This window comes from Lottia gigantea, assembly GCF_000327385.1.
Source record: "Lottia gigantea unplaced genomic scaffold LOTGIsca_25, whole genome shotgun sequence".
NCBI lineage: Eukaryota > Metazoa > Mollusca > Gastropoda > Lottiidae > Lottia > Lottia gigantea.
This window is the reverse complement of record NW_008708752.1, coordinates 313,667-445,871: the sequence shown is the minus strand read 5'-3', so window position 1 is coordinate 445,871 and position 132,205 is coordinate 313,667. Positions and strand designations below refer to the sequence as shown.

Here is a 132,205-nt window from a genome sequence, read left to right as displayed (position 1 = left end):
TAAAATGGATTTTAAAGATATGATCTTACCTTACCAATATATTTAAAATAAGTCCTGGCGTTTCTAACATTGTATCAAATTCACAGTTGGTCTATTCCAAATTTAATCAACAAATAAGTTTCTCACATAATAATTGAAATGAATCAACTATATTTTAGACAATAATATTTTGTTAACCTTTGAAGGTTATATAACTGTCTATAGTTTACATAAAAGCTATCACTAAATACTAGATTAATATAGTTGCTACTTCTCTTTTAACTTTTAGATGGTTCTGTTAGTAGCCAATTTTTTGTTTGGATTATTCATTATATAACCTGATAGAGAGTTTTAAAATATTTCATAGTGTTTCATAGTTAAGGTTGAAATTCTGACTAAAACAATAGAAAATCTTTACTTTCAACTTAACCAAATTTTGTTTGAATTATTCATTATATGACTTATTAGAGAGTTTTAAAATATTTCATAGTGTTTCATAGTTAAGGTTGAAATTTTGACTAAAACAATAGAAAACCTATTAGAGAGTTTTAAAATATTTCATAGTGTTTCATAGTTAAGGTTGAAATTCTGACTAAAACAATAGAAAATCTTTACTTTCAACTTAACCAAATTTTGTTTGGATTATAGATTATATAACCTAATAGAGACTGTAAAAATATTTCTTATAGTGTTTCATAGTTAATGTTGAAATTTTGACGAAAACAATAGAAAATCTTTACTTTCAACTTGACCTATTTTTTATTTGAAATATTCACATATGTAATAAAAAGAAGATTTAGATAGATTACAACTTCTCTTAACTTTTACTTTAACAGTAAAATCAGTGATTAAATCAGAATTTTTTGGTTGAATGTTAAAATTAAACCACTTTTTTTTTCTTTTAAACACTTAAATAATAGTTAGTAAAGTGAAAATTAGTATTAAATAGTTTAGTACTCTTTATATCTGCAACTGTCTGTTTATTATGATTAGGATTTTTTAGTTTGATGTTTAATTGTTCAACTTTAAGAATGAATTATTTCAAATTTCCATCAAATCTGTTATCTGTTATTTTTACATATTGAGAAAAGTTTGATATTAGATATTTTAGTTTTTTTTTGTTTATGTATATTTCATTGAGATCAATTCATATTAATGTGAGATAATTTATTTTTTTCTCTGATATTTCATTTAGACTAATACTTACCTTTCAGAACAAAGTAAAGCCAGTCAAGAAAAGTTTCAGAAAATGAAGGATATTTATAGTAAATTAAGAGAAGAACATGTTCAATTATTAAGAAAAGTGAGTTTAACTTTTTTAAAGGGATAGAGGGTTGATTTTAGTCTTGAATATAATAAGTAAATAGTCTTCAGAAGTACTAAAAATGTACGAAAATCGGATAATTCCTTTAAAAATATCTCAAACTAGGAATTCTATATATGTCCTTTCTATATATCACAGAGTATCTTAAATTGATAATCAGCATTTTAATATTCAATCGAAGATAATTCTCGACATGCAAGGATTTGGACGGTGAGCTTCGAACACAAAGTAAAGATGATACAAAGGAGTATCTAGATGGATTTGATAGGTTTTTTTAAAAAAAAAGATTCTTCTCAAGTTTGGTCATTGTTTGAAATGTGAGCCATTTGCCTGTTTTCCTTTATTGCCGTCACAATCAAAATTGATATTTTTTTCAGCATGCAGATGCAACCAAACAGCTGACCAGTGAGAAAGCTGCATTAGAGGAAAAAGAACAGATTATAAAGGTAACAATCCCTGTACAGGATTCTTTAAATCAAAGAAAACTTGAAAAAAAATTTCCTGAATAAATAGTGAAAAAAATGATCTCAGATATACAGTCATTTTGTTAAATGGTTTGGAAGGTTGTAAACCTACATTCAGTAGTTGTATACAAGCTAATATCTACCTTAATATAAAATATTTTTAAAATTTAATGGAAATGATTTTTTTTAAGAAATATTGAAAACAAATTTTGTTGAGTTTAAAAGAACTGATAGTGTGTTTATATGTATGGTTAACATACTTTCTTTAAATGGAATGAGTAACAAAATAGAATTAGAAACCTGCCTTTTTCAGAATTTTTGCATGAACTGTTCTCAGAGATCTTGGAATATACAGATGTGTGTGTGTTTTCTCTTTCTATCTTGAGCCTTGATTGTTTTAATGGAATTATATTTTTGTCTTGTTCAAAATAAGACAAATGTTTATGAATGTGCATGGATGTTATAATAACAGCATGTTTGTTATGTTTTGTTGTTATTAGGAAAGTAAACTAGAAAATGAAAGATTAGAGAAAGAAAGGAATGCTGTCCAAGAAACTTTACAAAAATCTGCAGATGATATTACACAGCAATTATCATCAGTAGAAGTGGCTAAAAGTCAATTAGAAGTTGATATTAAAGTAGGTATCATCCGTAGGGTTGATATTAAAGTAGGTATCATCAGTAGAAGTTGATATTAAAGTAGGTATCAGTAGGGTTGATATTAAAGTAGTATCATCAGTAGAAGTTGATATTAAAGTAGGTATCATCAGTAGAAGTTGATATTAAAGTAGGTATCATCGGTAGAAGTTGATATTAAAGTAGGTATCAGTAGGGTTGATATTAAAGTAGTATCATCAGTAGAAGTTGATATTAAAGTAGGTATCATCAGTAGAAGTTGATATTAAAGTAGGTATCATCAGTAGAAGTTGATATTAAAGTAGGTATCATCAGTAGAAGTTGATATAAAGTAGGTATCATCAGTAGGGTTGATATTAAAGTAGGTATCATCAGTAGAAGTTGATATAAAGTAGGTACCATCAGTAGGGTTGATATTAAAGTAGTATCATCAGTAGGGTTGATGTTTCAGTAGTTATCATCAGTAGAAGTTGATATTAAAATAGGTATCATCAGTAGAAGTTGATATTAAAGTAGGTATCATCAGTAGAAATGGCTTAAAGTCAAAAGTTGATACTAAAGTAGGTATTATTGAAAGAATCAAGGTAACAGCATGAAGTAGGGCAAGTAAACTTACTTGTAAACACTGTTTGAAAGCAGTATGGTAACAGCTCGTACAGTAACAGCTAGCATAAGGTAGGTCAGTAAACTTACTTGTAAACATTGTTGAAAGCAGCATGGTAACAGCTAGCATGAGGTAAGGTCAGTAAACTTACTAGAGAATGTTGTATTAAAAGTAGCATGGTAACAGCATGAGGTAAGGTCAGTAAACTTACTTGAGAATGTTGTATTGAAAGTATCATGTTAACATCATGAGATAAGGTAAGTAAACTTACTTGAAAATGTTTGATCATGGTAACAGCATGATGTAAGGTAAGTAAACTTACATTAGAATGTTTGAGAATGGCAACAGCATGATGTAAGGTAAGTAAACTTACTTTAGAATGTTTGAGAATGGCAACAGCATAATTTAAGGAAAGTAAACTTACTTGAGAATGTTTAAGCATGGTAGCAGCATGATGTAAGGTAAGTAAACTTACTTGAGAATGATTGATCATGCTAACAGCATGAGGTAAGGAAAGTAAACTTACTTGAGAATGTTGTATTGAATGTAGCATGGTAACGGCTTGAGGTAAAGTCAGTAAACTTACTTGAGAATGTCTGAAGCATGGTAACAGCATGAGGTCAGGAAAGTAAACTTACTTGAGATTGTTGAAGCATGGTAACAGCATGATGTAAGGTAAGTAAACTTACTTGAGAATGTTTAAGCATGGTAACAGCATGGTATAAATAGTGTTGTAAAGATGGTAAGTATGCAATATAATCTATATATTATATATACTCTATAGGCTGCAGGCTTGGATCAGTTTTATGAAGGTTGGCAGAAAAGTCAGGTATTGTTTTGACATTTGCTAACTTTTCTTACTCATAAATTACATTTAAGTCCTCATGGTATAATGGTATAGTCTGATAAATGCCCTTACATACTATATATTTATCAATAACTGGTGCATTAAACAACAAACAGACTCTGTAGGTTTATGCATGTAAACTTTTGCAAGATAACATCCTACAAATTGTCACTTCACAGTTCACGGAAGATAATAAAAATTTCTGGATTTTCTTATATGTGTTCCAATTTTCAATCAGACGTCTGTGGTTCCTGCAATTCCACTAAAACCCAAGTGTTTGATGACATCACTTATGTGTTAAAGCATATTTTGTGACATCATCAAACACATGGTTTTACTGTAATTGCAGGAACCAGAGATTCTGAAAATTAAAATTAGAATTGATGCTAACAGTTTCTGATATGCATACAAAATTTATAAAAGCTCTTTACAATCCCTTTTACTTGTAAAGATGTTAAGACCAAAAATATTTGTTCAGCCATGCCCTATTCAATTTATTTTGTTTTTTTAGGAATTAACAAATAAAGTGCAAGATTTAGAGAACACAAGAGGCAATCTAGATTCTGAATTACATCAAAGTCGAGAAAATGCATCAAGTCTTACAGCTCAGTTGTTGGAGATGCAACAATCCTCTGAAAAAAGGGAACAAGAGCTGAATTCAAAGTTATCCGAGTTAAATGAACAATTGCAAAAAACTTTAGAAGATAAAAACTCATCAGAGTCGTCTTTAGGAAGTCAGTTATCTGATTTACAATCAAAATTTGACTCTACATTAGCAGAAAGATTGTCTGCTGAAGAGAAATTAGCCCAGGACATCCAGTCTCTTCAACAGTTACTAGAGCAGACACAGAAAGAAGGACTGGAAACGCAAGCACTTCTCAACCAGAATATTGATGAACTACACAGAAAATTATTAGGTATTTCATTTTTGTGTTTATTAACATAGCACTCATGCTCCACAACTTGTAGTATGGCTGTTGAAAACAAGAACCATTTTTCACTAGGACGGCAACTTAGTTTTATAAAGATCCTTTACACCAGCTGGTCTTTGGCATTGATCTTTCCCAGATTATCCATTCCAATTTTCAACTGGGTCAACTGGAATGATGAGAAAAGATGACTTATTCAAGGTCTCCAAACTTTTAAATGCTTACCAAGATTAGAACCCAAGACTACCATTTGATCGACCATGCAATTGAAGTCATGTACAGTTTCTGACCAACTGTCTTTGCTATAGCAGTTTCTATTTTGACAAATAAGTGAACAAATATGATATATCTTTATTGTAGGAAGTTGTATATTAGAAGGTAAAGCTATAATTAAAGATGCTATAGATCAACATGATAACCCTTCCCATACATCAGTCACTTGTACAGCTGGTAAGTTCTTTCATTCTCTTAGAATACTTGGTCATCAAGAACTGATTGTGTCACTTCTTATTGATGAAATATATATGAAACTCTGTAATGATAGCATTGCTTTGCACCATTTTAATTTTAAGTCAGACGTCTCTGCATCTTTCAATTTCAAAAGACGCCCAAATTTAATGGAATGCTAGAAACATAGTCTTGTTACTGAAAATTTTAAGTTTGCAAATTGGTGTTATAAGTGTCCCTGATACACTTAAAATTTATACAAAACCTCCTAACACTACCTTTTAATTTCTAACAAGTCTATTTTTTATGTATAGAATATTTATTGACAAGAATAGAGCCTGCCTTATCCAGTATCAACAAATTACAATCTAGTTCTAATGTATATAATACAGATAAAAAAGGTAACATTTTCTTAGTGATACCACCTATTACTTTATGAAAGATATATGGTTCTACAATATTTGCGCTACCAGCAGATATAGCTCAATTTCAGCTCTCTGTATCATGTAATCATTATTTGTTTTAGCATTAGCATTAGTCAGAAACACCTGCCTCTATTCCAGCATCGGAGAGAGCTATTTTAACAGTTGTCAGCTGGAGAAGGGTCAGAAAAAGTTGAACATATTTTATGGGGATTTATTTTGACAAAATTAATCCAAGATTTATAAAAAAAATGTTTCTTCTTTTCTCCATTAGATTTAGAAGAACTAGTGAGTAATATCAATGAATTTAGTCATTATATAGGAGATTGTATTATACATGGTTATGCTACATCACATTCAGCTCAGATAGAGCCAGGAGAAGGTGAGAATTTTACATCAGGCACTTTAAAATTAAGTCCCAATACATCTGAAATAGTTCTGAAATGCCAGAAGCAAGGCTTCTTATTTACTTATTACTTACTTATTTGATAAGTTTGTATATTTGATAAGTTTGTATATTTAATAAGTTTGTATATTTGATAAGTTTGTATATTTGATAAGTTTGTATATTTGATAAGTTTGTATATTTGATAAGTTTGTATATTTGATAAGTTTGTATATTTAATAAGTTTGTATATTTGATAAGTTTGTATATTTGATAAGTTTGTATATTTAATAAGTTTGTATATTTGATAAGTTTGTATATTTGATAAGTTTGTATAGTGTAATAACATATAGTGTATATTTAATATTTCAGAATTATCATCATTATGTAAAGAAGTAGGAAACTCTGGTATAACTTTATTAGATAAAGTAGAACAGAGTAAGTTTTACTTTATTTAAGGGATTTATATTGATGTTCTAGCCTTTGGGAAAGAGAAGGGATGCTTTGAAATGGTGCTAGACATGGAAAGAGCGTCTAAACGTTCGGATGGGACAATAAATCGAGGTCCTGTGTGCTACAGGATGTGCACGTTAAAGATCTCTCGACAGTTGGAAATCGAAAAAGAGCAGGGTAATGCTGCTGTCCTGGCAAAATTTCCCTCATTGCACCCTGCATGGCGTTGCCCGTCTTCATTAGCCCACAAGATACAGAACAGTAGGACTCCATTAATTTCATTTTGAAATGGTGCTAAATGTTATTGCTAATAAATTTTATTGGTAATGAAATTTTTCGATCTTAATGGAATCTTGGAGAGGAGGTGTTGAGTTTAGATTGGTACTTCTAATCAAATCTTGATATTGTTGACTATTGTAGAAGGTGATGTAGATAAACAAGTTGAAATAACAATACAACAGTTAAATAAACTAGTCAAACTAACAGAAGACTTATTACCTAAAATGGAAGATGTTAATTCTGAAGAAATTGGTGATTTAGTTGAAAGAGAAATGGCTGATACTTCAGCTGCTATAGAACAAGCTGCGGCTAAGATTGCTGTAAGTACAAACATAGGCAAACTCTTTTATGCTCTAGTAAGACAAATTTAGACAAATTTTACAACCCAGAAGTATGCTTGAAACTAAAGTAAATGGTCAAAGATTTTACTAACCACTCTGTTTGCTCTGTAGAATCCTGTTAAATGATCAGAGATGGCTTCTTTCATCTCCTGGTCATTGATTTTGTGATTGTGATATGGATAAGTAAATATCTGAAAATATGAGTGCATATAGCTATATTTTATGTATTATAGGATATGTTAAGTAAAACAAGAGAAGAATCTACAGGTATTAATCTAGAAGTTAATGAAAGAATATTAGATGCTTGTACTGAATTAATGAAGGTTAGTAAAAAAGATGTAGCCTTTGTTAGCTGAACTCTCTGTTGAAGAATAAAATGAAAAGTGTTCTCCAGGTAGAATTATAAAGATTGTGTCATCATGCTGTATACAATGAGGGAAATTTTGACATAAGTATTAGGATATAGTGCAATCTCCAATTGGGTCTCATACGTTGTCTGATATACAAGACTATACCTACCAATATGGAATGATGGGGATGACTTTGAACTTAGTTGCCACTAAATCACAGAAACTTTGTTTTTCTATGACTAAATGACATTATTTAGTCAACAAAAGGTATTTATTAATCCTGACTATCAAATTTCCTATTTATTTCAGGCTATTAAAGAATTAATGGAACAATCTCGAGATTTACAGAGAGAAATTATAGCTTCAGGAAGGGTAAGATAGTTAAATTTTATAAACACTCTCATGAGTTTCATTCCTCTTTGAAATAGATGGGATGATACGAGTCATTAAAGTATGAAATTTGGCATAGAAAAATACTGATATTTTTTTTCACTTTTGATTAAGTGTTTAAACTCTTATCCACTAGTTATTTATTTATTATTTTAGGGTACATCATCTGCTAAAGAATTTTATAAGAAAAATCATCGCTGGACAGAAGGTCTACTATCTGCTGCTAAAACTGTAGGATTTGGTGCTACATCTCTTTTGTAAGTTTGAAGACTGTTATTCTGAACTGAGACATTTCCAAAATGCAAATTGTTAGCTCTAGAACAAATATCAAATATTTATTTGGAAGTTTAATCAAGTAGTTTCTTATTTGATCAATAAGTTCTATAGTATTCTACAATTGATGTATTAAACACTAATAGTGAAAATGTTGTGTATAATGAGTCTCTTATTTTCATTTTGAAAAATTTACAGCTTAAAACAGACAATTTTTATATGCCCACATTTCTCTATGTGGACGTATATTGTTGGCACCCCTGTCCGTCCGTCAACATTTGCTTGTAAACGTTCTAAAAACTAGAATTTTTGATGGAATCAAATGAAATTCGGTATGTGTATGCATATTCATAAAACGAAGATCAAGTTTGAATATGAGCTATTTTCGGCCGTTAGAAGCAGAGTTATTGCCTTTGCCCCAAAATCTTGAATATTTACCATCTGCATGCCATGGTGGGCGTATATGGCTGTGGTCCACTATCTTTAAGTAAAATATTCTTAAATCAAATAATCATCTCAAATTTCAGGGACTCTGCTGATAAAGTGGTAAATGGACAAGGAAAGTTTGAAGAATTAATTGTATTTGCCCAGGATATAGCTGCTAGTACAGCTCAGTTAGTGGTAGCATCGAAAGTGAAAGCTGATAGAAGTAGTAAAACATTAGGATTATTATCCCATGCTTCTAAACGTGTTAATAATGCTACTGGTAATGTAGTAGCGTCTGCTAAAACTGGTTCACAAACTATTGAAGATCAAGGTATGTCCATAAAAGGATACCATTTCTTTTGAAAATTACCAAAAAATAATTGAAATTTTTATACGCCCACATCTCTCTATGTGGACGTATATTGTCGGCACCTAAATGGAAAGGTTTGAGAAAGTTTAGTTTACTTCTGATTAAATTTAAGGCTTTTTCGACTATTAGAAGCAGAGTTATTGCCCTTGCCCCAAAATCTTGAATATTTACCAATTGCATGTTGTGGTGGGTATATATGGCTGTGGTCCACTTCCTTACTGTTAGTTCTTGTCAATGATCTTTCTGGATGAGCAAAATTATAGCTGGGCCAGATGATTTTGTGTGTTCATTCTTATAAGAGCCCAAGACAACCTGTTTGTCTGCTGTAACCAAGCAAACAGCGTCAAAATCTAAAAAAAATTGAAATTTTATGAAGCTTTTTTAATCTACAATATGTTCATCCTGTTATAGGCTTAATGGACTTCAGTAAAATGACACTATATCAAACTAAGAAAATGGAGATGGAAGCCCAAGTGAAAGTATTAGAGTTAGAAAATGAATTAAAGAAAGAGAGAATGAGATTGGGTGAATTAAGGAAACAACATTATCAATTAGCTGGAGAAAGTGAAGGTTGGGAAGTCAATCAGGTAATTATTTGTTAAACTTTCCATATTTATGATATGCCTTCAAACTAGAATAAGAATATCCAAATAGCGATTTAATTCATTTGATTCTGTGTGACATAAATTAGTTCATGTCATTGAATTAAGATTCAACTGATTTATTGATATTCTTTTTGTTGTTTTCATGGAAATTCATTATTAATTGAAATATCTTTTCTCAGAAATTCATCTTTTGTGCTTTTTTCATTGAAATTCATTATTAATTGAAATATATTTTCTCAGAAATTCATCTTTTGTGCTTTTTTCATTGAAATTCATTATTAATTGAAATATATTTTCTCAGAAATTCATCTGTTGTGCTTTTTCATTGAAATTCATTATTAATTGAAATATATTTTCTCAGAAATTCATCTTTTGTGCTCTTTTCATTGAAATTCATTATTAATTGAAAAATATCTTCTCAGAAATTCATCTTTTGTGCTTTTTTCATTGAAATTCATTATTAATTGAAATATATTTTCTCAGAAATTCATCTGTTGTGCTTTTTCATTGAAATTCATTATTAATTGAAAAATATCTTCTCAGAAATTCATCTTTTGTGCTTTTTTCATTGAAATTCATTATTAATTGAAATATATTTTCTCAGAAATCCATCTTTTGTGCTTTTTCATTGAAATTCATTATTAATTGAAATATATTTTCTCAGAAATTCATCTTTTGTGCTTTTTCATTGAAATTCATTATTAATTGAAATATATTTTCTCAGAAATTCATCTGTGGTCCTTTTTCATTGAAATTCATTATTTACTGAAATTCATTCTTACAGAAATTCACTATTATTTTATTCACATTGAAATTGATTATTCATACTATTCTCACTGAAATTTTTATTCATTCATTAATTATAGAAATTCATTATATTCTCATTGAAATTCATTATTCTTATCAAAATTCATTATTCATGTTATTATCAGGTATTGACAGTGTAAATTTGATTTTCATTAAAATAATATTCATGTCATTTTCATGCAAATTCATTATCTATAGAAATCCATTATATTCTCATTGAAATTCATTATATTTTTATACAAATTAATTATATTTTTATACAAATTAATTATATTTTTATACAAATTCATTATATTTTTATACAAATTCATTTTTCTCATTGAAATTTATTATATTTTCATTCAAATTCATTATTCTCATTCAAATTCATGTAATACCATGCCAACATCCAGTTTTAAGTGAAAGTCTTAATAAGTCATTATTGTTATTCAATATATTGCGTTGGTATTTGAGAGGAGTATAAAAAAGATATTATATTATTATAGGAAGAGGAGGTAGACAGTGAAAATAATGCTATAATGAGTGTAAGTTGTTAGTTGTTGTGTAAATATATAGAATGCTTGTCAGTTAATAACCTAACTTTTCTAAATCCTTGTAGTATTTTAAACAGAGCAATAATTCTACATGCTTATTGCATAGCTTAGATCCAGTGTTATATAAAAAATAATGACAATTTTTGACTTAACTTGCTTAACAGCAGCTTGACTCAGGTTATTTTTAATCTATTAGAAAATCTTTTCCAAAGCATGGAATGTTTACTCAAATTAATATGATGACTCTATGAGGGATTTAATTTTAACTCAGTGATTGACAACATAAATGTTTACTTACTGATTTACAATATAAAATGTTGACTGAATGATTGAAAATATAAAATGTTGACTGAATGTTTGACAACATGGAATGTTCTCTGAATGATTGACAACATTAAATGTTGACTTAATGATATACAACATAAAATGTTGACTGAATGATTGATAGCATGGAATGTTGACTGAATGATTCACAACATAGAGTGTTGACTGAATGATTGACAACATGGAATGTTGACTGTATGATTAACAACATGGAATGTCTATTAACTCAATTCCTTTGCCAAATTCCCTTCCTTCTAACATTTGCTACAGTGTTAGTTCTGAGGTAGAAACATGTTAAGCGAGTGATATTAAGCACATGAACTCTCCAGACATGAAGATGAAGACTTGCAACTTGGTTCAATTTAGCCATTGATATCTTGTGCTTTTAGTTCATCAGCAGAATCGTATAGTGAACCTTTTTGCCTTTGCTAAATCCCTATCTACCCTGAAAATATTGTAGTTGTAGGCAAGAAACGTGTGAATATTAAACACATGAACTCTCAAGAAGAAGACTTTTGCTATTGGTAATATAATAACTACTAACAAGGCATGTTTGTCTTAATGTTCTTATGTTTAAATAACATAATATTTCATTTTAAGTTAAACAATTTCTTCCTTTTGTTTTAAATCTTTTTTTATAGATTGATTTTTTGCATGTAAAGATTTGTTAATCATAGATACAACCTTATTCAGCAGTATTGTTGAATGTTGCTTCAGCACTATATTGGTGCCAATTTGTTTAGGATTTTGGAAGTGGTTCTATCCATTTATAATTTGTTAGAAAATAATTCTCAAATTAAGAAAGCACTTTCATGAGATTTTGGGACTTTGACACAAAAATCTGTGCAAGCAAAACAATAATTCTTTGACCTAAAGTCTTAGTCCAAAACTCTGTCTCTGATTATTGGAGACATTTCACTTTCAAATATGATATGATGACCAATGGTTTAATCTTGAAGGTAACATTGATTTAACTGTGTTTTAGTTAGCTGATTTAGGTGTACCAGAGTGGGCTGAACCGTGGGATTCAGATATGTTATAAGCAGGGTAAGACAGCATGGTGTGACATGTTGTTTCTGTTCTCAATCCTACTTCTCATAAACAGTTCCAGAGTTTAATTTTCCCCATTGTTAGAAAAGAAATTCATCAATTTGATCTGCTAGCATGGTGTTCAAATAGTTTCTTTGCAATGTCGCAAATGGTTTTAATGACATTATCAACTTTGCTGTAGCATGATTAAGAAATGATTTCTTGTTCTAATTCTTTGGTATGATCATTATGATTAAGGCATGATGCCAAAGTGGTTGCAGTGTGTCGTTTAAAATGTTTTATGGCATAGTAGCATAGGGAAGAAGTGATTTCATAAAATTGGTTCATATGGTTTCATCAGCATCAATAACTTTGATGTAATGGCATGTAGTAGATGTGGTTGAATTGAATTGCTTTAAAAGTTTTATCGATGTCACTAACTTTGGTGTGATAGCTAGTTCTGGAGTAGTTCCAGTGCATTTATCCATAATTACATTTGCTTTGTACCTATATGACTACAAGGTTCATTAGTGGTTTAATTTGATATGAAGATAAAAGAATCTGGTTTTTGCTGAAGTTTTCTTGGGTTTTTTTTAATAATGAATAATTGCATGTGAAGAAAAAGATTAAATAGAGAATTGTTTTGATTTCAAACAGATTTATCAACTATCTTGTCTGATGTCTGATGTCTGATGACAAAATACTGAAACCGTATGAGCAATTAATGGTGGTTTACTGAAGGTGAATCAAGGTCAACTCAAACGCAATTCAAAGCATTTTCATCAGATTCTTCAAAAAAATGACTGATTATTAGCATTTGTGATAGTTTGTCGGGTGGCATCCTACTATTCTGTACCATGTGAGCCTATGACGACAGGCAACGCGATGCAGGGTACAATGAGGGAAATTTTGCCAGGACAGCTGCATTGGCCCATTTTTTACTTCCATCTGCCAACGTGCATAGAATATAGCAAGCAGGGCCTCAATTTATTGTGCCATCTGAACAACTAGATGCTTTTTTCCATGACAGCCCCTCTTACCTTCATCACTCAGAATATTGAAGTTGCTCTAGTTAATAGCAGTTGTTGAAAATCCACTTTTATAATTACTTCACAATGAATCTGTAAAACTTTCAATAGAATTGATAGCAATACAGTTTGATAGTTATAGATCCATTACTTTATTTAGAAAAAAAAAACAAGTGCTTTAGAGAGCCCTGTACTTTAGAGGGGATATAATAATCAAAGCCCTCTGTGCTTCTAGTAGGTGTGCTTTGAGGTGGTTAGTTCTTAGTGATTCTAGCACTAAGTATTAGAAACTTACTTTAGTGCTTAGTGTGGAAAAATACCATAATATAAGAATACATTACATTGAATTGTTTGTTTACATTTGCCTCCATTTTGTTTTCCTGTCCTTGAACTTCTTTTTTATTGAACTGGAGAATGACCAGAAGGCATTTTTGTTTTAACAATTTTTGTGTTCCATGGGATGGGAATGCCACAAGGCCATGTTCTTGGCTCTCACCGCCCAACTTTAAATATGCTCTTTAATTATTGTTGTTTTTTTTTCAGAGTAAAAAGAGTTGACCAGGTTAAAAAGAAATATTCAACAATTAAACATAACTTATAGAAGAAAACAGAAGTCTGAAAATGAAGATTGTCCAAAGTTCTTTATCTGTAGCATTGTAAACTGACAAAAACAAATATAATTTGTTTACACTTGGCCAGTGCTTTCATAGAGGTCGATTTCACCTTTATCTATTATCACTTTATAATGAGTCAAATCTGCTATTGTTTATAAATTTACTAATTTATCATTAATATGACAATCTCAAGATTATTTGAGATATTGATGCTGGGAACTCTTCTAACAGTAAGGTTTGTTTAGTCATTTGATAAAATTAATAAATTTTGAAAAGGTTTTTTTTTTTCAAATTTTGAACTGTTGAAAACAAAGCAGGTATTAAAATCTATTTTGTTTTTAACTGGCTCTCAGACTACATATGGCCATTGCTGATTTTTCTTTTTTGTATATCACATTTTCATGCATTTTTGCAATAGATCTGCAGTTTATAGCATGTATATTAAATGTTATAGTATAATTGGTGAGTTTTGAAATCTATTCTCTCATTATATTATGATGAAATATATGATCATATGTTTATAGAGTGTGCCAATATATTAAATATACAATTGTACTTCTTATGGCTAAATATGAGTGGAATTGTCTTATTTGGTGCCAAATAAAATGGTAAATGCCATCTATTGTTAAAATCTTGTTATTTAATCATAATGAAAGATGTAAATGGTTATTGAATTTTGATAAAATGTTGATTTTTATCCTACGAGAAACATTGTTTTTAAATGTATTTTATTTATTGTGTTTTTAATTTGAATTTAATATACAGATTTGTAAATTTTGTAAAAATGGTAGGCACCATATTTCTTTTGTTGATTTTCTATTATGATCATTCATCAAAATAACTTTTGTTTTATTGTACAATTTAATCTTCAATCAGGAAGTTTTATGGCTCCATTATATGGTCTCTTTCAACATTATGCCCATTTTTTACATCACTTAAGCATATTGATTTGAATATAAAGCTCACTGTGTTGCAGTCGACATACTAAGCTTAATATAAGCTTTGTGGCTGCTAGAGCTGAAAATTGTGCTTGTGTGCTTGATATCAATTATCTTTTTTGAGAAATTCATATTAAAGACTGCACATGAAATAGTATTGTCAGCAGGGGCATATCTAGAAAATGCCTGTGAGGGAGGCCAAAAATAGAGGTGTCTCTCCAAGGTAAGGCCAAATGAATCGCGAAGCCAGTGATGTGCCAGGGCCCCCCCAAAGCCAAAGGATTTAAAATGACCTGAGATGATTTTTAGTTAAAGGGCTTAATTTTCACTTCTGAATAGAACCTTTCACAAGCCTGAGGGGAGGGCCATGACCCAAAAATTACTGCCTAAATATGTCAATGATTGTCAGAATAGTCAGCTTTCTATTCTGGTAAAAATGACACTAAACCTCATCAATGTTGTAGCTTTATAAGAATGTTATAATACACTTTTCTCATGTTATAAAAATCATGCAATTGTTGAATTACATTTTACTGTTATTAGCAATTAGCTTCTCTCCATGTGATAAACTTATCTCTTTTCTTTACCACAAAACCTCTTTAAAAGGCCTGTAACTTAAAACTTGTATAAGTTGTTTTTCAGGCACAGTTTTCCTCACTGCACACTGCTTTGATATGGCCTGGTTAATTAAGTCTGACTGAAGCCTTCTTATTTTTTCTCCAGTCATTCAAGATATAATTGCCAATCAGGCAAATAATTTTGTTTATTGTTAATATTAATTTTATTTAATAAGGCAGGGACTTGTTAAAGTGTTATTATTTCATTATTACAGCATTATTATTTCAGTAATTAAGACCATTTTAAGGAAATTTTAATGTTGATTTTGAATGCAGATTGTGCTTGTTTTCAGTTTGATTTTAAATTTAAAACATTTTTGAATGATTACCTAGTTAGATTTAGATGTAGGGATTCTATTGAGGGATTCTGTTGTATAGTTATGACACCAGGTTAACCCTTAATCTTAAAGGCCCCTTTAAGAATTTACAAGATAGTAAAAACAATACCTGTAAGACAAATTTGCTATTAAAAGTAGTTTATTATTATTGATTGAAATAAAATCCAAAATTTTTTTACTGCCAATTTAATTTTCAAGAAATGATTTTTTTCAATAATTTTAATGCTTGGCATTTAACTGAATTTCATATTTTAAATTCAAAATAATACAAAAAAATTCTTGGTTATTTTTGATATTTGTCAACAATTATTAGTTGATATTTATAATGATTAAATCTCACTGCTATGAAAGTTTTGTTTACTGAACTAGTCTATATAGGCTGTGAAAATGATAATTTTAAAACCACATATAGATAAGCCCAAATATAACCAAAATCATATTTTAAGTTTTATCCAATTGTTATTACTACTTAAGTCACTCAACAGAATTTAGTCCTCTAAATATTTGCTTTACCAGATGATAGAGCCTAATTTCAACCATCTGTATCACCCCCCTAAAAGACAGGAATGACAAATGACGTCATGACATTGCTAATACCTGAAGTTGAGAATGTTAGTAATGTCCTGACAGCACTGTTTGTTTAATTGTAGGTGAACCTGACTTCATTTGTTAATTACGATAAGTGGTATGGCAGGAAAACAAATATTTAGATGATTATTTAATTGATATGACTATGGACTTGGCATTTGGATAAAATGCATGTATCTTTATTTTTAATAGTAATATTGTAAGATAGTTCTTTATGAAATCCAAACTTCTTTTTGCCTCTATTACATTGCCTCATATCTATTTAGCTTATTGCTAGATTATGTTTACTGGTAGTTTGTATATTATACATGCATACATTAGATATTTCTTACATTTTACATTTACTTTTCTTTTGTTATAGACCTTATACAGACTTCACATTAGCTATTTCTTAAATTGATGTTGCCATCTTTTTAATAGATACTGATAATTTCAACACCAGACGTGAATCAAGTCTATTGTTTATTTGTAAATTTTTGAGAATTTTTTTGTTTGGTATTAAACCAGGAGAATCTATGGCTGTTAAAGTAATAATGGCAAGGTAGAAATAGGCAATGTGGAATTGTATGTTTTTTGTAATATTAGAAGAATTTAATTATTATATGCTGGTGCCGGAAACTGGTGGCAGTTGATCTTATTTTATTCATTCATTATGTAAATTATTTATTCATGTATCTATGACAGCTTAAACAACTCAATACCAGTACTGTTATCAAACTCTTAAATTGACAATTTCTTTTTTTCATTTAATATTTAAGTTGAGTTAAGCTTGTTCGCCATTCTGCTTCGGAAAACGAGATACCACTTTACAAATGATTTTGTCCACAATTGAAAATATTTCTGTGGTATTTTCAAATTATTGTTTTTATTTTTTACATATATGGATAATTGCAAATTTGTCTTCTGTAGCAGTCTTTAAACCTTTGATTCAAAGACTGTGTATCTGGGAAGTGAATTGAAAAATATTTTGATTCCAAAGAAATGGCAATGTAGAAAAATTAAAGTTGTTTTTTTTTTTGCGCTAGATAAACCTCTAAAACACAATTCCTCAGTAAAAAAAGATTCTGTTATTATAATTTTATTATCATTGTATGTATACTGTGTCACAAATTATCAATAAATAAAACAAACACATATATCACAGTTCTTTTTTTTTTTTTACAGCAAATTGAAATTTTGATTTCATTCTGTCAAATAAGGCCTTACTTGATATTCACGTAAATATAAACAATGAACAACAAAGAACATCTATGTACATATATGTAGATCAGGGATGTTGATTTGGTTCTACATTTTGGACAGTAGACTTGACCAGCAGAGCAGCTCAAATGTCTGAAAATCACAAGCTTTTGTCAGACATCAAGTAAAGGTCAGCCATTGCATGTCTATAAATGTAATTTAAAATGCAAAATTTTATGAAAACTCACTAATGACTAATGGAACACAAAGCAATCAATCTACATTGTAGATATAAACAACAAATATATAACAAATTGCACACAATGACAGGTGATATCTAATCATAAATTTGTTTAAATGAAGATTTGGCTGGTGAATCTGGACCTTCAGGATCTTGTGCTGAAAAATCAATAATAATAATAAGAAAATAAATTAAGACTGTAAGAAATAACTATGGCTAGAAACTAGGATTGCCTTAAACTATTGAAATCTTTCATAATTAAGTTTCATTCTTAGCTGTGATCACCAGAATCAAGTATGATTCATTAAGGGCATCAATGGACTGATGAACGAGCTCACTCTATATTTAGTAATTCAAACACTACACTCATTATATTTGAAGCAATTCTTACAGATAAATCTGATCCTTGTCTGGATATAGCCTAATATATTACAAATTAGGTGGTATATTCCAATTTTTAATTGATTCCTGGATCTGACTTTTCTGGTTGTAGAAAAATGTTCACAGATGGGAGCAAAGCAAAGCAGCAGAGATTTTCTGGCTTTGCTGTTCCCAGTGGGGACATTTATAGCTACCATCAAGCCAAATGGTATATAATTGTCAAAGTAAGAAGTTACTAGAGTAAAGAAATGAAAGAAATACCTTGTTCAGAAAGAAATATAAACTGGAATAATGAAAATGCTTCTAATTGTTCTGGTGTAGTCAATTTATCATTTAATTCAAATAAATTCTTCATAGCTGTTTCTTTCTCTACAATATAATTCACCACTAAATATAATATACATGTATCATTCGCAATTTATTCCTTATTCGAAATAGTTGTCTTCTTCAGCTGCACAATAGCCTGACATTGTGAAGATGAATTTCAATTCCCATAAACACTTTTTATACTACCTTAAAAAATGTAAATACATGTATTTCTGTTTTGAATTGGACCTATATGTGTACAACATGCTTGACTATACCTACATACAATTGTATAACAGACATTGTATAATATACATACCTGTTTGTATAGTAGATATTGTATATAATTTATATAAATAAGATTGTAATATAGTTGTATATTGTTGTAATAATGATGATAATGACTGTATATCTTCTATTTCTATCAAACATACAATATGTAATATGGCTACCATTATCTACAAATACAAAATTATCAAAAAGTATATAAGTTTTTAATACATCATACATTGTAACTTTTAAATTTTTTGTTAAAAGATTAATTCATATCACACAAAAAAATAAGGTCTGTCATGTCAAGGCTAGATGTTGATCTTGAGAACTCCTTGGGACAGAAAGCAATTGTTACAGCTACCAGCTATAATTTACAAAAAATATTAAAGCTAACCTGCTCTGTTAAATTATCTCTGTATTTGTACTCTGCAAAATCTGTAATATCTTCTGATGTCTTTAAAGCTATTATTAAACTTTCCATTACATAGTTGAATTTTCCACCATAGGAACCTCTCTCTTTCAATGATGATAAAGCTAGGCCGGCATTAATTCTGACTTTAAAATTCTTACAATCTTTAACTACACTACATAATGCATTGATGACATCTGGCTGTAATCAGAGAAAAGTAAAACATTATTCCAGTGGGCAAAATTTATTTTGCTTATTCTCATTTTGAAATGGTTGTGCAGGTTGGCTTTAAAAATTACTAGAATCATTTTAGAATCCTCAAGTTTTGTTTTGTTTTAATTCATTTGAAGTGGTTGTACAGGTCTAATGTAACTAGCATCATTTCTCCCAGTGTACATGAATTCCAGGATATGTTGGTACTTTGAACCACTTTGAAGCCAAATACATGAATGCATAGGTTCTTTTTAAGTGGCTATGCAGGTTAGCTTTAAATTAACCAAAATCATTACTGCCAGTGAACATTAATCCACAACGTATGTTGGCACTTTAAAGCCACATACATGAATGCATAGAAGTGGCTATGCAGGTTAGCTTTAAAATAGCCAGAATCATTACTTCCAGTGTACATTAATCCACAAGATTTTCTATCACTGATAAGAAAATAAATGAATACAAAGATTTTCATCCATACAAGTCCACTTTAATCCAGAATGTAAAGAAGTAGAAGTAAACTTACTGTCCAGTTAACAGAACCATGAGGTAAACCATCATTCTTAAACATATTACTTATAGCATAACAGGCATTCCATCTTACCTATAAAATCAAAATTGCAAAACTATGTCAAATTATTACATAAATAACTTCTGGTGACCTTGCAAAAGTCATCTTTCTTTATTATTCCAGTCAAGCAAGTTGTAAATAGGTACATATTATGTGCTCTCATTATATTAAAATAAAATAATCTAACAACATAGAAAATGTTATCTACAACGGTGTCCTTAAAAGAAAAGCTTTGACTTAAAATTTATCATTTTCATTTAATTTAGATGTAGAAGTATAAGAATTAATCTCACCTTCATAGTACCAGTTAAGATATTTTTAACTAAGGTATCAACACTATTCTGTACAGCTGTCATAAAATTACTTTTACCTAAATAACAAACAATGTAAATCTTAAATTAAACAGCACATCATTACAGTTACTAATGTTTGTTAAGTTTACATGTAAAACTTTATGTTATGCCCAAAATTTGCTTAACTGTTGCTCTAAAGCACATTTATTGGTGGAGAGTGGGTTTGCAGACCTCTATATACACCAGCATTGTAGTGAAGTTCAAAACTGCAAAATTTTTGTTCCAGATATCCTCATGAGGTGTGATATCATTTTTCAACTAGCAACATCTATAAATAAAAAGAGATTTCCTAAAAAAAAAGTCATTACCTTATTAACACTATCCTTGTTAAATATAACTAAAGAGTCTTACCTAGACTTCTATTAGGTAAGTATCGTAATATATTGCCAACAGCTCTAACAGCATTAGATTTTACTTTACCACTATCTTGTGATGCTCTGGTAGCTGTTGTCAATAATTTTAACAATAACATATCAGAGAAATCTTCTATAAACTGATCAGCTTCACAGTCTCTGTAACAATTTACTGATGTTATAGCCTTTTTTGTTACACAAATACTTTTCCTTCAGAGATAACAGCTAAATATTAGCATAAATACATTTGTCAATTCTGAATCCCTTATTCAATGAGTCTTCTCTGCATTCTCTTTCCATTTCTTTCATTACGACTAGCTGTTATGCATTTTTTTCAACTTATGAGCAAAAATGGTCAAAAGAAGCCAATTAGGAACTGTCTGCGCGTTATGCACACCCTAATTCCCTACTTCCGCCTCAGGATAAACAACATCGATTGAACAATCATGGAAAAGGATCTTATACAAAGGGTTTACAACATTTACAATTGTCAGACTCATGATAAACGCTATAAACTGAGAAAACTTGCTTTCGACAAGTTCTAATTGAAAAATGGATAACTGTCAATGTCATTAACCCTTTATATTATATTATTTTCCATCGCTGGCCATAGACTGACACATTAAACCAGTATTGTTCATCCCCAGGTGAAAGAAGGGAATTAACGTGTTGCGTCTGCACACGGATTGGCTTATTCATTAGAGAGCAATAAAGTCAGAGAATACAAGTCTGCAATCATCAAAGCTTTCGAGTTCTCACTCAATAATAAAAAATAGTTAAGAAAAACTTGACATTACTTACTTATTTAATACAAGAGCATCACAGAGATTTGCCATAGCCCAAGCTGCTTTCATTCTAACATTAATACTAGAATCTTCCATACACATTAATACAGCATTAGCAGTATCTGCTACAAATGTTACCTCCTATAATCAAATATTATTAGAAATAAAATGAAGATTTATGTCTTGCTTAAACAACACCATTCAGTATACAATAAGGGAAACTTTGTCAGAACAGAAGAATGTGTCTACTCTTTTTCAATTTCCAATCTACATAGCATGCCCACAGGACCTTGTTTTTTTGCCTATTTAAATGGCTAGATGCTTCTTTCAATGTCAACTTCTTTGAAATGTAATTGTATCACATAAAGGAAAAAGCAAAGACTCAAGTTCAAAGGTCAACGATTTTTCATAAACTGTTTTACCTTTTTTAAAGAGGGGTAAAGAATGTAAACACCAAGAGTTCTTACAGCTGCTGATTTCACCAATTTATCATCATCATTAGTTAATCCCAATATCATGGTTATACACATGATACGTTTATCAAACTAGAAAAAATATAAACAATCATCATCATTAGTTAATCCTAATACCATAGTTATACACATGATACGTTTATCAAACTAGAAAAATATAAACAATCATCATCATTAGTTAATCCTAATATCATAGTTATACACCTGATACGTTTATCAAACTAGAAAAATATAAACAATCATCATCATTAGTTAATCCTAAAATCATAGATATACATGATACGTTTATCAACCTAGAAAAATATAAACAATCATCATCATTAGTTAATCCTAATACCATAGTTATACACATGATACGTTTATCAAACTAGAAAAATATAAACAATCATCATCATTAGTTAATCCTAATATCATAGTTATACACATGATACGTTTATCAAACTAGAAAAATATAAACAATCATCATCATTAGTTAATCCTAATACCATAGTTATACACATGATACCTTTATCAAACTAGAAAAATATAAACAATCATCATCATTAGTTAATCCTAATATCATAGTTATACACATGATATGTTTATCAAACTAGAAAAATATAAACAATCATCATCATTAGTTAATCCCAATATCATAGTTATACACATGATACGTTTATCAACCTAGAAAAATATAAACAATCACCATCATTAGTTAATCCCAATATCATAGTTATACACATGATACGTTTATCAAACTAGCAAAATATAAACAATCATCATCATTAGTTAATCCAAATATCATAGTTATACACATGATACTTTTATCAAACTAGAAAAATATAAACAATCATCATCATTAGTTAATCCAAATATCATAGTTATACATGATACGTTTATTAACCTAGAAAAATATAAACAATCATCATCATTAGTTAATCCAAATATCATAGTTATACACCTGATACATTTATCAAACTAGAAAAATATAAACAATCATCATCATTAGTTAATCCTAATATCATAGTTATACACATGATACATTTATCAACCTAGAAAAATATAAACAATCATCATCATTAGTTAATCCAAATATCATAGTTATACACCTGATACATTTATCAACCTAGAAAAATATAAACAATCATCATCATTAGTTAATCCTAATATCATAGTTATACACCTGATACATTTATCAAACTAGAAAAATATAAACAATCATCATCATTAGTTAATCCTAATATCATAGTTATACACATGATACATTTATCAACCTAGAAAAATATAAACAATCATCATCATTAGTTAATCCAAATATCATAGTTATACACCTGATACATTTATCAACCTAGAAAAATATAAACAATCATCATCATTAGTTAATCCTAATATCATAGTTATACACCTGATACATTTATCAAACTAGAAAAATATAAACAATCATCATCATTAGTTAATCCTAATATCATAGTTATACACATGATACATTTATCAAACTAGAAAAATATAAACAATCACCATCATTAGTTAATCCTAATATCATAGTTATACACATGATACATTTATTAACCTAGAAAAATATAAACAATCATCATCATTAGTTAATCCTAATATCATAGTTATACAATGATACATTTATCAACCTAGAAAAATATAAACAATCATCATCATTAGTTAATCCAAAATGAAGTTATATAGAATATTTAAAGTAAATACTTACCGGTAATTGTTGAAATATCTCCATACCAATATTAGATATACAATCACAAGCATTGGCCCTGACAGGATTATTACCTTCACATTGTAATATAGCTGGTACAGGACCATTTAAAAACGACATCCAAAATTCTAATAACTGTAATAAACCAAAATTTATATCAATATCTATGCTCAATAGAAGTGGTTGCTGCATAAATGCTAGACTTTTCAACCTGCATCACTGACAAAGGTACTATCTCCACCTGTTATCGACCCAGGACCCATGAGTGAAATATCTATCAATTTTCAAACCTTTTGTTCAGTAATGGCTTCTGGTCCACCAGTAGAAGAGTTCTGATAATCTTGTAACATAACTTGACTAAGTTCATCTAATAATTTAGTACCATGTAGTTTAACAACAGAGTCAGAATCGGCTAGGCATTTTAATATCAAATCTTGTAATAAAACATAAGTTTTCCTAAAAAATCAATTGTCAATAACACTTATAAATATTTCATACTTATGTCATATTGAAAATACTTCAAAAGATTCAAATGTTTCCTTCATATCGTGACCGTGGGTTCTTATCTCTGTCAGAGTGTAGCGTCTTGTGACTTTGCATAGATCATCTTTCCACATTATTCCAATCAACACAGGTGGAAATGGAAAAGATCAATGTCAAGAGGTTTGGCAAAGACGAAAAAGAGATCCTCAGATAGCATTTCTTCTAACCTTTCTTTCTTCAATTGTAATTAAAATAAACATACCTAATAATGGGAAAGTAGCCTTTAGTTAAATTTGCCAGAACTTGTAGTGATTCTAATCTGACTGGAATTGGTTCATACACCATTACAGGTACTTCAGGCTGAGATTTCTCCCATGGTGGAGCAAAATCATTGATTTGTCTAGCAGCTGGTTGTTCAGCTTTCTGTGACAACACATTTTTTATGCATAATTTAATGACCCAAGAGGTATCTTGAGCATAATTCTGCAGTGTCTGATCTGTAAAGACTGGTGTTTGTGTTCCTGGTGAGGCAGCTAAGACAGGTGTTCCACAATCAGATGAGACCTGACCATTTTTAGTATGACTAGATGCTTGTGACATATTATTTAGACTGTTGAAACCAGAATCACTTGTTGTTGTCGTCTGATCTTCACTGATTGAATTACGACTAGAGTTATCTGCACTTTGATGTATTCTTGTACCAACAGGTGGCCTAGATGGTTGAATGATGTGACAAATTTCCAATAATGGAGGTTGTATACTGGCTATTGCACCTAAACATGTTAAACAAGCCACTCTCACATTAGGATCTGAAAAGAAAAATCACTGTTTCAAACTTTTGTAGACAAGCCTTTGTACATAATTTCATACATCTTAACACAGCAAGTGCAAATCCGATAATCTTTAAATAAGCCATCTTTCCTTATTATTCTAGTCAAAACTTGACAGCCATCAACTACTCTAAGAAATTTTTTCTGAGTGAGTAAAAAGAATACCTACCTCTATGATTAAGAAAATGTCTGATCTGTTTAACAGTACGACTTAATAATCCTGGCTGTAATCTATGGTAAGGTGTATTACTTAATAACATACCAATACACTGTAAATAATTATTATTAAATGATTCATTACATAGGGCTTTAAATCTAAGATCATTAAATATATCTTTAAGGGTCTTTAGTTGGCGGAGAGAGCACTGAGACGTAACGCTAGCTGTCAGTCAAAATGTCACATGATTGTGAAATTCATAACAATTAAGTGAGCCAATGAAAATTTTGCCAAACGATTTAGATCGGATGTTGGTTAGGTTCTTAAGACATGTAGAGTACTAAAATTCATGAGCTAAATGCTATTGCAAAATTGCCAGATAGTATTATTTAACAATTTCTTACAACTTTTGAAATGGTTGAATTTGAATTGTTGATTTAATAAAAGTTACCTTAATTAATTGTGTCAAAGTAAGAGGAAAGTTTTCAGCTACCAATGCTAATAATAAACATCTATGTAATTCTTTTATCATTGAACCCAATACAGTAGAAAATGAAGTGAAAGCTGCTTTTGTTGTTTGACTGTAAATAAATACGCAAAATAAAATGTACATTTGATCATTCAATATTTCTGTGATAGGGCACATATAAATATGAAATTTGGATGAAATTTAGTTGAAATTTGGATGAAATTAAGTTAAAATTTAGAAACACTCTTCATCAAGCCTGTACAGATACATAATAAAATTCCTCAATGGTAATATTCTGTTTTCAAAACAATTAAAATTTGGTTCCATATATAGTAGCTCATAATAGAAAAGAGGCAGTTCCAAAACTCACCAATCTTCAGCAGCAGCTAAATATGGTTTACTACCATCTATCATAGCTGTTAATGTGGCCAGAGCTCCCATTCTACACTGAAATATTCAACATGATAATAGATAAGACCGACAGTCTTACAAACCTAATTACTTAATGCATTTGAAGAATCAAGCTGGATTATCATGTGTCCACAATTAAGTGATGTAGCCTTAGCTTCCTCAAAACCAGAAGAACATGAAGTGTTTCTTCCTTTTCATCTGCTCTAATTAGGCTGTTGAAGATGTGCAACACCGATTAGAGAGCAATGCAATAAGTATTATTTTATTCTTTAAAAAGAAACAGGCATATTTTAGCTAAGCCAATTAGTGTTCACAGCCCACTGTCGAAATTTGAGTCTTCAAATCCATGTGTGTCTAGAATTATCCGTGTTCAAATATCAAAATGATGACTCGTCATTTTAAGATACTCTGTGATATGTATATACCTGTTCTTCTGTCTATCTTACAGTCAAATCAACCCTCAAAATGGGGCACCTGACCCTCAAAATCAAAATTATTCCATTCTGATATGAACAATATTCATTGGTTTCGGCTCTCACCATGATAGACAGTAAAAATGTTTACCTTAGGGGCAGGATCTTTAAGAATAGTAGTAAACAATGTTTGTGATTGAGTAGAATTGGTACCAGAAATAACGTCGGGTATAAAAGACGACCAATAACCAAATATTATCTTTTTATCACCATTCTAAAATATATATACTAGTTGAAATAGTACTTAATTCATGACAACTGCTCAAATTTGGGAAATCTGGTTTGATGCAGGGGAACTACACTACATTATAATGTAAATACCTACAAGCTCATCAAATGTATATGTACCATGTAAAATTCTCTTTTCCAATAGCTAGCAGATTGTGAAACAGTAACAGTGAGCCTTGATGGACTGACAATTTCAAAATGGACTTCAATATGAACTGAAAACTAAAATTGAACAGTAATAGCTCCAAAATACAGACTAATATTTGAATGTTATAAGAATGTCAATTAAATTAGTAAAATGGCTATAACAAACCTTGATAACAGTGTGAAGACAGGTAAGAGCACATTGTCTCACTTTAATACAAGCTGACCGAACGCGAGAAGTTTGACCACCTTCTGTATCAGAATATTCAGAATCAGAACTATGAAATTTAGCCCATGATGGTCGTAGTTGGGATGACTCTTCTTCAGTGGAGGTTACTTTAATAGGTGCTTTATCTTCTGCTATTTCCTTTTGAGGTTCTTCGCTCTTTTCCTGCTTTTTCTTTTTTCCACGTTTTCCTCTAGACCTTGCAGGTTCTTTTGGTGTGTCTGCAGTCTTCTCTTCTTTTGGTTCTGGTCCTACAGGTGAGGATGTAGATTTTACAGGATTGGGATCATACTGACTCATGGGTGTTGGACACAGGCTTTCTGGAATAGATGATACCACTTGATTTCCTAATCCATGATGAATGTATGCCTAAAATGGATAATGGATATTATTTGAGACTGCATACAAAAAGCAAATTCCCATTATATTCAAAAGAGGTTTGATCTATAAGCCATAAGAAGATAATCACATACATGTGAATACAATTCGCCATCCGCTTGACCGATCGCACCTTAGTCTCAGAAAAGGCAATGTTTTTAGCTAAGATTATCAGCAAGTGTTCACAACTCACTGTCGAAATTTCAGCCTTCAAATCCATGTGTGTCCAGAATTGTCCATTTGAAGAATACATTCAGCTCTAGGACAAAAAGACTCTTTTTTGATGATTGGCTTTGTATCCAAAACATTTAACAGCATAAGATGCGTAATTGCCAAATCATAACTACAACTTACCCGAACAGCAGCTAATAATTTTCCTATATCATTATTAACAATTACTTTAGAGGTCAATAATATATTATGAAGACCTCTGAGTGTACTTATAATGACCTAGAAATAGAAATCATGTAATAGCTCAAACTTCACAAAATATTTGTCAAGAAAAACCTATAGAAGATCCTAGAAAATTCAAATAAAGTTGATTCCATAATTGAGACATAGCAAACTGCCTTACAAAAATATGAGGTGTATTGAAAGTTCTGCAAATGGAACGCAGATAAAACAAATGTAACAAACCTTATTTTGAATATTAGGATCCATTTTGATTTGAGGAATATTGTGTAAGATTTGAACAAATAAATCATAACATATTTTAATATATTCATCATCCATATAGTCTTCACCAGGCACTCTAAAACAGATTTAATAGATGACAAAATCATAGAGGACTCATAAGTTTATATTCGACATACTCTGATATGCAAAAAAAAGACAATAATACAATATCACAAATTTTACAAAACGCCACAAATTCACTCTTTAAACTAAGAATATTGAGGAACAATTCTTCCAAACAGACTTACTTGATGGTTAGATTTTCCAGACATTGAACTGTACCATTTAATATATCTTCATCTATATTAATATCAGTAGCAAATTGAGATAAAATACCTTGTTTTCCCAGTAATATCTCATAGAACTGTAAATAATAATACCGAGAAGTCAGAAAGAATAATCTAACTAAATGTAAGTTATGTTACAACATGATTCAAGTTCTGTTTTAATATTTCTTAGTTATGTTATATGTATATCATTAGTTAAAAATGTTAAATAAAAAAACAGTCAATAATAGTAATATTTAAAAAAAAAAGAAAAATTGGAAAGCAAATACTGGTAGTAGAGTTTCATGTAATTTATTATGGTTCTATTTTTTAAAATTATAGTGACAATGACATCAGCTGGGTTGGCTTTTTGATGCTCTGGACCTATTGATAAATTTTTGATTAATAATGAAAATGATATTGAATCATATGATTGCAGACAGTTATACTTGGAATGGAAAGTTCTCTACAAAAAATCACATCAGATAGAAAACCCAAAAAAAGGACATACAAAAACACCAAGCTTTCTTGAGAACAGATAAAATCTAAAGAAGAATAAGAGTCTAAATAGTTACCTTGCTAACTTTTGATCCACTGAGAAAAAGAATGGCAGTGAGGGCATGCAGAATATCAGAATGGGTCCATGTTGGACATCTCTGTAAAGCTGTTACTAGAAACTGTACAGCGATCTCTACATTATACTCATACAGAATAATCTGTAAAACAAAAATTACTCAAATGACATTGTTACAAAGGGTTTGCAATTTCCTGAGTGATACTATGCAAATAAAGTAATTTTGAAACCCTGGAAAACAAGGACTGGTGATCTTCATTTTTAATTAGTGCAGCAAGTCCAATGGCTTCAAATTAGAACTTCAATTGTGAAAGATTTTCACACACTTCAATACGAATTAAGTATCTTTTATTCTTTATTATAAAGTTAATTTTGTAATTAAAAAAATAATCAAAGACAATTTCTATATATGAAGCCACTTACATGTTGACGAACAGAAAAATTTACAATGGCTTGGCATGTCTTGGTTAACATACGTTCTTGATGAAAAGGAACTGTCTTACAGAGGTGAACTATAAGCCTGTTACCATCCTACAAAAAATTAAGTATTAAGTTAGATATCATTTCTTTGATGTAACATCGCAATCAAGAGTGCCTATTGTGCATGTTTAAGAACAATACCTGTTAAACCATCACTTTAAGGTGAGGTGTGGAAAATCCACATTTAACAGGGTCTTTTTCTTCTGACTCTACTCCAGCTAATATCATACTCATAGGCCTCAAGAGTTCTCTAATTCTAGCAATCAAAAATAAAACATGACTCAGACTCAGAGAACTAAAAGTAAAAGAAACAAACCTCTCTTGATACAATTTCTTGTGAATAATCTATAGAATTGAGCTCATCTAATAAAACATTAAGATTTGTTCTACTAGAGTCATCCTCTCTGTACAGATACGTTCCTAAAGATCTAAAACAGCGTTGATATTTCTCTCTGTCACAGAAACTGTCTCCTTCGGCAGCCATGCTGAAACAAATATTTTTAAGGGACCAGTCGGTAAAACGTAATTCAATTTATGGAAATTAAGAACAAAGACATTTTTATTGTGGAATTTCTAAATCATAGTATTCATACGAAAATAAACAACAATAGACATCATATATGAATAAGTAATTCTAGTATCTTCATTGATTTATTAATATCATATTCAAAAGTCAGTTCAAACAATTAATACTCCCAAGATGGCTGCGCCCATATGCAGACGAAATTTTTCTGTTTTTCTTCGACTATTTGGAAATATTCCTAATAAATACAGTATTTCAAATACAAAATCTTTCTGCAAATGTACTACAGTGTGCTCAGAATATAAATCGGAGACACATTTTGGGTATCAAACAGTTCCTGAAGATGAAAAGGAAGAAAAGGGTAAGGCGAAATTTGAATGGTGTCACAGTTTTGCCAATCACAAACTTTCACTATGCTTTTCATATTTATAGACCTGGGTTGTCATTAATGAATGAATATTTTCAGATGATTGTTACATGTCTGAAGTCATCTTAACCTTATTTTTTTAATGTATGCCATGTAAGGTGCAAGAGAACCAAGGTCAAGGAAGAAAATAGGCCTTGTAAATGTAATTATTTACCAATCATTGCATTTTCAGTTTTAGTTTTTTTTTTTTAGACACTTTTCAATATGACAATCTGACTTTGGCCTGCATGCTGCCATTTATTGAAAGCAATTGCAATTGTAACCTATTTGTATGTTTTATTTTGAATTCAGTTCAGAAAAATCAGTTGAAAATCAGCACAATAAACTTGTGGATGCAACTGTATTTTTTACAATAATAGCCTGTAAAAGCTTTTGACAGTTCTGTTGCAACAGCATATATTTATCATTTTAGTATATGAAGTGTTTGAAAATGTAGCCAGTAAATATGATTTAATGAATGATGCAATGAGTGCAGGTGTACATAGACTGTGGAAAGACCATTTCATTCACAGAATGGCTCCAGTAAAGGGAACCAGCCTCATAGATGTGGCTGGAGGAACAGGTATGTGACCTAATTATATACCAGTTTTGAAAATGTAAATATTGATTTAATTGCAAATAAGTGACTCCAAAGTGACTAATGAGGAACTAGTATTATTCCTTTTCCTTAAATTGGAATTTTACATTTATTACAACACCTCCAGTTTTGGTTTTTGAAAGCTTAATGTTAACTCTATGTTCCTTGCAGGTGATATTGCCTTTAGATTTTTAAAGTACATTAAAAATGCAGAAGATAATGATATGGATTCAGATTATGATATAAAATCTACTCCTGAATATCAGAATTTAACAGAATGTGATAACAGTTCTATTAATCAACAGATTAAACCACTAGTTACTGTCTGTGATATCAACCAGGCTATGTTAGATGTTGGAAAATCTCGGTCAGAAAGTCTTGGTTATTTATCAGGTACATTTCTTAGTTTTCGGTTTTTCTCATTATGTGCTGAAGCTCTTGGTAGTTTGTAAGTCTTGGTTATTTCTCATTATGTGCTGAATCTTGATTATTTCTCAGTCTGTGCTGAATATTTTCCAATGTCTTGGTTATTTTCCACTATTTTAAGCTTTGGTTATTAATTAGCTATGTGCTGTCTATGTCTTAGTTATATCAGGAATGCACTAAAAAACTCGATTATTTCTTGATTTTATGAAAATTTACATGAATTTTTTTGCTCCTACAATAACTGTTTTATTTTCAGATGTAAATTTTATAAAAGGTAATGCAGAGTGTCTACCCATAGAAAATGATCAATTTGATGTTTTTACAATAGCTTACGGTATTAGAAACTGTACTCATATAGACAAGGTTTGTTTCAAATTCTATTTTGATGTTTACAGAACCAAGAATGTTGGCTTACTTGGGTCCTCATTTGCACACTTAGAAATATGTTAAAAGATCCGTTCTTCTTGGAAAATTGTTCTTCATTTAATTTCATTTTCCAAAGCCAAATTCTTTTCTAAAGCCAAATTCTTTTCTAAAGCCAAATTCTTTTCTAAAGCCAAATTCAATGCAGAAAGAGATAAGCTTATCCTTTCATTTACAAACAAACAGATATGAATATTTTGAATTTTTAAATAATAAGCTTACCTTATTTTATACTGTTCTCCAAACATAATGTGTAGCCAAGTGCTAACAGTTAATTGGTGAATCCAAAGAGCAAAACAAACTCTTTTCGGATCATTGACTTTGTGGAGATTAAGAAGATTTAGCTAATCTCAATATATTAAATACAATAATTATAAGTTATAATCTGATCATGATGAATCTTGTTTGTATGTGTCAATCATACTTGTTTGGTTTTCATAGTTTTTGATGATATCTGTCTTTGCACAATCTTTTGGTAAATTAAAATGTACAGAATTTTTTTTCGAGGCAAATTTGAATATTAGCTGCAAAACAGCCCCGCTCATGGAATGAATTTGCATTGATAAAATAAGACTCTTTGAAGTTTACCATGAATAGAACAAGATTGGTCTCATATAGAAAAAAGTCTGTAATTTGTGACCAATACATACCCTAAATGATATTGAGTATGTATAATTTGTGTTTTCAAGGTGATACAAGAAGCCTATAGAGTATTAAAACCTGGTGGTAGATTTATGTGTTTAGAATTTAGTGATGTTAAAAATCCCATTATTCGTCAGTAAGTTTGATTAAGTATAATAAACGTTCACATGTATCCCTTAAAGCTTTCAATAATTGTGTGGAATACAGAGTTCGACCTGTAACACTTTTAAATTCATAATTGTCTTAAAATGGAGCTTGTTGCAGGATTAGAGACAACAAAGAGGGGACTATTTCATTTTAAAGGAAAACATTAACTTGTCTTTCATTTACATTAGTTTTTACAATTTTTAACTTTTTTCAAATGTTACTACAACTAACATTATGTTTTTTAGATTGTATGATAGCTACTCCTTCCAAGTAATTCCAGTAATGGGTCAGGTTTTAGCTAGTGATTGGAAATCTTATCAGTATTTAGTAGAGAGTATTCGACAGTTTCCTAATCAAGTATGTCTACATATTGATAACTTACTTCGAATTTTGTCCACAGAATGGACATCATGAATTTTAGCTACCTAAAGGGTTAGGTCTCTTTAAATACAATAATGTGTAAAAAATAATTGAAGATCTATTGGATCATTCTTCCATGAAACCTATGCAATAGTCTATTGAGTTGGAATCTCTACACAATGTTATTTGATTGGTTACATCAAATAATGATGGTCCTGGGTTCAAATTTTGGTTGGCATGTGGAAGTCCGTGCCCTTATCAGAGTTTCACCTATTTGAAGGATGGATCTGCCTTGTCAGTCTTTTAATAATCACCTTGTTACCAATAGTTTTTCCTTTTCAGGAGGACTTTAAACAAATGATAAAAGAAGCAGGCTTCAAAATGGTGAAATATGAAAACTTAACTTTTGGTGTGTCTGCAATTCATTCAGGATTTAAATTATGATACTGTTCATGCTTGATGCTTCAGCATAGAAAATTGTGATACAAAGCTTTGAACATGCCAATGCAACTTCTGTCTCGGGTATTAATGAAGCATAGATTACTGATTAAAGTTGGGTGTTTTGGGGGGTTTGCTGTAGAACAAGTCAGACAAGACTGGACAATTTAATTTACCAACATATTGACTAAAAAATAAAATGGAGAGATATTTGTGTTTTTTTTTTGTTGACCATTATTGTCATTGCCCCAGTCCATCAACATTTCTCATAAGCACAGTAATTAGAAGAGATTTCAATTTGATTGTTACCTCAGTGGGATCTTTCATGTTTTCTTCAGTTATGTCCCTTTTTCCTCATCAGTTACATCCATTGAACTTCTTTGAATTCTCATGGCGCGTTCCTATTTTTAGTGTGTATTGTGTATGTTGGGCAGCTATCACGAGTTTGGCGTCTGGCAGGGTATGCTTACTCTTCTAGACACTTAACACCACTTTTCATTATGAAATATTTACTCCCTTTTTTTTATTGAGTTCATTCACTGCTCCCAATATTTGGTCAATATGTTGTAACAGATTTTGGGTTTCGTTTTGCGGTTCGGATCGTTATTGATTATTTCCATATTACCTTCAATCTATTTCCTTTTTTGTCCCTTCCCATTATGTTAATTTCCGATTCGCTCCCTTTTCATTCCACCCCTCATACCCACTGTGTCCCTTCCCAATTTGCTCCTTATGTTTGTCAGTTTTCCAAGATAATTAACAGTGGGGACAGATACCGGTAATACTAATATATTATATTTCCTTGGTACCCATACAATTAGTTGCAATGCAAGAAAACTGGATATTAGTATCTGAAAAATTCATACATTTGACTATCTTTGAGGTTTGAACTATATTCTAAAAAGCATAGAGACAATACAGTAATTATATCTTAACTTTTAATTAAAGGAACATTTTTTGAATAGTCAGTATAAACAGAACATTATTGGTCAAAATTAAAAAAACAAAACAAGAAAAAAACAGTCTTTGGTCGTGATATATATTAATATCAGTAGGTAATTTTTTTTTCTGTTTGATCAACAACTTCTATCCACATTCCTGTTCAACCAGATTTAAACAGCAAAATGGCCACTTGTCCCAAATAAAAATAAATGAAATGCTTGGTTTCATGGGTCACATAGCTTCCAAAGTTACGTCCTACAATACAATGCCATGTTGGATTGTATTTTTTATCAAATTCTTTCTTAATGTAAGCAGCAATGTCTTTTTCGATGTTGAATTTTTCTAATGCTGTTGTAGCACATTCAATCGATTCTGACTGCATGTCTTCTGCCATGTCAGCATTTTTGATAACTGCTTTTCTCTCAGTCATCCTGAAAAGACAAGTTTGTTTAACATTAAGTGAAATTAAAATTAAATAAATCAAGAAACTATTTCAAAGAGCAAACTGTATTTAGTGTCAAATCAAACCAAGCCAAGATTTTCAGAATGTCATCATCATTAAGGAGGCAGATATCACAGAGAAACAATATCTACTCTCTGGCTAGATTGAGCCCTGAATTGAATTTCTCTCTCATTTCATAAAAATTGAAAATAAAATTTTCAATTGTATGCCATTTGTCCTAGACAAGTCTTCATCTTCGGGTTCATAGAAATATAAGGTTCAGTGATTTTAAATGGATAACCTACACTTCTCTTCGAGAAAATTCACTTCAAATTGACCTACTTTTCAGACTGACAATCCCCCTCTGTAAAACCATGTTTACAAATATGAACTTTTCCAATGGTTAACATTTTCATCAATCAAAAGACAATCTTTAGTATTTAAGTTTAATTAAGACTCTCAGTAGTATTTTGTAATTGATATTTCAATTCATATGAAAATGATTGCCAAATTTCAAATCAGAAATCATTGAAGCCAGAAAGTAGCTCACTAGAACTAGATCTTGATAGATTCTATGGAAAATGATAATCATAAGTCCATTTTAATTTTGATGGCCTAACGCGAAACATCCAATAAATTCTCTCTTTCATTGATCTATGCTGTGATATTTTGTTCATTGATTAGATTAAGTTATAGGGGCACAAAAAATGCCATTTTGTAAACATTATGTAGATCTACTAAAACGAATGAATAAAAGACTGCTACATCTACTCACCTGTCGTGTGAAATTTCAATACAAATTTATGACAATCTTAATCTTTGCTGTCTGTGGCTTCACCAGTCAACTCAGTCTGATTTGAAAGTGTCAAGTTGATCAGAACAAGACGATTCTTAAAGACGATTGGTCAGATCGGTTCGTTGCTATTGGTTGAATTCGTGCTTCTCTCAGTGGTTTATATCAAAATCCTGGAGTCGTTTCTTTTCACAGCCGATTATACCACTATCCTATGGTTACAAGCTCCACATAACTCTATGGTAACAAACAGCGTGGATACCGATATTTATTAATATTTACATTTCTACTATCACTCCCTTCAATAAACCAGTTAGCCAAACCGGCGTCAGCTGATAGCGTAGTGCTTCATTTTAGGAGTCGACAGCACTTTAAGAACGAAACTTGTCTGGATTTTTTCTGCACCTTAGGTTGCGAGCACACGAACAGTCTTGATCGTCGATTTTTGTTGTAGACCCCAATCTTGAGTAAAAATAAAATAAAGATTATCGGGTTACCGACAGGATTGTAGAATCAAACAAGTTTGATATTTGTGGCCGATTATTTTATCATCTGCAATATACATTACAAATATCTTGTCGTTAATTATAGAACGCCAATTAAACATGTTTTAAACGGTTTACGTAAACGTGAGTATCGACATCGTTGTTTTTTGGTTGTTGTTCGAAAACCCTTTAGCAGAATATGCAATGTTTTTGATAATAATATTTTGAAATATAGCTCTGATTAATTTTGTCAAGCCGTCATCATTAGCCCACATGGCGCAGAAATGTAGGACGTAAAACTCCATTCATTTCGTTTCATCAGATTTGTCCAAGTTCTTCGAATGCGCCCATAGAGACGATAGAGGCAATATTTATAAGGCCCAATTAGAATAAAATAAATTTTTGAGGAACGATCTAGGCCTACCATTTTATCAGTAATGAATTCTTAGAACTGTCTTCAATATAAAACATATTTGTACCATAAATACACAAATGATTACTAGGTGCATATTGCAAAGAAGTGTTAGATTGAGATTGAGATTGAGATTTAAAAATCCCAATAAAAGCACTTGCCTAGGTTACAAAACAGAGATAACTTTTGATTATCATAAGGTGTTTTTTTTTTTTTAAGTAAAAGCTAACTTGTGACCTTTGTCTAAAGATAACCATCCAGCCCGTGCCTACTAGATGAGGTTGTTTTAGGTGTTTAGTCAGCTTTCTTTTCTAAATCTGGCAACGCAGTAAATATATACCATAATGCACCGGGCTTCAGATTAATTTGCAGTTAATTTATGCGTGAAAAGTAGATTACTTTTGAGTTTGGAGAAAGAAGTTACCACGCTAAATTATTTACTCGCAAATATATCGATACAATAAAAAATGTCTTATAGTACAAGACCACAAAATGATAACAGAATATATGTTGGTAATCTACCACCAGACATCCGAAACAAAGACATCGAAGACTTATTTTACAAGTTTGGAAGAATCAACTACATTGACCTAAAAAACAAACGTGGACCTCCTTTCGCCTTTGTTCAGTTTGAAGATCCACGGTTAGTATTTGATGCAATGGTCACTATCAGATGTATTTCTATTAACAAACTATGCTGTCTATAAATAAATATTAAATAATGATAAATCTAGCCTAAATGATATTGCTCAAGGAAAGGTCACAAAATAATCAAACAACACAATCAGTGTAATTGAAACTTTAAATAGGTCACGTCATTATCTACATGGGAAGCTCTTCTTATTTTATAACAGACATGCAATGATCATAGTGTTCAAGCTTTCAATCAAATTTAAGATGAAAAATGAAAATGTAAATTTCTATTTTCAGTGATGCTGAAGATGCTGTCCACCATCGTGATAGTTATGATTATGATGGCTATACATTGAGAGTCGAGTTTCCTAGAGGACCAAATGCTGAAGGTGGTAGTAGTTCTGGCGGTGGAGGAAGAGGATCATATGATAGCTATGGTAGTGGTGGAGGTGGGGGTTATTCTGGTAGAGGAGGTGGTCGAGGAGGATTCAACAGTCGTAGTGAAAGAGGTGGATTTGGTGGTGCAACAGGCGGTGGAAGAGGACGAGGTGGTCCTCCATCAAGACGTTCTGAATACAGAGTACTTGTATCTGGTATGTATTGGACTCGACATTAGCTCAAAATAGGTTAAGGATGGCATCTCTTGTGTTCAAACTTATCATTTTATAAAGTCACATGTAATCAGTTGTGGAATGGATGGAATTACATGATGGATATGAATCTAATCCTGCAAGATTATGTCCTCTATTTTTTTTAAAAAGGGGTATTAGGGGTTGTTAATCTACAAATGATTATGTTATGTACTAGGGTTACCACCATCTGGAAGTTGGCAGGATCTAAAGGATCACATGAGAGAAGCTGGTGATGTTTGTTATGCTGATGTATTTAAAGATGGTACTGGTGTTGTTGAGTTTCTGCGCAAGGAAGACATGAAATATGCTGTTAGGAAATTAGACGATTCCAAGTTTAGATCACATGAGGTATGCTTCCAATAATGTGCAATTCCATTGGTTTGGATTCTGAATGGGTTTGGTGAGTCTTATCATTATAAGATTTAAATCAAGCAGATGGCTTATCAAGACAGAGTAATGTATGGTGTTTTGTCCCACTTTCCTGCAACAGATTGGGCAAGACCATGCAGAGAGAAATGAGGAATGACCTGGAATCACAATTCTTAAATGATACTCTCATGTTAACATTTGATTTGACTTGTAGGGAGAAGTATCATATATAAGAGTGAAAGAAGATTATAGAGGTGGAGGAGGGGGTGCTGGACCTGTTGGAGGTGGAGCAATACAGAGATCCAGAAGTAGAAGTTTCTCACCAAGAAATCAAAGAGGATCACCAAGATATTCACCAATGGCTAGATCACGCTCGCCCTATTAAGAGCTGTGAAAGATTTTTTTATTATATAACATACATTTTGTATAGGCATAACATAATTCATTATCATCTTTCAAAATTATAAGTTTCAGAGTGGGGTCGACAAGAATTGGGGTCAATTAAATGTAATTTATTAATGGGGCTCTTCTAGTTGTGAGGTATTATTTCATCCTAATTAATGTTATTTTTTTCTATTATTCAGTTGGACTTGCTGTATTAGTTATTTCTTGGAGGAATTTTGGAATGACCTGGGAGGCATGTTCACAGCTTTTCCCCTCTTTCAAAGGATCTCCAGGAATGGATCATGTCTCCAAGGAATGGGCTTGGTGGAATTCTTTCAATTCTTGGAATTTAGGAAGGATATCCGGCTCCTGGGATGCGTTTCATTGCAGCACTTCATAAATATTTTGGCTTATCATGCATATCAAAAGTCTGTATAATATGGATTCGTTTGGAATCCTGGAAATGTTGTCTGAAATTGTCAGGAATATTGATAACTAGGAATGCCTTTGTAAACATGTGGAGTAAGGAAATCATGAGCGAGGAGCATGCCCTTCATTTGGAAATTTCTTGTGGATTGTTGATCCAAGAAGGAAAGGGAAAGGAATTAAGGATCTTTATTTGTAAAGTCTTGATCTGGAGTTTGGAAGTAGGATGCACTCTCACTTTTAGGAAATGTTTAGCTTGGAGATATCAGGGGAAACAGGATTGGATTTAAGGATGTGAACAAATTGGAAATACAATTTGATTGGCTTTTTGATATTTTGGCTGTGCTTGATTTAAATTATTTGCTTGAATGATAGGAAACATGAGGTTTTTATATCTTGAATCTTCAAGAAAGGAATATTTATTGGCGAATTCTATCCAAATTTCCAAAATGTACGGATATCCAATTTTGTAGCACACATGGAGGATTGAATTTCAAGGCTTTATGGATCTTGACCACTGATCAAAGTGGATATCAAAATTTCTTGTATGAAATTCCTCAAAGGATGGATATTCTTCTAAAACCTGATGTCCATTTCTTATATGAAGGAAACTTTGAATGTGTAATTGGTATTGAACTCCTGTCTGTATAGTCAGACTACCTAAATTTTCACTTGTTGATTTCATTGGCATCATACCAAATTTCTGAAATATTTTAGGATACCCAAAGGATTGGAAAAGGAGGATCCCTTCCCCAAGGATGTGTCATTATTTGGATGGATGAGGGATTCTGGAAAATCTAGGAGGATAAGTGGGGAAATTATTTTCACATGTATGAGAAGGCTTACAAATTGTGGCATAAAATAAAATAGGACAGATTTGATTACTGAGCAATGACAGGATTTTTTGCATGTTGAAAGATATATGATTTGACAATTTGACCTGACTAAAAACTTGGGTATATTAATCCTAATTGTACATTAAAATGTAAGGATGTGACATGCAAAAGAGGATAATGTTTAACAATTTTATATATGTAATTAAAAAAAATATTCTTGCATACTATTTTCAAGAATTTAAATCTTGTCATGCCCATTTTCCTTTCTCTGTAACAAATGAATTGTGCCATTTAAATGTGAACTTTGCGATGTTGGATTTGGGAGACAATATTTTAAGACAGAAAAGGACCAATATTTTCCATGGATCATTCCTAATGAATTATTAAATTATATATCAGGAGTCTAGATAAGAACTCTCGTTAGGATTTGAATATTGAACTTGCTAAGAATCTCTGTTGGTATATTGGACCTTTTACCATGCAAGGATTTGCTGCAAGGAAAATGTCAGGATCTCAAGGGATTGGTAAGTAGAATATTCAAGTAGTGCTAAATCAAAATTAAAAGTATGTATTGGTCCTTTTCCATATTTTAATCATTTAATTCATTTGACTTTCATTTTATTATCATTTCATCTTAATTAAATAAAACAAATCTTTTTAAATTGTGTTATCTTTGTTTGATGAAAACTGTTTCGGATGAGATGTTGCCATTTTTATTGTGGTTTTCCAGCTGGAACTTGAGAGAGGTTAAACTTCCAATGACTTGTTCATTTGTTCTTCAATGAAAGATCAAAGGGAAACATTTAATCTCATGGGGCTTGGGGCAGTAATGCAGCAGTGGTGATCTACACTAACAACAAATTCTTTATTGAATTTTTCACTATTATCCTATAGAAGGGTTGATCATTTTGTATTTGAAATAAACATGCTTCCCTCGAAATTTCCTATGAAAAGAACCCTTCTCGGAACTGAAAAAGGTCAAATGCGATCTGTTTATAGACGTAAAATTAACTTATAACTTAAAGTGATCTTCTGTTTGCTAATGGATAAGGTTATTTATGCAAATACAAAGGCAATCACTATGAGACTACTGCAAGGGTGAGAAAAGATCATTATCACTATGGGACTCCAAACAATTGCAGTGGCGAAAAAAAATCATTATCACTCTGGAACCCCAAACTATTGCAAAGGTTATGATTTTGAAAGGGAAATAATTCTGTAATTTAAAAAGAAATATATAATTTCTAGGAGCCTGATCTTTCCAATAAAAAAAGGTTTATTCAAAATCCACATCTAGCAGGTATTCTATATAAATATAATAATAATGAAGATTGTAAAATTCTTAGTTTTACTGCTTCACTAGCAATTGTGACAATACACAATGATATTAGAATTGTCAAAAACAAAGCTCTTCAGGAATTTTTTCCCAGGCCAATGTTTTTATTGGCCCAATGGATGCTGAAAATTGGAACACAATACTTCTTTTACAGTGGAATTAACAGTTTCAATGTTAGCCACAAACCAGTATAGATCCTTGTAAATTTTAATCCTTGGAGAATGTTTGTTGTGAATTTTAGAACAAAACTGCCACATATTTTCAAGCTTCTTGCATGATCCAAATGGAAAATTGCTTTTTTGACATTAAGTTCGTTCTCTAGACTTCAAACAACTTTATCCTTTATCAGTGGATTTCAATGGTATATTACCTGTAAGAGAAATAATAGTAAATAACACAAATAAATTTCTACATTATTACATATTTCTATAATATTAATATTTTATATTACCAAAAACAAAGAATACTTAAAGAAACATGTTGGGAGACCTTGAATATACAGTATGTAAAAAGTCTTTATCCTCTAAGGATTTACCAAAATGTAATGACCAAGAGAACAGATTTTGGCTGGTTAAGACATCATTTTAATCTAATAAACCTGCAATTTTATTTTTAAATTATAGCAAATTATTTTAGGCTTTTTGTTGTAAGATTTAAGTATTTGTACCTGGTGGTGCAACAAAATAATCTTCTTCTACTTTGGCTGCATTTTTTAACACATCTTTTTTACAATTTCCATCATTCATTTCATCAACTCTTAGATATAATGGCCTAAATGATGTAAAGAAAAATCAAACTTGAAATTTTTTGTAATCACTAATCACTATAATAATGATGGTAAGGGCACCTTCACCTTGTTATGGTATAATAAACTTTAAATGTTAAATACTTTGACATCACGGAGTCTAGCAAATATCTTTCAGGTCAAACTTAAATATAGTTTGTACGAATTTCACTGAAAAAGATATTCTTACATAGTTTCAAGAACTGTATCCAGTGGTTTAACAGTTGACGTTTCTACCACATATAGACCGTTAGCTGATTCAATGGCTTCTGATAAACTTTTTATTCCTTCTTCATTATTCAATTCAACTAATCCTAATCTTTCTAACTGATCTACTTGCTTCTTTGTTATTTCTTTTACCTGAAAAAAGTTACAATTTCAATAAAGCATGTACAACATTTCAAAATAAAATTTTGAATAAATGCCTTCCAAGAAAACTTTAGAGGAATTACCAGTCAGAAAAATATAATTATTAACAACATAAAGATGAACCAATAATAAACCTGCCTTTTTTTTACAAAAAAGGACATGCTTACTTACTTGAGGAAACTTTGATTTATCATGAAGTTTCCAGGTAGGAGCTGGAGGTATCTGGAAAATTTTTTATACAATATAATATTGAATTAACTGCATTTTCCTGATCAATAAAAATGCGTACAAGCAAGACAATTCCGTTTTATGCCAAGCTTACTTTCCATGCAAAAGTCACACCCAAATTCTGGCTAAAATCCGTACCCTATTTATATGCAGTTGATTATGGCCATGCTATCAGTTTCATTGACATTAGGTCTATTTATAGGCCCTACTCTACTGCTATAGCTTTGAGATTGGCAGTTAAATGAAGATTTAATAAAAAGACATGCTATTATACAAATAAAGTATTACAGATTTATGAAGTTCCCTTCTATTTATCACAGCATTTGCTAATCTTGACGCTGTTACAGCATACTGTAAGTTCGAGAAAGGTTTCATCACAAACTCTGTTACTGAATTTTCTGGAACGAGTTATCCTCCTTGATTAATGTCGCGTATGAATTTCTTCTTAATCTTGGTTATGAAAATTTGTAATTGAAACATAAGACGATAAATTTATAGTACGTTATAAGACAAATACACTCTAAAACTATTTTTATATACGAAACTTCACAGTTTAGGCAAACTTCAATGAATCTTTCATAATAAAACAGAGAATTATTTACAGGAAGACGTAGTTGTTCAAACAGCAGCTGTTGTTAGGAACTTCCGGTAAGCACATTGACTAAATGTTTCTTTTTTCTATTATTTCGTAATATTTTCAGTACATATCTGTGTTAGCCTAATTCGACAGGGGTGCCTAGATATTGTATGTAGAAAATCTTGGAGATAGATTTGATTAGAGGTGCATTCGGTTTACTCTCTGGCCACATCAAGTTCTAAATCACATTTTGGCTATCACTTTAGTATGAATGGAAATATTAATCTCCAAATATTGCTGAGAGTCTTAGATTGTCTTTGGGTGGATGAAAATGCCAACTATTGAAAACAAAATTATTTGGAACTATGATTTTAGAGAGGGAGATTTTCAGTTCAAAATGTGTCATTTTCACATGAAATTTCTTGGAGAGAAATGTGTTCATTTCAAGATTTTAAAAACTTATATATTCATGGACCCAAATGCATTCTAAGACAATTGGCATACACTTGAAAATCATATTTTGAATATTTGTGACATGAGAGAAAAAAACTATTTAGAACTCAATGTGGCCAGAGAGTAGGTATTTCGGCATAAGACCTTTTCCGCATTGCCACGATAGTGTTTGTCCCTCTTTTCATGAGAAATTTCTGGACAGAACTACAAGTTTTTAAAGTAAAACTATCCAGTCTTATAATTTCATTGACTCACAACATAATTCTAAAGCAAATGGCATGTATAATTTTTTAATTTTGAAATTTTGCTGTGGCTTGAAACTAGTTGGAAGTAAAAAAAAACACTAACCAAACTTATTGAATTTCTTGTAGGCTATTTGATGGAAAATGGAGAGTATTGGAAGTGATTGTCTGGAATTAAAGTTGCAGTATGATAAATGTTTTAATAAATGGTTTGCTGAAAAATATTTAAAAGGAGTTCATCAAGATGAGTGTGCTCATTTATTCAAACCTTATCAAGACTGTGTCAAGGTAAAGAATTGTGATCTATTTACTAAATTAAGACTTGTCACTTTGAAAGTTACCAACATTGTCCAATGCAGACCTTTCGGGTATGACGTCATGGGTCATAACTGCCAGTGACCATATTAATAACAACCCAGAAGTGATGACTGTCTAACCTTCTATAGATTTATTAAAATTGCAGGTGAAACAGACATCAGATTTTAATTCTGCAAGTAAAGGAATCCTCGAAAGGGATCTCTTTGATGGGAACATAGCTTGATTCTGTTAAAAAATATTTTTTTAATCATTTCAGAAAGCTTTACAGGCTAAAGGTTTAGAAGAAGCTGTATTGCATAAAGATGTGTTAGGTACCGTGAATGAGAAACCCCCTCCCCCTAAGAGCTAATGTTTTGTGTCTGGGCCTTGTTTAGAAAGGAAGTGATATTTTAATATGAACTAAGATGGTTTTGTATTGTGCTTTTATGAAAGAGACCATGAAAATATTATGTAGTGAATTGTGATATATATGTAACATTTTAATATGGTAGGATATTAGTGACAAGGATGATGGATAAGTTATAATTCAGGACTGGAGATGTTTGGCTTCCAAAGCAAAATATTAATATAATTTAATATTAAATAATTTGCAGATTTTTTTAAAATTTAACATTTTGCATATTATATGTGAATGTAACATTTGTTAGAAGTAGATAATGCTTTATTTGAGCTTCTCAGAATGAAAATCTGAATGAATCTGAATCTGAATATTTAAGAAATCTTTTCTCCCCTATTGACTAATGCATTTAAAGAGTAATCATGGATCTTAAGCATTTGGATGTGGTCAACTCATTTTCATTAGTTACTATTTTGTAAGCTCAATATATCAAAGTTTCAAAACAATTGACAAGCCTTGTTTGTTCTTTTATTTTTTACAATAACAATAAAGTTTTACTTTTCTATAATTTTGTTAAACTTAAAAGGACAGTGATCTGCAAGGAAATTGCAGTAGGCCTTCTTTATAAATTAAAAGGTCAATCTCTATATTTCAATTGAAAATGGGTTTTTTGTCCAGAAGTACAGATATGAAAATATGACGGTTTTACCAATGACACAATGTAAATAATTCTGAATACCTCTGTAATATCTGCATGTTTACTAGACCCTTGAAGGTATACATCTTAATAGCATAAACAAAAAATTTAAACAGAAAATAGATCATATACACTTGAATTAAATTAGCTTTATAAATTAAAACATTTGCTTATATTTATATTTAATACTTCCCATACATGCCTAAAAAGTCAAAATGTCTGTAAATAGTCTAAAGTTCAAATTACACTTCTAATGGCGCCGTAACATTCTTTCTCTTTCATGTTTTTCTTCCACTTCTTCATCACTATGGTAACCATTCCTACCCCCAACTGTATATCCTCTTGTAGCCTGCATCAACTCTGCATCTGGTCCTTTATCTCTATGTTCATATAGCAAAATATTTAATGTTTCTTCATATATCCTAGCTTCAGGGAACTCAACCTTTAATAAAAAACAAAGCATAATAGAAAAACATTTTCTGAAGTAGTATTTCGACTTACCCAAATGATAATCTGATATGCAGTTAGAAGTTCATATGATAATTATTTCTATTATTCATATAAGCAATCCTTTAATTTTGAAAAGCAATGGCAAAAATGGCCAAGACTTTCTCTTTTTGGTTCCTGAGTTAGATCTAATCAAATGCATAAAGTCAAAACAAATTCATTCAAGAGTTTTTCACATCAGTTTTTAAAATAAAACAAAATTTCCATTAAAAGAAAATCAAGAGTTAAAGTGTCTTTCATGCAGAACTCTTAGATACATAAAAAGATAGTGAAACATTTTAACCCATGGAGAGGGGAGGGGGTATTTACCTTGGTGTGTTTTTTATCAGTACCATACACTATAGATGTACAACAAACTTCAGCTATTTTTTGTTTATGTCCAAAAAATGACCAGCAACAAATCTCATTACTTCCGATAACATCTTTAATAAACATAACTCTTGGGTTGAAGCGTAAAGATAATTTATCAAATAATTCCAAATTCTTCAATAAATTATCATCGGAATTACTGAAATGAAAATTGCAAACATTTCAAAGTTGAAAAATAAAAAATGAAAAAACATCTGAAATATTAATGTGATTATTCCCAGGAACAAATGTTGAGACTGGATAATTCCTGACAGGAAGGCAATTGCATTAAGGCAAGTGCCTCTTGTAAAAAAAATATAAAAAAAACAAGAATGAAAAATAAATTTTCTTTAAAAATTAAAAAATATATAAGCGTATGTGATATTTGCTTAGATCTGAAATCTACAAAAAGCGTTGCAGACGTTGAAAGATTACAAGTAATCTCTGACACCCAGACTATATCTATCTATGTCGAGAATATAGTCTGGGAGTTTTCATTGAATTTTCTGTTAGGACACTTTCAATGGAGAAAATAACAATAAAGCATATTTCAAAACAAATTTGCAACCCTTAACAGTTTTGTCAGTTAATATTAGATATTTTTATCCGCAGATGTTATATTTTTAGCGATTTTTCTAGCAAAATTCGAAGACATTGTAATAACAACTGATTTATTTTCATAAATTTTTGTCATCAGCAAAACTTACTTTGTATAGGAGTATTTATTGTTGTGCCGATTACAAATTAACTTCACAACAGGCTGGAAAGGAAAAAAGATATAAGATAAAAGGGATTATCTTTATTTTCAATACAACATTGGTTGCTCATTCTCATATCATACTCACGAGTTTCTTAGGTGTGGCCATAAAATAAATTAACAAACAAACCAAATATACAACAGTTTTGATTGGCCTGTTTGAAAATCAAGTGACATCAACCTTTATGAGACAAAGACGTACACGATGATATTCCCTCTTCTAGTTTATATATAAATCGTAGATGAAGCCATTAACAGGAGCTCCATAAACAAATTATCTACCTTGAAAGTACTGGAGACAAGTTGCTGTTCTTCTCTTGAAGAGGTTATCAATGGGACTTTACAAATAGGTTCTAATTCTTCTCTACTTTTAAGAGCAGCTTCAATTTGTGTTACTAAATCTGTGACTAGATAATACTTGGCTTCTTGCAGAAGCTCCATTAACTCTCTCCTAACTTCTGGTAATGGAACTGTACTGTCTCTTAGAAAATTTAAAATGGATCCAAAATGTTTTCCACATCTATCGATTAATATCCACCCTGAAAAAAAAAAAGAAACAGCAATAATCTTCAAGTCCCTATGACAACCTCTGGATGAATTGTGATCTACTCTTATATCTCTGGTTTTTTCCTTCTCCCAGTTCCATCAATGACAATGTATCGTGAATGAGTTTGGTAGTGAAAGTAAAATAAACTTTACAAATTTTTAGGAACTACTGTTGGGGGGCCATGGCCCAAAGATTACTGCCTACCACCATTGTATTTTTCGGTTTATAACTATCATATTTCAAGAGCAAAGACTTACCCTCTGAATCTGTCAAAACTTCCATCCGACCACTGAACATGGCTCTGAGCATTGTATCTTGTTTGGTCAAGGTGCCCAGTGTTGTGTAATGTAATGATCCACCAACATTTAGTTTCACATATTTTGATGAATTTCCTTTAATTACAGTTTTGTGGGAGTCACCGGACATTGTTAAATTTTCCTCTAGGTTTACTCTCAATGCAACAACTTGATCTTCGTCCAGTACAGCCAGTTGTTGCTGTACTATCACTATGTCTGACTTTTCACTTTCAGCAATTTCTTGCTGGGGAATCAACTTCCCCGCGGCAACTCCCAAAAACATACATACAGATCCAGAAAGGGTGGTTCTAAAAATACACAAACCGTCACAAAATTTACTATATTGGTGCCAAACTATGTTTCATTAGTCTAATAACCAGTCAAATGCATAATTTTCGTGTCAATTGAGTTTATTTTAAGCAATCTATATTTAGAAGCACTCTAGTGAAGAATGACGTCAGTATATGAGGATATGACGTCAACAGGTGCGCGAAGAAAAATATCTGAAAGACCAAAGTCAAATCGAACCATTTAGTCAAATTGACCACTGCTTTTGGTATGACCTCTTTCATATCACATTTGTATATTTTTTAAATCTTTTAATTTGATTAATGAAAATGAGACTCGAATCATCAGTCATCTCTGGCACATTATATCAACACACCCTTACCCCACCTCTGCAACTTTATTGTTGGGGCGATTTGACATTGTCATTGGTAAACAGAAGAAAAAAATGGATACGAAACGTAATCATATTTTCTTCTAAAACACAGATTACTATTCGATATAACAAATAATCTGATTAACAAAATGACGATTTTGATATACTTGAAATATTTTTTTTTCAAATGCGAAACTCTATTTTATAACTCCGCATGGTAACGACATACCACAACAACAATGGCCGACGAAGCTCTTGCGAATGCGGGTCTCCACTTTGATGAGTTGAATAAAATAAGAGTACTTGAACCGGAGGTTTCTCAACAAACTACAGAATTGAAGGAGGAATGTAAAGATTTTGTGGAAAGTAAGTTGTAAAAATCTGCTCTATAAATCGCATATTAAACAAGTTTTGAATTTTTTGAAGTGAACTTTTCTTAAATTCTAACTTCTTGTATTATGATATGATAAATAGACTAATACACAGAGTCCAATTTATAACCAGACCAAGCTAACAGAAGAAAAAAATCGGCTATTCATAAAGGCAATTTTCGACTTACCAGACTTTAAACAAGTTAGTGTTACATCAGCTGTAATTTGACTATGCAGACCACATATTTTTGGTTTTAGGCTACACAATAAAGAACTGTTCCAAACCCTAAACAAAAACCCTAAAGTCTACATTCCTCTGCCAGTGCGTTCGTAAAATAACTTAATTGCAATGTTGCAACCTTAAATTCCTAAAGCTAGCAAGATATAATTATGATTATCCCCTACCTTACCCATAACAAGTGATCTGATCTTAATGTAGATCGAAGATCAGGTAAATCATAGTTCAACATAACCAAGTTCACGGCTGCTGCAACAATAGTCACTTTCTTGCTGAGAGTTGTTTGATACCGATACAATTGAAAAGAGATAAAGACCTAGATTGCATATTTAAATTAATCTATTTCAGAAATTGGAGACTTTCAAAAGATAGTTGGTACATTTATTGGAGTTGTAGATAATGTCGCTAAGGAAGTTGAAAAAGAGAAAATGAAGGTATTTTTTTCGTTATTTTCTTTTCTAGCACACACATATTGAACAGTGATGCAAACTTTCAACCCTTGCAGACGGTTTGCCACATAATTAAGCAATATATACCTTAACGACTGGTTCTAAGTGACATCATACAACGTTAATGTCATAATATTACTTTGATTACACAGGTTATAAGACGTTTTATTTCATTTACACTCAGGGTTCAAAGGGTTAGAAGATTTTTTGTGTAAAACCATTGTATTTTTGCTTTGTTCCACAATTACCGGTAATGTAATTAATGTTTAAGGTTGTAGAATTTGTTTAAAGCTTGCTGACTCTTTGCAGCTTAAGTTTATGTTATGCTGATTCCAAATGCTGTTTTAATTCCAGGCCATTGGTGCTAGAAATTTGTTGAAATCTATAGCTAAACAAAGAGAAGCACATCAACAACAGTTACATGCTTTAATAATAGAAAAGAAAATGCAATTAGAAAGGTAGGCCTGAATTAGTGTTTAAAGACGTATTATAACCATCCAAGAAAAATTTGTAGACAGTAATCTTTAAAAATATGATTTAAAGGAACAGATTCACCATTCGTTAGACCAATTTACCTTAGTTTCTATCTCTAGTACATGGTTGTCTGTGTAATCCATTAATTAATTCTTCTGAAAGTCTGTTAGAGCGCATCTCATGACTCTCACTAGCCATTATAAATTTCATGACTCTCACGAGCCATTATAAATCTCATGACTCTCACAAGCCATAATAAATCTCATGACTCTCACAAGCCATAATAAATCTCACGACTCTCAAAATTTTTCTGTTTTTTTTTCAGATTACGGATACAACATGATGCATTAAATAAAGAAGAAAGTGAACAAAATGACTTTCTAGATCAGTTAATATTACAGAAATAGTTATTTGTTGTTGTTATATGGTTGGTCATCTGAAATAATCTGGATGTGCATTGTTGATTGACTATACCTGTTATTTATTAGAAAAATGTAAGCAGAACCTGAAACATGTTGTTACAGAGTTACACACTGTGTGATCTTCAGACTATACATGTTATTTATTTTGTATTTTCTTACAATTAGATTTAAATGCATATCTAGATGTTTTGGTTTTGTGTTTTTTCACCAGTTATTTCGCTCGTCATCCTCAAAAATTCTTCCTAAAAGTCATATGAAGTCAAATTTTGATCGAATAGTGACAAAACTTGATCTTGAACCATGAATATCCCAGAATTCCTCCTATGTTGGAAAAAATATTGGACAAAGCTTTTGATTTGCTAAATATTTAAATATCCTAGAACATGTTTTGGATGATTGGAGTCACCCACAGAAAAAATACAAAAGAAAACCATTTAGATGTGTGTTTTAATCAGATTATTTTCTTACCAATGGTGTACTCAAAAGACCAGTTTTGAATAAAAAAAAATATCAGATTATGGAAAAAAAATGATAAAATTTTGTGGCATAAAACATAACTCATGCTACTGATAGTCTTTAAATCCGAATGTATGATTATGACTTTAGAAAGAATTCTAAATAGGTATGATGTGATGTTATCATTTTCCGTCCCTTTTTTTTACTGTGATACTCTCATCATTCATTCATTTATTTATCTGTTGTCGTTAATTCTATTTAACACAGCTTTGAAATTTGGCTTATATAAATATTGCCTGTCAGTGAAGCATAGTAGGCCTAAATAGTCAATTTTGAACACGATTTTAGGGATTGCTCACATGAAGTTGATCAAATTCTTATTAACTATTTAATAAAGCACTTTCATCAGTAAGTACTGTTTTGATTTTGAAACCTGATGGAAGTAGAGTTTTTAAACTAAGGGTATTAAATATAATCATGAACAGACTAATCCTATCCATTATTGTTTTTCATAAATTTTAATTTAGTGTTCATTATGAAAATGGTTTGTTGTTAGGTTCAACTCTTTGATATGTAAACCAAACATGTTTCAGGAGTTATATATATTGATCAATAAAAACTGAAAAAATATTAAAGCACTTGTTCATATTTACAAAACAAACTATGATATTGACTATATAGAGGCTTGTGGATTGGCCCATATGAAAATCATATGACTTAATGAATTTTTACTACCTCAGTCGCTAATACAAAACAAATCCTCTTATTGCAAGGTATACGATTCCCAGCTTATAACTCAACAATCAAGGACTATATTCCATTTCATTTATTCAAAACTACATGGCAAATGATAGCAAAACAAATAGCATCGAATAATGTTTTTCTTCTTACATAATCTGTGTTATAACTAAACCGGTAATCATAATTCTGAAATAATATAAAAAATATTTTAGAGCTACTCTACATGGGAATCCGAAATATTGCACTATTTACGTCCAGATGCCGATCTACTTTTACGGTGATAACCCTCTTAGCACAGAGTATCAATATGTTGTTACGTCCATATTTTCAAGTAATTGGGGAAAGGATGCGTCATTTTTTTCATATAATGCCATACTTTAGGCTATCTGGAAATCCCCGATTAGAGCAATGTATCGGTTAGTGTTGGAGGGTGTTGGAGGGTTCTGGAAGATTGTGACCACAGAAAACTGGTTATAGTTTGATGGAGTAGCCAGTAGTGAACATGATGTACGACTTACCTAGAATTACCAAATTCCGTCAGATATAGGAGGGTCACTTTGTTGAATAGGAAGATCTGATTCCTCGTTTTCACTGTTTCTTTGTAGCATCTGGTTATTAAAAAATGGGTTGATCAACGTACCAAAACCCGGGATAAACCTTCTAATGGGAAATCCAAATCCAAAAGGAAAGCCTCCCATTCGTGGGTTAAACCCCCTAAACCATTGTGCTGATGAGATGGTTAATATACAAGCCAGAGTAATTGCAATAATTATTATCTTCATCATCTGAAATGAATGTTTGATAATGAATTAATAGGGCTGCAACTTGTCTGTTAATTTTTTTTGAACAAAGCCTTTGATTAGTTGAATATTTTGGTGACCTTGAGCATGTGCCGCCTAACGATTTCGTCAGATCATGAATGTCCGGTATGCAATTTTTTTTTTTTCAATCAGATATTCTTAATTTGAACAAGCGAATACCTGAAAGCTCCTAAAGACACATCTTCACAATGTCAAGTTATTAAGATTGGAGATTTTTGCCTACCTTGTAAAGTTGGTGGTATTGGTCTAGTTGAATAATTAAAGAATTCAATGTTTCAAACTCTTATATATATTAGCTCACATCTATATACGTCATCAATTTAATTAGTGTAGGTTATAATTTTAATTAGCCGTTGTCATATATTATCTAATGATGTATAATCCGACATATTTGTTAATTATAATCCGCATTTGGATGTGGGTGGGGTCAACATTTGACCTTTCAACAATATAATATCGAGGCAAACATTTGCGAAAATAATAATTTTATATCTATTAAATCACAATGTTTTTTTTTGTGTTGATTCTAATGGGTTTTTTTTTTTTGGCAGATTTGACTTGAAGAAGAATCAAAGCCTGTTAGATGTCTTTTAATCATGCATTAAAGGGAAGGTCTTCTTATGGTCCGCTATCCCTTTTCAAGATTAAAATACGACCTCGGGATCATCTCAAAAGAAAGAGCAATAGTTAAGTTATGTCTGCGTTTAAGCAAGTTTTAACATGCCGGTTTGTCCATCTATAACGGATATTATCGTCAACATTAGCTTGGTGGTCGGTTATGGCTACCCACGAGAATGTTCAGAACGGCTAGTAATCAAAACTTCCATGATATCTTCTTATTGAATTCCAGGAGATTTGGACGTCAGACTCTTTTATATACAAAGAGTGATACGTATAGCAGTAATTGAGCTCTTTCAGCTGGTTACTGATGATAAGAGGTTGGTTCTATCAACTGATGTAGCAGATGTATGAAATAAGACAAGATGTTACAATATTTATTTTTCAACAACATCTTCCTTCTACTGGCCTGCAATTTTCTTTAATAAATGTGTAAAATTTTATAACTTTTCAACAAGATATCGTAAATAAACAGATAGTACTCCAAAACCCAATCCTGACTTGTGTGACAGACAACCATCTGTAATAACAAAAAAAATAGTATATAGTAATATCTTTTGTGGGACATAATTTACGTCCTTAAATACCGAACGCCTATTAGAAACGGAAGATGATTTATTTTTCTGAATAACTTACTTTATCGTAGATTGATCCTTTTGAAGACCACTATTGACAGTGAAATGGTGCACAATTTGTTCCGAACTAAATTTCTGGTATTTCCGGAAAGATCTGGCCAGTCGTAGGTAATCTTCCAAAAGCTTTTAATTTATGTAAGGTTTATATAATCCAATCCGAATGTTTTGTTGTCTATTTTTTATTGTGGTTCCTTGTCGTACTCTTTATTATAACATACATCTTCACAATGGCTATTACGAGCTGTGTCTAATACCTTGACTACAATAACCACATTTCTTGTATCAAAGAAGTTTATTAATGCAGCGATTTGATTGGATTGTACGCTACCAAGTACACCCAATCATCGCCCGAGCTTACATACGCAGCCAGATTGTTTACAGTCTTTCTGGCGAGGGCTCTGATATTGTGAAGATGTATATTATGGGTTACGTACCTTTCATAGACGATTCTCGTAACAATTTTCTTCGACCACTGAAAAGAGAAAACGCCTTACTTTAGATGTAGCTGAACAAGGCAGTAATGGGGGCAAAACTCTCACGACGATTAAACTGTAGAAATGTCTTTTTTTCAATTATGTATTTAAATCAAGCAGGACCTCCTTTGCCCTACTTTAACTTAATTAGCCCATGGCCTCGCTCAATGATGGTTACAGACTTAGTTTTAGAAAGAGGGTCAAATTTGAAAGATGACCCTCTCTTATGAAGAAGGGAACATAAGACTTGCTTCTACACTTTTTGACTGCCAATTGTCCTCTGTAGAAGAATGCGAATTTTAAGAGACTTGAGTGAGTTTAATGCTTACCCAGAAGTTTTGATAATTCTTTCTAAATCTTTGAGGTAGTTTGTTGGGCTCATACCAAAACATCCATCACTTCTCTGCCATTTTAACACCATGTTCATCCAGTCTTTTCTCTCAAAATCTTCAAATCCCAGAGTTCCACATAACAAGGCTGAAATAAATTATAAATTTCCTTATACGTCAATAATACATGCGTTCTCGTGGTACCAGTCAATGCAATGTAATGATTGGCTTATAGAAAAGGCAACATCATGCCATGCTCGTGGAGGGCAATTTACTGGAACGACAAAACGATTTTTTCCATATCGCCCCCGCCTGCATAACTGATAAGGGGAACCCGGGATTGAGCCCTTGACCCTCCTGTTAATGAGCATGCGTCTAATTCTCTGAGCAATGATACCTGTAAATGAATTTTGGCTTACATTGTTCTAGAAATAAATCTTGTTGATTTTCAGCTACTTGTTGATTGTTTTCTAAATTTGTTGATTCTTTATAAATATGTTTACAGAATCTATTCAATACCTCTCCTGGTTTCTCACTGGATTCGTATTTTTCAAACGCATTTTTACAACCCAACTAGAAAAGAAGAAATTCCGAATGACTGATACATATTAACGGAGGATGCTATCTTTTCAGAAAGTTTACTTTCATCTTGAAATTTATAAAATGGGTTATACAATCTTTACATCAAAAGGATAAAAATGAATAAAACGGCTATCATAATCACGTGTAGTATACTATACGTCATTATGAAGCATTTTTTACAATAAAGATAATATACACATCGTTAATATTTTACTCGACTTATTGAAAAGTAGTAACGTGTCAGGAGTAAATTTCAGAGGCTTTTATTCTTTCCAAGCCGCGAGTTGGAGTCATTCCAGTTAGCGGTATTCAAACGTTTCTGACTTAAAGTGTCATTTCAGTGGTATTTTCACTTTCATGCTAAAGGGGGCCACATGTCAGCGACATTTAAACTTTTTCAATTGAAAGTCAGTAACTATGAAGTGGCATATACATTTATTTAGCTGAAAGTAAGAAACATTTCTGATTTCAGAAAGATGCGTTTTTAATAAATTCAAAACTTAAAATTTTGATTCGTTGACGTCACCTACAATTTTACAGATATTTTTTGTTTCTAAATTAGTATTATTATTTTACTTGATATTTTTCATGACAGCAGGCAATATGGAACTGACATTTCCAGTTCGCCAATTAATCATGATCGTGTATTTCTGGTACTGACTGAGACTAAAAGACGACCATTGTCAGATCAAAATATACCATTCCATTTAATATAACACCCACACAATATTAAACTAAAAGCTGCCATAAAAGGAGAATATTACCAGATTCAACGTAACAATAATGTTTCCACTTTGTTACACAAATAATCAATTTATTACGTTTGCAATTTTTCCATTGATTAAACTAATTAAAGGAACGGATGGCTCATTTTGGGGGAATAATTTGAGTCTTGAATATTATGTAAATAGTATGTAGAGTAGGCTACTAGAAATGTACAAAAATTGCATAATTCCTTTAAAAATATCTCAAACTAGAGATTTCTTTTCCTATTTCTATAGATATCTTTTCTATATATGGCAGTGTCTCATGTAAAGACGACTCGTCTTTTTAATCTTCAAAGTCGAATAATTCTAGGCACACACGGTTTTGAAGGTTAAAATATCGACGGTGAAATGTGAACATTATTACTGATTAGCTCAGATTCCCGTTAATGAGATATGATTGGTAGAAAAACAATGGCGCATCTTATATCCCTTTAAATTTATTTTAGATTTTAAACATTCGTCACCGTTCAATTTAACTTGGCTTTAAGAATCATATATTGATATTTCAACATTTATTATAGTGAAGTCAACAGTCTTATTTTTCTAATTTTTTCACCATCATCCTTTTTATTCAACTTATGACTGCAGATGAGTTCAGATTTCAAATTTAGGAAGATGTATATAGCTATTATCAAATTCTTTCATCTTTTGTCGCAGACAAAGTACACATACATCGATAGATAAGACGTTAACGGTTTCGAAAATTAGATTTAGAATTTAGATTCTACTAAGTATTATATAACAGAAATACAATACGAAATCGTGTGGAAATAAAATGATTTGAAGTAGACGGAATTGTAACTAAATACAATTTTAAAATATTTGTACGAGACTTTTATGAACGTGAATTAAATATCAGAAGGATCTTTATTGCAATATATATATAACGTACAATAAGCAAAAAAATGCCATTCACCTTAAATTCTCGGACAAAGCAAAATTCTCTTTCTACATTTCACTGTCGACTTCAAAATGAGTCAAATATACAAGTGTGACGGGTGAATCAGGGAAATAATTAGAATATCTAGAATAAATCAGGGGGTCTCCGGTCGATCATTAACGCGACCAACAGCTCATGATATCTTGCATGATTTATCAATCGACCGATCTTGTATAGATAGCACATATCAATAGTATAGCACGTTCTACCAAGTCCAAAACATTCTCGAGAAGAAATTTCTTGCAAAGGGGGTGCAACTGGTATCTATACAAACGTGGTCAAGTCAACCAGCGACCGGTGAGGTACACTTTATATTTGATAAGGCATTCTTGGTCGAATAAAGTGAGAGTAATTACCTCGGGGTGTTAAAAATAAAATATGAGAATCTAATAACCTCGTAAACCGAAAATGTCGTTCAGGGATAAAGTGTCTTTCGACAGAAAAGTCGCAGATTATTCTCTACATTTCTGTACAATCTGGATCTGATTTTCGTCGGAATCCGCGACTTAATGGTTGATTTCAGCTGTCACATCGACTGACCGGATTCGATGAGATGCCTTGAATAGACCTGAGCCGCCATTGCACGGTGGCCGTTTGCTGAGCCCCTTTATAATCTGTTACCACCATTTGACCGCCCAATGATATTGGCTATACCTACATAATAATAGTAACACGCTACTTACATGTTGGGACAATATAAAATATAGTAATTGATGAGTAATGAAATATGCTCTGGTATTTTCTTGGGTCATAAAATCCCAACATTCATCTGTTACATTACATTTAGGTACTTGGCTGAAAGTATTAACATACCAACGAGGTTAAGAACTTTAATAACTTTCTTACGGCCAGAATAACCGACAACGTCATCGATAATGTATGCAAGCGAGAACATCTTAGATATCACAGCTGCTTAAACTCCTACGATATGTTTTTTATATTGTAGGAGAACAGGACGTTGAAGTATAATTCAAGTGAAACACTAGCAGATGGATAAGCATATTTAAAGAGATTGTAAAGAGCTTTTTTAATTTCTCTATATGTATCGGGGAGATGATAGCATCAATTTGCACCATTCCAATTTCCAATCAGACTTTTGTTGATCCTGCAATTCTACAAAAAAAACTAAGCGTTTGATACGCATAAAAAAATAAGAAAACCTCTTAATTTTACCCATAAACCCTAAGATACAAGTGCAATTTTACTGGAAGTTCTTAAATTTAAAATCGTTGTCGTACAGAGAACTTACCTGGCGTATGAACCCATCAATCTGGCATAACACATATCACCAAATTCTTCATCGTACTGTGTTTCTGTGCCCAGCTTGACATCATCTAAATTTTCAAAATGGTGCGGTTTATACTCCAGCATATATGGTTTGTCAATGACGGATCGAAATCGTTCAAAGTATTCGGGATCGTCCTCTTTGATATAAGGCATGGCATTTTCCCCGGTTTTGGCTACGACAGACAATAATCTGAATAATCTTTCAGTAAAAACTTCACCACAATTTTTCTCACGACACAAGTTCACTGCTTCCTTTATTTGACCTGAAATGTTAAAAATTATCAAAGTAAGAATATACCGATTTACACCAAACAATCTATATATAGGCCTACATGAATCTTAAGATTATTAATAGGGAACTTCTAGTAGGCTATCCATACACAGACTATATGATACTACAGAACAATAATGAAGTTTGATTCTAAAATGTTATTCTACAATGTTATTCTACAATGTCCAGAGCTATATATAGCCCCAACTGTTATTGTCGCATTCTCATAATATTTTGTACGGACACAGAAAGTGCAATTTGATTGTTAAATTAGACCAAATAAGTGCCATAGATAATTCCAGGTTCCAAATCGTACCGACTTTTGTACAACAGTTTTAAAGAAGAGAAAATATATTCTCCCATCCTTTATTTAAGGGTGTACGAAAACATATTAATTAGGATACTAAAGAAATGTTAATTTCTATAGTGGACGAAAGAAGTTAGGCTTGACTAAGTTGACCAGTGGATAACTGGCTGGCGAGTTATGTTCCAACAGTGTCCAAAGCAGCATTAAAAGTTTTAACTTATTCCATACCTTCTCCAACTCTGAGTCCATATAATCCATCAACATTTAAATCACTGAAATCCCGAGCGAAAAAATTAGCTTCCTTTTCAACGGCACTAAGAACCTTAGATATGAGACCATCATTGTGTGGTAATGCTGAACAGTCTATAAGAACTTGTCCTAAAATCAAGAGTGAGATTGCTATTTGGCCTCTCATTTTGCCCACAAGTTGTCACAATCTGAAAAAAATACTAAATTTAAGGGAGAAACAACAGCTGTATAGGACTGATATGTCAACATGATAGAAAATGTCCTATCTCTCAATTCCTTACATTATCAGCTTTATAAATAAACAGGTAATGACAGTAGGCGTGAAAATACTCAACAATATGAATATTAAAATAACTGTCTTACAACTGAAGTGGGTTCTTCCTTTTATACAATACATTCGCTAAAAACTACTCAAATCTTTTGAAGTTCGATCGAATCAATATTGAATTCTTTGTGAGGTTTGAACATGTCATTTGCCTTGTATACATTGACACCTTTTATAATATAACACAGAATGGTGTTTATAAATAATATAGTTGAATAATTCTTACATTGAGACATTTTAAGTTCAAGTCCTCTTTACATAAAAGGAAATAAAAATTTATCATTTGGAAAAAAAAACCCAAACTTTTCTATACTTATAAACGTAAATCTAAATTGTATTTGCATATTATGGATCTATCAATAGCTAAAATTTCAATCATCTAGAAAAGCGAATATTTAGAAACCTCACTATTCCATTAGCGAATGAGTGACAGATCGCTAAACTAATCAGTTATAATGTTCACATCTTACCGTCGAATTTGCGCTTTAAAATCCAAGTCTATCCATAATTATCTTTGTTTCGAAGTTATTTTAACGAGTCGACATTTTTGGAGACTTTTTATTTTGAATGTCTGTTGATGACGTCATGTGTATATGGTAGACTCAATCATTCTGTCTCACTTCGTCTACGCACCACTACGACGAAAGATGTCTTGGTGGTAGAGACTATATCAAGAAGACGTTCAACTTTCGGATACATCAAATTTCAGAGAAAAGATAAACTTGTGAAAGAAACAACTAAAAAGTTAAATTTCTTGTTTGAGATCTATTTGAAGGGAAAGTGAGATTTTCGTACGTTTTAGTTTAGGTAGTTTTGAAGATTATTTACATATATTCAAGATCCAAATTATCGCCCGGAAAAGTCGCATCTATCCCTTTAAAGGGCGTGGTCAAAACGACAATCGTTACCAACTCAACAATGATTAAAACTGCAAATATTAAATTATGAATTTTACTCCTTAAGACATGAAAATATTGGAATATTATATTAATCATGTATTCATCACAGTTTTATTTTAGTATAGAATAACAAGAAATAACTAAATGGCTCGGGGTGCTAATTTCGATCTGAGATCTAATAAGACAGTTTATTCCATCAGGTAATTTACAAACTAATGTTATTTACTTCATTTAACAAGATTAAACTTAATTCTATAAAAGAATCAATTATACTGGGCCATAAACAAGAGAAGTGTATTGCCAGTAGTCTTATTAGACGAAATGGATGAAAATTTGGCCGAGGAATCTTTAAAAGGTGTCGTTTTTATAGTGGGGACAGGGTGGGGGGGGGGGGGGGGGGGGGGGGGGGGTCATATATATTCCGCAACAGATTAGATTCCCCCACATCACATGACGCCTGTTGCTTACAGTCGTTAAAAATCTAGCAGCTTTCAAATTCTGCCGCCAGGTCACTTGAAGAGCATCCATTAACAGGCTTTAGCTCGTGTAAATTGTCTCTCTCAAATTGTCAGTTGTGCCTTCTGTGAACTTGAGCAAAGTTGAAATGAAATGATTATTTTCCATCCTATTTTTCTGCACCCAGTGTGAATAATGTTGAAGAACGTGTTAAACTTATTAACCCTCTTAGTGAACGCAATGACATTTCTTTAGACTGCTGCAAATTCCAATAACAAAAATCTTAGTGGGTGAAAGCGAAAGAGCTAAATATATAACCTAGATTTTTCTATGATTTCCCTTTTGTCAAAACGAAGAAAGGAAAAGAACCATTTAATATTCTTTTGTTAATGTGTTCTTTTTTAAACCAACTCGGTGAAATAAAAGAGAGCTCTTGTGTTGGTCTATTGAAGAACTCGTAATAATAAAGGACTACATTATGTTGAAAGGTTCTTGAAAATAAAAAGAATGAATGAATGATTAAAAAGATGAATGCCAAAGCACTTGTCAAAATCTTAAAGAGATTGTAAAGAGGTTTTCTAAATTCTTGTGTATCAGGGACACTGATAGCATCAATTTGCACCATTCCAATTTTCGATCAGACGTCTGTAGTTTCTAGCAATTCCACTAAAACTAAGTGTTTGATGACGTCATTAATCTCAAAATATTATGCTTTATAATCACTTAAGGCCCTTCGCGATTATTGATGTCACTAAACTTTCGATACACATAAAAAAAAGTCTATATTTATAATCTATAATACACTAACTATGCACTAACGGCTGTTTAAAAATTCATTGGTGAATTATCATTTTCAACTCTTTAATTGATCATCTCAAGGTAGCCACCGTCTTTAGGACAAACAGTCCAAAAATATTGATTCTATGACAAATTTTGCCTTTTTGGGTTAGTCTGGAGATATTTCATTTCAATTCTCTCCAATTCTAGCCTTCGATTCCCCATGCGATTTTCCAAAGTAAATTATTTTGTTTCACTGTAAACCATTGGATTGCAATCAGAAGATCGGGGTGGCCATTGTATGAAATACTCGACATTTCATTATTCTAAATAGAAACTTTTTCATAAAAAAAGGTCTCGGGCGATTTGTGCTGATTATTGGGCATGTGTTCAATTAAAGAGGTGAAATTACAGTAGTTACTTCCGGCTTTATTTATTTTGATAAAGAATTTGTATAAAAAAAAAAAAGGCTGGCATTTCATACTGTTTCTAGCTAAGAATCTATTTTTTTTAAAAGAACTCTAATATATCTATAATTATCAGATACAAATATTATTTTTATAGCTTTGTCACTTTTTATATCGTTTTTTTTTTAGAGCCATCCGATATTCAGGCATTAAATTTAGCCTTTTCAATGTGTCTTTAAGTATTTCTAAAACACACCTCACCAAAAAAACAATTGCAACAAATTGGAAAGATTATTTTCATATTTGAAGTAATTTTTTTTTATTAGTGCCTAGCCTATTTAATGTTTCCAAAAATTTTGTCTTTTTTTCTTATTATTGCAGAAACAATTGGGTATTAATATTATCACAGCTATGTATTATTGATTTAAGGGAGGTAACTCCTTCTCTTCAGTGTTGTAAGCGATAAAGGCCGCTGACATCAATTATTTACCTGTTGCTTGGAAACGACGCCATTGATCTAATTTTCTGACAGGTGATTGTTTACATTTTTTACAGAACAATTACTAAAAGTTTGATTGAAAATAAAGATGATTCCTGTCGAAATAGAAGATAATAAATTACCCATTCCTCAACTGATCCAGGTATAGTATTTAAAAGTTCTGTTTAAGTCTTTATTCAGGTCAAACTACAAGAAAGTTTGTTTAAATCGTAAACGGGGATAGCAAACGCCACCGTTGACTTTGAACGTAACAATGTGTTTCCAATTCTTGCAAATCTGTCTACACTGTGTAGATGGGATTTATGGTCAAATGTTGAAATTGCTGTGTGATGAAATCGATTAAATATCCTAGTTACGTTTATTATTTATCACAAACTTAGGACTTTTATAAAAGGCAAGTTCGGGATGTTTATTTAAAAAGTTGTTAATTTTCTTTTGTAGCCAAGAGAACACAAGGCCAAGATATGTGTTTGGTAAGTTGGTTATGACTTCTGAGTTATTCTTCAAGGTTACATATTATGTAAAGGCTGGTTAACACACTGGTTAGCTCAAATGCATTATGTAGCGTATGGTAATTATTGTCATTACATGGGGCTTGTTTAATGTATTTTTCAGGGCTGATTTAACAGTAGATGATGTTGATAAACTCAATGAATCTTTGAATGCTGACCATAATAAACAGTAAGTCAGATTATATCAAAATTTAATTTCAAAAACATAAACATATATCAAACTAGATATATTATACTTGCTTATCTACAATTTTTATCAATTGGTTACTCACATATTATCATCTTTTCAACCAAAAGAGAACAATTTGTTTCACAGTCATCAGGAATCAAGGAGTTTTGATTAAGATTATGACATCATCAGATCCTCTGAGAAACTCATGCACTAGTATAGCAACTAATTTCTTATGTCGGGAACTTCAAACTCATACATTTCAAATACCTTATATTTATTAGAATAGAAATTTGATGAAATTCTGAGACTTCAATTATTTTGGAGAATCCACTTACATAATATATAATAATAATTGTTTTTAATAGAGTTTTGGCTAATATATTTGGTATAGAAGATTATAAAGAAAATTTAAAGAGTGGTGTTACTATAGATCTATATTATTATACTTTACAATTTGCACGAGAAAATGGATTCAACAAAGAAAAATTATCAGCTGTATTCTCTATCATTAAAAAAACACATGAAGTTTGTATTGGTAAGTTTAGATCATTGATTGAAGAATTAATTTGTATTTATTGTCCTAAATTTTGTCAAATATAAACTTTAATTTAAAAAAGTTTTCATATTGTCAATCAAAGCCATGAACAAAGCTGGTAGTCGTAGTCGAGAATACACCAGCTGCAAATTGACAGTGTTTAACTTTTTCCTTTTGTACACAGTTTTATCAATTTTGTTTTAATATCATTCTTAGTTCCACCATAACTTTGTACAGGACAGTCTTATTTTTTAGAATATAATACTAACATTACCACGTTTGGTTCAGTCAACCATTTGTATGCGAAAACAAACATTGTACTCTCTCTCTCTATACAACAGAGTATTACATCAATTGTATAGCAATTACACTGATGGATTTTTATGCACGAAGTCCTTAAGTTTAGATACAACAGATACTGAAATATAGATTAACTTGGACCCTTTGAAACCAACTTCTTTTCTCTTGTTATTTCAGAAACACCGTTTGGTAATTTAGATCAAACATTTAAATATTTTAGAGACTTACTATTATGTCATGCAGTCAAGGTAAAAATCTTTGCTATGACTAACTCGTTCTAATACCTTGACAACATTAGGCACTCTTCTTGTTCATAAGTCGTACGACTCCTGTTGGCTTATTTTTAGGATTTATCTCCCTTGTGAGATTTGAATATAATTTAGTCCACCAAATGCTTTGTTAGAAATGGTATATAAAATGGCAGGCAAGATTAAGTAGTTACCCTTTCATTCATATTGTTTAGTCTTTCTGTGGAGGATACTCATTGGTTGTATTCATTAGTGTACAATCAAATCAAAGATGGTGTTATAATACCTATTGCTTCTTATTATAGAGACCACCACACAGTATAGATTTATATAATGCTGATGAAGTAAGAAAAATTACAGAATATACCATAAATACATACTTCCGTCATTTTAAAATGTATAAATATGCCTTTACTCCTTTAGTAAGTATTGGAATATCATTTGATTCTTTTGAATGTACTAAATAATTAAGGTTATATCATCATTTTCTGAATATTCTGTTCCAATTTCCTCTTGGCTGGTCAAAGAGTTTATTCATTTGTTTGGGGCAATAAATATACCCTCTGTGCTGTAGCATTGCTAGGGAAGGTCCCCAGAACTGGCCTGACAATGCCCACCCGATCCTAAATTTTTTATCATTTACATAGAGAAATAATTGTCTATAACCATCCCCCCTCTCAATTATTGTTTCATAGAATAACCACTGCAGGTGTGCCATAGGCTTTGACAGGGATAACCTTAAAGACAGAGGATAATGCCACTATTCTTGCAAATTTTACCTAATTGCACACTTCTTCAATTCATCATGAATATTTCCATTGTCAGGTGAGATTAGATCTAGCTATGAATTATATTGGTATACCAGAATCACCAAGACCAGAAGAAGGTATGTTAGATAGAAAATTTCATCAATTTCTTCATCTTGGTCTAAGACCTTTTCTACCTCTATTTCAATCTATTAGGTCGTGTAATATTGATCTGTGTTGTAAATGATACCAAGTGGAAATATACGAAAACTTATACTGTGATGTGATAACTATTTTTCCTGAGCCCAAAGTCATGTTGATATGTTCTTGTCCAAAAAAACCTTTTTCATCATGACTTTATTTAGCTGTTTAATATATATCATTCATATTCAATACTCTATATATACTTCTTAACACTTGCACTGCCTTTTTCAGCTGGTGATGTTGAAGGTGAAGGTCAGGCTGATGATGAGCTGAAAGATGTTGATGATCAGATTGAAGGTCAAACTGAAAATACAGAAACACAAAATACACCAGAAATAGGTAAGTGTGAATTATTAAGACACAATATTATTAATATCTTCCCTCTCAAAAAAACATTCATTCAATATAAAAAAACATTCATAAAAGCTAAAAGGTCATCAATTTTAAGAATAAATTGGTTGCAGAAAATGTCTAAGGGGGGGCCAAAAATGAGAGATCTTTCTCCGGGACAAGGCCAAAAGGGCCAAAGCCCGTTAAGGTTTAAATAAATCCAATGGTTGGTTGTGAGCACTTCTACACTTGGTTCAATGACAGCTCCTAAGAAAGCAACTTGCTTTGTTTGTAGAAGACAAATGTTACATTTCGTACAATGAATAAACAGAAGTTTGATTCTGTTAAATCTTAACTAAATCTTTTTTCAGAAGAGTCACCTGCACGGAAAGAATTACGAACCATGATCCAATCTTTCCTATCAGAAGAAATAAAGAAAATGAAATTATCAGTGGAAGAACAAATAAAATCCTCAGAAGAAGTTTTACATCATAAGTTAGAAGCTGTAGAACCAACTAAGAAAAGTCCCCGAGCTTCAGCTAAAGGCAAAAAGAAATGAGACTTTTCTGCCAAGCAATAATTTCTGTTTTATTTATTCTTTTATAACAAAACAATATACCTTATACTAATGTGTTCTTTTTTGGCCCTCTATATAGTGAGGCCACTCCAGTGACCTTGTGGCTTTCGCTCTTGCTCAGCAACAAGTTTACCCTCAAGTTAACCCTATACAAACTGAGTCTAAAACCATGGATTAGTCTTTGTATAGCTACCCCTTACTCCCTTTCACCACATTTTAACCCATTTGGAGCCATTTTCGGAAATTTTTCGACCCAGTGTCTTTCCTTGCAAATGAAGGAGGTTGGATGTTTCAACATGGAAAAAAGAGTTTAGTTATATGATAAGACTAACAACATTCCAAGTTTTACAAGCTGGAAAAATAAAGGTCTCTCAACTGCTGGAAATCAAAAAGAGTATGAGTTAAATGCATCTCACAATACAAGGTGAAATAATAAAGTACACGTAAATACTAATTAGGAGTTCTAGTACTAATCAGTACATACATGGCATAATATATCACTCACTACCAAATTCTACCTTGATTGAATACTGAAAACAGTTCATCCAGTTCATTAGATTTTAGTTGACCAAGTCAGAAAAAATATCTTAATTATGTGAGTTGTTGTGAATAGTACCGGTACTCAACATCACTCACAGTTTATCAGTTATTATTACTTGGTTGAGTAGAACTCAAAAACAGTAGTTCACTTTCAATAGATTTCAAAAACAGTTCACCAATTTACACAATTTGTAAAATATTTCCTAAATAGATGAACTGTACCCATGAATTTAATAAGTACACCGATTGACCAATATTATTACTTAATCAAAAAGGATACTGAAAACAGTTCACCAGGCTGATTGTCTCCAAGAAGACTATTTATCTCCAAGAAGACTATTTATCTAAATTAGGTGAGTTTTAATAATCAGTAATCATCATCACTTACTAATAACAGTTCACAATATCAAAAACTGTTCACCAATTTTCCCCATGTCATAAAATATATCTTAATTTTGTGAACTGTAGTGATCAGTGCTCAACATCACTGCAAACAGATCACTCAGTAGATTCCAAAAACAGTTGAGCAATCTGAAATAATCTAATAAAGCAAAGAATGAACATAAATTTCAATTTTTCATGGGTCAATCAGGAAGGATGTGATACGTCTCAATTGCCCCTTTATTATATCATATGGAAAGATGAGAATTCAGAGAAATAATTCCTGTGGCCTTAAAATAAAAAATATCGATCAAGAGGAGCAAGATCTATTCACAAAAGAACCCTCCACCAATATTCAGCGCATTTACGCGGAACACTAATTTGGTAAGCGCACCAAGGTAGCACCAATTGAAGAAGAGTTAATTCCCTTGACGCATCATCGGGAGATAACTCCTGATTGACTGTAAATAATGGAGGCTTTCAAAACGAAGTTTTTTAATATTCAGTAAAATGGTGAGTTTTGAATGGAAAAGAGACATGAAAGCAACCTTGATGAAATAAACGGCTTATACATGAAGCTTTGCATTGTAAGACAAGATGAAAGACATAAATAATATGGGACATTCCCTCTCATTTATTTGCTTTGCAAACACTGATAGCCCACTGTCTTTGCAAATTCGTTGGTAAATGAAAAGTTTTATTGGATATCAGCTTTTAATCAGTGCTGATTACTGATTATTTTGTGTGGTTTAAAACTATCAATATTTGCAAGTTTCCATTGAATACACTTGTGTCGGTCAGATAGAAATAAGTCAACTGCAGTGGCTTTGTGCAAGATAAACTTGTCATGCTACCTTCTTCAGATTTTGAACAGACTTTTTACAAAGCTCAGTTTTATCAACTTGTATAATGTCCATCACCAGCTTATGTAAAATTATAATAACTATAAGCTTATAATCTTAAGTCAATATTGCAATGATATGAAAACTATTTTCTTTATTAATTAATATACATGTATATTTATTAATTAATATACATGTATATTTATTAATTAATATACATGTATATTTATTAATTTATATTATATTTATTAATTTATATTATATTTATTAATTTATATTATATTTTTTGATTTATATTATATTTATTGATTTATATTTATTAATTAATTCATATTATATTTATTAATTTATATTGTGAATGATGTGCTTGGTCCTTTTACTTAAAAATATCCTCCACTCTTACAGTATATTTTTGTTCGAAGTGTGGTTCCAATTGCAGAACTATAGTTGTAGATATCACTAGCAATTCAAAAAATGCTCATACTTTCACAACTCTTTGTGTTATTCAACTTGGCATTCATTTGGAAAGTCCACAGCGCTAATTGTTCAAGCGATAAGCTTATTTTAAGTTGTAAAATGGAAAATTTTATACTTTCCATAAATTTTGATGATCATAAGTTTTTAGAATCAGTTCTATAAAAAGTAGGGCTTGATGATATACCAGTATCTTGATAGATACCAATATAGAAATTTATATGATTAGTAATATCACCTGATTAAAAAATACTGAAATATCTCCATATCATGATATATGGCAGTTAATTATTTTTTTTGTCCAGATAAGATCATCCACACAATTTGAACAAGCAACTTAATTTTTTGAAACAGATGGTTTTTTTCATGATATTCAAGACTGGGGTGTTTTTAGAGATATTTATTGTTTTTTCTTACATTTTAAATTTTTAGATAGATAATCAACAACATTTTGTACCAAAAACCAGTAAAAATCACTCATCGTGATATTTTAATGCTTAATATCATGACATCAACTTGAGCCAATATCGCCCAGCCCCAATGAAAAGTATCTTTAATAATTATATATGAGGTAAGGTGTGGGTCATTCCCCATCAGTCTATACTGGTAATTATTGAAGTCTGCTGTGAGGTATAACGCAATAACGCAATAACGCCCACTCCTGTAGACCTACTGATATATATACTTTTATTATCAAAACTCAATAAATATTCAATAGTGTGTTATATATTGTAGAAATGGTTATTGTTTGTGCAAATCCGACACTGATAAAATAAAAATGAAGTGAATTAATTTTCAACCAATGGGCTGAACGGTAAGTGGTAACAGGTGTTCTCATATAGGTAGAATTACTGCTACTGTGGACAATATATACCTAGGGTAGGTAGGTTACTAATCAATATTACCGTCAGCTGAGAATTTATTGAAAGGAAATAAAACTCCCATATTGCATGCTAAATGTATTTCATTTAATTTATTTCAATTCAATAATATTTCTCAATCGGATTACATAAGTTTAAGGTGTTTGACCGAATATCTCAGAAATAAAAAGGTAGGATATACTTTTATATATGACAATTTCAATTAATTTTCAGGCTTACAGGTAATTGCTATCTTTATTGTTTTTCTGCTTATAGTACAATTTACTATAATATGACGTTTCTCCATACATTTGCAGAGTTGAATGACTCTTGTAATAGCAGAGATCTGCCACCTTTACTAAACTCTTCAAGGCCATCTAAAATCTCTAAAAAGAGTCAAAAAAGCCTGTTTTCATAAAAAATTTAAGCTTATATTAATAAGCGTTCAATAAGAAAATTTTAAGATACACATCCATATGTGTTATGGCACAAAATATTGAAAAATTTGAGTGTCTCCTCCTGTGCAATCAGAGATCAGTAGTGGAATAAACCAATTTAAGGAATTACTGAAATTGAAAACACATGAAATGACTCAATCTGTAGAAGATCTAAATCTAGTGGGGTGACCTTATCTGAGTTGTTGCAGATAAGCTAATTTTAGTAGTAGACTTCCTCTTTGCTATCACAGAGAATCTTACTCTAGTATGACTGCTTCCTCTTTGCTTTGCTGTGTTCTTGTAGCGAATCTTATATTACTAGTGTGACTCTTTGTGCAATTGTAGAGAATCTAACTTCCTCTTTGGTTCAGCAGAAAATTTGTGCTTGTGGGGTGAGTTCATCTGTTTTATTGCTGAGAATTTCATATTAGTATTGTGACTCTCTGTGCTTTTTCAGAGAATCTCATATTAGTATTGTGGCTCTCTGTGCTTTTTCAGAGAATCTCATATTAGTAGTGTGGCTCTGTGCTTTTTCAGAGAATCTCATATTAGTAGTGTGGCTCCCTATGCTTTTTCAGAGAATCTGATATTAGTATTTTTCAGAGAATCTGATATTAGTATTGTGGCTCTCTGTGCTTTTTCAGAGAATCTCATATTAGAATTGTAGCTCTCTGTGCTTTTTCAGAGAATCTCATATTAGTAGTGTGGCTCCCTGTGCTTTTTCAGAGAATCTGATATTAGTATTTTTCAGAGAATCTGATATTAGTATTGTGGCTCTCTGTGCTTTTTCAGAGAATCTCTCTTTGCTGGCATGTTTCTGTCTGTGCTAATCTCAATCTTTGCTATTGCTTAGAATCAACCACAAAGGGCACTTGTTCAATTGTAGAGAATCTTAAACTACTTCAGAGACATTGTCGAGGTAAAATTTCAAGGACATATGGAGCAACTTAACAATTGCAACCCTGTAACATGATGAAGCTGGCACAGTTGATATACTATTGATTGGAATCAGTTGTATTTTAGTTGTAATGTCCTCAAATCTATCATTGATATCTGATATAATAGTCAAACTTGCTTTTAAACAGAGCACATGAAAAATACTAAATGATGAGTGTTAACAAAATATCTTCAATTTTTATCCTTTAGAAATGGCTGGTACCACACTGTGATAAAACTGTTGATTCTACTTCTACTTCCCTTAAAAAAAACTAAGCCAATTTTTTTTTTTTTTGGTATTTTGTTTATTTTGTTATTATGAAATTAAACCCAAACATTACAGTAAACAAATTTGATTTCCTGTTGATTATTGGTAAACAACAGGTTTAATATTTTCAAGGTCATCGTTAAACATGGGTGAACAACTGAAAGAATTAGTGAAGAAATGATTAACAATAAAGTATTTTCTGACTGAGGTAGATCATGTATACAATTGCAATATCCTATTAATATGGATGTAAGAATGAATTAAGAATTAAAGAAATTAAAAGAATGAATGAAATAGTGGATGAATATTCAATGTGATGTATGTTTATTATAAAGGAATTTATATATAGACATTAAAGGGACAGATTCACCATCCGTTTGACAAATCATACCTTACTCTCAGAAACAGGAATTCAGTAATAGTGTTCACCATTGAAATTTGAACCTTCAAATCCATGTGTGTCCATAATTAACTGCATTTGACTTGTCTTTTCTTGATACTCCACCAGATATAGAAAATACATATATTATAGAAATAGAAAGTGAAATTTTTATTTTGAGGTATATTTGAAGGGGTTATATGATTTCCATGCAGTTTTGATACCTCTGAAGACTATTTACATCTATTCAAGACCCAAATCATTAAAATAAGATAAATGAATAGACTGATGAATGAATGAATGAATGAATGAATTGGTGAATGAATGATTAATCAACATATTGATAAGTTGGATGTTTATCCTAAAGATTTTATAAAAAAAAATATAGATCTTAATACATACTTGAGAAAATTACAATATTTCAAAAGTGTGAAAAACCGAATTGAAATTTCAAGCATGAAATGAATGAATTAATGAATGAATGAAGGAATTAGTAAATGAATTGGTGAATGAATGATTAATTAACATATTGATAAGTTGTGTGTTTATCCTAAAGATTTTATAATATAGATCTTAATACATAGTTCATTACCTATTAAAATATATAGCCTACAGCTGATTACAAAATTACTTCTAAACAACCACAATAGGGGGTAGGATATTAATTTTCACTTGGAAGATCAAAACTTCACACATGGCCAAGCAGATTTGATCAGATTTCCACTTTGAAAAATTAGAGTGTATTTAGGATCTGTCATTAGCTGGATATAAAATGTAATTGTTAATCTTTATCCATGTTAGAAAACAGAATTTAGATATAGCTTAGTGTTAAGGTCATTATCAGAAAGGACCATTATGTACATGACTTTCTGACCATTGGTCATAACTTGGAAGTGTTTTACTGTTGTGGAAATTAGCAAAAACATATTTTGGCTTTTATGTTGTGATATTTAACTTTCCATTAGTTGAAATTTGTCAAAAATAGTTTTCAAAGTGATTAAATGGGTTTGGTTTTATTGCCAAATAGTGCACGCATGTCAAAGTTGAAAGTGTTTTATCTATTATGTGACAAATAATGACATATATTCTGTGAATAATTTGGATTTGTGCAACAATCATTGTATATGTTGGGTTTTTTACCAAAATTACATAGTGTGTTCTTGCACGATTGCACTCAATATAGACATACAAAATTTTACAGCAAAGTTAAAAGTCAATGTTTATTTTTGAGTTATTTACTGGAACATATATTCTAAAATTGAGGATAAAATATTGTGTTCTAGGAAAAAGTGCAATTTAATTGAGGAAAATCTTTCAAAAAATGGATTATATCATATTTGTGTCAATTGCATAAATGTTTGATTTAGCCACATAGTAAATTTAATATTGACAGTAGTGATAAGATACAACAATCAGCCAAAAAAACAATAACCTATATTATGACTTCCTTAAATGTATTTTATCTAATATGACATGTAACTAAATATTGACTATATCTTCGCACAAACTTTTATTTGGAAATGTTACGTCAAAAATATAAACAACTTATTCGTAAGAATAGAGAAAGGAAAAAGAAGAAAAAGTAAGTTTTGAAGATATTGATATCTCATTGAATTTTGTCTAAACATGCTGAGTGAAATTTTTTCTAAACATGCTCAGTGACATTTTTTCTGAACATGCACAGTGAAATTTTTTCTAAACATGCTCAGTGATATTTTTTATGGAACATGCTGGGTGATATTTTTTCTAAACATGCTCAGTGATATTTTTTCTGAACATGCTCAGTGATATTTTTTCTAAACATGCTCAGTGATATTTCTTCTGAACATGCTCAATGATATTTTTTCTGAACATGTTCAGTGATATTTTTTCTAAACATGCTCAGTGATATTAAACATGCTCAGTGAAATTTTTCTAAACAAGCTCAGTGATATTTTTTCTGAACATGCTCTGTGAAATTTTGACTAAACATGCTTAATGAAATTTTTCTATACATGCTCAGTGAAATGTTTTTTGAACATGCTCAGCAAAATTTTTTCTAAACATGCTTTGTGAAATAACACATTTTGCTAAGCATGTTTGCTTAGTGAAAAACTTGCATTCGGGGCAACAAGGGGGGCGACTGCCCCCTCTGCCCCAAGCCTCCCCCCCTTGGCTCCCCCCCCCACCCCCCTTGGCTCTGCCACTGATTCCTGGCAAAGTGGTATTACATTCTCAAGATATTGTAGAAAATGTAAAACTGAAGTATTCTAGAAAATGTAAAGTTGATGTTATATCTATTTGCTGGTTTGTCTAGAATTGAGTATTGATACAATTTGTTACAATCTGTAAATCGTGACATATCACATTACGATGTTTTAATTCACTGCTATATTGTGACATCACTCGTTTTTATCAGTAATGCTGGCTTGTTATTGGGAAACACTGGATTGTTGACTCTAGATTTCCCTCATTGTGCACTACTTGGCATCATAGGACATAAAATCAAATTTCAATTCATGTTGTTTCATTACACAGGTGGGTGTAGTAGGCCTACTTGACATATTGATTTTATTTTATATTGTCATGTCATTTGAAATTCATTAGTCAGTTGACCAAATACAAGTTATAATATATGTATTGTAATTAGGAGGTAGAAATAGACTAATAACCTGTAGTATATTAATATAAAATAGAAACACATTAATATACTATAGATATAGTTAATAAATATTACGTTCATTAAGCTCTATTATTGTCAGAACTTTTAAAAAATGTTCAAAAATTTTAACCTTTTTGTTTATTATATTTTTTATTAGAAACATAGCTTCAAATTTTGAATCATTTGAATATGTTATAGAAGTTGAGGGGAAATAGAGTTCTAAATATTTTCTCTTCAGTTGAAAGAGGGTAAATTTAGCTATCCATTATCCCTTTTGAGAATTTGAAATGTTACAAAAGGTTCGCTTATTATTAGATAGGAATATGAGGGTGTATGATACCTTGCCTGGCAAGCTATCTTTAACTAGGTCTGTTTAGTTCACCATTATCATAAATTTGAATGTGTGATGAAGAGATCATTTAAGATTGTGATCTGTTATCTTTTATCTTGATGCACAATATTTCAGAAAAAAACAGGATCTAGTTCATATTGACCTATACTTGATTATATTATCATTGGTAGGTGCACTAAGGCGACCACTTAAACTTGTGATTACCTCGATAAAAGTAATGAACATATTGTTGTGACCACTTTAACTTGTGACCAATTACCTTGATCAAATTATTGAACATATTGTTGTGACCACTTTAACTTGTGACCAATTACCTTGATAGAATTATTAAACATATTGTTGTGACCATTCTAACTTGTGACCAAATTACTGATCATATTGTTCCTACCACTAAAACTTGTGACTAATGAAATATTGTGGTCAATTTAACTTGTGACCAAATTACTGTGACTAAATTTAACATTACTCTGACCAATTTTACTTGTGACCAAATTGCTCTGACCAATTTAACTTGTGACCAAATTACTCTGACCAATTTAACTTGTATTATGCATTTTAACTTGTATAAGCACTTATGTGAGCATGTTTCCTACAACTGTGTTAATAATATAACACCTACAGTTACAGCGCTCCCCTGTGGTTTACACAAATAATATATGTTACTATATAGCAAGTTTATCATATTAATATTATTACTGCTCAAGCTGTTACCAACTTTCAATAATGTCACAATAATATCATATACCTTATCATATACCTTATCATTAAACTCTAATATTTATTATTATTTTATTCTTAAGTGCATATCATTAATCATTTTTAATAAACAAATAATTTTCATGATTTTCTAGTGAATATTGCACAAGTTTACTGGACAGTTACCAACTAATAAAAACTCAATTTCAGCTTACTGTATCACTTTTCAGAATACAAAGCTGACGCTTAGTTCTACTCTTAATTAAAATCAAAGTTATTGTTATTATAAAGAGTGAAGAAGGTTGATGCATAAGAAAACTGCTATGTAAAGCACGGGCCAAGGTCACAAATGAAGAGATCTGCTAAGATATAAACTAGGGTGGAGTTAATAGAGTTAACATTAAGTTTCGAACACAAAAACACGTAGCAGTAATCTAGAATAATCTAATAAATATTATGAAGTATTCTTGCCATAAGATAAGGGATTATATGAGAAGTCTCTGCAAAGATTTCTGTTTAAAAATACGATATATACAGACTTAATACAGGAAGTCGAAAAAGGGGTGTGTTTAAATTTCAAGCCATAGGTTACATTCCCACTATTGGTTATGATCAATGATAACATACTTTTGATAATATTTGAATATTAATAACTTATTGGAATTGACATAGTCTAAACTTGCACAGTACATTTCAGTTGCATAGTTAAATAGCCAAACCTTGGGATTTCCATTGTGAATTTGAACACTATCAGCTGATAGAGTTAATATTTTGCTTAAAATAGAAGATGCCTTTAAATTTCTGTTCTCAATTTAACTCTTTGAACACAGAAAATGGATCTGATTAAAAAGTATAGTAGTAAATATTTATTTGAAGATTTTTAAGTTGGTAATCCCTAGGTCCGTAGCCAGACTTGAAAGTTCGGAGGGGGCAAGTAATATATCATGAAGGGCCATGGTGTATAGTGTTTAGTTTCAGTAATGGAAATGGTCAGTTGTCAGAATTTTTTCAGGGGGGCCGACTGATACAATGAATTTAGCAACCTGTAGAAAAATTATGTACCAATTCATCTTGATGTATATTTTAGTCAAAATCCAAAAGCAAACTTTTTGATGTCAAAATCTTTTAATAAATTTGAAAGCATTGTTAATATTGAGAGCTATAACTAATTGTTGCTGTTGATCTTTGGTAACTGAGTTATATTTAAATGCAAAACCTGTTTGATATAAATACCTCAAAATATATAAAGTTATAGAAACAAAAGCAGATACGTATCATATGAATATACCTTGGGGCGAAACTAAAAAATATCAAACATTTATATGTATTCCTCTATTTAAGCTTATATACCAACCAATATATTTTATCTTAAGATTTTTTTCTTTTTTTAAATTCAAATAACATTTAGTTTTACTGCATAGATATTTTGGGTCAAAATTTCATGGTGATTTGACTGAGAACACCTTTAATATATAGACAAAATGTCCTGCTCTTTTAAAAAATTGTTATGGTATGGATTTTTGAATGATTATTGCTTTTGTCTTCTGATGATTCAGGAAGGTGCCAATTTACGTAAAAACAATTTGAAAAATTTGGTAAAAATAAGACAGTAGAGAAAATATTATAATTTTTCAGTTTTCAACCATATATGAATTGGGATATCTTTGAAAAAAATATCTAGATTTCAACTGCTATTTATATTGTTTATCTTGATTATTTCAGTGGAATGGAGAAGCAGGCAAGCTATGAGGCGGCAGAACCAAATACTGATGATATAGAACAGTTGATGATAGAGAAGGCTCATGATTTATTCCGAGTATGTGATACGGAAGAGAAAGGCTTCATCACCAAACGTGATATGCAGAGATTACGATCAGAGCTTCCACTCAATCCAGATCAGCTACAAGATGTCTTTGATTCACTTGATGATGATAAAAATGGCTACCTCACTCTGGAAGAATTTACAAATGGCTTTGGTAAGTTAAATTTACAAGTCATTTTTGATTTTAGAAATTTCAGAATCTGTTGTCAATTTTTCCAGGACTCATGTATTGGTTAAATTTCAATATAGATTTAGGGCAATAAAATTTCAAAAAAAATATTAAACATTTTGTGGAAAATTCACTATTGCTTTGTTAAAGGGACAGGTTTTCCAGTTTTGGGGTTTGATTTGGGTCTTGAATATATGTAAATAGTCATCAAATATTCTTTCAAATATACCTCAAACTAGGAATTTCGCTTTCTGTTTCTATATGTGTCTTTTCGATATATGGCAGAGTCTCAAGAATAGACAAGTCATCTTTTTAACTTTCAAATGCAGACAATTCTGGATGTGATGTGATGGCTCATAATAAGTTTCTGTGAACAGCTGCCCCTTTAAATTTATATATATAATTGAGCCAAATGTTGTTCTGTTTTGGGTAAATTATTTTCTTTTTTGATCCATAGTATTGACAACCTAGTCGCCAAAATTCAATTTGATAAGCAATCTGAAGGTCAAAATTCAAATCATGAACAAAATTTGACACTTAGATAAAAAGGCAATCAGTATTTGACACCTATTTAGTTAACTTTTTACTAATTAGTTTACAATCCAAGATAAAGATTGAGACAGTGTCATATATCTTTAATCTTGGTGTAAGCATTATCTTGACAGTAATCTTGACTCAAGCACTAAATTATACTAAATAGGTTACCATAGAGCATAGTCATTGAATTGAGATTGTTTTGGTTGTTGGATATGACATATGTGTATTTTCTATTTATACAATGAAAGTAATGGCTAAAAATTCAAGATGGCCTTGGTTATTAGGTATGATCTTCTGTTCACTCAATGAGATTTAGTAATATTGAAGTTGACTGGTTTTGAATACCTTGTATTGCTAGCTTGCAGGAATTGGTAGGGCTAGTCTAGCTTTTATACAAATTTCCTGATCTCATTCTGTGGCTCCTGTAATTCCAAAACAAGTTTATTTGTTTATGACGCCATTATCAAACTAAAAAATGGGCTTGAATAGTAAAATCTGAAATCAACTTTTTTTTGGAATTATGGACAAGAAAGTATATTTTTAGTATACAATAGCTCACTTATAACTCTTTTGAATCCAATTTTTATAAGACTGGTGCAGTGTGCACTAAGGTTAATTTTGTCAGGACTCTTAAAGGATGATTGACATAATAATATACAGTCTGTAATACACAGAGCTTTGGTGGTTCAACTGTATTGTAAAGATAAATACCTGTAATTTTATTGAATAGGAAGTTTTGTGGGTATGTCACCAAGAGGTAAAGAAGAAGAAGAAGCTACTGAAGGTAGTTATGAAGTCTATGAAGAAGATGAAGATGGTAATATGAGTAAACAATTTGATGATATGATGGAACAAGTTGGTGCTTCAAGAATTCTTCCACAGTAGGTTTTGGATTTTCCTATTTATGAAACACAAAAGATTTATGCTTTATTTTTCGGACAGTCATCTATATGAATGGGCAGTTTATCCTCAAAAAAGCCAAAAAACTTGACGTGGAATACTGTGATGAAACTGATGATGCTTTAAATCAGAAAGACCCTGAACACTTAGAACCCTATAGAGTAGTCTAATACCTATCATCGATAAAATTCCATTAACCCAATCAGAAGCCATACACCAGGATGTAAAACGTTTGATTCGAGTTATCAACAGTATATGACAAGACAATGAAATAAAATAAGCAAATTTGTATCTTTAGACATTTATTGAGTCATTATTTTTTACAGCGATGATACAATAAAAGCATTATGGGTAAAACTACAGAAAGATGAACCTGGCCTAGTGGATTATTATGAAGAGTTTCTGTCCAAAATTTCAGGAGACATCAAGAAATCTCAAACAGATTGTGAAGAGCTAGAACATGCCTTGAAATTGTAAGTTTTGTTTTTTTACATCAGACACACAAGATTTTAACTCCAAGTTCTATTAATTGACTAGACTATGCTGACAATCATCTTTTCAAGACCACTATTAAATAATTATATATTTGGCTGATGAGGAGCAGAGTATGGAAATCACATGATGTGCTATTTTCAATGTGAATAGAGAGTGGGTAATGTTGTTAAATTTTACAAGATAAATCACTGGTATTAAGGTTTTACCATGACTGTATAATACTGTACACTTACAGAGACAAACGACTAAATAATGGCCTCTGTATACAAATTTGAATCAGATCTTAAGTTATCATTTCATTTGGGCCAAAATTAACAAATGGTTTAATATATAAAAATTACAATTAAAATTTATTGAACACAATTTTGGAGGTGTAGGAAAGAAATGATTGTTTCGGAATGATATGCTTCAAAGTTTAGACCACACCTAATGCATTCATGATATGTCTATTTGGAACCCCAATTCCACAAACAATGTCATGTATTGAGGTAAAACAGAAGTACCCTAGTAATTATCAACTTCTCAATATAATCTAAGTATGGAGATAAGGACATAAAGTGGTAGATTTTAGCTACCTGTAGTACTTTTCAGAATTAAAATCACGGGGAAGTGCACATCTAATTTCTCAACTGTCAAAAAAGAAAAAAATAACTACCTGGAATGCAAGCTTTTCAGCTTATGTGCATTATGTAATTGTATTATGTACAATAATATTTGTTTGTAGACCTACTTAAAAACATCCCTTCATTTGCCCCCATCAGTTAAGATTGTGTCCATGATTTCATTAAAATCTTACATACTATATTAACAAAACATCATCACATGATACTAATAATACTAAATTCTTTAAAACTTAACAAGTGTTATTTTCACCTAAGTACAATTTGATACTACTATAAATACACAATAAGTCACTTGAGACTAAGTTTGTTTCACAACATCTACCATCTTGATATCTGAAGGGTGTATGAGTAAGATTTGACAGCTAACCCTTGATCCAAAAGGTCAATATTCTGGTCACTCACTTTGAATTGTAGTGATTTAATTTTTAATTCATGAGATTCATTGAAGTAGGAGATATTCTGCTACTCTGAACCTTAAAAGGGAACATCATTTTGATGAGTCTTGAGTATATTCTTCAGAAGTACTAGAAATGTACGAAAATCAAACAATTCCATCAAATAGGAATTTGTTTTCTTACTTCTATAGATGTCTTTTTTAAATATGACAGTGTCTCAAAAAATACGACTCGTCTTTTATACTTTCAAATGTGTATAATTCTGGACACATGGATTTGAAAGCTCAAATTTTGACAGTGAGCTGTGAACACTATCACTGATTGGCTTCGCTACAAAATTCCTGTTTCTAAGATTAAGGTACAATTGGTAAAAAAAATGGCGGATCTGATTGGCTGGATTGAGCAATTAGGTAAGTAACAGTTTAAAGTAACAGAAAAAGAGTTCCTCTAAATAAAGAATTTGCCAAAAGTTACTCATACACAAAAATGGATATCTTTCAATGTAATAATGCATGATGATGTATGCTGGTATTAGTCATTCAGCTGCCAGTAATAAGTTTCCTTAGTTCTTATAAGGCATAGTTTGCATACAAAGTACAAATAATCACTTTGTTCTTCTCTGAAATATCTGATTAAGTTAATTATTATTCAATTAAATTAAAAAAACAAACAGATAAAATAGTTTTGCTGATTTGGTTTGGAATTTCATTCATGTAGATCAATACTGTCTTGTTTGTTCTGTTGTTAAAATGGTTTAAAATGATATGAAAGACAAGTCATTGACAACAATAAGGTGATGTTTCTTCTTAAAACAAGTTTGACCGTTATATCAACGTTTAGTAATATAAATAGCTGCACTTAAAAGGATTCCAGTTCCTAAAACAATGAAAGCCTGTTTGGTTGGTGTTCCAAAATGTTCAACAATGGCTTCCCATCCTCCACGCCCAATTATCCATGAAGCAACATGATCACGAATATAATCCACCACAAAATTAATCGTAGCATTGATAATGGGAATACGATTCAAAGATTTTAAAATCATTCTGAAAGCAAAATAAAACAGTGCCACTATTCTTCCCCAATTAATGACGCCATCACTAAAAATATCTCCTGCAACTTTCATGAATGTTTTACATTCTGTTCTTGGTGGAACTTTGGCTATCAAATTATGCATATTTTCATCCTTATCTAATTCATCTCCTATAGATTTTAAAGCTTTTCCAATTTGAACCTCTAAGGAAGGGTCTATAGGTGGTCCAATAGGAGTATCTGGTTCTATGAGCTTTTCGATATTTTCTGTGCCAGGTATTTGATCTTCCTCCATTCTGTCTTTAATAAAGTTTGTGAGCAGAAGTCTAGCCTGATTGCTGACATCATCTATATTTAAGTTTTTCTGACTCCCCTTCATTTTTTCACTAAGTAATACTGCTAAAATGAGATCTGAAAAATGCAAGAAAAAAGATGCATTCTGTTATTGTTCACATAAATCTTCTAGAATAGGCATGAGTTCTGGCACGCTTTAACGTTCATTGTGTGTGGTTTTGTAAATGAATACCAGTTAAAACGGAAACACGTCAAAACGGTAACATTTTAATAGTCAAAACGGTAACAGATCTGCCAAAACGGTAACAAGATATTTGGTTATAACGGTAACAGATCTGCCAAAACGATAACACAATAAAATGTACTGTAAAATCTTTTTATTCTCTATAATAGAAAAATTGTTACTGTTTTGACGTGTTACCGTTTTAACTGGATACCTTGTAAATCTATGTACTTTATATCATACCAACCTCTAAGAAAGATTGGAAAACAAAGTCCTTTTCAACATTTAAAAAATCACTGTGTTCACCCGCTAAAACATAATATAATCGACTTTCCAACAAGATGAAAATTCAAAAAATGTAAACAGGAAGTATAGTCAGATTGCTAAAAGACCAAATCGCCCTGAGATATTCTAGTCAAATCGTCCAAGTACTATGCCAAGTCGAACAATAAGGCCTACATCAGGACAAGCTAATATCAACGTCGTCTAATATGAAATTGGGGCTAAAATTTATGTGTCATTTTGTTATCAACTTCCAAGAAAATCAAAGTTTTATATAGAAAGACTCACCTTGATTAAAATAAACCTTGTACCTTCCCTTTAAATTTTATCTTAGACAGTTTAACATTGATGTGGACATATTAGTTTGTACATGTTGACATTGGATTATTCTAAATTTTGGAGGGGGGAAAGGTTAATTATTTTGTTAATTTTGGCCATATTTTCAATTATTTTAATAGATTTCTAAGGAGACTTGTCTTATTATGATAATATTTCAAAACAATTTTGTTTAATGTGAACAGCTTCAAACAAATTTGAGTGAAAAGTATTGCTTTATGTCTTGAATAAAATGCTAACACCCCTTTTAAAGTAGACTTACCCTAAAGTAGTGGGTCAATGATTTTCAACTATGTACAGTATAAGTAAAAAAGATAATAATATATATGACAATTATAGATAAGGAGGTAAAATAAACTTTTTTGCTTAATTTGTAATAATATTTTCATTAGTATAGTCCATTCTGTACTATATATCTGTCATTGGTGTCATTGATATAATTACAACTATCACACAGCTGTTTTTGATAGTGAAAAAGTTAGTAACTTTGGAACACTAAAATAAATCTTAAAGGGACTGTAAAAAGTTTTTTATTGAAATTTTACGAGTAATAGAGACATTTTTAGCATCAATTTGCACAATTCTGATTTCTGCAATTCTACAAGAATTAAGCATTTTATTACGTCACTATCGCAAAGGGTCTTATATGATATTAACAGACTTTGCTTAGTTTTATTGGAGTTACAGGGACCACAGATGTCTGATTGAAAATTAGAATGGTGCAAATTGATGCTATCAGCGTCAACGATATACATTAAAAATTTAGAAAGACTCTTTACGATCTCTTTAAAGCACACTATTACCACTTACAATTAAAATGTCAGATTGTGAGAAAAAGCTAACATATTTTTTGAAAATTCTTAAAATTTTATTGTCAAATAGTGAATTTACATGTGACATAGAGCTAATGCCTGTGCCATTAAGAGGTAGGCTACAAATCTAAATCACCATGACAACTTAAATTTAACATTGAAATGTGTCAAATGTGGGTTATTTACACCATCCTGTCATAAAGCCACACCTTTATTTAGAAGTATTAGTCAAGGTTACTGTCTTTATTTTAGTTTAGGACTTAAAACACACCATACTTAGACTACATAATTTGTAATTTATGCTTATAGCAATAGGAGAATTTACTCATTGTTTTTCACTTCTTAACTAACTGTTATAAGCTTAAGGTAGGAATTAAAACCAAATTTCCTTTTATTAATAATTTTTAGAATATTTATAAGTTTATGTTATAAGTCAAGACTAGATAGATGATATGAATTTTTGTTACACACAGATACATTCTCAAAAAGTGAAGGCGAACTTTTCCGATTTACCTCTTGAAAACTTTTAATATTACATTAAAAAAATAAAAAAATTGTCGCTTAGTTTTTAAATCATATCACATTACTCTTGTCTGCTATTTTTAGCCTGTATGATATATGAAACTAGAGTTGATTCAAATAAGCTTAAGAAAATCTAAAGTTTTGCTTTGTATGGGTAACAGGAAAATTAAGACCCAATTGCTACAACTAGGATGTCACTTAATTTAATTTGAAGTACAGTCAAATGTTCGTATCAATGGAAGGAATCAGATAAAAATGGAAGCTTTATGTATCCAAAATACACTTAATATATAGGACGGAAAATTGCTTTAAGGAAAAATATAAATTTCATTTCATTCATTTCATTCATTTCATTCATTTCATTCATTTCATTCATTTCATTCATTTCATTCAAAATTGAAATAATTTTTTGTCTAAATTCAGATGTTTTAAATGTGTACATATTTCTTATTATTTCAGAAAAACTGCTACTCATGATGCAGAAATAAAGAAATTATATGAAGAGATGGAATATCAGATTAAACAAGAAAAAGAAAGAATAGTATCAGAGGTGTGTGACATCAAATTATTTTTGTGCTTTAGGCATCATGATTTACCATATCCCCGGGACTATTTTCATTGGCCATAGATGCAGTTAATATCTGAGTATTCACAGAGTCAATATTTGTTATTTGATAAATCTTCCAGTATAATTATGACTCTCTAAAGCTGACAAATTTATGACAAGCCCCCTCATATTCTCTATTTTTATATAAAACCGTTGAAAGAGGACATACTTATAATATGTAGGTTAGTGGTTATTAGCTATCACTGCTGAGATGATTCAGCTTATGAATCAAGGACTAGATGTTGTCTGACTCTGACTGCCTTGAAAACTCAAAATTACCCTGTGAGGATTCAAATTTATGACAATCCAACTTACTACTAATTACTTATTTGCTAATTGCTGTAGTGTGTGATACCACATTCTTATTTTCATCAAAAAAAAACCAAAATTTAAACCACTATGATGTGGTTGAATTTGGCTTTAATCTGAATATTCTCAATTGTAGGAAAGAGCTAAAGAAAAAAGTTTAAGACTGACTATGGAGCAAGAATTACAAGAAAAAGAAAGATTATATCAAGAAATGTTAGCTAAACAACAAGAAGTGAGTATCACCAACACTTAGACTGAGATTTGAGAACCTTCCTAATGAAATTTTCAGCACTGTCACAATTACAGATTGTATGTGTATCAGCATAAAAAAAAAAAATGATAGTGTATAGATAAACACATGAGATATGGTGATGTTTTATTCAATTTAAAGTATTCTTATAATCCTTGAAGCCTGTCTTTATAATGATTCATTTAAATTTTGTGATAATTTTGTTGTTGATTTTTTAGATGGAAAGCCGATTGGAAGAAATGAATAATATAGAAGCTCAAACTAAAGAAGAAAATGAAAGATTATTGAAGGTAAAACCCTACCCTGTTATATTTGGATTCTTGTCATTTTTCACAAAATGTCTGATTGAAAATTGGAATGGTGCATAAATTTTTTTAGAAAACCTCTTTACAGCTAGAACTAGTTTCTATTCTAAAAAAAGTGAAATGGGACATTAAGACTCCAAAAGTCAGCTTTAATATTTGATTTTAATTACAGGAAAGAGAGTCATTAGAGAATATGTTATATGAATCACAAGAAAGTTTACAGGAATCTCAATCTTATATTAATCATCTTAGTTCACAGTTTAAAGATGATAAACGACAAAGAGCATTGTAAGTTTTAAAGCATGACTTTTTGTTTGGTTCAATCCAAGAAAAGAACTGGGACAAATTTCTACAAAACTTTATCTACTTATGCATTTTATAAATATGATGGGCAAAGTGTAAAATTTGCCATTTTATATCAGTGCCAATTGAAGAAATAGAATTCGAACTCTTTCTGAGCTGAAAAGAATTGACAATAACTGACTATGTTTAAATGTTTCAGTGCTGCTTTAAAGTTATCAGAAGGTATTGCCTTAGAAAGAGAAAGTCTGGTAAAACAACTGGATACTTTAAGGTAAGATAAAAAAAATTATGGTTAAGAAGGATAACAAATGTTTAGGTGGTTGTCTTTGGCAAAACCTGTTGGTTCTAGATAATATATGTCCTCTTTTCAGCTGGGATATGTTCAAAGTCAGCAAAATGTTACATGCTGCCAAAGACTCATTTTTGTTTTAATGTAATATAGCAAATGATAATGTAATAAACACCCCAACAGTTTTGATACAACTGCAAAATTGTTATTTTTAAAGAAATGTTAATACAAGATTACCTTATATTGTTATTTTTAAAGAAATGTTAATACAAGATTACCTTATATTGTTATTTTTAAAGAAATGTTAATACAAGATTACCTTATATTGTTATTTTTAAATAAAAAGTTAATACAAGATTACCTTATATTGTTATTTTAAAAGAAATGTTAATACAAGATTACCTTATATTGTTATTTTTAAAGAAATGTTAATACAAGATTACCTTATATTGTTATTTTTAAAGAAATGTTAATACAAGATTACCTTATATTGTTATTTTTAAAGAAATGTTAATACAAGATTACCTTATATTGTTATTTTTAAAGAGATGTCAATACAAGATTACCTTATATTGTTATTTTTAAAGAGATGTCAATACAAGATTACCTTATATTGTTATTTTTAAAGAGATGTCAATACAAGATTACCTTATATTGTTATTTTTAAAGAGATGTCAATACAAGATTACCTTATATTGTTATTTTTAAAGAGATGTTAATACAAGATTACGAGATGATAGAGATGAGGCAGAACAATGTGAAGCAAGGCAAGTATTAAAAATATCTTCTTCTTCTGCGTGTTAGCTTTAATGTTACTGTTTTCTTTTGTCATGTTAGCTTTAATTAATACTGTATATTGGTGCAATTCTTTGACTGCAATATGATGCATAGTGCGCTCTAATTCACTGCTCACTGCTCAGCGATTGATCCAAAATATAGAGACAGCCACTAACATTCTTACCCCCTGCCTTGTTTGTGATAAATGTTGATAAAGGGTTGAAGCAATGAGGTGTTTCACAAATATCTGGTGTGTAAAAGTTTTGTGGACAGACTAATGCCTGTGCGACTTTTACAAGCCAAGTATGGGAATTGAGGGAGAGATATGAATTCAGGACAACCTATCTTATGGCAGATGACAGTTCCTCAACTTACCATAATAGTGATATGATTGTCTTGTAAAGAAAACCCTAAAAAAATGAATTTTTAGGTGAAAAAGTCAGAATGTATCATTGAACAGTTTTCCTAAAGCATGCATAAGCAACCCTTTTAGTAAGTCAAGGGGTTTACAACTTGGTGGTAATTTTTAAAAAAATTTTGGGGGGAGGGGGCCAATTGTAGTCTAGTATAATATATATGGACAATTAAAATTTTAGTCGTTCTATTCAGTCAGGCTATATTCTCCAACATGAAAAAGATGGCAGGGAAACTTAAGAGAAAATGGCAATCGATCTTGAAAGCAGTAATAGAAAGAAAAAGGTTAAAAACCCCTGGTTTACTCAGTATTGTAGTGGAGCTCAACTTAAAAATTTGGATATGATTTCGACAAATTATTTTTTGGCATATTGTGAAAAAGTATGTGTAGCCTTGAGCCAAAATTCACCCCTATTTTGACTAATTTTATCAGACAGTATAATCTGCTGCCATGTTTCTATTGTTCACTACCTACTAGTTTCAACCCTGTATTGTCTTGTAATCTATGTATGTCTTTTTGCACTATTTTATTATTTATTTTTCTACTAACATGGAACAGTGATTTAATGGGAGAATTAAAGGTATAATATATACAGGATTGTTAAAAAAAAAACATGGGGGACCTTCACCTTACCACATGGACATTATGGTTTATTATTTATTTCATATTCTTTCTTAAATCATTAATATTATCTGACAAGTAAACCTGCCTGACACATTCCCACTCAATTTATGTAACATGGTCCATGAAAAGAATTTTAACTCTTAAAGGGATTGTAAAGTGGTTTTCTAAATTTTGTATGTGTATCGGGGACACTGACAGCATCAATTTTCACCATTCCAATTTTGAGTCAGATGTCTGTTGTTTCTGCAATTGCTTAAACAGAGTGTATGACGATGTTACTAATCACGAAGGGCCTTAGGTGATAAAGCCTATTTCGCATCAAACACTTACAGGTAGTTTTAGTGGAATTCTAGGAACCACAGACATCGGAATGAAAATTGGAAGGTGCAAATTGATGCTATCAGTGTTACCGATACACATACTAAATTTAGAAAACCTCTTTACAATCCCTTTAAATACTTTCGTTTATACAATTTTTAAAAATTCCAAAATCTTTTATGTTGATTTGTAGTTCACAATATGCCCCTTTTCTAGCACATATTTTGTTGTAGTGACTCTATAATTTAGTGATATATTGTTTAAATGCTAGCAGTGGAGTTATAGGCATTGATTTGGTAATAACTTAAATTTTTATGTTTATTGGGGTACAAATTTTTTAAAATTTTCAATACTAATTTGGTAGATATTTTTTGTGTTGGTTTCCAATTTTTCGTCCCATTCTTTATTTATTTCAAATCCTACAATTTATAGTTGAAAAGAGGAAGATCAAATCCAAAGTGAATCAAATCACTTATCAAACATGGGAAGCTAATGGGACTAGATATTTAGCCTGTGCAATAGCATGTACAAAATCACATTTTCTCATGAACTGTCGAGTCTGGTAAACAATTTTTTTTGTAATTATAGTGACCATATATGTTTTCATATGTATTTCATTTGGATGTCAAAGAGTTATTGTTCTTGATCTAGTTGAACGAAAATGATTATGTTAGATAATCTTGTCAAACACTCAACCTGATAATGTCAAACACTCAAACTTGGTGATTTCATACAATCAACTTGGTTATTTCCTACAATCAACTTGGTTATTTCCTACAATCAACTTGGTTATTTCCTACAATCAACTTGATTACGTCAAACATAAAGCATGATTATGTCAAACATAAAACATGATTATGTCAAACATAAAACATAATTATGTCAAATATAAAACATGATTACGTCAAACATAAAGCATAATTATGTCAAATATAAAACACAGAACCTGATGATGTCAAACTTAAAACATGATTATGTCAAACATTCTGCATGATTCAGCCAAACATAAAACAATATCACATCAAACATAAAACATGATAATGTCAAACACCCAATTTGAATATGTCAAACACTTAACTTGATTGTTTCAAGAATTATTGTGTCAAACACTTAAATTGATTGTGTCAAACCTTCAACTTAATTTCATCATAGACTCAAGCTATCTATTCGCACACTTTAATGAGAAATTTTGATTAATCATCTCTTGTTTTTGACTTATTTCATAGTATTCAAATTACCATCTAAGTGTTGAGTCACTGTTGTCTTTGTATCAAACTTATCACTGTGAAAAAAGACAATGCATGTATCTCACTTCTGCTTCCATAGAATTGCACCAAACTCTTAAAAAAGGCACTGTCATCAAGGCAATGGTCTGATTTTCTCTTTTCAACTATATAATAGCTTAGATATATTTCCATTGTATTAGTAGCTAATTTTATTTTATTATTTTACTATATATAGTCGACAGTTTCTGAAGGTATATTACTTAGTCTAGTCATATGTTTCTTAAAGTTTTTAACATTGGTTATGGCACTGCACTTTTGATATTTTGTTTATTTAACCCTTCAACTTCAACTATACGACAGATAAAAATTCTGCATCAAAGTTTTCTGAAAAGCAATATTCGTTAAAGGAATTGTTTTGCCAAATTTCAATCTTATATTGTTGTAAATGAAGATTATAGCAACCAAAATTTATTGTAATTTTCTGAAGCAATTCCTTTATGAATCCTTTTAGATGTCATCATTAAAGTTTTTTTTAAAGAAGTAACACTACTGTATGATTGGATTAAATGCATGTGTACCTGATTCTATTCTGGATATTCCTTCAATAATATCAATTTCTTTTCGATACTAATATTTTTTGCTACTGGTATTTGTATTTATATTAAAAAGGCACAAATTATCACCAAACATCAAATGGTTTGAATTACACTGTGTTTAGCACAAAATTGAATGCAACATTTTTATTTTGGTTTGAAGGCAAACAATTGTAACAGAAAAATTTATTTTGAAACTAATTGGGAAAAAATGATTGTGCCCAAAGTATTTCTGTCAAGTTCCACATAGGATTTAATATGCAATTAAAACATGATACACCAGTGATTGAATGAAAATCATATGATCTTTATTTGATAAAGACTCATGTATTTTGCAAAATCTTTTGATATGCACTTCTGCGTATGAGTATTATAAACACAATATGTATCTGGTTTGTACATCAGAGTTAAAAAAATACTGTTTTGAATCAGCCACAGATGTCATAATGAAATCTTCATCATTGAGTTTCCTTCAATCACCAACAATGTAAATTGCTTAAAAATAATGATTGTTATGGTTTTTATTTCTATTTCAATTCATTGATGAAATTTCAGGCATCGACAGAGACTCAGGGACCAACAGAGAGTAAACGCAAGGGCTCCATTCTCGCCAATTACTTCCCTGTCAGAAGGTAAACCTCTTATGAATTTTTTGTTGTCTCCCTTGTCCATTTGTCCATCTGCTCAAGGGCATGAGATTTTTATCAAACCAGTGATTTTTAGTGATCTTGCAATAGAAATTCATTGTGTGGAATTTTACATTAAGAAGTAGAAAATAAAAGTTGGCCATTAGACATCTTGAAAAACGGCCATTAGACTTCATAAAAAACAAGGATCTGAAATGCATTTCAACTTTGAACTTTGATTCCGTTTCTCTTGTTGTAGATCCAAGCATCCATCGGAGGGATTTGACAAGAGTTTAAGTCGCTCCACTCTAGAAGATTATGAAGAAGATCTAGAAGAAGATATTGAATGTGATGATGATGATCCTGAATTGTATATACCTTCCCCTCATACTAATTCTTTACATAGTGAATTAAATATTGACTCTTCCACTCATAATGATTCTCACCATAAACCTCATAAATATCAGCGTAATAAAAAACATCTATCAAGTGACTCTTTTAGCAGTGATCCTGAAAGTGAATCAGCACTACATAGGTAAGCAATTAAATTAGTGTATTAAATCAGGAAAAAATCAGTTTAGAAACCATACATGTGTACAGGTCAGGAAAAAAAATCTAATAGAAACAACTTTTTTTTTTTCGTTGGTGGGGGGTTACTTCACTCCTCATAGGATCTTAAGACATTTGTAAGAATGATAAGTTTCCTGTTTAAAGAATATTCATCCAATCAAATGCTCTGTTCAGTCAGGGTTGGTATTTATGGATGTTATTTCTACATACTCAGTTAACAAAATACTTTGACAGTTCTATTTTTTGTGAACCATAATTATTTCATGTGATTTATTTTCAAAATGGTATTTATAAGTTCTCAATGTATGTATTATACACAGATCTGCCTGCTTGGCTTTTAACAGTTGTGAAGAAATATCTCCTGATCAACGAGCATCTGCCATTCACAGGTTATGTCTGTTTTAGTCACAGCTCTGAAAGCATGTGTACTCTATCCTTACTTATATTGCCCTCTTTTGTTTGATATGATTTTGGAACTAAAATTCACTTTTGATTTAAATACAAAAGAAAATGGAAAGTGATCAGTTTTTCTCAGCTGGTTATATATTGCATTCAGGAAGAAATTCTAGGTATAAATTAAATCCTTAAACCCTAGTATTATAATTTTTAATTAGATTGATTGATTATTTACAATTAGAAATTGTTCTTGGTGTCTGCAGAAAGGGCCATATGAGGTAGTCAAATCACATATAAATTCAGCTTAAAGCATGAATAAGGAACATTTCTTATGTTATGAGTAATTGTGGAAAATCTGATCATTATGAACAAAAGTAGATAATGTATCAAATGTTGATTACCATTTGCATGATCATTCAATTGAAGGAATATCATTTCAAAATATTTGATCACAATCTAACATCAAGTTATTACACATTTCACTTTGCGTTCTTTGAAACACTTTAAAACACATAACTAAAGCACCACTATTTCCTATCAATGGTGCTAGTACTTGGTAAATTCCAATTATTATATAGCTGGTTAAGGCACAAGTCCAGGGTAATGGTAAAATATAAGAATGGTGTTTCTTAAAAATGCAATTTGGATCGATTCAGCATTATTTTGTCTCCTGACTCCATATATTTGTGCCAAAGTCAAAAATATTTTTCCAAAAAATAATCAGAATTCATGATTTTTATTTTGCAATAGTCTGTTTTTGATTAGTTCTTTTTGTTAGAGGTAGAATTTTCAGAGAGTTCTTTGGTGTGTCTGAGAATGTAATTGACTTTCTTACCTCCTTTTTGTAGTTCTTCAATGAGTAATGAAATAAGAGCAGTAAGAGATCAACCTCTAGGTGCAGCAGCAGACCATATAGACAGTACAGAAGCTGTTAAGGTAAGGTTATTGTTTGATATTTCAATCACCATTATACTGCATTCATATGCATACACATTAAAGGGACTTTAAAGAGGTTCTTATGTGTATCAGTGACACTGATAACATCAAGTTGCACCATTCCAATTTTCAATCAGACGTCTAAGGCCCTTTGCCATTAGTGACGTCATGAAATACAGGAACCACAGACATCTGATTTAAAATTTTCCACAGACATCTGATTAAATAATTTCAGTGTCCCAGATACACTTAAAAAATTTAGAAAACCTCTTTACAATCCCTTTGATATCTGAAATAACAGTTGCAAAGAAACAATAAAAAAGTTGGTAGTCTATGGATAAGAAGAGAATATTCCTATTGATTTCTATTTATAAATTTCTATTTCTAGTGTTTGAAAAGTAAAGGACCAGAAAGAATATTTAAAGTGGTATTTATTGGTGATTCTGGTGTAGGAAAAAGTAGTTTTATACACAGATTCTGTAATGATTCCTTTAAAGATAAATTTGCAGCAACAATAGGTAGGATATGGCCAAGTTTTGATATTCTATGGCACTGACATTAAGGCTGTATATAGATCCCTGTATATGTTTTATATGAGCAATTCTTGAATATACCTCATGATAAGTTTGATATTCATGCTCTTTGGATCTTTTTTTTACTGATATTTACTATTAAAGAAAAGCTGGCTTGGAGCATTCAAATTTGACCCAAGCACCAGAAAGGCATATTAGAATATGATTATGAACCAGTTCAGACTAGTATCTAATATCTTGTTATCTTATGTCTAATTGATTTATTTATTTCTGTTAACAGGTGTAGATTTCCAAATTAAAACAGTAGAACAAGATGGCCATATTATAGCTTTACAATTATGGGATACAGCTGGTCAGGAAAGGTATATTTTGATATTCAACTTATTTGATTCATTTGTTGATCAATATTAATGTTGTTGATATGCACATCTATGACCTCAGTATAAGTCTCCTTGCACCATATATCTGAATAGACAAAATCTGATTTGGTATTCAGAGTGAGGAGGTCTCTAAAAACTCCTATGTAAAGCACTGGCAGAGGTCATAAATAAAGAGATCTGCTAAAAATAGGGTGGAGTCAATATAGTTAGTACTTAGTTTTAAACATGAAAAATTAAACAGGAAATTTCCAATAAATCTTATAAATCTTGATTGTTTTTAGTTAGCTTCTCAAATTGAAATATATTCACCACCATGTTGAATGTGGACCTGCATTCTGTAGCTGGTAGAGGCTGTTCATGATTAGGAATCTCATTGCACACTGCATAGCAACACAGTCTTGCAACTTATCAAATTGCAGCTGTCAATGCATGTTAAAAAAATCAACAGCTAATCCAATACCATAGGACTAACTTCTATTTTGTTTTAAAAGAACAAATAATAAAGGAAAACATCTGTTTCAGATTCCGAAGTATAACTAAACAGTATTTTAGAAAAGCTGATGGTGTAGTAGTAATGTATGATATCACATCAGAAACTAGTTTTAAAAATGTCAGAAATTGGATGATTAGTGTCAAGGTAGGACTTAAAGATACAGTAGACTAAATATTTGGTTTCCCAGCTAATATGGCTCGATGTCAGTTTTCAGTTTGATCTTTTACAGTCTAATTAGAATTAGACCCAACTTTCATTTTGTTTTACTCTGAAGTGGCTATACTAAAAATATAAACTAATACAAAAAATGAAATGAAAGTTGGATCTTTTATTGTCTGAAATTTGAAAAAAAAATTCTAGCATATTTGAAAAGTCTTCATTACCATGATTCTAGACTTGAATTACAACCCACATCCATGATTTCTTAATTTTGAAAAGTGATACAGATAGCTGAAATTGGGCGTTTTAAGAGTAAATCAAATGTATCAGATCAATCTATTTGAGTGTTGACAAACAAAAGAATGTTACCTTTGCATTTAATAGATTAAAGCATGTAGCTATCTTAAGTTATTAGTAGATATATCACACTATCAATTACCTGTATCACTTTTCAGAACAACAATCTGAAGTAGGTTTAGTAAATTTTTGCTGTTTTCTGATACTAATATCAAAATGATTCATTCTACAGGAAGGTTGTGATGAAGGAACAGTTCTAGTTGTTGTGGGAAATAAAACAGATTTATTAGATGATAAACATGAAAGTGTTGTCACAACTAAAGCCGGTAACCATCTAGCTGATGTAAGTTTTTTGGGAACTATTTTCAGTATTATTGCATTCAATTATGAAACAATAAACCGGAACAATTGCCATTCTTATCAAAACTAATTTGATATTTGCAGGCTACTTGGCAGCTTTGGGCTGTCAACCTTCCTCTGGCATATTTTTTATTCAACTGTAGACATTCCAGGTGCTGAATGTTCACTCCTAAAAGTAATATGGATTGCTGAATTTGAACTTTAACTAAGGGTGATATTACATGAGTATACCCCTTTAGATGAAAAACAAAGAATTGTTGTAATGTATAGATGTCTATTTGTAGGAATATGGTGCTTTATTTTATGAAACTAGTTCTAAGTCTGGTAATGGTATCCCAGAAACTATTGATGGTCTGTCAAGGTTTGTACAATTATGTGGATGTTAACAGTAATGGCATTTAGACCATCAGATTGGAGGATATTTTGCTTCAGTTTTTTGCATTTGATAATTATGAGCAAACATTCTGGACTTGTCTCACAGTGTTGTCATGAAAACAAGCTCTACTTGACAAACTTCAGTAGGACGCAGGCTGAAATAAATCAGTTGTCTTAAGATCGCACAGGGTGAAACTCAAACATGTTTCAGGTTCTGTTTTAATTTTTCAATATGGCTCTACAATTGATGTGTTGAACACTATTGAACACTGTTTTAACAGTGCAAATATTTTGTCATTATAAATGTACAAAGTGAAATCTTAAAATATTTTTGGAAGTATTCCATATAAGTGATCACATTTGAAATGATACTTCTCTATGATGTTCAACGCATCAACTACTGAGTTTGAAATCTTTATTTTGATTTTCAGTTTGCTACGAGAAAAAGAAGACAAGGCAATAGAAGATGCTCTAAGATTAGACACTATGACTTATACCAAGAAAAAGAAATGTTGCAGTGGTGGCAAATAATCTGGTCTAGGAAAATCTTATATTTTATGAACAAAACAGGTGTTGGGCTGTATATTGATCATGCTCTTCAATCAGGTTTCTGCTGGATAGGAACTGGTCTTATGCTGTATTCGTTACCTCTCGGAAATACAGTGAATTTCCCAGTCATAAATACCTCGTTGAATTCACTCTGGAGCATAGGATATATTGTTATTTGTGTCTTGTAATGTGTTCATCATTATACAATTTTTGACAATTGATGTTGAATTCTATTTCCTATTGTTAAGCTTCCTACAACATTTAGACAAGAGGTAACGAATACTGTTTTAGTGTAACATCATCCTTGTGATACCTAGAGTAATTTGACACCGATTTAACACCCTGGGATAACTAATGCATTCCTTTTGTACATGGCGTGTATTTTTAGAAATGTTAAAACTTTAGATCTCTGTAAATGAATTATTTCATGAAATCTGCATAAGTTATGAATCATTCAGTTGTCCCAGGGTAGTAAATATAGGTATGTGATAAGACTCAAGGGGTATTCAAGATGTGGAAATACTCTTGTGTTCAAGTGCTTGTTGGAGAATGGCCATTCAATGGCTCATATTTATTGTTGTATGCTGTTGTCTTTAACATATATTCAGTGCTAATCTAGTCTTCCACCATCTTGAGCCTCAAAGCATGAAGGGTCAGTTTAAAAATTGTATCTGAGATCCACCAGACCGATTTTTTATCACGAATTAAAACCCTTTGTACAACTATATTGTTTGTAATATTGTTTCATATGGCCATAATATACCTTATGTTAATTAATTCCATAAATTTTAATGACCAATTTGCATAATATATCGCTTTACAATTGTATTGAGAGTGAAAATGTTTTGTTATTGTAATTTTAGGAGTTAAAATAATATTTGAAGCATATGTTCATATTGTCCTGTTGGATAAATATTTATGGATTCTCTTTTTGAAAAGAACAGAATGTCATATTGTGTTTAAAACCACTAAAAACTATATTGTAAGAAATATCACCCATATTCAGTTATACACCCATACTCAGATATACACCCATATTCAGTTATACACCCATATTCAGTTATACACCCATATGCAATTATACACCCATATTCAGATATACACCCATATTCAGATATACACCCATATTCAGTTATACACCCATATTCAACCAAAACTTAATAATACGAAAGTAAGTCCCTGAATTTTACTGACACTAAAGTCTTTATGGCTCAAGATGGTCAAAGTGAAAATAATTTTTACATCAAGTGCATTATAGATCACTGCTAAAAACTCCTTATGACTGCTATTATCTGATATTTATGTTATGTTATATAACTTTGATATATTGTATATTGTTGAATGTATCTCTTCTACTTTTCTACAGGTTGTTGGAAGGTTAATGCCTATGTCTTTCTTACTTGTGGATAATTATCTCTGGTTTCCATTATTTTCTAGCTCTCTGGGGTATCAAGTCTGTTTTATCAGGAATATTGGTTGGCTGTCTTAAGACCTATCCTTGTTGAAAACTGACCTATGCCCCATTTAAGCTCAATATGAGTTTCTGTGGTCTGTAAATATAATTCTACCTTTGTTTCTGCTACCGATACTTATTAATTCTGTGCAATATTAGTATTTGTATATAATTCCAGATTGTATTATAGTATGTAAATTGTAATTTTAAAGGGAACCTTTCTGGTAAATATTCCTTAAGAACTGTTTGTCTGTTTTAGAAATGTATATATTTAGTGCCTTGTGTTCATATCCCTTTTGTCTGTTGCACTTGAAATCCGTTTTTACAATCTTTATACAGAATATTATATAATATATTATTTAGTTTAAGTGTTTATTTAATGAGTTCTGCAAGTTATTTTCAGGACCTTATGATAATGTTATTAAAGTCATCTAAAATATGCATTGAGAGATTTTAACTACCTGTAACACTATTTAGAAAGGAAATCTGATTGCTGATTTGTTTACAATTTTAGAAAAAATTCAATGTCAACAGTTTTAAATGTATAGACCATTCTACAAGGCAGATAAGATGATTTTATTGTCCTTGGTTTATTCAATTGAAGATGAACAGGATGTCTGATTTTCGTTCTGAAAAGGAAGCTGAACTTAAGTGTCAAGCACAGAAAGCTTGAACAACTTTATCCTGCTCTCCATTTTATTCTATGCACATATAAGAACATTCTATAACTGTATAAGAAAATACTGGAGTGTACCATTGTCGTAAGTGTGTATGCTAGTTTGAGCACTCTGGCATGGTACGATGCTACCAAATATGTGGGATCATCTGAGGCTGATGAGGCTCAGAAGTCCAAAACAGTTCTGTTTGCAGTAAGAAAATACATAGCAATAGCAAAGTCTAAAACATTACTGAGAAGTCAAAAGAAATTTGCTTGTCATATTCAATGATCAAAAAAAGTTTCATAAATAATAAGTTATTTAGTTATATTTATTATTGTATTGCAGTAAACATACATGCTCTTAGATTCATTGGAGTTTGTGGATTAAGACCCCTCTTTGAATAATCAGTCTAATTGGAACAAACTTTCGTTCTATATTTATTAGCATATATCTTTGATATAGGGTCTTAAACTGCCTTTTAGAACAATTATCTGTTTATTGACACCACCAGCCAATCAAATTCCTGCCTTCTCCAATGCTGGGATTTTGTGACTTGTACAAAAGGTGTATTCTGAGAAGAATAAGACAATGAATGCACATTTAGTTTGAGTCACAGGAGAGGGCAGGGATTTGATTGGCTGGTGGTCATAAGAAAATTACACAGAATCTTGGCAAATATCTCCCATGGCAAGCTCCAATTATTCTAGGGTTGTTTCAGCATGTTTTTGAAGTAAACATAGTGTTCTTGCACTGCATTTGATATCAAATTTGTTATGTAAACATTTTATTCGTTTTTTAACTGCTCTGGAATTGTTATTCTTTAAAAGTCTATTTCAATAAATAAAAAATACTATTTTATAACTACTGTTTTCTTATTCACAAATTACAAATTATGGTAAAATGTACTCAGCTGATAGAGGTGTTGCTCTGTTCAATCAAGTCATATGTTTGAGTAAATTGATGAACTGATGAACTTTTAGTGAGTGATGTTGAGTACTGATAATTGGTGAACTGTTTTCAAAACATTACTTAATCAAGTTCTAATGTTTGGTCAAATGGGGAGTGAATTGTTAGTGAGTAATATTCACTACAATCACTAATAAAGATAAACAATACAAATTGTGGTAATTGGTGAACTGTTAAAATCTACTCAGCTGATAGAGGTGTTGCTCTCTTCAATCAAGTCTTAAGGTAAATTCTTATGTTTCTTAAAATTGGTGAGTGAACTACTATTAAATTTCTAAGTAATGTTGAGTACTATTCACTACTACTCACTACTAAAGATATGTATTGCAAATTGTGGTATATTGATGAACTGTTGGCGAGGTGTTTCTCTATTCAATCAATTTAAATTAAGGTAAATTGGTGAACTACAGCTTTCTTGATATAGGTATGATTATGCAAATTGAGATGAGTGAACAATACTTATTAATATTTAACACAACTCTATTCAATATTTAGTAAATTAGTGAGTGAACTACTGCTCTACTCAGTCGATAATTGGTATTTAGTAAATGAGTGATTTGGTGTTCAGTATTGTTCATCACCACTCACTAATAAAGATATACTTTACATATTGTGGTAATTGGTGAACTGTTTTTAAAATATACTCAGTGAGGTGTTGCTCTATTTAATCAGTTTGGGTAAATTGGTAAACTGTTAGTGAGTTATGTATTAGACAAATCGACTCAGTTCTCTGAGTTCTGTGTTCAGAGCTCTACTCAGTCAAAGTAATAGTGTTTAGTAAATTAGTGAACTGTAAGTGAGTAATGATTATCATAACTCCCCTAATAAAGATATATTTCCAAGGGGAAAATTTTGAACTGTTTTTTTTTTTTAAAAACTGAGCTAAGTGAACTGTTGGTGAATGATGTTGAATTCTCAGCACTATAGTTTTAAGGTTTTCAATCTATTTCTTATAGGATCCTAGATAATTTGCATTACCTCCTTCCTTTATAAATATCTACTATTTCCTTGCAATATTTTTCATTTTGGAGAATATAATATGATTAAATAGAATAACTTATATTATTAAATTATAATTGTCCAAAAATTTTATGCTAAACTTCAAAACACCTCATTTCTCCATGAAAATTTCCAAGTTACCTCTAGGTTGAAATCTCTGCTACAGCTCTCTTTAATTGGATTATAATTACAAAACATATACACAGATACATAACATAGCAGAAAAATACATTACATAAGGCACTCACATAAGCTTAATCTCATTGGCTACCTAGTATGTGTAAGAATTTGAATGTGTAAATATAGAGATTTGTAAAGGGAAATTCAGCCATCCATAGCACTTTTGAAAATTAAAGTTTTGATTTTGGACCCCTTTTTAATCAATCAAAAACATAACAGTCTGAAAGTGACTACAGTGAAAGCTTTCACTGAACATTTTCTTTGTAGGATATCTTCATCTGAAAAGTGATAAAGGTACCAATAACCGAGCTCTATTAGCAGAAAAGCACATATTTTATTGACTATTCCGTTTAAGCTTCTAGTGCATTCCAGACATCAATAATGCCCTTCTTTCCTAGTGTGATGGATTCAACAATACCATATTTCAATTACCCAAATACTGCTAAACTATACAGTTTTCATTTAATCTTCTGGTGCCTTATTCTTAAAAACTTAACTAAAGATGATATTAGTGTTCCAGTCATCTGATTGGTTAATCACTAAAATTAACTTTAAATTTAGTTTTGCTACCCAATCAGATTACTGTATTTCTTAAAATCAGGATTATATTTAAGTTAAGTTTTGGGCACAAGTGTCTTATACTGACTATTTGTTTAGTTTCACATAATGGATCGACTGATGCCTTCTTAGCATCCAAAAATATAACACAACAATTGTTCAATAAAAAGAAAAATTTATCCCCAAAACAAAATGATTAAATTTTATAAGAAATTTGAGTCTTTAAAAATAAATGCTATAGGCTTCTTCAAAGAATGGATAGAATAGAAACCAGAAGAAGCACTATTTTTGATTGATAGTTTTGGCTTTGTTTGATGATATTTTAAGCATTTCTTGTAGTTGTCCAGTTTTAAGAAAAGTTTTTGTTTCACTAGCTCCTCCAATAGATTTACCAGTAATAAACACTCTTGGTACCTGAATATATAACAAAATGAAACAAAATGAACTTATGTTAATTCAGAAGAGCAAAACTATGCAATACAGTCTGATGTATTGATCATTTAAGTATCCAAAATGAAGGAAACATGCAATTGTCAATTAAGCATGCAACTATACTTGCTGAGTCACCATTCAGTTCATTTTAAAGCAAAATAGTGTTTTAAATCAGTTAATAGAGCTTAAATTCAACTTCCCTTAAAGGGTTTGTAAAGGGGTTTTCTAAAATTTCTATGTGTATCAGGGACACTGATAGCATCAATTTTCGATCAGACATCAGTGGTTCTTGCAATTCCACTAAAAGTATTTGATGACGTCACTAATTACAAGGGGGTCTAAGCCTAAATGTCACAGCATATTTTGCAATTACTGACGTCATCAAACACTTAGTTTTAGGGAAATTGCAGGCACAAGAGACGTCTAATTGAAAATTGGAATGGTGCAAATTGATGCTATCAGTGTCCCCGATACACTTAAATAAACTGCAATTTTCCACTCGCCTACAAATCAAAACTTAGCGTAGATTTTCAAACTATCATTACCTCTGTGACAGGCTTTACTCCTTCTACTAACATTGATGATAATATCCAAGAATGATTTTTACAATGTTTACAAAAAATGATAAATCTGTGTACAAAGCGATAAAGAATTTGATCACATACTTGTTAATTGAACTTGGCAGATACTTCTGTCTGAAAATGCTTTTAATGAAAACTTACCGTTCTAGCTCCTGTCATATGATGTAAAATATCTTGCATCTTTGTTCCATTATCTACCAAATCCAATTCTACCACATTCGGTGTGACATTGAGTTGAGCAAATATCTGTTTAACAGTCTTACAGTGAGGACAATATGTCTTAGAAAATATCACAACTTGATGAGTATCGATAGCGTTCTGTATAAATTTTGCCTCCTTTGAATCCATATCAGCAGTAGATTGACCATTACCCATCTTGAATCTATGAAAAAATATTTCTAAGTGAGGTGTTTAATTTGGTTTGATGCTATTTATATAACAATGGATGGTAATTTTTGTTCCATAGTCTGGTGATGATGAATTGAAATATTTGATGGGGTGATTTTACAGCTGTTATCATTCATTAGATCTATCAGACCTACACAACACTAAAATCTGGGGGTAGGCAAATGACCATATTAGGCTGGGACAAAATAAGTTATCATCGACTTCTATTTGATTTACTTAGCCAACCTATTTGAACTACCGATTCTTGATAATTGACTGCCTTGTGCCTACACCCGTCTACTCAGGTACATGATACTTTTGGAGAGAATGTTGGTTTACTCTTATTCTTTTGGGGTTTTTTTTCATGGTCTCTGGATTTTGCCTGTTTTACAACTGTAACTTATGGTTATTTTCCAAGATCACTCTGCTACCCTATCAAAGTTTTTGCTTCTTGCCAGCAAATGATAAATTTATGAGTGATAAGCATAATTTAATCTTTAAAAGTAGATCCAACATCCTCATTTCGAATTGGCCTTACATGTAACGAAGCATTCTATTACTTTTTTTCTGATTATATTAGTGCTTGTTTTGGAATACTAGGGCTCTTATTTATTTTTGACAGCTACTTTCAGTTTTTGACATCTAACCGGAAGTAAAAGGTGAGAGTTACTTCCCCCTAGTTTCGCGTCGTCTTATTTCCGGTTTGATGTGTTATTTTTTCTGACATAAGTATGATATATATTCCATTTGTTGACGTGGAATAAAAGTCTGTTAGACTTACAAAAACATTTTGTCAAATGAAGATATGACTTTTTAAAATTTTGGTCTGTATGTCGACAATCCTTGATTCGAGTGCATCGTGTGTAAGTTCTTTCTGTAACATGATGAAAATAAAATTTATGTGTCAAAACTGTCAAAGCCTACTCATCTCATTGGCATAATACACAAGATTCCGAATGACATATTAATTATGGACGTTTTAACGTCTCAATCCTCTCATGATTGGTCAATATAAGGTTATATTTGTAAACCTCAATATTGTCTCTCCATATTCTAATGTCAATAAATAAACATGACACAGTTAGTTAAGCCTATCCCAAGATTACATTAATTTTGTTCTGTCATTTCTCAAATATTCAAAATAATATATTCAATTGCATGCCATTGTCTTGGAATGTCTTCTGTCAGCCTTAAACATGGTAAATATAAGCCAAATTAATAATTGAATTGATATTTTTGATTATTATCTCATTTCAGGTTGTAGTAAATCAGTACAGGATATTAAAGATGGTCTTAATATAAGATATTTGTAACAAATATATAAATCCCAAAATCTTTCAAAATGATGCAAGAGGCAGATGATGAACAAATATTATTTGATCAGGAAGGTTTACTGTCTGATGGTTCATCTACAGCATCCAAGAGAAATAAAAAATCTACACAATCAAATTGGTCAAGGAAATTTATTAAAACTGTTGTGTTGTGTGTTGCATTTTTCGCTTTGGTAAGTTTGAAATTTTTAATTATGTGAATACCTGTGAATTACTTATTATGAAATTGTTGTAAGATATCAAAGGGAAAGGGGCACAGACACTGTATATCATTATCTATCAATCATTCGATATCGGTACGGTACCACATAATATTAAATTTGGAGGGGGAATATAAGTGATCCTGGCAACTCAAATTCAATATCAAAATAATATATTTGATAAGCACTTGAAGTCCTTTCTTGATTGAAATGGGGGAGGGGTAGAAAATTGTACATTCCTAGGGTTTGACTCAAGAAAGCTGATTGACCTATATTACCAGTTAGGTCTGGTTGAAGATCAGAATGCCTATTACAATATTGTGAATTGGGGAATATGTTATGGCAGCACAATATAAACCCAATCAAATACATCTATGTCAAGAGAAATACAACTTCAGAGAAATGAAGTACAATACATGTACATGTATAAGTATTCTGTTTGTAGCAAAATATTAATGTTTATTATTTATGGTTATAATTTCAGGGTTTATGTATAGCTATACCAGGGCCAACATTATTAGATCTATCACATAGAGTTAATACAGATGTATCTCAAATATTACTCATATTCACAGCCCGATCACTGGGTTATTTACTAGGCTCTATTATTGGTGGATTCTTATTTGATAAATTTGACCAACTACTATTACTCTTCTATACTCTAGTATTAACTTCTATAGCTACTACAGTAGCACCATGGTGTACTGTTTTAACTGTTCTAGCTATTATGATAGCATTCCAAGGAATTTCTATGGGAGTATTAGACACAGGTAAGAAGATATAATGGAATATAGTTTTATAAATATGTGGAAGTATTCAAATATTAACCCCTGTAATATCGTATATTGAAAATGCAATCCCACAGATGCTTCTCTTTGCAACCTTTTTTCAATAATACTTGGTATGTAGGTATATGAGCAATAAATGATGTTAGACATTTTGCTACAGTTGAGAATTATAATCCCCTTGTTATTGTTAACTCTTATGATCTAGAAAAAAGTGAATTAGCTCATAGTTTTAAAGCAATTTTCATAATACTAGCTTTGCAATTATATTGAATTAAGATCTATTTAGAAAGTTAATCGTTTCACCAACTGCATGTCGAAGTGGGCCTAGTTGGATATGATCCACTATCTTATTTGATTATATGAGAACCACATGTCAATATTTTGATTATTAAAAGAGTTGGTATTGTTCTTGCAGCTGAGCAAATGTAAATGTAGTTTTTTTTAAGCTAATGATTTTCTAATTTTGAATGATAAGTTCCTAGTCAGAAGGGAATTCAGTCTATCAATGTTAAAAAAGGGTTACAACTGATCAGTAAGTAAAAACCGTATGGTATTTGTTTGCTATGGGCACGTTGGATTAGGGAATATTAATAAAGAAAACACTCATACCAAAAACCTGATTTTCTATATCTAAAATATAAAATATTTAACTGTGGTTTCTCTTGTAGGTGGTAATGTGTTGTGTATCAAAATATGGGGGAGAAAAAGTGCACCATACATGCAATTACTTCATTTTGCTTTTGGTGTTGGAGCATGTATTGCTCCTTTATTAGCAGAACCTTTTCTAATGAATCCAGAACTCTTAGCTCAGGCTAACAACAATAGTGTTATCAAAAATCATCCATATCAAGGTAACTCACCAGTTTTGGTTGATCTAGAAGACATAAAATCCAATTTAAATTTGGAACATCATTTAGTAAAAAGACTGGCTGATAGTGAAAATAATGTGACTAACAGTTCTGATCTAGAGACCATCCTTCAGAATTCTAATTTGACTAAATCAACAACAATAGCTCCAGCTGCATTACCCAAAAAACCTACAATAACAAATTCATCAGGAAAGGATCCAGATGGCAGTGATCTTTCAAAGGATTTGAAAAAAGGAAAGGAAGAAGCAAAAAAATCTGAAGAAGATTCCAAAGAGTTTTCAACAACTACAATGGTTCAATCGTTAAATTACACTATTTCTGTAAATGGATCTACAATAGTGGTTAATGATGGTGAAAATAATACTTCCACAACTCTAGAACCAACTACAACTGAAGCTACTACAACACCAACTCCAGTTTCTACAACTACTACCCAGGTTCTTACAACAACCACTTCAACAACCACTCCAACACCTACAACAACACCTACAACAACCACTCCAACACCTACAACAACACCTACAACAACCACCCCAACATCTACAACAACACCTACAACAACCACTTCCACACCAACACCCACGCCTCAAACTTCCACTACAGTTGCAACAACCACATCAGCGTCAAAAATGATTACTGACTTTCCAGTCAAATCTACAAGTGAAGTTGCAATTACATCAACGAACAGCTCTGTCAATACTACAACTTATAAAAAACCAGACGTTACCTCTGCCGATCTCTTCAACTCTGCTCTCAATGCTTTGTCAAACATGTCCAACATACAGTTTGCCTACATGATAATTGGACTGCTGCTGGCAGTCAATGCCATTATGTTTCTTGTATTGTATTGTAAGGAAAATCACAAAGATGTCCCAACACCTCAAGAGGAAAAGGAGAACAAACTTCGTCAAGGTACAGCCACGTTTAGAATTGTCATTCTGACATTACTGTTCTTATTTTTCTTTGTTTACGTTGGTATGGAGGTTACATATGGAGGACTACTTTCAACATTTTCTGTGAAACAAATGAACTGGACAGAGCAGGAAGGAGCCACAGTGACCTCTGCATTTTGGGGGTCGATTGCTGCTGGTCGTGGTATAGCTATTTTGGTAGCGAAACTGTGCTCACCACCATGTATGCTCATTGCAGACTTATTTCTAATAATTCTTGGAGCTATAATATTATGTTTTGGTACATTGAAATCCGATATTTTCTTGTGGATTGGAACTTTGACTCTTGGATTAGGAATGTCTTCCTTGTTTCCGACCGGAATTTCTTGGGCTGATCATTACTTTCCTCTGACAGGGAAATCCACTGGAATTTTAATTGTGGGATCATCATTGGGTGAGATGATTGTTCCCTTTATAACTGGATATATTTGTAGTCATGAGTCAGAAATGGCGCTCATGTACTCCATGTTGGTCTGGGGATCCATTTCCCTTATAATTTATATCATCATGCAGAACGTGGCATCCAGTAAAAAGACTATAAGCTTGATCCATACTCCATCAAGAGATGGTTTTGAACCTTTAAGAGATGATGATGATGTTTTACCCCTAGATCTGATTGAATCTCCAACATATACCAATGGTTTGACAGAGAGTACTCGAAGTCGACAACCCAAGATACAGTTTAAACCAGAAAAGGAGTCGAATGGAGAATATAAAAGATTGATAGATTTCAGTGATCAAGAATTTTCTTGAAATGTTGAAATTTGAGGGAATTTTTTTTATTATGTTAAGCTTTGTAGATGTGGATTTTAATCCAGTCCACCTCACTGTTTTTTGTCTGAATCTTTCTGATCAGTTTTTGATGTAGATAATATTGGCATGTAGCTTCAAAATCAAGGCAGAAGCATTAAGCCTGTATTGAGTTACAAACAATAAACAATAAATTCTTACAATCAATTTTTACCATAAATCTGACCAGCCAACAGAAAAAAATAAAACCTTACATCAAAGGTTTCTTTTGGAACTGTTTATAAACAGTGATATTTGGCGCATTATACGCCTTTAAGTGTTTTCACCGATCGAAATACATGCAAGGTGGCAAGACCACTTCACAAAAGTTCAAGTTCAATCTTAAATTGCATAAATTTTAAAAATCTGACATTTCACTTTGTTACATTAACAGTTTTATGATTGATCAAATACCAGAATTTGGTAGAAATTATTTATATCAATCTATGAGATAAATTCCTTTGTCAATCTGGAAATTTTTAGTCTTCTTTTGTGAAATTAACTCTTGGCCCCTTGCTGCACATAAAATCCTAATTATTGTAATGAAAGTGGTGTCTTTGTGGGGTTTGAAATGTGAATTTGACAAAAAATGGAATAACTTTATTATTCCTAAACTTAAATGAAAAAAAGATTTTATAAGGCCAAAAAATCAAAAATATTTTAACTTGTGTTTTTCACTTTTTCATACCACATTATTTTTGCTTGAATTTTTATTTGAAATTATTTTTTTAAGTCATAATATTGATAAACTAGATAAATGTATTTTTCTGATAATTTTGTGGGTAAATGCTACTTATTCATCACAATTTCGTCCATGTTTTTGTGCAATCACATTTATCTTTGATCCGTGACAGCTGGGATGCAACTGTCTCCATACAAACAATTCTATAAAATTTCAGTCTGGTTTGAATGCACATCTCAATGTTTCTGTTGTTTTTTTTGCCACATTCACCATTCATGATTTGATTGAAATTTTATTCAGATTGTGTCATAATTTGACTGAGTAGTGCCCCCTATCTCATCTCTATCATAAACTAAAATAGATATTGACAAAAACAAGTGTTTCAGAACAGGTATTTTGTGTGGCCTGTACCACAGCCTGCATTCTCAAGAGTATGATTTCAGCAAATCGCATAGAAATTTTTAAACATCTTGTAATCTGGAATAATATTTATTTTAGAAGAGTATTTAATTGGATGAAATTTAAATGTCTTTGAACATGTGTTATATAACAATTACTTAAGATCATGGATTGCAAGTAGAAAAGTGATTCTTTATAATACATATTATATAGATTGTTGTGTACAAAGTAAATTTTATTCATGTTACTTTTCTTTGCTTTATTAGCAGCATTGAAGAGAACCAAATGTAAATTCTCTGTAATGGCTGATTCTATATATCTTACTATCACCCACCTTTAACTCAATCAAAACATTTAGACAGAAAGGTTAATATAATTTAAATGGCTTGCTCTGATGGAAGACCTTGAATAGTAGTAGCTTGCCTTGGGGAAAGACCATGCATTATGGTATTCAGATATATTCTATATAAGGATGTAGTGAGAATTCAATTATCCATTCATGCTTAGAAAAATATTCAGTGATGAAAATTATCTGGATGAACTGCATAATTCTTGCCAAATTGGGCATTTTCAAATTATTTATTTTTGAATGTTTTTATTCAGATCTCCAGTTTATACATACAAATTTTTTATTCTTCAATTTAAAAAACAAGACCATGAAATTTAAAGAATACTAGTAGTTAAGTTTAATTGTGCTGTCATATTTTCTTTTTTCATCTTCATATTCTCTGTGATACGAGCTATATAACTAAAGGTCCCTGCACATGGAGAGAAAATGGAACAGCAATATTTACTCTGGACTAATAGCACGTTGTGTTATTTTAATTAAAACACGTTAGTTTTAGTGGAATTGCAAGAACCACAGGCATCGGTATGAAAATTAGAAAACCTCTTTACCATCCCTTTAACAACAAAAACAACTGAATTCTCTCATCACTTGAACTGTCACTGTAGTAGTCCACCATTTTGACTGTCATGTTTTAATGGCTGATCTGAGACGAGCATTGAGCGTATGCGGAAATTAGTGGAGTGAGCAAGTGGCGCGCCAAATTCTCCCTGTGTCTGGTGGCCTTTAGCTCTTGTTTTATATCATATATATTAAATTGTATTACGTGTATACACAACCAGTATTTTTGGTAAACTTAAAATACTTATAGTCTTAAGTTATTTGTGTCACTTTTCAGAGTACAAATCTGATATCTGTTATAGCGCAGTGTAAACCTTACATGCTGTTATTGTCATGAGTCTAAATTGTCTGAGAAAAAGTCAGCTATGTATTGAATAGCTAGAATTAAGCTGTATCAGCTGGAACAGCAAATATTTAGTCAACTGTTTAGTTGTTTTAATAATCTATGTATATCACTTCAAAGTCTTTGGATTTGTGACTTTAATTACTTGTTTGTGAATGTCAAGTTTTCTGAGAGTGCACAATTTTTTTTCACTATCTGAATTCATGATCAGGAATATAATTGATTGATGCGTTCCTGAAAAGGGAATTAATTTTGATAAAGACTTTAACGAAATTCAAGTGACTTAAGAACTTTAAATATATTTGCAAGTTGAATTTGAATTTGTCATATTTAAACTATGATTCAAATTTTTTTGTAATTTGCAGAAAACTTTGTATAAATAATAAAAATAACATAGCTCAATAGTGCTAAATGTGGATTGTTATTCTAGTATTTTTTATTTGACCAGACCTCATGTAAATCATATTAAATGTTTTATATTGTATAAATAAAGCTTATTGCAATTTTAAACAATTTTTTTTATAGTCTACTTTAATGATTACAATGGAGGTATATTGCATCATCTTTGCAGGTTTCTATAGCATAGTCAGCTAGGACGGCCAACTTCATTTATTTCATTTTCATTGGTAAATGAAATAGAGTTAATTCTTGATACAATAAGTCACAATGTTTACAGTCTGTCAAGGGCTATGATTGGTTATATTCACTAACATACAATCCAATCAAATGCATTTACAAACTTCCTTGATACAAGAAGGGTGGCTATTGCAGTCAAGGTAATAGCTTGACATTGTGAAGCCTTAGAGATTTTATGTCTGGATGTGGTATGAAATTGAGCAGTCATCACATACAGCAAACATATGTGCTTATCACTTGACTTGAATTCATGGACCTGTATCACATTTAAGAAAATAGTCTTTCAATTACAAAATGTCATGTAGTTGAATTAATGCAGGTAAGGCTGGAAATAGAGTGCAAGTCATCTATTTATCAACTCAACTTCTAATTGAACTCTTCCACACATGCATACTTTATATTAACATGAAGAGTAAATGATGATCAGAAGAGTTCATTTGTAACATTTAGGGGTGTTTCTTGATGCCAGTCAAATTATATCAAATTTGTTATCTAATTGGCGCGGAGCTGCCACACAAAACTTCATATCCGTGTCAAATATGTTAAGTTGATAATACAGCAAAATTCATCTCCAACTATTAAATCAAGATATATAACACAAATATAGGTCCTTGACTTTTTTTTAATTTTCCATACAGCAGATTGTAGTTAATAATAATAATAGATATAATATTTTCCACCAACAATACTTTATAAATTACAATTAGATTGGTCTTAAAGTCTATTTTCTTTTTATATAATGTTCATATTTCTTCATCCAACGAAAGACCTATTTTGTGGAAAACACTCTCAATTCAACAAAGGAACAATTTTAACATCAATAATGGGTCTTAATCCAATGTCCTTCAATATCGTCTATCATTTATTCTTCCTTTAGCCTTTTTCAGTTTCTTCACAAAGAATTTAATCATGGCTTAAATAAGTAACATTTAAAGAAATTGAAGCATTCCCTTTTTCCACAAGAAGTAAAATCTGACATGCACTTTATTTTAATGTCTAACGAGTTTATATATAATTAAGTCAGTATGCATTTAATGCACGAAATGCGGGGTTTTCTTCGCTAACCTACCACAAATAAGTGAGCCTAAACTATTACTCGATTTGCTCGAAGATCAACTTTATGACAATGGCAGACGGATCTGAATTTAGCTCAGTCGTCTAAGAGCTTAATGAAAAAATCTCCTTGCAACAAAATATTTCTAAAATTTTGGAGATCACTTTTCCAAATACATCATGAAATGATTTGTAAGCTTGTATGCTCAATAAGTTCAAAACATCTAAAAATTAAATTTCAAGGGGCAGATCCCTTAAAGAATGGATCCATTTAAGAACCATTGGTAATTAGCACTTAAGATGCAGTCAAAATCCTACATATTAAATCTCTAACAATAACATAATAATAAACATAATTTCAGCCAACCAGATTCAATATCCTTGGTTAAGCTCAGCTCAAAATTTAAGCTTCAATTATTTATTTTCTTTGAAGTCTCAATCACTCAAACACTTTATCGTTCAAATAAACCAATGCATTTTGCACAAATATTTCAGGAATTTTTGTCAGTAAAATATAATAGTGGCCAATGTAACTTGGTTACTAGCCAGAAGGTCTAAATGATTGAGACTCAAAATTGAAATAAAAGTCACAAGATGAATGGTGCATGCCATTGTCGTAAAGATAGAAGTTGATCAATATTTCATAAATTCAAATCATAAAACATAAATTGTATGCTTTCTAAATAAGTAAGAATACTGCATGCTTAGAAATTATAAGACAGAAAAAAATGGAGCTTGAAAGCACAAAATAGCTTGAAATTTTAATTTACTGTAATCCTGCAAGAAAAATAAAGATAAATTAAAAAAACACATGTCAAAATTGCATCTGGGCCAATACAGAAACATGAAAGTAATTCAGTATCTTTGATCTGATTCGATTTTAGGTAATATGTTGAGCAGAATTGCCTAAAACATTATGCCATGACTACACATGTTGCATTAAACATAGTTAATGCCTTAAGACTTCAGCATAAGAATAATTTTATTTAATTGGCAATCATTCATCATTTTGCTAGTAACACTACTGGTAAATGATAATCTATTTCTACTCTATTTGTTTTACAACTTATCCATTCAAATTACAAATGAATGGAGTTTTAAGTCTTACTTGTCTGCACCTTTTTGGGCTAATGAAGACTGCAACACCATGTAGTGTGCAATGAGGGAAATTTTGCCAGGACAACCCAATTAGCCTACTCTTTTTTTAGATTTCCAACTGTCAAGAGCATTATAATGTGCACACACTGCTATCACTTAACCACTTGGTTTGCCAAAATGACTACTTATGACAATTAATTTTGAATTTTTTAACACTATCTGTTCAAATTACCTTCTGCTAAAGTGTGTGCTTCTGTGTGCTGTGTCAGTGTGTGGTGGGGACGTCCGGCTGTCCTGAATCCTGGTGGTGGATTGTGTGTCTGTTGAGGCCATGCTTGGTTACGCATTGCGTATTGTTGTGAAAATGGGAGGCGACCACTGCTAATAGGTATTTGACTATCAGTTTCTGTTAATTGATGAATAGAATTTAACCAGTGTGGTGCTAGATCTCCTAGACTAGACCCTGAAATTATAAATATACAAGATATTGACATTGGAACACCAATTAATAATAGATAAATGAAATACTTTCAGCTATAAATCACACACAAAATAATTTACAAAAGAACTAGGAATTTGACATTAACGTAAGTTTAAAATTTATTGTTGTTGTAAATTTTAGTAGTCCAGATGCTTTGTACCATTTTTATTCATGTTTCCATGCTCTAAATTACAATATCTGTAAAATGCTATTTAATTTCTATATTATATGGGAATTTACAACTAAGTTGAAGGACTACAACTACTTTTACTTTCAAATCAAAATAATCTCATCAGATGATAGAGTACAAATCAAATTTTGATATCACTTTCAAACAGAAAATAAAATGCATAGTTCGTCTACAATTTAATATGTTCAAATTTGATTATCATTTCCATATGCAATGACCAGCCAAAATTTTCATTCAGTAATTATTCATTATTGAATGATAGTTAAAAAAGGATTGGAAAAAATGGAGAATAATTTTCATTGAATTTCATTAATTTTCCTAAATATTCCAAGGAAATAAAAATGACTGACAAGGGTGGTGAAAACTCATCATTATGGTGCACAAATGAACTACAAAAGTGCTCTAAATTTTTATATCTTGATCAGAAACATGCACACACAACATACATGAGAAGATGTTAGCTCAACATTTATTAAATTTTGGAAACTGTGATATAAGGGACACAACTGCAAGCCTGTCCTTGCGGAACATGTGTGGATGCCCAAAACAGAAACCACAATAATTATGTATCATGTGAATGAATATTCAAGTTTACTGAATGCTCTAAGGGTCAAATAACAGAAATACTTGACAAATATCATCAAATTATTAGTACAATCTGTTTAAAATGCATATCTAGATGCTTTCTAATGTGCTTTTTCTTTACGCAACTCCATTTGCCATCCATGAACTGCCAAAATATTTATATATTGCATACTACCTAAATAAGAGATTAGGGTGATTGAAGGTAGCAAATTACTATTCAATAAGAGGCTAGGATATTCATTGTCAAACGCCTCCTTAAAACAGTTTTTGATTGGTTTGAATAAAAGTGACAGTAAATATTTCAGGATAAAATCTTGTCAGATCAAAGATGGTGAGTGAAATAGTCCAAAGGAAAACACAAAATGATACATCTAGAACTGAAATTTCATCAGATTGTTCAAAAGGTCACTCAATAATTAATTAACAATGGCTCATCTTATGTTGTATTTGCCATTTAAAACCACCAATAAAGCTGGTATTAAAATTCTAGCTGGGTATTATATTGGATAGTGAGTTAATTGTTTCATATCTAAAAGTTTTTGTCTAAAATTCAAGCATTGTTTTCCAAAATACATCATGATTTGTCTCATTTTCAAATATACTTTCTCATTCTGTCATTGTTCTTTCTAGTAAACTGTGCTTCATTGATGCTGTCCAATATGTATACAACAAGCTTTACTGATTTGTATCCATCATGAGTGCTTTTGAGATCATCAGATGAATTCTGTTTTTGAAACCAACAGAGATCATATTTGACTTGACTAATGCGGAACCTTAACATTTGTCAATGTGCCCTAGTCATCACTCAAGACCAGTAGATTATGCCAATGTCTAGATGGACTTTAAATTAAGTTTTTAAGACATAGAAGCATTTAGTAAACTTGAAAACAAGAAGAGGGATAAGGTGCGATGTTATGAAGATGATGATGATAATAAAATGTCAATCATGTATGGTAACATACCATCAGAGAGACTTCTGGACGATAAAATAGCTGGATCATTGTATATCCACTTTCCCATGTCCCCGCAAGACGAAGTTTTGGGCCAACCTAACGCAACAAAAATAAAACCATTCATCAATCAAAATGATTTTCTAAGTATGAATGGGAGCAGATATGATTTTGGTTAGAGACTATTTTAAGTGCGGGTCTATGTACACAAATTTAATGTACATTCACAATCTCATTACTTAAAGTGATTCAAAAGATGTTTCCTCAGCCTTGACATTAGGAATACATCTAGCTTCTATTTGAACCTCACATATTTCCTTGGTCTTAACTTGACCACACTTTCACAAATATCATGGCACAAATAGAACCTAGATGTCCAGAAACCCCTTTTGAATCTCTTTCAGCTTTCAGCAATGCCAAGTCCAAATCTGTTTACTTTTAAAACTGATTTTTTAGATTCCGTCATTTTAAAATTTTAACAGAAATCATTACTGGATGGATGATTTAGAAATCCAGATATTGTAATCAATTCTAAGGAAAAATCTTTGACAATTTTTTATAGTAGGAGATATATCTGGGAAGCCATATAAAAACAGATTAAGACTTGGCATAACCTTAAAGCAATGAGTAATTGTGTGAATTTTCAGGAGAAATTTGCCATGATTTTGAAATTATCAAATCTAGAAAAGTTAACTATGTGACGCTTCTCAATCAGTCATGCTAACTGAATTATGTGCCTAAAGCGTGATTTCGAATGCTCTTTCTAACTAAATATAAAGAAAATTTCAATTATTTCAAAGGTCATTTCAGAAAATAAAATAAATTGTTAAGAAAAAAACTGAAAAAATTAGGTACATGGAAGACTACTGAAGTAAAATATAAATTTCAACATCTAAAAGTACTATAGGGACAATAACACATGACATAATGATAGAAATATACAACGTTTATCTAGTGCATCTAGTCTCAAATGGTGCAACTACCTCTTGTGAAGTACAAGGCTTTGAAATCTGCTTAACCTAGAGAATTTGGTGAGCAGAGCTGATGGTATCCTCCAAATTTTTGCGACATGTTCAAGGTTCCTAAAACTGCAGGTACATGTTTACCATAGATATAATTTGTAGCTAAAACTCCCCAAAAGTCTTCAGTTCGAAGATATTCTATAATTTCTTTTTCAGAAGTATCATCTATTGAAAAGGTTGCCTAGTCATAATGTAACAAATTTTATAAGTAGCAGAGGTTTTTGCAAAAATGTCATATGGAAGCAAACTTGAACGCAATACAAAGCCACCATAACAAAAAGAAAGATTAAGTTCAACCCTGTGTCTCAAGTTCAACCCTGTGTCTCATGTACCTGCAGTCTTGTGGAAATGATTGGAAAGTTGGCAGAAGGTAAAATATGAAAACAAAATGGCCGACAAACCTGGCGGTGAAGATCTGTGAGCTGTATTCTGAGCAGTTGAATGTTGTTGTTGTGAGTGGTTTGCACCATGTGTAGGTTTGACACCAAAACTTATATTAATATTTGGCAATAACGATCGGAGATGAGTCTGCATATCCTGCATTCCAAATGAATCGCCCTGAAAAATTTACACTGGTAAACAAACGATTTTAACAGGACACACAACACCTATTTGAACTTTTAATTTATGTTTGTTTTAAACCTAATCCAATATTGCTGTAGTCATTCACATAAATGAACAGTGGTTTTCAATTCTATATATTAATCCAACCCTGAAATTCTATGAATCATAGCTGTCATTAAGCTGAAATCTTTTGAGTTTAAGAAAGATGAGCTGACAAACCTGTGAAGACTGTTGTTGTTGTTGTGGTTGTTGTCTCTGTTGATGTTGTTGTTGTTGTAAAGTCTGTTCTCGTAATATATCTTGATAATTATTATGAAAATTGTTTTGGGGAACTCTAGAAAAGCCTTGAGAATAGGGCATGAAGTCTGACATTTTATTTGGATTGTATTCTGAAATGATAAAATATTCAGCTTATATTATCCAATATGGCAGACACAGCTTGACATTTTCGACCAAAAAAAACCTACTCCTCTGTGTGTTGATCAAGAGTATAAGGGACGAAATGTGATTAGGAATTTTAATTCATATTCATGATCTGGATACATTTTATTTGTGTCTCCCTGAACATGGTCTGACAATCTGATGATTGAACAGTCAAATAAATGACCTAGAATGTGTGTGGTACAGTGGTTTAACCTATTTTCGTGGATATAAGGATTCAACACCGAATTTCGTCAAAGTTAAAAAAACAAAAACAAAATTTTATGTCTTAGAAGTGTCCTCAGATATTCTACATTCTACATGCATGGCAAGTGGAATCACCCACACAAATTCGTGAAATGAAACAGCCTGGTCTGTAGTAGATCAGCTTCCTCATTTTACGACTTATAAGTTCAAGGTACTTGTGTTAAATGGGCACTAGAATTGGGTTATCAGTGAATAAATTAAACTAACATGATCTTAGTTTTGAACTTACCAGGTCTATAATAAGGTTGTTTTAATAACTGTTGTTGTTGATGTTGTTGTATATGGCTAAGAGAGAAACCTGGTGGAATATTATTGAAATGAGGCCTCTGTTGTTGTGTCTGTGGAGCTGATGGCTGCTGAGTCATGGACGTCATTGGATTCTGACCATAACCAAACTGTCTCTGTTGCATATTTACAGCATGTTGTCTATTGAGGCCATTTTCTTTTTCAATTAAATCAGCTAAACCTTTGAAAGACTCATTACATGGATCAAACCCTGAAGAAATAAACATTAATAAACGTATGTTAATTGAGCATTGAAGTGTACAATGAGGGAATTTTTAGCCTTCTTGTGAGATCTTTTAAGAGCCTGTAGCACAAAGCGATTTCCATAAATTATCTCATAATTCAATAATGCTATTATGGAATATATTTTGAGTTCTACAGCAGTTTATTCTTTGGATGTTAATTCCTCTTTCACCTCTGATCTGCACTGATGGACCGTTAGTGACAAAAAAACAGATCAAGACTCTAATGGATGTGTCTGAATCACTGGACAAAAACTATTAATATAGACCTGTTGGCATATTAGAATAGCTTACCTAAGTCATCATCAAGATCTTTTTCTTTAGAAGAATGAAAACCGAAAGCAGCTTGCCAATCTGTTTCACTAGACACTGGGATATTGTCTGAAAACTCTGTTGTGGGTATCGGAACTGGCATGTCTAAAATAACAATCAGCTAAAATCAAGCAAAATTGAAACGTCACAAATGTCTGCTAAACATAGTTGGATTTCTTAAACTGATAAGGTTTGCCGCTTTCTTTATACATCAATCTGATAAAATGAATGAATATCCTTAAAATCCCAATCCTTAATTGGAGCAAATAACTGTGTGACCTCAAGCTAAAAGTTCGGCATTTAGATCATCATTAAAATCTGAATTTGTTTTCACTAACATTTTGAAATATCAAGCTCAGAAATATGACACATTGTAATTTTGAATTCCATATTTTACATGTTTTGAACAACTAAAACAAATTTTAAACAGTACATGTTCAGCAGTCAAAATTATCTTCTGCCCGTTTTCAGCTTGCTTTACAATTCAAATTTAATAAACACAACAAATTTGAACATATGAACTAACCTGCCGGTTGAGGAGGCTGTATATTTTTTGGCTTGCTAGTGAAGGTATTGGAACTAAAGAATGAAAGACTATCGGTGCTGTTGTCAAATAAAGACCGTCTGTTAAAACCAATGGGTGGTACTGTAGTTGTATGTAGTAATGAAGGAATAGAAGCAGGCAGAGGAGATTGTTGAGAGGTGGATATAGGATCTGTTAGTAACTGATGGGGAGGGGAATCATTCATTGGATTGTCTACCACAGGTGGAGCTGGAGATATGTTCTGAGAAGGATGTGGTGGATTCTCTGCTGTTAAAGAATCTGGGTTTGGTATCTCACTACCCCGATCTGCTGGCTGATATCTACAAAATATAGTTTGTATTTTAAAGTCATGGTTCTGCTTTCCTATACACTGAAAGAGGTTTCATTTCATTTTTTTAGCCTTTCAAAGCTATGTTTTAAATCATCCACTGAAAAATAAGCCTTTGCTTATATGCAGGAAGTTGAAACCTTGACAGTTTTACTATACAGTGACATAATATGAGCTCTTATCAATAAGAATTAGTTGGTTTAAGATAACAGAAATGTGGGTAAATAAGAATATCTTTAGCAATGCAACGATTTTCAGGTAGTATTTGTAAATCAATTTGTTTGAATTTTGTTCGAAGAAGCATCTAAAAAACAATATCAAAGAACCTGATCTTGCACCGAGGACATCAGACCAATAAGTATCAATTACATTTAAACATTTCATCTAAATATGCAAGACTAAGATATGAGGAAAACCTTACATTAGTCTTCTAGCTTAAAACTTACACTGTATTTTGAGTATCACTTTCAGAAGTTGAATTTTTATGACGAGAACTACCCACAGCTTTATTGGTGTTATTGGTAGGAGGAGTTTCAGAACGGATATCAGGACTATTGGTAGATTGCCGATTACCATTAGTTAACCTCTCTATTTTACCGTTATTACCAGCTAGTGTCGGCCAGGTATCTGTATTACTACCAGACACCGGGCTAGGTTGACCATGTGTTATTTCACTAGATTGAGGTGGAGTTTGATTACTCTCTGTTCTATTTGTTTGTTGTTGATTGTCTGGTGGCTGGTCATTGATTGGAGAGGTGGATTTTTTCCTACAAATAAAAATAATCTGATGACTTAGGTACACATTTATTAAATAGCGAGAGGACGTTTTAATCCAAAGCACCAAGTATTGAAGTCAATGAGTCACCCACAGATCCACTTTGAATCATACTAAAGTAGATACTTAAGACAACCATGTCGAAATGAAACGACACAGTTCAAGGATGTGCACATTCTGTAGCACAAGAGGCCTCTGTTTAGTAATGCACAATCTTAAAGGATAGAAGGCTTTTACCCTTCTAAAACTGTGCAACATAATAAACTCTAGATCTTTAGATTAGAGAGTAAGAATTTAAGTAACTAAACCAGTCTAAGAAAGTTTGGAAACTAACTCGTGAGCTTCTGTTTTATTCATGATAAACAGTGGCTTACCTTCCAGTTTTTATTTTATTATTAGATGATAAATGATTATTAGCCGAATTCTGACTGTTTAAAAAGTTCTCAATTAACTTCTGTTCATATTCCTGATGTTTCCTGCAAATAAAATGTCATAGATTACAAGACAAATCAAAAAGCTTTTCAAGCTATCTTCTGTAATTTCATTTTATGAAATGTAACCCATAAAATTTTAAGAAGCTGATTTGAAGTCTTGATGACAATGCTTTCAGTTTTGATCACGACTGATTATACATAAAGTGTCAGGTCACAGTCAAAATCAAACATTGACTTACCCCATTTGCATTTCTTCTTTTGTAAAACTAGCAGCTTCTTCACCCAACTCATGTAAATACATACAATCCTATAATACAAAATAGAATTTTAAATCTTCTTTTACACCTTTTTCTCCACTTCTTGTTTGAATTCTCCATTATTGACTTAATAATTAAATTAACAGGACCAGAGTCCAAAAAATGTGATCGTAGTCTTTTGTGAGTGTAATATCCTCTTAAATAGACTTAATTCAAATATTTTCATTTTACAAATTTCTGAATTGGCCATGCAGTGTTTAATGGGGGTAATATAGCCACATCAGCAGCATTAGGCCAGTCCTTTTTGATTTCACAACTGTCAGGATATCTTTCATGCGCATGGTCTGTTGCACAAGGGTCTGTTTAATCTGAACACTAACATGTCGGAAGGTTTAAATCTCAAACCATGATAAGATCAAGCTCAAAAAGTTCTGCAAGCAATATTGAGCATAGAATTTTAAAAAAACCTTAAGAATTTTAAAAAAAACTTAAGAATTTTAAAAAAAACTTACTGATTTAAGACACTGGGTGCCCTTCAAAAAATGACTACAGTATTTTGTTGTACCTAAGGAAGCCTTTAAAGTTCGCCCATCAACATGTATATTATTTACATGCATTATGGCTTTTAAAGCATCTTCTGATTTATAATATGTGACATACCCACTAGCACTAGGACCCTGTAAAAAATAAAATCGAGTGTGAATTATTTACGCTTTTCTTTTTACCATCTCATCTTACTAATAAAAACAGCTGGCACAATTCAGTGTTGGATGAGAGAAATGAACGTCACTGGCCTACCCTTAATAAATTTTGAACTACTGACGGATCCTCAAGTGCAACCAGTCCAGGCTTTATGGACCATCCAAACAATTTTACCCATGTAGTACTACCAACATGCATTGCTGACCAAAATTAAAATCCTAGGACATCCTTCAGGATCCTGTCATCCTACAGTTGTTATTCGGGCAAGTGCCAGGTAAAGTTAAAAGTTAATTTTAAAAACAAAATTCTTACCGAGGCTTGCGACCCAGCATAGGAAGTACTTTGATTAATAACTACTTTATGAATTTTCCCAAATTTTCCAAAATATTCATGTTTTTTCAATACTTCTGATTCTGCTATTCTCTGTGACAAACCCACTACAAATACTAAATTTTTCTGTACAACTCTGAAAGAAAGACAACTCTCTCTGGTAAAAAAATGAAAACAATGACAGTGAGAAATAGAAATTTTTTTTAAATATTTTTTTTGTTACCGTACGCAATATTGAATTACATAACTGCAACAGTGTCAATGAAAAGAAATCCAAGACATGCCTGTTATATCACGAAAAATCCACTACAGATATCAGTGAGCAACTGCACATTCAAAGATGTTAAGAAACTTTCCAAGTTAAAGCTACAGAGGACAGAGGATTTCCTGTCCCTAATGTGAATAAAAAACACTGCTAGACTATACCTGACATTTGCCAAATGTTTCCTATTTTCAGCAGCTTTTTGTTTCTTTTGGACATCCTTCTGTCGTCTTTCTCTTTTGATTTTCAGCAGTATATCTTCTGTTAAAGGTTTGAATTCAGCAGGATCTTCAGGATATTGCTTTCTGCAAGCTGGACACAGACCGTTTTCATCTGTTCTTATCCTGTGCCAGCAGAATCTGCATATCTATAAGACACAATGACAATTTGTCATTTGAAAGCTAAAAATTCTTAAGTAGTACCGGTAGAATAAAATATCATAAAAACTGTTCATGCCAAAGTTACTGACTTGAACACGCAGTCTGTAAATTTATTTTACCTCGTTATGGTGTCTCAAACCAACATTTAAAGTTTTTCGAATATATATATTTTAAAATGATTTGACTGAACATTTGACTGAGTTTCCATAAATATGCAATGATTGAAACTTACCTGATACCCACATGTACATGGATAAAAGTTAATATCATCAATTTCTAATAGTTCCATACACAAAGGACACTGTAAAGTAGAATACAATATTCAGTAAGACTTCTTCAAATTCAAGAATCAACAGGAATTGTGCTTATCATTTTAAACTGGCAGTGTAACAGGTGAGGTGCATTCCTTCTATTGACACTTATGAAACAATCATGAATGGTGAGAAAAAATATGAAATGGCAATTAGAGAAAAAAAAATTATCAAAAGTACCTCAACTTGTTCTTCACCGACAGACATCTTGAAAATTTCCAGCTTAAAGAAAGCAGACCTGTTGCTTTATCTGCAAAGAATAAAAATAAAATACATACTAAACATACATTCAAATTTGCCCATATGGTTAAAAGGATACTTCCTCATAGAATGGACATCAAATTTAATAACTATTGCAAAACGATTTAAGTATGTTTCAAAATTACTTTGTTTAATGAATTATTACTCAGTTTAATGGATTGATTGGAACAATTTGATGAACGAAGATTCATTTAAGTTTACAAATGTTATCATTTTGTTCATCCTAAGAAAAAGTAAGTATACCCTTAATTTTCTCACTATTTTACATTTCATGGTCATATTATAATCTTCAATATACGAAAATATGTTGAAAATGAAGGAAGTTGTTGTATTTTCACTATTCAAGATCACAGAGTTAAGCAAGAGGTTAATATTTAAGCTATTAAAGCATATTGTTTAACTTCATTTTAAGATAAGATTACCTCATCTTCACTCAGGTTTATATAATAGGCCTACCATATACACATACCAAATTAATCAACATCTGTGAAACACTGTAGTTTCAGTTTCAATTTGTGAAATTACAGGGGTCAATCTTTTAGTGGTTAATATTTTCAAGCCATAATGTTTAACAGTCTTATGTCAAGGGTTACTGACTATTGCTGTAAAGGCATAATAAGCAGTTTGTAAAAATTTGACATTGTGAAGATAATTATAATGACCACATACCGGTTCTCATATTGTCATATTGCCACTGACAAAGTGACATCTCTAGACAGATATGTAAATATTTAATCACAAAATAGAAGATTTTCTAAAACATATTTATGAAAAAAGTACATTACAACAAGGAAATTTTCATGTATATGACTAATCAATCAACATCTAATTGACAAAGACTCCTTATGATTGGTGACTAGTCCGACTGTATTGTAAATTTGACACTGACAGCTTGAACGTGAAATATCTTTATTTTCATAATGTGAATATAACCAAAATCTTGACCCGTTTTCCAAATTTGTGTCAAACTAGAGACATCGACTACCTGGCTTATTAAGACTAAATTTACTAGTTCTAAGACTAACAAAAATCTAGAGTTCGTGTGTCAAAAAGCTTTAAAGTAATTTGACCTATCATAAATTTCGCACCCCAGATTGAGAAGTTGGGTTGGGATAAAAATGTCGGTGCACCAAGGACATTTGCATTCCACATTTCCTCCATTTCATGGGTCGGCAGAAAGTTGAGACCCTTTTATTTCCAATAATTAACATTTCATCTTTTAAATTCCATATTGATTGGATACATATATTCATCTGATTACTTACAAGAATAAAATATTTTCTTCGTTCCCTACCGATTACTCGACGACTACACAAATTGATCGTATGCGCATAATTTTGACGCAGATTGCCCGGATGTAGGGAAGTGGTCGGCGTAATCTCGCGGGAAAATGCGATAACTGAACAAATGTCAACAAAGACATGTGTAGAAAGTAAATCGACTGTAAATGTCAGAATCAGTCATTAGATTATTCCAGTTGAAATGTCTTTCAAACGCGAGGGTGACGATAAAGAACAACTAGATGTTTTGAGAGTGAGTGAAAATAAATCCTGTCCCCAACTGATTCAATGTTATTTTGTTATCATCTGACGAGCATTAAGACTAGAGTTGAACATGATATGAAAGTGGGTTGGTGGTGTCTGTGATTTTCCGTCTTGCCTCTCCAAAAACTTTTCAAACACTTTGCAAACCAATGTTCTTTTTTCAGAAAAGAAGAATAAGAGATCTGGTAGGGGAAAATGTTCCAGAAGATGAGGCTAAATTATTAAGTAATGGAAAGTAAGTACTATCTGATAATCTTTAGATTTAACTCAAAAATAGCTTGTCACAGTAGATCATTCTCTGGAAACATCTGAGAATTGATTGAGTGTAAAGATTATTTGTATGTCTTTTATTTATATATATTATATACCTTCTAGTAGTATACTGCCTCATTTCACCTGATGATGACAATGTAGATTGTTGAAACATTGTGTGCAATACAACTAAGGAGTAGTATAGTATAAAATTGTGTTCTGTTAATTAACCTGTTCTTTAACCCTATATGTCACATAAAGGGACAGGTGTATCTTAAATTGATGAGTCGTCATTTTAACATTCAAACCTGGATAATTCTAGACACACATGGATTTGAAGGCTCAAATTTCAACGGTGAGCTGTGAACACTATAACTGATTGAAAGTAAAATTATTCCTTGTCCTGAGGACATACTAAAGTATGATTGGTGAAAAAAAATGGCCAGCCTGTCCCTGAAAGTATTACATTATTTACTGTGTATATCTGTGACATTTAATGATGTGCGGCATTTGTAAATATTTTTTAGGTTTACATGTTTAGTGTGTAGTTACCATCCTATATTTGATACTATTGATATGTTATTAGTACATAGAGCAGGCAAGAAACATGAACAAGGTAATACATTTTTTTAAAAGTTCTGTAATTTTTTCAATCATTTGCAATACAGATTTATTTTGATAAATTTAGATTTGAAGATCGCAAAGCATGAAACTCTAAAATAACAACATGATTCAAGTTCTGTTTTAATATTTCTAATTTTAAGTATCTATAATTACAAGATGTTTAGAATACGTATTTGGTTTTATATACCTGGGCTTTTTTACTGCCAGAAACCAAATTCTCAATCAATTTCTCAAAAAGTATTAAATTTTCTCAATTTTATATCTTTGCATATGACTTCAAACATTTTCCTTAGTTTAACTAAACGTTTTCATGTATTTGTTTATAAATCTTTACAGAATGGAAATTTTCTTCCATTTTTACACATAATAAGAACTGAGAAAGACCATTCACATTTTTTTTTCGTGGCTGATTCCCTAATATAGTATAAATGTATCAATTCTCAACATGATTCATATGGACTAAAAAAAATATTGTTTCAGGTGCTACCATATTTCTAGAAAAACAAAGAGAACTAAAAAATATGATAGAAAAGAGAAAAGCAGAACATTTTGAAAAGTATGGCAACACTAATATAAAGATTGCTGAGGTTTGTTGTCGTACCAATTTAGTTTGATGATAATAAGGAAAATAATTAATACCAAAACAAGGTTTTTGAAGGACTGTAGCCAAGTGACATCAAATTTTATAGAAGAACAGGCATGAAAGTGAATGATACAATGGGTTAGAATTTTGAATAATTTGTCTTCAATGGTGTAATATACTCAGGTCAATTTGCTAAATTTATTTGTTTCAAAATGAAGTTTTCCAAACATCATATAATAATCTTATTGATTACTGTTATTTTAGGAACATCTGAGCAATAAACATCTGATGTCATCCACTCCATATGATGCTAGATCTAGGAAACTCAAACCATATGACAGAAAACCTAAGATACATATTGGAACTAGGACCAAAATTTCTACAAATACTGTTCAATTATCAGACTTACCTGGCTCTAGTAAAGGAAAATGGGGACATCTTAGTTCCTCTGAACCCATCATGCATGATGCCAAATTAAAAAACATTTTTCGTTCGGAAGACCGAGGCATGGAAACTGTTAAGCCTTATGTTGGCAAGCGGCAAACAATAGATCCGACAAATAGAAAGGTGCTGCAGGAATCTCATTCTATATTGGAAGAAAACAGTGACATTCGTTCAGATCTAAAAACTATTGTGTCAGATGTACCAGATGTAAATGATAAATTGTGCCCATCCGATGCTTCTGTGGAAAAAGTATCTCCTCCGAAAATTGTGACAGAAGAAGAGATACAACTCTCTAAGAAAATTCAACAGTTGAGAGGGTATGTATATACAATCAGAGTGTATTGAGACGAATGTATGTCCCTTTTTGCTACCAGTAAAGATAGTAGGCTCACCAATAGGAGAGATCTGCCATGATGTCATAGAAGTGGCTTGCGTATCACATGGTGCACAACTTTAACAGGTGTAAGAGTTGTTGTCCTACCAATTGTCCTACTCAAGTCATGCATGTGTTCTACTTTTAGTATACCACGGCTCAGCCGATTTCTACTATTATTCTATGCTTTACTATCAACACAATAACTTTATTTACTCAAGAAAATGTCGTTCACTGAATTGTGTTGCCTGGCTTTATCAGACCAATCTGTAAAAGCATTAGCAAAAAATTTAGCAGTTAAGCACTATTTCTGATCATTTTTTAACTGTTTGTGTATTTCTTTTAGAGCTGGATGGAAACGAGATTGGGATGGTAAATGGATTAAAGATGAAGATGCTGAATTTGATTCTGATGAGGAACCACCAGATATTTGACAATTATTTAATATACATTATGCAGAGAATAAAATTGTTGTTTACATATTATCAATATTGTTGTTTAGAGAAATTACATGGATTGAATTTACCCAATGAACACTCTCTGAAAGAGAACCCAAGTTGACAAACAATATTCATATAGTGGTATCAGGTGTTCTGAAGGGTGAGAATGCCCTGACTCCAAAGCACACTTGTTTGGGCGTTAACTTTAGTAAGCTCAGAGAAAAAACCTAGATTTGGACTGGTTGCTATTTTCTAACAAACCAGATGTCCTATGGAAGAAGTTATGAAATTATGAGTTGTAAGGCTACACTATGTAGCTGCCAATTAAAATCTCACTGATTTAAAGTGACCAAACAATATTTTAAATATGCGGCAGTGTATTCTTTGTTTGGTCGATTTGACTGCTAGAATCGGCAAATTGACTTCATACATATGGGCGAAATGGCATTTGGTCGAAACGACTGAAATTCATCATGGCGTCAAAATGTTAGCAACTATGAAAACAATGAAGTGATTTTGGTGATTGAGGCATATATATACTCGATTCAATACCGATTTACATGTGATAAAGTACGTATGATTTTGTAATTATTAGCTGAAGATTGCAACTGCAAAAATAAGTGCAGGCGAACGAATCTAATCTCTCTGAACAGTGACAGGTGCTATTCATTTGTTGTGACATTTGTAGGGTAGGCCTACTTCAGCTTTGTAAACTGTAAACTAATAATAGTTTTCAAATTGTATTGACCAAAAGAAGGGATACTCATCCAAAAAAAACAATGGTCTTAAGGACCTCTATTCATTATTACAATGTAAATTCTTCATAGGATTGTCTAGGTTGTCTGCTGTACTTTTACAGAAGAAGATGGCCAAATTAAGATATGCCTGTGATCAAGATAAGTCTGTGTTGATGAATAATTTTGAAGCTAGAGGCTGGATACAAGTTAGTCCTGAAGATGATTTTAATTTCTATTGGTAAGATTTTACTATTGAAATAATTAAATTGATTCAAAATAGGTTTTCATGTCTATGATAACTTAAGCTTATATGGGACTTTTATTTGTACCATACTACTGGGATTTCCTTCCAATATCTCTGATTTCTGCAAATTTAGACACCCCTTTCTAAATTATCAAGTCTGTTTTTGTTAGAAATTATGTATGTACACAGATAACTGAGATTAAAAATTATGAACTATATTACAGGGCTAATGTACAGAATATAAGAAATATATTTAGTATTGAAGCTGGTTATAGATTGAGTGATGACCAGTAAGTGAAGATAATATATTTTCTCAGTTTTATGGATATTATCACATCATACCTTATCATTATTAAAGGGAATATGTACTCTATCTCTATATTTCACCAGCTTATAGAGCTTAATTTAAGCTATCAGTCTCACTTTCCAGAATGAAGATATGACATGTGGTATGAAATCGAATAAAGTGGAAACTATTTGTGAGCAATTAATATCATTCTCCTATGCATAAACTACCCACAGACAGTTAGGCATAATGTTTTTGACTGATATTACCCCCACAGAACTAATGCTTCATTTTGGAAGTATGTACCATCTTCAAAATAACAAGGATGACTCCCTCAGGTAAAGGCTATGTCAAATTTTAAAACATTGAAAAAATTGCATATTTCAGATTTATTAATCATTTTCCCAATCATATGGAATTAACCAGGAAAGATCTTATGGTAAAAAATATTAAAAGATATAGAAAAGAATTAGAGAAAGAAGGCAATCCATTAGCAGAAAAAGATGAAAATGGCAGATATATTCATTTAGGTAAGTTAAATTCTGAGATCACAACTCAGTCATCTGACCCATGAGAAAGTAGACAAAAAATGTGATCTGTTGGTTTATCTTTCAACCTATCTCCTGTTTAATATTGTGGTTATGTTTTGGCTCTGGCATTTTGAAATAAAACATCTCCATTCATTTTTATTTCATATCCAGGCCATTTATAAATTTAAGTGTTGATGATTTCTTGACATTCCATAATAAAAAGATTGTTTTTAATCAATACACAAGATATAAGCTTATATACATACAGAAGAACACTTCATATCATGTCTTTTGTTTGTGCCATTATTTGAATGCATGTACATCTTTCTATTTTGTCCGCAGATTTTATTCCACAGACATTTATGTTACCGTCTGATTATAATTTGTTTGTTGAAGAGTTTAGAAAGAATCCCAATACTACTTATATTATGAAACCATGTGGAAAAGGTTTGTTTTCCAATCTCTCTAAGTTATTGCCCTTGTTTTTATAAAGTATACTTCATGTACAATCTGAACTGCAAAATGAAACCCAAAATCCCCCAAACATATTGGCAATACGTTGGTTGCATCTAATGAACTTTTTATATGAGGAAGTATATAAATCATGTATCATGATATATGTTTGCAAAATAGTGATCATGAGTAACAATTAATTAACACTGCTGACCTTGAATAGGTCATTATTCCCCAATACTCAACTTGACAGAGTTATAATATGGTAGAGATAGAGACTAATGATTATTCTTGTATGATACGAAGGTTTGTCTGTCTTTGATTTTGGTTAGCAGGATGAAAAGAATATACTGCTTCGGTTTCTGATCAAGGATAAATCTCAATATGATAGTTTTAATATATTTTGTTTTATTTTTGTACAGCAAGAGGTATTGGAATATTTCTGGTCAATAAATTATCTCAACTAAAAAAATGGTCACGAGATGGTAAAACTAGTGTGTAAGTTTTGATTATATATACCTTTATTTATTCAAACATGCATAGAAAATTGATAGTTGATTTGATTAATGAATATTACTCAGTAACCAATGCTAATAATAGTAGAAAATTTATAGTGAGTTGTATTTAGAACTATTCAGTATACTGATTAGATTAATGAATATTACGCAGTTATCAACGCTAATAATAGTAGAAAATTGATAGTGAGTTGTATTTAGAACTATTCAGTATACTGATTTGATTAAAGACTACAACTCAGTAATCAAAGTATACTAATTAGATTAAAGAATATTACTCAGTAATCAACGCTAATAATAGCAGAAAATTGAGTTTAATTTAAATTACACATTTAAAGATGGTGAGAATATCACTCAGTAATCTAACCTACAAAAATGTTAGATAGTGAGTTGTATTTAAAACTACTCAGTTAAGTGATTTGATTAAAGACTACAACTCAGTAATCAAAGTATACTGATTAGATTAAAGAATATTGCTCAGTAATCAATGCTAATAATAGTAGAAAATAATAGCAAGTTGTAATAAAACTACTCAGATTAGTGATTTGATTAAAGAACATTACTCAGTAATCAAATCAATAATATAGATTTGATGGTGAGTTGTATTTTAAACCACTCAGTCTAATGATTTGATTAAAAAACGCTACTTGGTAATCTAGTAATAGCAGGGAATTGATAGTGAGTTGTATTTAAAACTTCTTAATAATGTTTGTNTCAAGAACACTACTCAATAATCAATCTACAACAATAAAAAAAAATTGGAAGTGAGTTGTATTTAAAACTACCCAGAATAATGATTAGATTATTTACACTGCTTAGTAATCAAACATGATAATATTAGAAATTGATAAGATTAAACATCACTCAGTAATCAAACCTACAACAATAATAGGAACTTGATAGTGAATTGTATTTTAAACTACTCAGTATAATGATATGACAAGGCCTTGTTTGACACAGATCTGTCAGCTTCCGAGCTGTTTTATGTGGTCTGCATTGCAACATATTATGATAGAGGCTAGGCGTGTATAGCTCTGCATATCTGCAGTTATTTTACATACTTATCAACACAATAAAATAACTCTCTATATTATATGTTTATTTTGCTGCTATTTAGTTCCTCCAGGTATAACATTATCCTTAATATACTGGGCATTGTTTGATTAAATGATTTTGATTTTTAGCTCTTGCACATGCAAAATCTTTCCTAACCACTTCTGACAACACCCTATATAGCCAGTTGCGCATAGAATAGAATCATGTAGAATATTTTTTTTCTCAAATCTGTTATGTATCTGTTTAGCAAATGGATTATGGTTGAATTCATTGTCTTATCTTTTTTTATCAACACATCAATTCCCTGATTAAAAAATATTTTACACCTCTTTGAACTTTGAATAATATGTTTTGATAAGAGAAAAGAATAAACATTTAAATTTTATCATAAATTCCCAAAAAGGGGAAACCAATTAAAATTATATTATTGTCCTCTTATTTGATGTTTCAACTTACTGCCTTCTTCAGAAACACCCAAAATAGATCTCGATCACATCTTTTTCCGTTATTTTACTAACTATTTAAAGTTTAGAAAATAATAAACATTTAAATATGCATTTTTTTTTGAAGACCACTATTTCGAAAATTGTCTTCTAAGTGATAATTCGATCTTATATTTGCATATTCATCAATGCATGGTTCTTCTAGAACTAGTTATACTGTTTTGAAGCTGACAATCCAAATCAGTAATATTTTAAAAAAACTAAAGAGTATTCAGAGGTGTTGCAGTTTTCAGTCAAATTGGTATTTGTACTTTCAGATTTACACCACCTACAGCTAAAGAGACATATGTTATAGCTAAATATATAGATAATCCTTTATTAATTGGTGGGAAAAAATTTGATCTTAGATTATATGTCCTGGTGACTTCATTTAAACCTTTAAAATGTTATATGTAAGTTAATTATTCTTTGTTAAAAATATTGTCCTGGTGACTTCATTTAAACCTTTAAAATGTTATATGTAAGTAAATTATTCTTTGTTAAAAATATTAAAACAGAACGTCATGTATAATATTGTTGTTTCATGCATAGTTTCTATGAGATCTTTATAGGTCTGAGAGCATGGCCTGAAACATTTTACTTGTTTAATTCAAGTTCTGCCAGTAATGAAACTAAATTCATTTATAAAGCTAGGAAAATGTAATAAAACTAAAATGGTTTTGAAGCCAATAGGGTAATCCTCTTGATTGTGACAGATTGTGAATTTATTTTTAAATTAATATATATTTCAGGTATAAATTAGGATTTTGTAGATTTTGTACAGTAAAATATAATGCTAATATCAATGAACTAGATAATATGTTTGTACATTTAACTAATGTCTCTATACAGAAACAAGGGGTAAGTTCACCTCCTCATACAAAGCTATTTGGATAAAGTAGACCATATTCCCATCTATTTATTGATAAGAGGGCACAGTTATGGTATGGTTTTCAAGCATTTGGTAATAAATTCAACCATGTACATATACCAAGTATATACATAATCAATTGTTTTATCCTAGGATGAATATAATTCTATACATGGTGGTAAATGGACAGTCCAGAATTTGAGGTTATTTTTAGAAAGTACCAGAGGAAAAGAGGTGAAAGGAAATCTTTTGATCATTTTTACAGGCACAAACATTTTCAAGTTCTTTGAGTATGCTAATTATGGTTTTGTATATTTGATATTGCCTATTTTTATTAGCCTTACATTGCAGAAACCTAAATGATAATAAGGTCACCTATTTTAAGGTTCAATGTTTACTTATTTCAATTCCATTTTAATCCATTAATACACTCTAATTACAATCTCTGAAGAATGTGAGTTAATGAGATTCTGTTATTTATTTTAGGTGTCTGATAAATTATTTGATGAAATTGACTGGCTCACTGTACATTCTCTTAAAGCTGTTTCTGTAAGTATTTATTAATTAATTTGAAATCAGATGAGATATTCCTCAGAGTGAAAATCAAGAACCAATTGAAAGAAATTATTTCCCAGGCATTTGTTTTCCTTCCAAGAGTTTAAGAAATTCATTATTTTTCAATTATCAAGAAGTTGACGCTATCGAAAACACTAAAATTAGTTGATAATTGTATTGAATTCGTAATTACAGGTATATTAAATGATATATGTAACTACTATGACCAATTATAATTATTTCAGGGGTGTATATCAAATGATAGACATTGTTTTGAATGTTATGGGTAAGTCTATACGTCTAATTGTTCAAAAATCATCCCATGGACATAACATGTAATATTATTGATATTGTTAGTTTAATTGTGATATGATTATTGATAATATTAGTTTGATTATGATATGATTATTGATAATATTAGTTTAATTGTGATATGATTATTGATATTAGTTTGATTATGATAAGATTATTGATAATATTAGTTTGATTATGATATGATTATTGATATTAGTTTAATTATGATATGATTATTGATAATATTAGTTTGATTATGATACGATTATTAATATTAGTTTGATTATGATATGATTATTGATATTAGTTTAATTATGATATGATTATTGATATTAGTTTGATTATGATGTCGTTGATAATATTAGTTTAATTGTGATATGATTATTGATATTAGTTTGATTATGATATGATTATTGATATTAGTTTGATTATGATATGATCATTGATATTAGTTTAATTATGATATGATTATTGATATTAGTTTAATTGTGATATGATTATTGATATTAGTTTAATTGTGATATGATTATTGATATTAGTTTAATTGTGATATGATTATTGATAATAGTTTGATTATGATATGATTATTGATAATAGTTTGATTATGATATGATTATTGATAATAGTTTGATTATGATATGATCATTGATATGAGTTTAATTATGATATGATTATTGATATTAGTTTAATTGTGATATGATTATTGATATTAGTTTAATTGTGATATGATTATTGATATTAGTTTGATTATGATATGATTATTGATAATAGTTTGATTATGATATGATTATTGATAATAGTTTGATTATGATATGATTATTGATAATAGTTTGATTATGATATGATTATTGATAATAGTTTGATTATGATATGATTATTGATAATAGTTTGATTATGATATGATTATTGATAATAGTTTGATTATGATGTCGTTGATAATATTAGTTTAATTGTGATATGATTATTGATAATAGTTTGATTATGATATGATTATTGATAATAGTTTGATTATGATATGATTATTGATATTAGTTTAATTGTGATATGATTATTGATATTAGTTTGATTATGATAAGATTATTGATATTAGTTTGATTATGATATGATTATTGATATTAGTTTAATTATGATATGATTATTGATATTAGTTTGATTATGATATGATTATTGATATTAGTTTAATTATGATATGATTATGGATATTAGTTTAATTGTGATGTCGTTGATAATATTAGTTTAATTATGATATTGATAATATTAGTTTAAT

General features: G+C 31.1%; 20 protein-coding genes across 20 annotated transcripts in view; 12 read left to right on the top strand and 8 right to left on the bottom strand.

Moving 5' to 3' along the window:
• LOTGIDRAFT_116962 (hypothetical protein) overlaps positions 1-9,521 on the top strand; it is a gene marked incomplete at both ends in the record, with an annotated part of 30,300 nt that extends 20,779 nt beyond the window's left edge. The window contains 13 exons of the mRNA XM_009055580.1: positions 1,194-1,286; positions 2,341-2,382; positions 4,382-4,771; positions 5,144-5,233; positions 5,545-5,631; positions 5,927-6,034; positions 6,410-6,475; positions 6,911-7,089; positions 7,344-7,433; positions 7,770-7,832; positions 8,007-8,107; positions 8,651-8,880; positions 9,331-9,521. Coding sequence (XP_009053828.1) covers positions 1,194-1,286; positions 2,341-2,382; positions 4,382-4,771; positions 5,144-5,233; positions 5,545-5,631; positions 5,927-6,034; positions 6,410-6,475; positions 6,911-7,089; positions 7,344-7,433; positions 7,770-7,832; positions 8,007-8,107; positions 8,651-8,880; positions 9,331-9,521 — 1,730 coding nt within the window. The remainder of the gene's footprint in view (positions 1-1,193; positions 1,287-2,340; positions 2,383-4,381; positions 4,772-5,143; positions 5,234-5,544; positions 5,632-5,926; positions 6,035-6,409; positions 6,476-6,910; positions 7,090-7,343; positions 7,434-7,769; positions 7,833-8,006; positions 8,108-8,650; positions 8,881-9,330) is intronic.
• A 9,204-nt stretch (positions 9,522-18,725) lies between these two features.
• LOTGIDRAFT_116900 (hypothetical protein) lies at positions 18,726-27,294 on the bottom strand (the record flags this gene model as incomplete). The annotated part of the gene is made up of 16 exons (XM_009055579.1): positions 18,726-18,905; positions 19,115-19,330; positions 19,866-19,943; positions 20,204-20,280; positions 20,615-20,775; positions 21,418-21,542; positions 21,824-21,946; positions 23,574-23,708; positions 23,864-24,029; positions 24,319-24,526; positions 24,626-24,865; positions 25,056-25,155; positions 25,495-25,624; positions 25,883-25,959; positions 26,488-26,610; positions 26,938-27,294. The coding sequence occupies 16 exons, from the start codon at positions 27,292-27,294 to the stop codon at positions 18,726-18,728; spliced, it is 2,496 nt and encodes an 831-aa protein (XP_009053827.1).
• Positions 26,306-33,336, top strand: LOTGIDRAFT_178337 (hypothetical protein; the record flags this gene model as incomplete). The annotated part of the gene is made up of 10 exons (XM_009055578.1): positions 26,306-26,370; positions 26,956-26,959; positions 30,203-30,251; positions 30,730-30,879; positions 31,066-31,090; positions 31,184-31,287; positions 31,577-31,683; positions 32,433-32,521; positions 32,778-32,889; positions 33,235-33,336. 10 exons carry the CDS (start codon positions 26,306-26,308, stop codon positions 33,334-33,336), a joined length of 807 nt encoding a protein of 268 aa, XP_009053826.1.
• Positions 33,337-34,210: 874 nt separating this feature from the next.
• Positions 34,211-35,680, bottom strand: LOTGIDRAFT_203845 (hypothetical protein). The gene is made up of 2 exons (XM_009055577.1): positions 35,490-35,680; positions 34,211-34,703 (listed from the first exon to the last, which is right to left on the bottom strand). Exon 2 carries the CDS (start codon positions 34,700-34,702, stop codon positions 34,433-34,435), a length of 270 nt encoding a protein of 89 aa, XP_009053825.1. The 5' UTR covers position 34,703; positions 35,490-35,680; the 3' UTR covers positions 34,211-34,432.
• Positions 35,681-36,895: 1,215 nt separating this feature from the next.
• LOTGIDRAFT_75951 (hypothetical protein) lies at positions 36,896-38,414 on the top strand (the record flags this gene model as incomplete). Its single annotated transcript, XM_009055536.1, has 5 exons — positions 36,896-37,047; positions 37,335-37,435; positions 37,547-37,630; positions 37,845-38,017; positions 38,253-38,414. Coding segments are annotated over 5 exons (672 nt in total), but the record flags the coding sequence as incomplete, so codon positions are not given.
• Positions 38,415-40,529: 2,115 nt separating this feature from the next.
• Positions 40,530-42,809, bottom strand: LOTGIDRAFT_232014 (hypothetical protein). Its single transcript, XM_009055576.1, has 5 exons — positions 42,690-42,809; positions 42,345-42,395; positions 41,995-42,164; positions 41,688-41,791; positions 40,530-41,390 (listed from the first exon to the last, which is right to left on the bottom strand). The coding sequence occupies exons 1-5, from the start codon at positions 42,774-42,776 to the stop codon at positions 41,356-41,358; spliced, it is 447 nt and encodes a 148-aa protein (XP_009053824.1). The 5' UTR covers positions 42,777-42,809; the 3' UTR covers positions 40,530-41,355.
• Positions 42,810-43,563: 754 nt separating this feature from the next.
• LOTGIDRAFT_150088 (hypothetical protein) lies at positions 43,564-44,704 on the top strand. The gene is made up of 3 exons (XM_009055575.1): positions 43,564-43,707; positions 43,803-43,961; positions 44,248-44,704. The coding sequence occupies exons 2-3, from the start codon at positions 43,818-43,820 to the stop codon at positions 44,338-44,340; spliced, it is 237 nt and encodes a 78-aa protein (XP_009053823.1). The 5' UTR covers positions 43,564-43,707; positions 43,803-43,817; the 3' UTR covers positions 44,341-44,704.
• Positions 44,705-45,275: 571 nt separating this feature from the next.
• LOTGIDRAFT_117262 (hypothetical protein) lies at positions 45,276-47,610 on the bottom strand (the record flags this gene model as incomplete). The annotated part of the gene is made up of 5 exons (XM_009055574.1): positions 45,276-45,467; positions 45,842-46,040; positions 46,588-46,640; positions 46,920-47,176; positions 47,442-47,610. 5 exons carry the CDS (start codon positions 47,608-47,610, stop codon positions 45,276-45,278), a joined length of 870 nt encoding a protein of 289 aa, XP_009053822.1.
• A 761-nt stretch (positions 47,611-48,371) lies between these two features.
• Positions 48,372-51,180, top strand: LOTGIDRAFT_188589 (hypothetical protein). Its single transcript, XM_009055573.1, has 4 exons — positions 48,372-48,507; positions 49,099-49,184; positions 49,554-49,657; positions 49,999-51,180. Exons 1-4 carry the CDS (start codon positions 48,381-48,383, stop codon positions 50,078-50,080), a joined length of 399 nt encoding a protein of 132 aa, XP_009053821.1. The 5' UTR covers positions 48,372-48,380; the 3' UTR covers positions 50,081-51,180.
• A 1,991-nt stretch (positions 51,181-53,171) lies between these two features.
• Positions 53,172-58,737, bottom strand: LOTGIDRAFT_160424 (hypothetical protein; the record flags this gene model as incomplete). The annotated part of the gene is made up of 7 exons (XM_009055572.1): positions 53,172-53,251; positions 53,801-53,838; positions 54,169-54,316; positions 54,588-54,741; positions 57,141-57,252; positions 57,707-58,007; positions 58,551-58,737. 7 exons carry the CDS (start codon positions 58,735-58,737, stop codon positions 53,172-53,174), a joined length of 1,020 nt encoding a protein of 339 aa, XP_009053820.1.
• A 3,198-nt stretch (positions 58,738-61,935) lies between these two features.
• LOTGIDRAFT_214955 (hypothetical protein) lies at positions 61,936-65,605 on the top strand. The gene is made up of 9 exons (XM_009055571.1): positions 61,936-62,076; positions 62,376-62,407; positions 62,550-62,615; positions 62,984-63,153; positions 63,631-63,701; positions 64,007-64,123; positions 64,527-64,587; positions 64,883-64,990; positions 65,353-65,605. The coding sequence occupies exons 1-9, from the start codon at positions 62,023-62,025 to the stop codon at positions 65,538-65,540; spliced, it is 867 nt and encodes a 288-aa protein (XP_009053819.1). The 5' UTR covers positions 61,936-62,022; the 3' UTR covers positions 65,541-65,605.
• Positions 65,606-72,195: 6,590 nt separating this feature from the next.
• On the top strand, positions 72,196-79,021 carry LOTGIDRAFT_160422 (hypothetical protein; the record flags this gene model as incomplete). The annotated part of the gene is made up of 5 exons (XM_009055570.1): positions 72,196-72,257; positions 76,087-76,340; positions 77,623-77,773; positions 78,119-78,265; positions 79,012-79,021. 5 exons carry the CDS (start codon positions 72,196-72,198, stop codon positions 79,019-79,021), a joined length of 624 nt encoding a protein of 207 aa, XP_009053818.1.
• Positions 79,022-80,137: 1,116 nt separating this feature from the next.
• Positions 80,138-80,659, bottom strand: LOTGIDRAFT_68260 (hypothetical protein; the record flags this gene model as incomplete). Its single annotated transcript, XM_009055532.1, has 1 exon — positions 80,138-80,659. A coding segment is annotated over one exon (522 nt), but the record flags the coding sequence as incomplete, so codon positions are not given.
• Positions 80,660-83,262: 2,603 nt separating this feature from the next.
• On the top strand, positions 83,263-85,670 carry LOTGIDRAFT_160420 (hypothetical protein; the record flags this gene model as incomplete). Its single annotated transcript, XM_009055569.1, has 6 exons — positions 83,263-83,353; positions 83,856-83,951; positions 84,188-84,259; positions 84,447-84,562; positions 84,777-84,848; positions 85,577-85,670. Coding segments are annotated over 6 exons (541 nt in total), but the record flags the coding sequence as incomplete, so codon positions are not given.
• Positions 85,671-91,744: 6,074 nt separating this feature from the next.
• Positions 91,745-93,955, top strand: LOTGIDRAFT_117008 (hypothetical protein; the record flags this gene model as incomplete). Its single annotated transcript, XM_009055568.1, has 5 exons — positions 91,745-91,865; positions 92,161-92,242; positions 92,783-92,897; positions 93,442-93,552; positions 93,854-93,955. Coding segments are annotated over 5 exons (531 nt in total), but the record flags the coding sequence as incomplete, so codon positions are not given.
• A 5,635-nt stretch (positions 93,956-99,590) lies between these two features.
• On the bottom strand, positions 99,591-100,696 carry LOTGIDRAFT_116841 (hypothetical protein; the record flags this gene model as incomplete). The annotated part of the gene is made up of 2 exons (XM_009055567.1): positions 99,591-99,722; positions 100,463-100,696. 2 exons carry the CDS (start codon positions 100,694-100,696, stop codon positions 99,591-99,593), a joined length of 366 nt encoding a protein of 121 aa, XP_009053815.1.
• A 2,174-nt stretch (positions 100,697-102,870) lies between these two features.
• LOTGIDRAFT_116948 (hypothetical protein) lies at positions 102,871-105,599 on the top strand (the record flags this gene model as incomplete). The annotated part of the gene is made up of 3 exons (XM_009055566.1): positions 102,871-103,009; positions 103,696-103,851; positions 104,617-105,599. Coding segments are annotated over 3 exons (1,278 nt in total), but the record flags the coding sequence as incomplete, so codon positions are not given.
• A 9,830-nt stretch (positions 105,600-115,429) lies between these two features.
• LOTGIDRAFT_117139 (hypothetical protein) lies at positions 115,430-120,390 on the bottom strand (the record flags this gene model as incomplete). The annotated part of the gene is made up of 9 exons (XM_009055565.1): positions 115,430-115,728; positions 116,054-116,147; positions 117,446-117,710; positions 118,093-118,194; positions 118,392-118,459; positions 118,922-119,086; positions 119,424-119,577; positions 119,868-120,070; positions 120,316-120,390. Coding segments are annotated over 9 exons (1,425 nt in total), but the record flags the coding sequence as incomplete, so codon positions are not given.
• A 1,747-nt stretch (positions 120,391-122,137) lies between these two features.
• LOTGIDRAFT_117276 (hypothetical protein) lies at positions 122,138-123,084 on the top strand (the record flags this gene model as incomplete). The annotated part of the gene is made up of 3 exons (XM_009055564.1): positions 122,138-122,188; positions 122,364-122,434; positions 122,979-123,084. The coding sequence occupies 3 exons, from the start codon at positions 122,138-122,140 to the stop codon at positions 123,082-123,084; spliced, it is 228 nt and encodes a 75-aa protein (XP_009053812.1).
• A 2,286-nt stretch (positions 123,085-125,370) lies between these two features.
• The window catches only part of LOTGIDRAFT_214949 (hypothetical protein), a 9,048-nt gene continuing 2,213 nt past the window's right edge, over positions 125,371-132,205 (top strand). Inside the window, exons 1-11 of the mRNA XM_009055563.1 lie at positions 125,371-125,485; positions 125,743-125,890; positions 126,121-126,186; positions 126,570-126,712; positions 127,055-127,159; positions 127,588-127,663; positions 129,497-129,631; positions 129,971-130,079; positions 130,243-130,323; positions 130,576-130,638; positions 130,890-130,930. Coding sequence (XP_009053811.1) covers positions 125,781-125,890; positions 126,121-126,186; positions 126,570-126,712; positions 127,055-127,159; positions 127,588-127,663; positions 129,497-129,631; positions 129,971-130,079; positions 130,243-130,323; positions 130,576-130,638; positions 130,890-130,930 — 929 coding nt within the window. The 5' untranslated portion in view covers positions 125,371-125,485; positions 125,743-125,780. The remainder of the gene's footprint in view (positions 125,486-125,742; positions 125,891-126,120; positions 126,187-126,569; positions 126,713-127,054; positions 127,160-127,587; positions 127,664-129,496; positions 129,632-129,970; positions 130,080-130,242; positions 130,324-130,575; positions 130,639-130,889; positions 130,931-132,205) is intronic.

Excerpts from the sequence above, each read along its gene's own strand:
- LOTGIDRAFT_203845 (XM_009055577.1), bottom strand. The coding sequence starts at position 34,702 with ATGACTGAGAGAAAAGCAGTTATCAAAAATGCTGACATGGCAGAAGAC.
- LOTGIDRAFT_232014 (XM_009055576.1), bottom strand. The coding sequence starts at position 42,776 with ATGAAACCTTTCTCGAACTTACAGTATGCTGTAACAGCGTCAAGATTA. Across the intron at positions 42,396-42,689 it reads GAAGGGAACTTCATAAATCT|ATACCTCCAGCTCCTACCTG; the intron begins GTAATACTTTAT and ends AAAATTTTCCAG. Across the intron at positions 42,165-42,344 it reads ATAAATCAAAGTTTCCTCAA|GTAAAAGAAATAACAAAGAA; the intron begins GTAAGTAAGCAT and ends AACTTTTTTCAG.
- LOTGIDRAFT_150088 (XM_009055575.1), top strand. The coding sequence starts at position 43,818 with ATGGAGAGTATTGGAAGTGATTGTCTGGAATTAAAGTTGCAGTATGAT. Across the intron at positions 43,962-44,247 it reads CTTATCAAGACTGTGTCAAG|AAAGCTTTACAGGCTAAAGG; the intron begins GTAAAGAATTGT and ends TAATCATTTCAG.
- LOTGIDRAFT_188589 (XM_009055573.1), top strand. The coding sequence starts at position 48,381 with ATGGCCGACGAAGCTCTTGCGAATGCGGGTCTCCACTTTGATGAGTTG. Across the intron at positions 49,185-49,553 it reads TTGAAAAAGAGAAAATGAAG|GCCATTGGTGCTAGAAATTT; the intron begins GTATTTTTTTCG and ends TTTTAATTCCAG. Across the intron at positions 49,658-49,998 it reads AAGAAAATGCAATTAGAAAG|ATTACGGATACAACATGATG; the intron begins GTAGGCCTGAAT and ends TTTTTTTTTCAG.
- LOTGIDRAFT_214955 (XM_009055571.1), top strand. The coding sequence starts at position 62,023 with ATGATTCCTGTCGAAATAGAAGATAATAAATTACCCATTCCTCAACTG. Across the intron at positions 63,154-63,630 it reads AACACATGAAGTTTGTATTG|AAACACCGTTTGGTAATTTA; the intron begins GTAAGTTTAGAT and ends TTGTTATTTCAG. Across the intron at positions 63,702-64,006 it reads TATTATGTCATGCAGTCAAG|AGACCACCACACAGTATAGA; the intron begins GTAAAAATCTTT and ends TTCTTATTATAG.